This window comes from Acipenser ruthenus, chromosome 22 (genome assembly GCF_902713425.1).
Source record: "Acipenser ruthenus chromosome 22, fAciRut3.2 maternal haplotype, whole genome shotgun sequence".
Taxonomy (NCBI): domain Eukaryota; kingdom Metazoa; phylum Chordata; class Actinopteri; order Acipenseriformes; family Acipenseridae; genus Acipenser; species Acipenser ruthenus.
The window spans coordinates 28,689,153-28,806,421 of NC_081210.1; the positions used below are offsets into that span (position 1 = coordinate 28,689,153).

Genomic DNA, 117,269 nt, shown 5'->3' on the forward strand with positions numbered 1-117,269 from the left:
TACTCTTCAGAAATCATTGTATGACATGTTAATTGATCATTGATTGACATAAATGATCACTAGATGGAAACTGATGTGTGGAGAATGTGTTTTTCTAATTATTTCAATTGGGTATAACAGACTGAATAGCTATCAGGTGATCTGTAAAAACAAGTACTTCAGAACAATTCATTACCACCATCCAAAACCATGTTGGGCTTTGCTTTAATTATTTAAATAGTGCAGCCCTTCAGCTCTACTGCACGCTTATTGACAAAGCCCACACGTTTCCGCAGCTCAACAGCAAATCTCCTCTTAACAAGAGCTGTGGTGGTGCATGCCAGGGTGGCATAGTCGGGTTCTCAGAGCGGCACAGCCAGGCAGGGCAGGGCAGGCTGCTGAACAAAAAGACTTTCATTAGAGGCAGCCGCAGGGTTCAGATTCAATTCAATAAACAGAGGGGTGATTGAAGTCTCGATTCAGGCAGGCTGGCTTGTGGTGGCTGCTGCTGCTGCTGCTGTCCAACTATCCAAATGTCTTCATCCAGAGGTCACTCTATAAACAATGTGTCCTTAGTAAGAAATATAGTTTACAACTTTAGTTTGGGAGGATGGACAAACCCCCACACACAATTATCACTTATCATCTAATTGAATCATATCATCTAATGAATCCAAATTGAGTAATTACCACTTGTATAAATAACCTGTTTACTCACCCTTCCTTTCACATTCGTTTCTTTCGCAACCCAATGTAGTTTCTATGGGGTTTTCTTGCCTCGTAGGGGATCTTCGATCCAAGTAGGTGTTATGCCATATTGTTTGTTATCTAAATCATTGTGTCGTGGGGTTTGTCCTGAACTACAGGAATGATTTCCTAAGATCTGCTCTGTACGATGTCCAATACGTTCATGTTTGTTTCATGCAAAAGTATCTTTAAACTGTTATGTTGTTTCTGCTTAGCAGTAGTATCAGTTCTCATCTTCTTCATGCACAAGCCTAAATATTAAAAGAAGGGACCATTTTTGACAACAGTGCTGAGAGGGTCATGTACACTGTTAAAAGGCAATGGCTTTTTTTTGATTAGTCAATAATAAGATTAAAAAGGAAAAAGTCAAATACCCTTAGGCAACAGTTACATTTTATAATGAGCTTCAGAAAGACAAATTGCAATGTTGTTATATTTAACATGTACATTCCTTCTCTAGATTCCTATACAGAACCACAATAGCTTTCAGGAGCTACCCTTACAATGCAGGTACAGTAGGCACACTTTAACAGCAGTTGTGTTGCATACGGGTACACACTTTGTCATTTTAACGGGTTTCACAGTAATTCTCAGCTTTTAACCACTGAGAGTGTTGCCACATGTCATGGCAGGAGCAATAAAAGGTTATGGGCTAATGACAATAACAGTCTCATTTACTGACCTCTAATCTATTCTGTGTTAATTGGAGTTGTGCTGCCCCGGCTCTCAAATAGAAGCCAGCATCCCAGAATTGCTGTATTCAGCCACACACAGACAGCAACTGCATTCATCCTTCCAGCTGTCTTGCATCACCCTCAGAGAATCGCATGCATTTGTTTTCCAGCTGATCCTGTAAGCGTGGGCTTTAATAGGCAGATTCCCTGCTTGCTCAGTTAAAAAATGCAGTTTCCACCAGTCGATATGTAATAGACTTTCAAGATGCCATTTAGGGTATTAGTCTCCCATAATGTTCATTTCAGGACCATTTTGGAGATGCTGTCCAGTGCTGTGTTGTAATGTTTATTTTAAGAGAATCATGGGAGCATAGATAAACTCCACTGCATACTGTAAGCTGTTTTAGGAAATAGCTCAGCTTTTTTTTTTTTGGGGGGGGGGGGGGGGGGTCCATATAACTAGTAATGCTCTTCTCATCACTTGCAGAGTGGTGCTATTTAGTAGCTATGCTCAGGGGTCCTGATTCATTTGATTCTAAAACTTTTTTTTTTTTTTAATTACAAATCCAATGCAAATGCAATATAATCCAGTGCAACTGTTCTGTTGCATGAGTCATAACATCTTGCTTTGGAATAAGAAACCAACTTTTAGATGAATGTGGGAGGGGAGTGGGGCCCATTTGAAAAATTCTGCACCAGGGCCCATTCCAACCTAGCTACGCCCCTGAGAACAACAATACAGTTTTATTTATTACTCACGTATATGTTCCTACATGGAACTGGGCATGGAGTCGTGTGAATTGATGCTGCTGACGCATGTAGGGAATGACAGCGTTGACGCATGCTGAGAATCACTGCGCATTCCTTGCCTCAGGCTATGCTCAGAAGCTGGTCTTGTAGGTGACAGGTTTTTTGGGGGGTTTGAGGGGACCCTTCTGCTCTCATCAGAAGGTATTACAGATTTCTAGTTTACCATGTGCTTTATTTTGGTTATAGAAGTTATTTTTTACTTCAATTATGCCATAAACTGGGGCGAAGTAATTATCTTTATATGTGTATATAAGAAACGTTGTGAAGTTGGCACTTTTGAGCAAAACTATATAGTTTTTTTCTATGAAGTAAACAGATGAAAATAGCTTTTTCATCCTTAATTGTTGTGAATTAAAGCTTTTGAAGTTTAAGTGCTGCTGCAAAGGCCGTGACTGATACAGCATTATGTCATCCAGTTGCACTCAATTGCCTCTAACCAGAGGAAGCCCCCCCCCTCCCCTCTCATTCCCTCCTCTCCCTCCTCTAGACGTGCCAGGACAGGCCTCTAATCCAGGCTCTTTCTGACACTCGCTGACGGAGTTCCATGGAAACCGAGTACCCACCTTTTCCTCCGTGTTATCCTGTATTACAGCAGCCGGCCCTAACAAGGCCTGTGGGAGAGGTCTGTTTTCTTAATGACAGGGGCAGCAGCTACACTGCAGTCTGGAATGATAACGTTTCAGCCTTTAGCAAAATTGGACCGCCCCTCCAGGACAGAGATTGAGCACCACTGCTACAAGAGGCTTTCAAGACATTTTTGTCATGTTGATTTTTTTTTTAGGTTTTTAATCCCTTTAGGTTAAGAGATTCTGGCAGAGAAACCACGCGTATGGTCCTCCAGATTTATAGTATGGAAGTTTTGAGGATGCTGTGTTAAAGTACAAGGCATTTTTTTTTTTAACACCGACTTACAGAGACTAGTGAGTGAACTATGCATCACAACTGCTGCTGCAGAGTCACTTACAATAGGACCTTGGTTTTACGTCTCATCCGAAAGAGGATTAGAAGTAATTCTACTTAAATTGCTTCCAGAAATAATGCAACAGAAATGTAGGGAATTAAGTTAGCAGATAGCACAGTGAACAGAAACACACTCATGCTCAAACTTTCCATGCAGGCAACAAACTCTCTTCTGTAGCCTGTAGCTAGACTTCCTTTTTCTTTCTTCTTCTTCTTCTTCTTTTTTTATCCTCTGATGAATCGAGACACATGAAAGAGGACACAGTGAGAGTGCTGGTGGCCCCGAGCTCTTTGCTTTGACCACAAATAAGGAACAGCACAGGAAGAAGTTAGTAATTATTCTTCACACTGTACCCTTGTTAAATGTGAAATATATTATTTACAATAATAAATATAGTCTCTGCCCCGAGCCAATCAGGTGTGTTTCAGGACGTTTAACACCAAAGTATATTTTTAAATCTCCTGATCAGAAATAAAGATCTGCAGGGATAGCCCTAAAAAAAAACTGCAGCATTGTGACGACATACAGTATGGCAGTGCAGGGTAATGGCACACTGTAAGTTATAAATTGAGGGCATTTTGGAATACTTCTGCCACGTTACTGTGTCCAAAACACAGCAGGCTGGGAACTGCTCTCAATGCACAGGACTCCCAAGCTAGCTTTAGATGTTGCTGCTCTCAAGGCTGATTATCTGATGCAAAGCCCAGAAACGAATGAGCGCTTTAGACGACGAAACACACAACAGATTTCTGATTTGGAGTGATCAGCTGCTGATTAAAAAATGAAACCTTGGGTACCTGGCAGACTGCAGCTGCCCCGCCTGTGCTCTGGGCAAGGCTGCTCTGCTCTCACTGGCACGTTAGTCCTCTCTGCTGCAGATGTCATTCCCAGAGCTGTGGTTTCCATTTCATTTCCTCTGTGGGATCTGACGGACTTCAATACTAAAGTTACTTCAGGGGCAGGCAGTGGGAGACTAATTCCTATTTTTGTGAAAAAGTTTTAAAAGCAGAAACACAATGTGTCTTAACTTTTCAAATCCCCCTCTTTCGAAAGTAAACCAGTCTAGTAAACCAGCCTTCTGTACAGAGTGAGGTCTGTAACCTCTGCCCGTGTATCTCTCATGGTAAGAGGCAAAGATCATTTTTACAAGTATACCTGTTTAACCAGTGGTTTCCATGCTACGTATCAAGAATGTTTTGTCTTCTCTTTGCTAATCTGTATTATGTTTTTGGTAGTGCATAAAGCTAGAAACTCTTTGATGGGACTGGCAGACCTTTTTGATAATACAGCAGGATTATCCACATTGTCAGCAAAGAGCTTCAGAAGTGAATCAGTATGGAAGACAGGATTGCACACCATGCAGCCATGTCCTGAGCAAATGCTTTGGCCTTGCTGGGCAATTGAATTGGAATGAACTCTCTCCCCTGCCAAGACAGATCATCATAATAAAGAAGAGGGGGGAGGTATCCTCTGTCAGAACCTCATGTCTAAGAGCTTATCTAACTGTGTGAATGTAGGTGTCATTATATTTATACACATCTGCCAATAAATGGCTTTGTGAACTTTACATACACATATTGTGCTATGGAAGGAGCCTGTGAGAAACAGATGTATGTTTCACTGTTACCATGATGGAGCAGAGAGACACATTCTGCAGAACTTGCCTCTAGCAGGAGGCATCCGAAGGGGTGAATGTATCTTTCACGAGGCTGCACAAATAAGAATAGGTGTCGAGGTATGTAATGCATACAGTACTGCATGTAAATTGAGGGAGGTGTAGGTGGAGTACAATGTGTGAGAGGCCAGGGAAATCATTCACTGGCATGAGTGTGTTGTTTTAAAGGGCTCTGGACAGAGGAAAGGCTCCCACCCTTTTCCTTTTATTCTCTCGTACACATTGCAGTCTTAATCGCAAATCATAAACACAAACGCTAGCCAAGCTACCAGTGGGAAAATGAACGAGCAGAGAAACTAAACACACACACACACACACACACACACACATGAACATACAGTGCAGACAGTCGGACAGCTTCAACGGAAGAATAACTACCTAGAGGCTCAGTGTCCGCTTTCTGATATTGTAACAAACCTTCCTGAATGAAGAAGAAAACAATCAAATGTCCCGCTCGAGATGGTGCTGTTGGGGGGGGGGGTTGGTAACACTGCACTGCTGGCTCACTCCAATGGAAGCCTGTACCATCCACAGTCCAAAATCAGAGAAAGGGATCATTGTGTGTTTGCGTTCTCTATTATATACACCAGTGCATTAGAAATGACTTTATACAAATTCCTATTCCTCACTTTATTGGATTATACTGTTTTCCCCACCAAAACACCAAAATATGAATTACAGTGTAACAGATGTTACTGTTTTGGAACTAAACTTCCCACCCTTGAGCAAGGTACTTTACCTAGATTGCTCCAGTAAAAACCCTGGTTCAGTGCCCAATGTTAAGTATTAGAAATCAGTGCAGTGTATTTATTTCAGCCTGTACATGTAAGCCATTCCATGCATATAAGACATTCTATTTGATGTTCTGTGAACCATTATAAAATATTTCTATTGAAGCAATGTCTTTATCTGGTACACAATAATTTCAATAGACATTGAAACACACAAATATAGGTTGCTCCAGTTTTAGCAACACAAGCACAATAAAGAGAAAGTAATTGAACTTGTTTTGATACAAGGCTGGACCATGAAACTGCTTTAAAGGTGTGACAGGGCATTGTAATTAATGTTCCTTTGGAATAAAATAAATAAAAAAGTCCTTTCCCTGTTATATATTCATATTATAAGAGGCAGGAATGTGGTGTTTTCTTTACCATTAAATAGTCAACGTCTGTCAAGAAGCTGCTGAAGAATGGGGAGGTTGAGACGCCCATTCTATCACACTGAAACTGCACTATTTTCCATTCAATTACAATGAAACATCAAAGTAAATATGCAGTCCAAGCGAAATCCAATGGGCCAGCAAATGTCCTGCTACTGATTTCTTAATTGTCACATAAATATATACAGGACACTCTGCAGACGTCTTCAAGTCATAATTCACTGGCGCCCTGAAACTCTGAGGGCTTTACTTCAGGGTTAAGTAAAAAGGCAACTTTTCAGACAGGAATGAATAGCATTAACATAATAAAAAAAGCAAGAAACTATACATCTTACAGTAACAACCATTCATTATATTGAAATCATTTAGGATAAAAAGGTGTTTCCCATCTTTTAGGATTAACACAGTCAGTCAGTTACAATAATGGCTGTGTCAATCAAAACACAGTAGGGGCTAACTTGGCTACAATGTATGTATTTATTTATTTATTTATTTATTAAAATACTGTACATTATCAATTCGCTCGGTTCAGTTTCTATATCCTGTGTCGTTCTGTAGATTTAGGTTGGATTCACTTGACTTTCATCATTTGATCCTTGGGATCAGTGATCCATGTTTTGAGAGCCCGTGTCTGCTTTTCCATTTCCTCTGGGCCGCAGCTGTACTGAGCTACACCAGACTGACCTGCCCTCAGGATCTCTGTATGAGCTTCCCTGTTCTCCTGTGTCAGGTTTCATGCTGCAGACAGTGTAGCCACAGGCACTGCAAAGCTCTGAACCCTCTCCCTGGTCAAAGGGGAGTCTGTCCCAGCTGGAAACAGGATGTGAGGGAGTTCTAAAGCAGTGGAGAGGGTGCTCTTACCACACTTACTGGGAAAACTGGTCTCCGTCCTGTGCACTGTACTGGAAAAGACAACCCAGCTCCAAGAAATTAAGCAAAGTGGTGGTTCAGGCAGGGAACTCACTTTAATCTTGGATCAAATCACGTAAACATCAAGCATATCTTAGGCGCTGTCCTTCGATAAACAATACGTCAAATGATGGGCAAGGAAGGGATTGATATCTTCCCTCAATCCATTAAGTCCCTACTGTGCACTAGAGTTCATCTCCTCCTCCCCAGCCTCCACCTCATTTCTGGCTTCGTCTAACAGGGAAGGGCATCTATTCTGCTCCTCTGCCCATGGCTTCCCTACAGTCAGCCTCTCCACTTATCTGCACACTTTTTATATGTCTAATGTAGCAGTGTTGTCTAGTTTAAGCTTAAATGAATAATCTATCGCATGAGTTTCCTGAGTGAACAAGAATTCAGAAGTCCCAATCTTAGCCAGTGCTGGGACGCTGTTGTGTCTGCTACAAGGCTGAGTCAATAAAAATGAGTTCCACGAGGATGTTACCCAGATCTCAATGACATGCCATCAAACACTGTAAAACAAAAGCAGAGCTTTAATGGAATGTCTGCAAACATTTCCTCCGGCTCCCTCTCCCACACACAGCTGCCCCCTGAAAAGTCACGAAACTAAGTTTGTGGATTTAAGGGCTGATATTTATCAGTGAAAGCTGCAGCTTGCTGGAACCCAAACAGTGCAGTCTGGAAGGACAGGGAGAGAGAGGGAAAGAAACACTGATGAAAGACATCCAGCCAGGGTTGAGGAGGTCATTGCCCTTGCTCTGCTTTAGATTAGGAGCATTAACTGTTGTCGTAATAAACAAAATACTTTGATATTAATACCTTTGTCAAAAAGGATTCTGGTAAGGCTGTTATGTATTGTTTACTTCCCATGGGAGGGACCTGTCATGAATAGGCCATGCATCAGCCATGCACCCTGTTGCATGGTATTATTTAGTCAAGCTCATTAATGCATAGTACCCATTATAAATGAATATAATGGGTGGTATACTATGCAGAAGAGGAGTATAATTTAATAAAGACTGGTAACATGCAGTACTGTAATAGTGTATGGAGAAGGTCCTGCCAAATGAACATCCCAGTCAAGTTATTTTCTTTGTTTTCTAGTAAACAGTACAGTACCCAGTTTTATTAATATATGATTTGATATAAACAGCAGGCATATACTGTAGAACAGCATCTGTAAAAGAGCATTACAAACTGGACAGGACATGCTTTTTCTCATTGCTCCAAAGCCAAAAACAATTCCATGTTTTACATCATTCGGTAAGTGTGCTCCTAATGTTTAAGCTATGTTAATGGACTATCTAGGGAGCAGTGAAGCACTGTATATCAATAAACAGCTTGGAGAATAAATCTTCCAAACTCAGTAATGATTTCACGAGACAGCGTGATGAGCCTGACCCTGGTGTTTAAATGTTAAACGTCACTTTTTACCTGTGATCGCGGCATGCACCCCAGTTTAACGGTCATAACTCTTTGATTGCATTCTCATTCCTTACAGAAGCACTGGACTAATTCATAAACCTTAGGCGATGCATGCAACCTGAGCACCTCCACTGTTACCTGATATAAGGCACTGGAGACTCATTACAGCTTGCTGCTGCCCATACCTTGGCCTTGTGCTCCTAACCCTTAACCCCTGGAGTGCTGCAGCTGTTTGATCTGCCTGTTTGATCTGCTTATGAAGCAGCTGTATTAACTTTGCCTGTCAGTCTTTACTCACACGTAAAGCAAACCTATATGATATTAGAAAGGTCATGTCATACACACCCTGCCTCTATAGACACATTAATGACTGTGGTTGACTTTTTACTTATTACATTCTTTATGACATGCACTATGCACACTGGAAGAAAAACGAGGTTGAAAATACATGTTGTCTAATGTCATGTGGATCCGTTGGTTATCCCCCAGATAACAGTTTTGCATGCTTTTACGCAAAGTTGGCCTGCTGGACCAAATGCCAGAAGAACAACTAAAGGAAACCACTGCAAAGAATGATGCTGTGCTTTTCTTTCAAGCAGCCTAAAATACTGACTTAAAATCTACACGATTTACATGATGCAATTCAAAACTATACTCCATACAGGATAAAACAAGCCTGTGCAGTGACAAAACACATATTTACATCTGGCGTAACTTTTGGCTTATTCTAAAACCTGCTGTAGGACACGTCTGTTGCATTGTGAATTGCAGCCTTATCATGCACACAGATTACGCCTGCCTATGAGTGCTGGTTTATTTGCACTGGAAAGCATCACAGATTTAAATACATATTGAAGTACCAGGCAAATCAAAATCCCAGACTGTTAAGTGGAGCCTGCAATCTATTGAATTTGTACAAGGCAGCGATGGCTTTGGCACTGAAATTAAACCAGCAGATGAAACAACAATTGGAGGTTAATTTAACAGTCTTAAAAGAGCAGAATGAAATATCTGTGTGAGGGTTAATCTAGGGACTACGCCTGCTACCAGTTGATACTTGGCTGTGGTCTTTTATATACATCGTTTTTGCTATTACTTAGATGGGAGTGATGTTTAGTCATAGTAGTCTGAGTTATATTCACAGTCCAACAGCACAGTGAAGCAAAAAATCACCAGGGTTACGTTACGCAGACATAAAAAAAAAAAAAAAAAAAGTGTAAGTAAGATTGATGGTCCAACAGGCGAGCCATATTTATTTCTAAAACATACATGTTTTAAATATAAAAATATATAACGGCATAATGTGTTCAGTGTGCTTGAAGTGAACCATATGCAGCCAGACAAAGAGCCTTCTGTGTTCAAAGTGCTGTAGTGCCACACCCCCTTTCACTGTGTCTCTGTCTCGGGAGAAAGGGTTTGAATGCACTAGACAGAGAGCAACAGGAGAGAGAAGAGAGGGAAACAGAGCGAGAGGGAGAGAGGTGGGTTAAAACAGAAGGAGAGGCAGCACCACAGCACCACGGAACTCCTGCTCCAGCATCCCCTGAGTACAGGTGAGCCACTTTCCTCACAATTGCTACCGAGCAAGCCTGAATATATAGCAAAGAGCTGGAGTAGAGCAGCTGCACTGTGTGTGAGCCGTGAGAGGAGGCTACAGGGAAGATTCCGTGCAGCCATTGCTTCAGGTAGTAAGAACTTCTGAGGGACTTGTCTTGTCACAGCAGGAAAGGAAATCTGAAGTATATATGGTTAATTCTCTTTTTTGGTTTGCACAGTTACTGTAAGTCACGTGTAATTTGTTTAAAATGGAATTCATAGCTGCCCTTACCTGTACTAGTTCAGAAAGAAGATCTTGAATGAAAACAAATGCTTCATGTGATTTACCAAGAGTTTGCCAATTCATGAACCACATTGTTTTATTATTATTATTATTATTATTATTATTATTATTATTATTATTATTATTATTATTATTATTATTATTATTATTATTATTTGAGAGGTACAAAATCAATTGCACAGCTGGTAGTAGAAGTACAAATACAATTTAATCAAGTCATTTGATCATATCTTCTGATTGTAATTTAAATGCAATAGACGTATCTAAATGACACACTTACTTGCACATGGACACATCAGCATGGTGTTTTCTTTTGTCAGTGGTACACTTTTATTGTACCTACTGTATGTACACAGACTGGTCTATACTGTGCCTCTTAACACAGCGTATGCACTGTTATTTTCTAAAAGTAACAGAACCCGACCTGAGCCGGATAGCGGCTCTAATTCAGCTCCTCTCAGAGTTGAAACAGCAGTGGGTATATCACATGTTAACTTGATGGTCACTGCTTATATATTATTCACTACCTTTGTGAGAATCTGGAGAGATATATCATAGCCTTAGTGAGGCTGGGTTAAAAAGGCTAGCAGCTGCAGGCTATACTGGGTAAACATCTCTAAAATTTTAGACTTCGACAACAGTCCCACTGTATAGCAAACCTGCAGTAGGTTATTTTATTTTTCTAACAGGGGATGTTGAGATTCCAGGTCTGTGTGTTAGGGTTAGGGTTAGGGTTAGGGTTAGGGCAAAGGAAAGGGATAGGGTTGGGCTTATAATTGCTTTTTTATATGTAGGAGTTTCAAAGACCTTGAATATGGTGCCAGCTGCGGATATTAGATTTCACTCTCTGCTGAAACGAATGCAATATTTATCAGGGATCTATAAAGCGGGCTTGAGGGAGAGGGAGCTCATGTTGGTTGTGTTTTATGACGCTCATGTAAGTATAGAGAGACATAAGGGTGTGAGCTTGCTTTGGTGAAATAGTAATGTACCATACCCAGTGAGGTAATCGGGCAGCACTGTGTAAGGTCCTTAGGTTGTGCATGCTAACCAAACTTTAATGACAGCTTGCAGTGTTTGGATCAATTTCCTACAATAGCACAAGTCAAAGCACGCCTTTCTCCCAAAACCTGTAAAGAACGAACACATCAAGCTGTGTCAGCTCTGGCATTGTGCCTCCAATTAACATGCATTGAACAGCACTTTGTTTTAATTGAAACAGGTCCATGCTTTCATATAGCAGCATTGTATTTCTGAATGGCTTGCAAGAATTATAAATGCATTAAAATTGACAGTGTTTTAACTCTACAACTAATGAAAAGCAGACAGGCCATTGTAACCAGCATTGGCAATCCCACTTAATTATTACACTGCACTGTTAAAACAATATTTTGCTGCTGTTTTGTTAGTTTTCGCCTGTAATTTTTTTTTATCTTCTGTATTGAAACCCAATCCTAAGTTAGCAAATGCATATGTGACAGGACGGATTGGAGGGTGACATCAGACCAGGAAGACACACAGGCAAAGTACTGCGGGGTGAGTCGCCAACGCGCTTGTATTTATTAAATCACCTAAAATAACAAACAAAACAGATTGATCTCTCTTCCACTCTCTCTCTCTCTCGTTCCTCTTATCTCCCCCTGTGAGCGGCTGCTATGCTTTTATATACACGGCCATCTCCAAATTGGTAATCACTTAATCATTTTGGAGATGGCCACATTAAGCACGAGTTTAGAGGGATGGGGAATTTAACCCCATTCACATTGTAAAACAACAATAATAAAAACATTTACCAAATGCATATACAAACCAATACATTTAAATAATAATAACAATTCACAACAATAATAATAATAATAATAATAATAATAATAATAATAATAATAATAATAATAATAATAATAATAATAATAATCACCATAGGGGCGGGCGTACCCCGTCACAGCATATTAACAGTGTTGACAGCATCTGGTAGCTAACGCTAGAGACCGCTGATTTTGGAGCACCTCTTGATTTTCATACAGTGCTGCAGTTTGTTTTTTTTTTTTTTGCATGCTTGTGTGAAAGCATTTATGAAGCGTTAACAAAAAAAAAAAAGACATTCTCGATTCCTGGAAGTTGTGTGTGTTTTTTTTAAAAAGCCTTTTTGTTTGCAGAGTGAGTCAGCTGAATAGCCGAGTGGGCTATGGGGTGTCAGGAGATGGCTGGGTGGATGTGTTTAACAAGGCCCTGATGCCTGCATCTCCACAGCTGTGGCAGTGAGGTATTCAACAAGCAAGGACAAGTCCGAGGCTTCTGAACTGTACACTCCACACATGCATAAGGCATTGCTGCCTGTTGAAATGTTTCTCTACATTGTCACAGGCTAACTTACCGGGACACTATTGGACACAAGAAAGAGACATGTGCCTCAGTGCATTGCATATTGTAGTAAGCGGGATGTGTCATCCCAGTTTCATAAATGAGCTGTGCCTGAATCTATCGTTGTGTTTCTTGAAGTGTATCTTTTGAAAACCCGTCCAACTAACCAAGCCTGTGTCTAGTTTGGGATATTTAATATCTCAGTGTCTTTAATATCTCCCATATTAACGAACACGCTGTATTGTGTGTGCACTCCTTACCATGGCTTGGCTATAGTCACTCTGTGTGTGTGTGTGTGTGTGTTTGTATGTGTGTGTGTTTAATCTCTGAGCTACACCATGATTATCTGCAAATAAACAAAATCTGAAATTGATATTCATCAGCAGCCGCTCGTAATTGGACTGTTTACAGGAATCAAACATAAAGGGCAAAAGGCTGGGCCTGTTATTGACAGAGCCTTTACAGTGCCAGAACATGTAACAATTAGACAAGTTTGAGCACCGGACTGTGTAGAGACAGCGAGCTGGGATTAGTGTCACTGCAGCAATGCTGCAGAGAGGGGTCTGACTTCTGATCCAGCAGCAGGCAGATCAGGCACAAGCTGGGACTGGCCTGTCTGGTAAGGGGTCCAAATTCTCCTGGTGGACGAGGAACCCCTGTTCATCATGACTTGGCTTGCAAATGGCATCTGATGTACAAACAGAGTGAAAGCTATAGGATACCGTCTCCAGGGTAAGATAACAGGCTGCATTATTTAGTGGTTGGGTTGAGTGAAGATGTCTGTTTGCACAAAGCTCCCCATTGAAGCGTGCAGCTCAGTAGGACAGGTGGTTGCACTTTGTGGCTCAGGGTCTGGGGCTCCACTCCATCGACTATCTCAGGAGGGACCAGAGTATTATTTTTTAATACTAGCTGTGAAAAATGAAATGCGAGATCAGAGCGGGTGGTCCTTCCACCAGTTCTGGAGAGGCTACAAAGGTGCAGTTGTGGAGAGTGGGAATCTATTAATGGGCGATTGGCTCGGAGATCTCTGTTGTACAGCATTCTCACTGTTTGCTTTTTTTTATACTGTCATTTAATCAAGAGACTTTTTTCACTCGGTAATGTGCTGCTACACATGTGAGCCCTTCAATTATCTGACTTGGTGGGCTTCAAATGGTATCTGAAATTCTGTTAAAATAAACTGCTGAAAAAAAATTGTTATACTTTAAGATCCTCAACAACAAATGGCCTGCTTGTTTGACAAGCGAACTGCCATACATATTTACATTACTTTAATTCCAATAGAAATAAATGAATGTAGTTGCCATGGCATCAAAAGCCTATAAGTACCTCCACTGTTTGTTTTCAAACACACTTTCCCTTGAGGAAAGGTATGTTAAACATACTGAAACATTGGGAAGTTGGCTCTTTGTTGATGATACATTCAACACTCATGGACAGTATTAACGAACATGGGTCTGTCGCTGATAAATTCAGTTTAGGGATTCAAATCATAAAGGAGCTTAAAATCATAAATAACTTGTTGTTATTACAGCCTCATTATGTACAGTCGTGTTTACATTATAAAAAGAAAGTGTAAGTGGAAATGGCATGGCCTGTCTTGATTTTGTTTCTTCTCTCTCACTCTCACAGCTCACCACCACCCTGCCCAATCCCCAGCAGCTTGTAATATCTAGAAGTAAGGGCAGTATGGTTGAAGTGGTTCTTTGTTCCAAAGCTTCTAGGTTGTAAATCTGAAGCAGTCCTGCCAAGCATATTTGTGTAGGAGGAGATTAGTGTTGTTTGGCAAAAAAAAAGAAAAAGAAAAAAGTTAAATAAAAATAACTGTAATCATATTAAAAGCCCAGCAACTGCATTCTTTATAAGAACCCCCCTACCCTTTTCCTTTTTACTAAAGTGAATATTGCTAATGTCTGGTCATTGAGTTGTATGGCTCATTGAGCTTTATGACATAGCTCTTGTATGACTCTTGAACTAAAGGTATAATATTCAGGACTGTTATTGGGTTTTAAAAGACTGCAGTGACAGCCAGTAATCTGTGATAGGAGCAGGGACTTGAAACCTGCATTACCCAGATACTGAAAAGAAAATCCTTGCCACCAATCCTAATTGGTGGTTGATCCCTAGATCCTTAGGAAGCATTACGGTGCCCGGGAAAGCAACCCACAATGATAAAAAAATAGTTATTGTAATTCCAGCACTCATTGTGAACTCTTTGAACTCTGTGCAGGCCACACTCCGAACAACTGTGCAAATCTCGATAAAGCCTATGTAAATATGTAAAGAAACCAGCTTGAATTGAAAACAATTAGGCTTTGTGAATTGCCACAAACCGGAAAGTTCCCACAAACACAATTTTGTGTAAATTAGCCGTAAAACGTACAGAAACTGTGAAAGAGGCCTCAAGCGTGGTTGAAATGATCTATGTAGGCATACAGTACAGTATGCATTTATTCATATTTTATATTCCAGTCTAAGCTCAAGACAGAAAGAAAGAAGGGTGTTAAAGTGGAGTGTCAGTGACTAATATCTGTTCCTTTTCTATTCTTTACAGGAAATTGCTAACTGATGTACAGAAAAAGAAGAGCTTTTAGTGAAACTAGACATCCAACAGCTGGCTGGGAATGCTAAAAAGACAACCAGCTTCCAAAATGTGAAGAATTTCTCATTGGCCTCACATCGTCAGTGGAGCTCCTCCACAGAAGCATATTAGCAAAACCACAGAGCAAAGAGGGGAATGGACGGGAGAGAGAGACCAAAGCAATAAAAGCAAAACTAGAAAAGCGGACCACAGGACACCTACAGAACGGAGTTAACCCTTTGCATGTCTGGTTTGAGTCAAGGATACATAGTAAAATAGGAAAAGACAAAAAACCTAAATACCTATACAAATGAACAAATAAACACAACCTCTTTTCTTTAATGTTTCTGTATCTCAAGGGGGCAGTGGAGACAAATCAACCAAGCAAAGTCTATAAAGTATATTTGATGCCACTTAAAAATACAGGATTTATTGCTTTTGTATATATAAATTTATATATTTATTTTGCACTTGACATTTAATGGAAATAGCAATAAAACATTCAAGTGGCTTTTCAGTTGACCCGTATCTGAAGACAGATCTCGAACATCTCTTAGAATAATATTTTTTTCAAGTCGCTTACTTTCTTTCGTCAGTTTATCAAAGTGTTTTCCTTGATGCCCTGCCAGCCACTCAGTGCCTATTTTTGTGGAAACTTGTCCCTTCAAACTTTAAATAATAAAATTTACTGTCTGACTCATTTTAGCTCATGTGAAACTTTAGTGCACTGCCCTGAACTTGTAGAATAGACTGAAATTCCTGAAAGCGACCTTACATTATACAGAAACACAGGAAGTTTTCAAAGTGCTTGACATTTACTGGAGCTAGCTCAGTCTCCAGCTTTACTGTGAGTGCTACAGAAAAATAATCTACCCAAGAGACATTCTAATAGAGAGAAGAGACAGGTTTATGAAAATGGCAGCTACTGGATTAAGGAAAAAGAAATGAAGAAAAATATCCGCAGTTGAGGATACAGTTTTTGAGGGAATTAAGTGGAACAGATGTAGCTTTTACTGGACCCACAAGGGAGCAGATCATTGTTGAGCAATATCTTTGGCCACTTTCCAAGGGAACTGGTACAAAGTGCAGTCTCGGGGTGCTTAGGGGAGGTCTTGTAATTTCAAAAAGGACAAAGCTTGATGATCTGAAAGTATTGCTTGCATTTTACTGTTCTGGATCAGCACAGATCTTCAACAAGAGGACAGTAAATACCTGCAAATAAACCCCCTCTTGAAGGACGTGCCCTATGATGTGGAAGCTTGACTCTTTGGAGCATCAGTCCAGAGCAGAGGGGTCTTCAGAACCTGGTCTCGCATTAGGTGACAACATCCAACCGTCTTTGAATGCAGAGGCCAGCCCTTCTGGGATTAATACAGAGATGAAAAAAACAGGCCAAGTCTTTGCTCAGCCCCAGACATGGAGCTGGGCTGCGACGGACCAAAATCAACAGGGAGACGTGAAGGAGGAAAAAAGAGCCCAGCAGCCAGTGAGGCGAGAAATGAGTTGGGCAGGCCCCGAGCCAGGAGCTGAGCACTGGAACTCAAAGAGCCTCGGCCAAAGGAGGGAGAGGCCTGTCTGCCTTCTCTCAGAGTCGGAGCTGCCTCTGGAAGAGGAATCGGGAGGAGCAGGCAGCACCCCAGACTGGGAGAGGTCAGGAGAGGAGTGGAGGGTGGTGAAAGTGAAGCCGGTGATGATCACCAGCGCCACGCCGCAGGCCAGGAAAACAAGTAAGTCCATTTTCTCTAACTACTTCATATTCTTAGGAATGATACACAGCAAGGGTAAAATATATGTATAGCTATGGCCAAAAGTTTTGCATCACCTAGAATTTTAGAATTGAGACATCATTGTAAATAATTTGATAATTTAGATATTTTATTTAACATCAAGTAATCAAAGAAACTACAGAATGATATTGCAAAAGTCTACTGGAAGCCATAATAGCAGTACAGTATTTTATGTTAGCTTTTGAAATGTTACATTTTTCAATTTTTGTCAGTTTTTCGTAAAGTATCGGTAAACTACAAAGCGGTATGTGAAAGAAAACGAGAGATAACCGTATGAAACCACGCGAAGGGTGTGAAAACCCCCAGAGTGCAAATTACTATCATTAGGATGTGTCCTGATTCCAAGTCTGGGAAACCTTAAAGAGTTTACAAGAACTGATGATTCAATCCCGAGGTATGGATTAAATGGAATCTGCTCGAGGAAATGAGTAGGTTACAGGGAGCTGGGTCCAGTCCAAAAAGTAATTACATTTCCCTGTTAACTCTAATTGTTATCATATGAACAGACCCCCAAAAGTCCTTGTGTGCTCTTTTCCTTTTAGATTTCCTTGTTTCCTTTTAGATTTCACTGTTGAAGTTTTAAAAAAAAAAAAAGTGACTCTCAGATTTAAAAAAAATAATAAAAATCCAAAAAATCCCTAACACAGCAGAAAGGAATGTTAAACAGAACCGCACAGGGAAACCCCATGCCTATATACTGGAAACAGGCTGTTAAGACTGGTGATGAGAAGGCAACATCATCTGAGAACCGTGCCAATGAAGGGTTGCAGTAGGGGCAGTAACAGAACAGGCAGGGGAAGGCTGAGAAGAGACAAGCACGGTGCAGTGACGCGTTTAGTGTTTGGAGACCCAGCAAGCCACAGTGCCATCATGCCTCGTCACATTCCCTCAGCTGTTTCAGGTATGACGCGGTGTTTTTTTTTACTGTGTTTCCATCTGCACTGGGATTGACTTGAAAGCGATTTGAGTTCAGCGTCATTCATTTCCATCAGCAGCAGATCGAGAGCTGATCTGTTTTAATTAGGACTCTGCCTGTCAGTCCCAGTTAGGATTGCGGGCTGGCAGAACTTGATCTCTCAGGGTTGCATTGCAGAAGTTACACAGTGTGCGCTCAATGTCTGACTGCAGAAAAGAAATGATGCAAGCTGAAGATGAAAGCTGAGAATGTATTATGTTTCCAGGGAAATATTAAAGGCTCATTTATAAATACTAGTAGTTACACAAAAGATTGATGCATGCAGATTACCTTTTGTGTAAGGTACTCTTTCAGATGGATTGCAGACTGCAGTTGGAATTAACTGCTCCCTGTTGATATTGGAACAAGATGGGATGGAGTTTCATGGTGCAGATGGAAATGTGGTTGTTTGCTATGCTTATTTCATGCACCGTATAGTGCAGTGTAATTTGTAATGCATTGTGGCTCAATGGCAATGTAAACTTTTGAAGTCTAAGGCTATTCATTCTTTACATCTGGACTTCTTTAGTATCAGAAATAACAAGACTTCAAGAATCAAGTCATCTTTTTTCTATATTCTTAACTTCAGTGTGAAAAAGAAACAAACAGGCTTTTCTGTGACTTTCCAATTCTTTTTACAAGATCATACTGGGGATATTACTGTACATTAGCACAAAGGCTATGACTTCCAAACCCAGTGAAGAAAACACTGTAGCAATATTTGCGAATAACTTGCTGAACTAGCCCGCTTGACGGTGCTGTCTTATCACAGAAAGAAGTTCTCTTAGTCAGTGATGATTTTGACCTTTTTTCTGGATATTTCTGCTGCTTAGGGAGGACATGCTCACTCAGTATTGGCACTCAGGCAGGGTTCATTGCTCCTTAGGAGCAGAGATCACTGCGATTTATAAACAGACTTGCCAGAACAGAACTATATTTAGTCTAAATAAGTTAAGGGGCATGGTTTTCACATCCAGAGCCTTCCACACTTTTGATCTACTTTCCTGTAGTTGGATAACTTTCTACGTAGTTTTCCTGCTCAAAAAGGATTAAGGTATTTTAAATCCTAAACCGTTTCGATATGAAAATGGACAAGGCAGAGTCTGTTTGCGTGTCTTAACATTTTTTAATCAAGAAAAAATGAAAACATTAATGGCCTTGGTACCCTGGAGTCCAGTTACCTAACTGGAGTTGATAGTGTGCATAGTGAGATCAGTTTGATTTCTATTTACTGCTGGTGATGGAGACAAACAGGACTGATTTCAAATCACTTCAGAGCCGGCTCCAGTGCCAGGTGGAAACATCATAGAGGTCAAAGGCTTCACATCCCATTGGAAAACCACTGAGCCACCAAGCCTACCACACAGATCTGAGCTGTAAACCCTGCCTAGCCACCATTCTTCAGGTGTGTTGCCAGGCTGGTTACAGCTGTGATCGTTGTGCTTTTAGGACGCTGCACAAGTCCAGAGTATATTGTTAGCAGTAGAAAAGATTTTTAAAATTAAATAAATAAATAGAAAAACAACAACGTAAAACATCAGAAAGTCTCCGAACCGTGTGTGTGCGTGCGTGCGTGTGTGTGTTCTACAAGAATACATTGATCTTCCCACAAGGGCAAAGTCCTGGCATTGTTTAACTTTGATTTTGGTTCCAAGACTTAGCCAGTAACAATTCAGAACAAAGAGACGTTGCAAAGATATTAATCATTTTGTGTAGATATAGACTCTCTTCATCTCTAGTTTTAACTACTGTATGTCCCTAACGGCACACCATAAATATTTACACGCTTTACTATAGCAACTGTTACACATCTGGGGAATTTTGTAAAGTCTGGCATTAGGACCAAGGGGAATCCTCGCTGTTCAAACGGTGATGGTATAAATTCAGGAACAGGGCACTCATCAGTGCTGAGACCAAAAGAACGGGTTCATAATGTAATATTGTTACTCAACTTCACAGACCCTGAAAGAGAGTGTTGCTCATTTTTGACAGACGCTGACATTTTCTCTGAAAAAGTAACACGATCCTCTCTCGGTAGTAAAAGGGTGTGGAGAAAAGCTATACAATTCAATTGAAAAAGCGGCTGGCGGCTTTACAGAGCGAACGGAGTTATCGAAGGTAAGAAGAGAAGAGAACGTTATTTTAACAGCTTGCCCTATAAAACTTTTAAAAGCTGTTCTGCAAAACTTATATAGCTTGAATAATATTTGGAAAGTACTAAAACAGATTGTGCTGTCAGATTGTAAAGTTTGGAAACTCAGTTTTTGTGCCAGATGTGTTTTGTGTGTGTGTGTGTGTCTATATATATATATATATATATATATATATATATATATATATATATATATATATATATATATATATATGTATGTATGTATATTATTTGTATATTATGTGCACGCTGTCGAAACTTAAGTAATATATAGTACAATGCGTTTTAATGTATTCGGTGTTTGTTTTTGCATTTGACTTAACCAGCGCTGACGTGTTGCTCCTTTAAACACGCTCACTGGCACGTATTTTAAGATGCTCTGTTAGATGATAACCTTGATAAAAGTAGCTCGGCCGCAGACTCACAATTACACGAACAGACTTCATGCCGCCTGGTGGTTCTGTAAACGCGGCTTACTAACATAACATAGTGCTTGAAGAACATTGGAAACAGGTGCTGTGCTGCGCAGTGTCCTCGCCGGCTAGCGGCTCATATTTATTACACTAATTCATTTATTCCTAGTCGTGTACTATAACAGAATTGATAGGAATACACCATTAAGCCACATATAGTATAACATATTTTCACATGTTTTACATTATATTAATGATGATGGGCATGTAATATGCATGGGCCTATGAAAATAAAACTCATTTTGAAAAGAAAAGAGAAAGATCTGCTTGCAGTTGTTGTGTTGGCTCAAGCACTAACCGAACTTTTGCTCTGTTCCTTTGTTCGGCATCCTTTGCCCGGCGTTAAGCAAGGGAGCATTGCAGTTCAGACCGAAGCTTCGCAACAGACCTGCCTGAGCCGTGTTGGTGGAGAGTGAGTAATGTAGGCATCCTGTGGGTGTGATCATGAGGCTGATGTTATCTGCAGGAATACTGCGCTGCTGATTCAAAGGCTGTGCATGTACAGGCAATGCTCTCTGTTTGCATTACCGCTGGGTCCACTGTGGAGCGGACCCAGCTGGGATTGGTTCAGAATTCTGCTAGCGGCACCTCGTAGCGCTCGTCTAAAAACATCCCTGAGACTTTCTGATGTGTCTCAGCTTAGCACCGTCTTTATATTGAAGTTAAGGGTGTTGTTAGGTTTCTTTTGTTGTTTTACATCAACTGCACTGTGAAATAAACAGTCCAGGTCCTGGATAGTCCAGGTCCTGTTTTTCTTAAACCCAATCACACAAGGCAGACAATGGTTGCATTGGATTCATTGGAGCGGCTGTCTATCAGTTGGGCTGGTAGAACTACAGTAGAATTATATGAGAAATCAGGAGGTTCATTCAGCTAGCTCAAAGAAGAATCAGTGCCAAACCAGATGATGTCTGACAGAGTATTGTGGCAGCAACCACGAAATTTTATGTATTTATTTATTTTTTTATGCTTGTGCTTACTGTTTTTTTGTTGGTCTTTCAGGACACATGTGATAAAAGTCTTCACTTTGTAGAATGTCTTTGAATTAGAGATGCAGACCCATGCATATGTATTGAGGTTTGTCTGTACAGTAATTACTTTTACTGAGTGAATTTCCCAAACCATCCTAACAGTATTTGCTGTTCAAGCGGTGCTAGATAAACGTTCCCTGTGCTCTAGATAAGTCTCAATCCTTTTCAGATCTTTCAACCAGATGAAACTACAGGACACTGGCTGAACTTACATACAGTACATAAACATTTAAAACATTTTGGCCGATGTGAAAGGCACATTACATCAGACACAATTACCGAGTGACAAGAGTTTAGGATCAGCTCATTAAAAAAAAAAAAGGATAATTCAAAATTGTAACTAAAAAATTTTAGCATATACTGTAAGTGGTTAAAAAAAAAACACTGCCTAGATTGTTTCAAAAACCCCTTCTTTTCTCCAGTTCAAATTTTAAAAGGGAACATTTAACACAGACCATTTTTAACCCAAATGTGAATAAGCTGTTTCTAAAGCAAAGCAGCTTTCTCCCTTGGATCTTTATTAATTACGCATGCATTAACCAAGTGGGCGTATGTCGAATTGCTCAAGCCAACTTGAATCAGCTTGCCAATGGAGAGGAGAGCTTCGAAAGTTTTCTTGCAGGGATTCACAATAGCTGGGTGGCTGCTGCTGATTAGGAGCTGCCTGTCATGATGTGCATCAGCTGCAGTCCTAATAACTGGCTCTCGTTAGGAAGAAACGTAAACAGAGTTGAGAGTGAGAGACTGGCAATTGCTTTGGATCCCTGCTGATCCCACCTTTACTGAGGCATACTGTCTTATAATAAGCACGACAAGCACATGGCAAACTGAAATACACAGGCAGTGCATGCTTCAGCTGAAAGACCAAGACTGCTGTTATTATTCACCCCTTCTAGTGACCTTTAAATGAAGGGTCAAAGTCATTTCTCACTTGTGCTGAACTTTAACTCTCACAATGCACATGATGTCAGCTGCTAGCGGTGGTTCTTGTTGCCCTGGGGCACTTTGATTATTTTCCCATTTCGTGTTGGATTGCTGGACTGTCTGACCCTGCCGATAACTGTAAGGCTTTTGTTTTGCTTGAAAATGCAAGCGGGTGCACCAAGTGAAATATGTTGGTGGGATCTGGGATGGATCAGGCGAGGCAGCCCAGTGCACAGGCAGAGACTTTCCTAATTGAGGATTGCTATAGAATATATTTCTGTAAAAATACAGAATGTTCCAAACGTTGGCATAGCTGCCAGTTCTCTGTCAAGCTTTACCCTCCCGTTATCAGCAAAACTTGATACTTATTTCTGAGTCACAATACAGCACAGACTTTTTCGGAGATACAGCATTGTGTCTATAAAGAATGTGCGTTGCACTAATTCAACTCTGTTAAGTTAAATGAGGTGGAAAAACATGAAATGTGAGCAGCTGTGGTTGTTGATCTGTAGAAACACATCTGCAAGCTGCTCTGTAATTTAACAAGAAAAAAGAAAGAAAAAGCAACAGCCCCTGTGCAGACATTACCTCAAACTTTTTGGCACTTTAAAGTGGAATAAAGTTAAATATCACATTTCCTAATTGACTACAGAAGTTTAAAACACGGACCTCAATTCATTGTCTATATCGTGTTATTAGCTACTGTAACCTCCAACACATCTCTTCCTGCTTTCCAGAAGAAAAAAAATGACTGTACAGTATGGTTTTCCTCCCATCTAAAATAATACATCCCTTCTCACGCCTTTGTCCATGCAGAGATTATAATGTATTTCTCAATGACTGCATTTCTTGTTTATGAGCTGGAAAAAACAACATGGCGTTGATTCCTATTGTCTGTTGGATAGTAAGTGTGAGTGTACAGTCAGTGACCTAATGCAGCCATTGTCCTAGCGTTAGTAATGTTGGCAGGAGGGGAGTTTCTTGTCCCCCAGGGAACAGATGAGTAAGAGAATGGAGCGTGATTTCAATCTTAGCTAGTCTGTAATGCTGATGGCTGCGTCTCCTGCATGTGTAAGAGAGATTGACCGTACATGAGGTTTAGTTATTGAGAGGTTTGACAGATCAGAACTAACCCTTGAGTTACTGTAACACGGAGTAACGCACACGCTCATGCACAGGATCAGACACACACACACACACACACACACACACACACACACGCACACACACACACACACACACACACACACACACACACACACAGACCCGACTCGATTGCTGTGTTTTTCTTTTTATTAATTAGCTCTTTTGTTTTCTTTTCTGACCTGAAGGAAAAGGCATAACGTTACTCATTGTGGGAAACATTTTTCTTTTGTTTTTACTTCGCTGGAAAACAAGCCCATTAGTGCTGGGAGTTCTCAAAACTTGTTTGAAGTTGCCTGACAGCCGTCAAGTGCCTGATTTTGAAAGATTACTGTGGGGAACATGAATGCTTTTCAGTGGCAGCAATGCTGGCTGCTCTAGCCATGCTTTCACCATTCACCCCATGCATTCCCCTACTACTGCTTTACCTCCATGTAGCATAATACAGTTGACAGTTATTTATGCTGTGATTTCCCAGCTGTCCAGTTATTAATGCTTGTTATAAATTCCCTACATACAGGAGCAGAGAGTTAAACATGTGTGCTTCCATCATATTACCATGCAGGACTAAAGCTTAGTACTGCAGTAAGTCCCTGTCCTTGATTACCAGGGTGCAGGAATGAACGTCATGCTGTTGTTTTCTTCCCCTTGAAAATTCTAAATATTTACATATTAAAATGCCTCATATCTCAAGATCATGCACTGAAAAGACTGGCATCCGCCTTGCTAGTGCCAAGCTGGCAGCAAGGACAGGAGGTTAAGCTGTCATTTCCTGAGGCCTCAGCACTTCAGACAGTGTCTCAGGGCTGCAAGGAGCTGGAATTGCACAAGAGACAGCCAGACAGACAGCCCGTGTAACATGCTCTCGCAGTGATGCAGAGCTTGGTAAAAGAAAGGGGAATTCAAGTGAAGATGAGTGGGTGCTTTCCGCAAACAAGGGCGTTTCCAAGCCTTAACCTGGCTAGGGAACTGATCAAGCAGAGGCCTGTACTAACCACTTACGATTAGTTCATACCATTTCCAAACCATATGCTGCATACAGAGCATTGAGACTGAGAAAGATAAACAGGCTGGCTCCCTTTTCAGAACTGTCATAGAAACAGAACACCAAGCATTGAAATGGGAAGCTTTTTACTGCTAAGAACAGAAGCTCTCAGCAGAGGAAATGAAACAGTATTTAAACATCTGACACTGAATTAGTAAAATCCCTCAAATTCTTCCCCATTCTGGAACAAATACAATTCTGCTTTAAAAGGAAGAGCAACAGTGTTTCATTTCTCGTTCCTCTGTCTAATGGTCGGCAGGTTGAGGTTTTCATGTATATTTTATTACGTTTGCTGTGCAGGTCTTTTACTTTAGGCTTTTTGATTTGGCCTGGCGTAATATATTGCATTGCAACTATTTTAAATTCAAACAGTGACCGGTTTATTAAATCAAACAGCTGTGTAATACTTTATAACCAGTAGTAAAGCCACAATTTTTGGCAGGAGGTGATCATAATTGGAAAAGGTTCTGTGACAGTTAGAACTGAGCCGAGAGAAGATGTCAGGTTAGGCATTCTGGTATGGAGACTTGTTGTAGACTCCTACAGACATTTAAGGAATGTTCTGGGATTGCTAGCTGCATATGGCCAAGCAAACCAAACATCTGCCAGCAGGTACTGTTTCCAAGGGTAATGAGACACTGTTCTGACTAATTAATTAAACAGATTTAGCTTCAATCAAAGTAAAAATACATCAGACTTACAGAACTTTCATTTAATTTAAGATAGAAAAGACAGTAAGTTATATACTGCAGTGCTCCTATATATAAATATGTATTAAAAGCATACAGTTGTTAAAAACATGGTAATGCCCAATGCACAATGTGTTAAAATATGCTAAACGTATCTCATAGTATGCATACTGTAGTAAAAGTGTACATTTTTAAAGGGGTAACATATCACTCTTCAAAAGTAAGAAAGGTAAAGTCTATGTACATTTTAGGTTTTAACCATTGGTTCTTATTTTAAAAATAACCTACATGTGAAATGGCTGGTCATCATTTTCCAGCTAAAGCCTTCGCTAATCCATAATGATTTTACACTCTTAGCAATTCAAACGACTGTTTACAAAATGTTTTTTCGTGGTCTCTTCAATGTATCCCTTATGAAATATGGGAACTTTTCTGCATCAGATTTTCTTTGAGGTTTACATTTACTTACTGAAAGTTTCTAATCTGTGGCCAGACGAGGGGTGCTGCAGCAGTTGCTTTGTAAACCGAATGGAATTTGTTTTCTGAATAACTGTGCTCCTAACCTCTAATTCGTGAAAGCTTGAGCATCCAGTGCAGGGTTTAATGCTTTGGCAGATGAGCTGTTTACTGTTTCAAACATGTTATTCAGCACAGCCAATGACAGGCCTTTATGCCAGGATCCGTCTCCTCTGTGTTTCTGACTCGGGTTTCAGTGTTTGCGTCTTGTCAGGCGGGATTTGTGTTCTCTTCTCAGTTTCCCAGTCCCTACGTGCTCAGCACAATTAAAAATAAGGAATAATTTCTCTCCCCTTATGGAAGTGTAACTTTAATGGATGGAAATTACCACCTGGCTTGTTTCCTGAAGATCTCAGAAAATGTAATTACTGGAGATGATGGCCTGGAGCTCAGAGTCACGCCGGATTTGTTAAACATACACTTCCAGCTATGGATGCTATGTTATCTTTTAAATAAATGGTTAAATATATGTAGTGTTTTATTTTTTAAATGTTAAGGCTGGTAACCACGAAGAGCAATGCCAAATTCACCAACATTAAAAGTACTGTCTGCAAAAAAATACCTGGGGTTATAGTTTTATTAATGTTGTTGTTGTTGTTTATTGCAGATCTTTCCAGAAGCGCCAGCTTCTCAGAAAAAGAGCTGAAGGAAGCAAGAGACAGGAGTCAGATAATAGCTGCCCAGCTGACCACCCCGCCCAACGCCAACTCTAGAGGGGTGCAACTCTTCAACAGGCGCAAGCAGCGGGTGAACGCCTTCACCCTGGTCAGCTTTGGCAAAGGAGCCGGACAGGGGCCTCTTGACAAGGACTCCAAAACATGTGAGGGAACGTTCACTGATAAACAGAACCCAGACCCAAGCGGCAGCTGCACACCAAAGTCCCTGAAGTGCAGGTCCGTGTATCCGAGACACAGGGATACCGGAGACAAGATCATGGAGGAGCAAGTTGAGAACATCCATGAAGTGGACATAGACGACAGTAGTTTAGAAATTCCTGAGGTGCAGGTTAGGAACGGGCTGGCTGAAGAGCTGAGATCTGAGGCTGTTGCAGTGTCTTCAGGAGCCCAGGAGCTGAAAGAAGAGCCTCCAAGTGAGGTTTTCAACTATGATAGGAAGGATCAGCCAACCCACGGTCTTCTGGAAGCTGAGGAAAATGGGCCAAGCTATTTGGTCATAACTGGCAAAGTCCAAAACAAAATTCCAAGTGCAGAGAACAGTGGAGAAATTTCAGTGTCCCTGAGTAAACAACCGCCCACTATAGTCAACAGAACAGCAAGGCCGTTTGGGTCCCCTGCCTTGGTAAGCGTGCGAGAGACAAGAAGTCCTGTGTCTCCACCACCAACCTTTTCAACTCCCCCAAAGCCAGCCCTTCCAGCTCCTCAGACACCATCATTTCCAAATCCTCCGCCAGTGTCCCGAGTCATCTCTCCATCACCTGCTCCTTATGTGCCACTGTATGCGGCAAGCACAGACCGAAGACTAGCCTATGAGCCACGGTGTAGTAATGAAGAGAGACAGCATGTGCCCGTGCAGAAATCTGGCATACTGGAAGAAGGCAAGACACGGAGGGCGTCCAGGAAGTCTATGTTCACGTTTCAAGAGAAGCCCAAGGTCAATCCAAACCCTGAGTTGCTGTCCCTGGTGCAAGGTGTAGACGAGAAGAAAAAGCACAAACAGCCCGGGGAGCAGACACAAGACGAGGAGCTTCTAGCCCTAGGTGCTGAAGCATCAAACTTCTTGACTAAAGCAAATTCAGAGGACTCCAAGGCACCTGAATGGTCATCATGCTTGAAAAGCTCTGGATCAAGGGTTATGTCTGAACCCAAGCCAGCTCAGGGGCTGACCAACGTTGCAGGGAAAGGGGCAGAGCTGTTTGCCAAACGGCAGTCCAGAATGGAAAAGTATGTGGTAGAATCCCCACCAGTTATAAGAGGCTCTCTGAGGTCCCCCTCCCCAACCATGTCCCTACCTCCTTCTTGGACATTTGCATCTAACGTGCCAGGGCGGGTGAGAGCCATGGCTGACTCTGCTAACATCACTGCTAATCCTTCCAGGAACGCCAAACAGCAACCATCTGGTTCTTTTGCAGATCAAGAAAGCCCAGTCATGGAAAACGGAAGCTCCAAGAAAGAGATGGCCATTGCAAAGCACCAGCCTTATCAGATGAACTCCTCTCTCTTCATCCTCTCCCCGAGCAAAGACCCCGTGAGATCCTTACCCAGGGCTGCACCACCTCCCAAACCCACGGTCCTAGACAGAGCCTACACCAGGCAGAGCTCCCTACCTTTCTCCCCTCCTCCTGTATCCCCACTGTTCGACAGTCCAACACCCTTCAGAGCCACCAAGTGCCTTTCCTCTCAGGTGCCACCAAGCCCAGTCAATGGACTAGGAACGCAGTTCAGACCGAGCCTCGGAGCTCCTCTGGAGGTGGCTGAGGCTCCTCCAGCCTCCCCAGCTTCATCTCTGCAGCCGGGCCGTGTCTCCTCACCACGCCCTGGCATCCAGGCTCCGAGACCCACATTCTGTGCCAAGAAGGCAGGGATCGAACCCCAGGTGTGGAGTCCTTTTATACTGAAAAATAAACACATACATAATTAGATATGAATTTAAGCAAATGACTGAAGGTTAACAAGGGCATTAGCCCTAATACCGCTGCAGTGCTGACTGTTGTTTTTAATAGCTGTGAACGCAGCATCCACGCTACAGATTAGATTTATGGTAAAAAAAAACAACATATAAACACTACTGTTTCCTTCAGGCTTCTCGATTGAATTGCACACAAAGTGAATGATGCCAGGGACTTTACTTCATTATTTCAAGATGGTTAATGACATGGTGTGAATAGGCTTGAGCTAGTGCTTCAGGTACAGCTGTGCTTATTCATTACTTAAACACTGGATGACTCTTTTGGTCTCTTAATGTACGTTTCAATTTTGCATCAGGGTTCAAGATTCAAAGCAAAAGCATAGGTAAAAACAAAACCTAATTATAAGAATTATATATATATATATATATATATATATATATATATATATATATATATATATATATATATATGTAAGTTTTTTTTTTTTTAGCTATTTAATTATCTAATTGCTGGACATCATGACTAGAAATCAATCTGAAACCTCAAATCATGCACTTACGCACTGATTACTGCAGATATCTCCTCTAAAGGATCAGGTCTTACCTCCAGAGCTCTTTGTAGTCCTATACTATACTGTTAAACTTTTCTACTCAAATTCCAAACTCATTTCCCCTTCTCTTCCTGTTAAATCAGCCTCCTACAGTAGATGTGTACAGGGTGTGCATGGGTCCTGCATTATTATAAGCTGATCCTAGTTTTTCTTTTAAATGTTGATTCGGATAATGCATGTTCTGCATTGTTATTCTTCTGCTCTCACAAAACATTACACTGCACTTTTTAGCTCTCGTTTTAGCTGTTTGGTTTGTTGTTTTTTTTTCAGATTGCACTTTGTAGTAAGTGGCAGGTAATAAGATAAGGATCAGTAAACGAGGCTGATAATATGAGTGTGCTTACACTTGCAAATGGAATTTAATTGGATTTCTCATTTCATATGTAAACATTACAACAGTGTTAGAATGTTTTTCCTAGTTATTGACAATTCAGTAAATAGTTTTTCAGATAACAAATAGAGTTTTTTTTGTTTGTTTTAGATATTTATCATACAATCTTGTTTATTTGAGTAATGAAAGCACTTTACTGGAAACAGACAGTCATGAACTAAGAGTTTATGCATGGCAAACCAAAACTGTTTGACTGCTGAATATTATATATCATTTTGGATAAAAATGTAGTGATTATCACACATTTCTACACAATAAATGTTTTCTGTCTAGTGTTAAAATTCTAATTATTAAAATGACTTTGAGTTTTGCGTGTGATGAAGATTATGAAGTATAAAGCGATATTTTACTTTCTCGTTATGGTAATGCACATTAAGTTAGGTATCTCTAACTGATTATTTTTTGATTGTATGTTACCTTGTCTGTGCTACTGTTAAAGGCTGCTCAGTTAAGGTGTTTTTATATTTTAGTTTTAATATATGGGGTTTGCTGCCCTGGAATTATATGCAAACTGCTATCACGTCAGTAGACAGTAAATATTGCACTTCATAAAATCCACCAAAATGGCGCTAAATGATGGTACCTTTCAGCAGAAATTAGCGATTGGAGAATGCACCTGCTGCAATAAATGACTAGTCTGAAGACCAGGTGTGTGTTAGTCTACTGGCTACATCTTTGATACAACACTTCGAAGTGTCAATGCCATCATTTCTTTCCCATAGTTCTATCCTTCAGTGGCCTTGTAACAGCATCACAGCCATGCTATTGTAACTGTACCTGATCTGTAGCATCTCCTTTGCCTCTTTATTGCACTTTTTTCCTGTATAACTTCCTCTCCCTCTCTTTCTGGATTGTTTTGTTTTTTTGAGTATTAAAGCCTTATCTTCACACCTCTCTCTGCTGTCCTCTTCTTACCTCAAACTCTTTTACTAACCCCTGATAAAATCCACAGTATTGAATGGTAATTCGTAATTGAACAGGATAAGGGGCTGGACTTTCTTCACTTTGGAGCAGGAAACATAAACAACTCAGAAGCAAATAAGTGCGAGCATTCATTTCAGTAGTAGTCTAAGCTGAAGGGTCACAGATAAGAGTAAATAAAACGCTGACCTGATACTTGTCCACGGTCAGATTTGAAAGCGGTCCAGCCCTCCTCAGGTGTAAAAAGAGAATAAAGCTAGAGGTGCGGATCTCGAAGAATCTGTATAGACAACTGCAAAAATGCAAAGGGGAGGTATTGAACTTGCTTTCTTGGTTCAAGACTGAGCCCTGGGTCGGGAGTTATTAGCACCGGGTAGTGGTGTACACCCTGGAGGTGAAGCAATGCAATTACAGGTTGGGGTTCTTTTTTATGCAGAATGAATTGGAAGTCAGAGGTTATCTGGAGATTTAGGACCTGATGTACATTACTTTTAAGATGCATTAGGTATGTTTTCATGAATACAGCTATACATTTATTGTATTATTCAAGTGGTACACAGTATATACCATGGAGAAATCAAGGAGGTCAGATTTAGATTCTGTACTGAACACATCTGGGGTGGGGGGGGAGGATACACGAAGAAATAATGTAATTAAAATAACATTCTAAAACAAACTGACCAACGACAGCCAGGAGAACTGCAAACATGGTAAACCACCAAGAGTACTGTTAGAGGCTACCTGCGAGTGCCCCTGTGCACGGTGCTGATTAAATGGGTGGGTGGTGCCGTGGAATCTGAGCGCTGCTTGTAATCAGGCTGGCACACTGCATTCCATCTTGCCAGTAAATACTCGACAACACCAGCTCAGCTGTCTGCTGTGGTTCACGAGTGTGATTGAATAGCCAGATTGAAGAAGGCACAGGAATCCCACAAGCAGCCCAGCTTGTCAGCGCAGGAATGCAAATCCACTGTCATGGTGAAGGGCTGACTGACTGCTGCCACAGCTGAAACCGAATCGTGGGAAAGGTTAAGGGCTTATTTTAAAGCTATGTCTGTAACTTGAGGACGATACGAAAGCTGACACAGCCCCGAGACAGGCAAGAGAAAAGATAGATACATAGAGCAGCTCTATCTAAAAGCATTCAGAATTACATTTAAGATCTGAAATACGGTCTACTGGTTTAATATCTGATACCCATTAAAACAATGCTGACCTCAATCCTGCATGGTCAGGATTCATGAGTGGAGGCCAGCACCAGTTACTCATAACCTCATAAGTAAAATAGAGCTCCAAGTACAGTACAGTATGTGCAATGGCAGCCTTGCTAGACCATTGCATGCTCACAGATCACAATGCAGGCTTTTAGTTCATCTTTTAAATTTCAGGGGAAACGGTCAGTCTATACAAATTAGAGGAAAAGGAATCTGGTGATTTACCATGCAGATGGTGTTTTTATTATTCATGGAACGTGTATCCCAAGCAAGCAACATGTTATTTTCAATGGGAGAGTTTTGGTTGTACAAACTCGTTCATTCTTTAATCCATGGATGATACTAGTACTACTATTTCTAATAATAATAATATCATCAATGTGCTTTTGATCTCTACACAGGCCCGGAAGGAGTCCCTCTCAGTCAGTAGTACCTGGACCCCCCGTCAGTCTAGACCCCCGAGCAGCCCGGACAGAGGTACAGGTGTGTCGAAGGCACAGCCAGCTGCTGAAGTCCCTGTGTCCTCCCCACAGGCCTGCTATCCATCGTCAGGCTCGTCTCCTCTCTCCCCTCCATGGGATCAGCGGAGCCAGTCCTCCATCGGCCAGGACATCAAGGCCAGTCGGCGCATGCTAGCCAAGAACATCATCAACGCTGCCAGGAGGAAGAACACCACGTCACCTGGGGGATTGGACGGGCGAGGGGCATCCACGTCTCCTACGAGCGTCTCCTTCTTACACCATGGACAGCAGCCCCCCAGCCCCTTGTCCTTTCAAGCCAGGACTTTGGTAAACCAGTCTCCAACATTCTGGAGTCCCCCGGAGACCCCAACCAGGATGATCAGGTCGCCCGTACGCTTGTACGCCACCCGGTCGCTGACGGATTCAGATGCCTCGGGGGATTCCGAAGACTCCGGGTTGAGATCCCCCAGCTCCGGCCTGAAGTCCCCGGGTGCCCGGAGCTACAACACCTGCCCCCGAGGCTGGAATGGAGGCGTGAGGCTAAAGAGGGACGGCATCTCTGCAGAGCTGTGAAGAGCTCTATTGCGACTCCTACAGGACAGGCCTAGATGTCACTGCTGGGAAGTGCTTTCATTGGCTGAAACAAAACGGCTTCACTAGGAAGCATTCCATTGACCAAAACAAAGATGGCACCAATAGATTGCACTCTGTTGAACTAAATAAACACAGCATTCCTGAGGAAATTTCCAGCGACCAAAGATAACCGTGTTTTCTCAACAAGTAGAATTTGTTAGTCCCAGAGTCCTAAAGATGTATTGGAATTTGGAAATGTGTTACTTTTTCCCCAGCTATTATTCCTCTTTGTTTTTGTTTTGTTTTGTTTTGTTTTGTTTTGTCTTTTTAGCCAGTAAAACAGTTTTCACCAGTAGAGGAAAGACACCGAAAGGATTTAATTATATAATCCAGGAAGATAATGTTGAAAACTTATCTATATGCCCCAATTTAGCACTTTGCTGATAAATCTGGAGCTGAATGATTTTGCAAGAGCTAGAAGGACAAAGCTCAATGCTCACAGAAATAGATGGGCTGTCCTATGATGCTGGATATCGCAGTCAGACAGTCAGTGTCCACTCTGGAAGACACAAGACAGGCTGCAATCAGTCAGACATTTGGATCCTGTTTTTGGAGAACATAATTGCACTTTGATGTTTTGCTCGTTTATTTTTAGTGGCTCTTTAGACCTCAAAGTGGAGTTAATGATAACTGAACTGAATCACTTACCAAATGAGACGTGGGAATTCGGTTGTTTTAAGAAAAATGCATAGCCAGTGTTCAGCTGTCGCAAACAACACGTTTGATCTTAGAGGCTGAAGACGAAGCAATACTTACCATGTGACATTCCTGTATATATTCTGTGTCAAGTGAGAGGGATTTTTATAGCAGATTGAAAGTCTGGAATCAGGCTGTTTGTAAACTGGAGTCAACCTTAAGTGAAGTGAATATTATATTAGTGTTTTGATTAGCAAAAGGTCAGCGATTATAAACTAGACCCTCAAAGAGGCAGAGAGGAGGTTGTGATGTCACAAAGGACTGCTCAAGAAGAGACAGACTAGAGGAGGCTGTGATGTCACAAAGGACTGCTCAAGAAGAGGCAGAGACTAGAGGAGGCTGTGACGTCACAAAGGACTGCTCAAGAAGAGGCAGAGATTGGAGGAGATTGTGATGTCACAAAGGACTGCTCAAGAAGAGGCAGAGACTAGAGGAGGTGATGTCACAAAGGACTGCTCAAGAAGTTCACATGAGTTCTGGTTCATATGTTATGCAGTAGAACTGCTTTTATACACAGCAGATCTTGTTGAGAAATAGTTTCAATAGACCAACTCAATGTCAGGTTTGGATGGTATCATTTAACTACGGTCTGGATAGGATAACAATAAAACCAGGCAGTTATCGACAGGCAGTTGCCTTAACATCAGACATTACACATATATATATTTTTATCTACATAAATGTATCATGATTCTAACCATTATTATTCACTTTAGCTTCTGCAAACACATTTCATTTCAGTTTTACAAAATAGATATTTGAAATTGCAATGTTCCTGAAACAAAAGACCTACATTACAAAATGACATTTCTAATTTTAAAATACTGTTTTTGTTTGTCCTTAAACATGTATTTGTTTAATATTTGCAACAAGTCCCTTTCTCTGGACCTTATTAGAAGCTTAATTGGTCCAACAACAAAAACCAAGAGGGACACCGGCCCTCCATGACCTGAATTGTGCACCACTGATTTAGAGTCATTTAGGCCAATAAAGGGATATTGCAATTATCATAAAATACAGTAAAAGTATAAAATATATAGTATGTGTATTCTCGCTTGCTGGTATCAGATAATGTATACATTTCTTAGTTATTAGGTTCAACATGACAAAGGGTTCTGTCAGAATATGACATCATCACAGTGCTCTGCAACTCCTGTACCCTGTATCCTGTGAGCTCCTGAATCTGCAGAGACTCATGTGTAACATGTCATTTTACATGTATTAATGGGATTATATTAAACAGTGTGCCAAGTATCAGCACTTCAAACTTACAGCACCAGCTATTCATTTCTCATCTTCCATCTTTCCAAAGATATAACCCTCCATTGACATCATATCCACCAACTGCTTGACTCCTCTGCAACGCAAACGGCAGTAACAGCATCCCTGTTTGTGGTCTGGATTAAACGGTTTGCTTAAATCTCCCCTTTAAATGTCCTTGCTTATTAAAACAAAAACCTTGGAAATCAACCAAAATATTCAGAAAAAGAGTCACATAATGTGTAAGTACCAGGGTTGAGGAAAAAACAAAACAAAAACAAATATGGCTAAAACCACTTTCCCTTTAACACAGTTTTTTTTATTGTTGTTTGCCTTTTACTTCCAGTATAATATGTGCATAACACAGTGACAGCTAGTGGCTTAATATTGTAACTGCGTAAGGAATATCTGCATGACTATTGGGTATATCCATGATTGTCTTCACATTAGCAGAATTAAACTGTGGGGTGTGCGTTCAGGTTTGTGCATGCATCCCATGTTTGTTTCAAAGTACTTAATTGATAAAGCTTCCACACTGCAGATCTGAGCAGCAGGGGATCATGTCTCATTACTACATTTATAAATACTCTTAATTATGTACATGTTGATGGATGCTGGCCAAAATCTGATGGTTTGAATCATGGTTTACAAGGGGGGTACATTTCCTAAATATAACTTTCCAGTGGCAGATGATGTATGCCAGAACAGACCGCAAACTGAAACTGAGTCCTCCTCCTGTGCCAAACAACACAACTAATAGACAATACACAGTGCAGGGCCTTTAATGCTTCATTCCTGAGCACCTCCATAAGCGAGATCAAAGTGAAGTGAGAATGGTGGGGGTCTGACATCTCCAGTGTATGATCGTCGGGGGCTGATGAGCAACGCTTCACATGTAGCAATGCATATTTTCATTATTAGGCAATCCCACACCCTTAGGCTAATTACATCATTACATATCCTGCCTGCAAGGGACCTGGTTTACTTATTTGCTTTCATTTCCTTTGACATTGACGCCAGCTTAAACACATTGATACACCTGTGCAGTAAGCCTTGATCTTTATCGTCTCTGTAAATCGCCTTGGATAAAGGCGTCTCCTAAATGAACAAATAATAATAATAGGCTCAATAAAGGCTAAGGGCACTCTGCAATACACTGTTTAACCTAACCTTATAAAGTAAAGCTTTAGCTTGTTTGTGTGAAGCCTCCTGGTCCCCCTTGCTCACAGTGAAGCCATTACCTTCAATAGAATCTGACAGGCATTGCACAAACAAGCACAACATCATCCTGTAGCTCCACAAAGGAACCTATGTTCTAAACAGAGCACACAGTAACTGCTGTAGGCTGTGTGCCAGATGACAACATCGGCTCGTGATACCTTGCGCACAGTCCTGCCGCGGAACTCCCTCGGCTCTCCATAGCCCTTTGTTAAAACTCTTTTTGCTTGACCTGAGTTGGAACATTGAAACGTGTGCAGGGGGTGAGTGACCCAAATACCAGGAGATCCAAACGCCTGATGATGAACCAGCTAAATGAATTCCACTGATGGGAATTCAGATTTGAGTTTGAGTTTCAGCACTGGCAATTGTGCACAAGCAAAACACTTTGTCTCAGTACAACTGCGTTTACATAAGAAACACACTGAATTGCAGATGGGAAGTATAGCTGCTGCTGGTTGCATTGGGGGTTGCTGTGATTCTTACAATTCAAAATGTGGTCAATAGGAAAATAGTAATTCAGGAGAGAGGGGTAGAGCACTAGTAAATCCTGAAATAAGATACATTGCAGAGAGGTGGGCTTTTAAAACCCTTTCTGTTCTGTAAAAAGGCAGCTTAAAGATGGCTTGCACTGTTTAAAGCAAAGGCCACCCCCTTTACAATAGAAGCTTAGCCAGGACATGGCCGACTCAAAGCATACCACATTCCCCACAAGTTTTTACTTATCCACGAACTGAGAACAGCTTGAGGTTTGTGATTGAAATGATTAGAACACAGCACACCCACATGAACTCCATTATCTATCACTGACTACACTGCATACATACACTACAGTAACATGGAGATGACTCCAAGCTGTTATTGCCATGCATTATTTTGCTCATAACTAATGAACTGGATTAAGGAAAGCTTCCCATTTGAAAGAACAGAAACAAGACCCCATGCTTGCTGATGCATCGAACCAGTGTATCACACAAAGGGATATCACATTCACCCTGCCAGACCCACAGGTGCTCAGTCATTAAACCGCACAAAAGAGAAATGAAGCACACCTTGAAACAAGTCATTGGAGGATGTTCATATTACCAAAGGTGGAACTTAACTCCAATTGACGATGCTTTATTGGAATTCATCATAGCAGTTGGTAATGCATTCATCAACTGTGTCTCTTAATGACTTGTAATGGCACGGTGTACGTGTAGCTGCAATGCAGCTGCAGTCAAGGGAGGTGCTGTTACTATATATATATATATATATATATATACACACACACACACATACACAGGTTATTCTTTTATACACAGCTTCTTTGGTGTTCTTGCATGATTGTAAATGTATTGTGATCATTTTATACTGTGCTGCAGTCCATGCTCAGAATAAAAGTGGGAACATATCCAATCTGTTTTTTTGTTTTTTGTTTTAACAACACTGTTATTTATATCAGCATTAAACCACATGTGCCAAAGTACTTTTATGAGATCAAAATATTCCATATTGAAATCACATCTCTATTGATCGCCAGAGGGAGACTCCCTCATTAATCCAAATTTCATCCTTCTCTTGCTCATCACGTTTTCAGCAGCTAGCTTTCTAATGATTATTCTTCATTAAAAAATAATTAGAACACTGCCATTTAACCTTCCTCGTTAATCCTTCAGCCTTTAACAGTTATTTGTCTTGCGGGAGCCCAATTAGAATGGTCAATCTTTGAGCAAACCCAAGGATAAGTTAGTGACAGCTTGAAGAAGGAACACATATAGACAGATGTTGCCTGTACTGCTGAGTTTCACTAGTCCATACACTGCTGGACCCTTCCTCTCGAGTGCGAGTCATTCATCTGAATCTCACGGCTGACTGATAGCGTCTTGTGAAGCTCTCAAGACAGAGAGTGTGGTTATGAAAGGGGTTTGAATGACTGATAGTGTCCTGTCAAGCTCTCATGACAGTGTGTGGTTATGAAAGGGGTTTGAATGACAGTGTCTTGTGAAGCTCTCAAGACAGAGTGTGTGGTTATGAAACGGGTTTGAATGACAGTGTCTTGTGAAGCTCTCAAGACAGAGTGAGTGGTTATGAAAGGGGTTTGAATGACTGATAGTGTCTTGTGAAGCTCTCAAGACAGAGTGTGTGGTTATGAAGGGGTTTGAATGACTGTGAGTGTCTTGTGAAGCTCTCAAGACAGAGTGTGTGGTTATGAAAGGGGTTTGAATGACACTGAGTGTCTTGTGAAGCTCTCAAGACAGAGTGTGTGGTTATGAAAGGGGTTTGAATGACTGATAGTGTCTTGTGAAGCTCTCAAGACAGAGTGTGTGGTTATGAAAGGGGTTTGAATGACTGAGTGTCTTGTGAAGCTCTCAAGACAGTGTGGTTATGAAGGGGTTTGAATGACTGTGTCTTGTGAAGCTCTCAAGACAGACTGTGTAGTTATGAAGGGGTTTGCTGCACATTTGTTTTCTAGCCTTTCTGCTAAAGTTGGATTTATATCAGGCTTACCCGCCAGTATGTTTCAGTTGGGGTATGTCTGTGGTTTACTGCAGCAGATATATCAAGGGTCTTTGTATGAGGCTTCTAGAAAGATGGTCCCAAGGCTGTATGTTGCCGAGATGTATTTTTAAATGGAAACATCATGTCAGCTACTGTAGGTAGAGAAGCATACAAAACACACGTAATAGGATATTACATAGGTAAGAAAATGTAGATGATAACATGGTTCCAAACAGCAGCCGTAACAGAACTAGAAACAGATGTTATCTCTCTCTTTCGTTTTTTTTATTTTTTATAGATTACATTTAATTAAATAAATCAAATAGGCTGTCCATTTAACAGGAAGCACTGTATGGAATACTGCTAAAATAAAAACACCAGAAAGAATGTGCTGGTCAAGTTTGAAAGATGAGCAAATAGCTCCCTCTTGTGGTCAAATAAGAAATCTACATTTCTAAAAACTTCCGTAGATCGCCTTACAGTCTGCTCTAGTTACAGTAATACCCAGTTCAGTTTTTTTTGTGTATGAAAAGCTAACTGAAGCAACACTTAATTGTATAAATACCATGTAGTCATTTTCTCACCCTTTTAAAAAATCAGCGCAAAAATAGAGACACCTGGTGGTGTATTGTGGAACTGCAGCCTTATTCAAGGATTATACACAGAGAAAGCACACTTAATGGATCCTTGTCGTTGGAAAGAGTTTTAGAATTGGTTGCAACTCATGTTACAGTTAAAGATAAAGTACATTCAGGACTACAGATCAGAAGTATTGCGACACACTGTAAGGAACCAGTTGTTTGCTCTATCCCAGCATGCTACAGTAAACGGTTCCCACTCAGCAATATATAATTCTTATTAAATCATTTATGACAACCTTTGAGATGTTTCATGTGGACTATGGACTGTGGTTTTGTTCACTTATCCCTTACCCAACTAACTGACAATTAATAAGATGCAATCCTTACTTTAAGAATACAATACACCCACACATTAGTGATAAATCATTTTATTCCATATGAAAAAAAGAAGCATATTTATAAGATACTATACAGTGTAGCAGACCATGTCCAACAATCAATGTCCTTTATTTTCAAAACTAGTAGTTCCAACATGTTGGTGTTTCAGGAATTAAAAGTTGTAAACCATTAAAACACATTTTATTTGTCTCCGAGAGAAGTTGAAAGAGGAAGATGGCAGTTCTTGTTTTATTTGTATTATTATTATTCCAACCCATTTCTTGGAACTAAATGAATGATCTAGTAACGCTGTAATCCAGAGTTATTGTACAAAGTGTCTTTGTCCTTTCACATCACTTGACAGACTGCATTGCACATGGAAACCTGCTTCCAAACTTTGCACTATACAGAATATGAGAACTATCAAATCCACCACTTAATCACAGCGTCTGTAGTTTTATATAATCATTTACATACAAGCATAGTACAGTGGGTGGACCTCGGTGCACAAGTACGGCAAGCCCTTTTAAAAAGCTTCATTTCTGACATCAGCAATGTTTCATTGAATTTCAGATTATCATGGACTCTGCAACCAGACTGCCTTTGTGACCAACTGAACAGGGTTGTTTGACCTTTGATACTGAGCACAAGAGTTAGAGCCCATGCCAGAGAAAGGAGCAGCATGTGTAAGGCAATCCGAACCGCATGTTAAGTGTGATCACAAACTGCACGATAACACAGAAAAAAAAAAAGACAAAAATAAATAAATACCTAATCTGGAAAACAGAATCCCAAGCTTTTCCAGTAAGGCATGCTTGGTAACCAGCACTGCACATTTCCTTCAAAGAAACCACTGTTCATGTATTACTGTGAACAGTGGTTGTAACCAGGAGGTCCCCTGTTTAATAATCCTGCTCACTCACTGACTCACTGTGTGACCCTGAGCAAGTCACTTAACCTCCTTGTTGTTGTAAGAGACACTGTAGCCGACGCATAGTTCACACACCCTAGTCTTTGTAAGTCGCCTTGGATAAAGGCACCTGCTAAATAAATAAACAAAAAAATAATAATTACTACTGAATGTGTACCATGTTACAGGAATCCTAATCGAAAACAATGTCCCATTTCATTCCACATAACATTTTAGCTTGTCTTTACTGTTGCGCTATTAAAGCGATTCAACACACTCCAATATTTTTTTATATATATTTTTTTGAACGGCTGATGAGTCAGTGATATATGGTAAAGCTTTTTTTAAACTTGTGGCTTGTAATGTCATTTGGTCTGCCTCACTAGTTGCTATAGCGTTTACCCTTTCGACATAGGAATGCTTAAATATTCAGACACTTTCATTCAATAGCTTTGCTTTAAAAAGACATAAAACACATACTAGTGCATAGAAAGTGGTGTATAATAAAACTACCCCCCAACCCCCCCATTCATAATTCACAAGAACGTTATGCTTTATTTAGTTAATGTTACTCAGTTTAATTCTAACTACTCTATTCATCTAGTACTGCAAATACAGCAAGTTTGTATTCCATCCAGGTCCTAAAAGGTGCTCTATTTGACGATGTCATAAATCCAGGGGCTAGGCAGGGTTGGAAATTGTAACAGTACTATATTGTACTGTACAAGTATCCTTCACAAATTTAACATGATCTGTATCTCACAGTTTGCTCACGTGCAAAGTCAGATAACAAAGTAAAGAGGGACACTATTTAAAAAGAAGAGAGATATGATAATGACCCCTGAGGTTTCAATAGCTTTAACCTCTTCAGTGAATCAGACACAACTTCTTTCATAAAGTGAAAAGATCAGAGAGCAAGCTCGGAGGCATACCGCATGAACACCTTGTCATGTAGGGGTCTTGGTAATGTGGCAAGACTAAATGATTTGGTAAGACATTCCCTTCTGTAATATTGATGATCCCTTTCATACTATTTCATAAATTTATCACGACTATATAAGGTTTATTACTGGGAGATGGGGAGGGCGATTTGGGTTGCAGCTCTGCGTTTGAAACACACCAATGTTACCGATTCCTCTTTCTTCAATATTTAAAGTAAAAAGAAACAGGAGAGGATTCTAACAGAGCAGTGCAGCATTGCAATTTGGTGGCACAGCACGAGAATAGGAAATCTTTACATATGGCAGTCATCTTTTTTCTTTTTTTTTTTTGCTTCACAAAAACACAGTGACGATGTTTAATAATATTCAGAATCTGGCTGGAATAAAAATACCTTTAATGCTACAAGCATTTTTTCTTTTAATGACAGACAATGCCCATCCCTAACCAATAACAGCTATCCTGCCAACCTGGGAGCCCTCTGCCAGCTGCAATGGAAGCAAGAGACCGCAAGAAAGAATGGTGTGATCAGACTAGACGGGGACAGAAAACATGTCCAAGAAGGAAGGATGGAAGTAAACATCCCTTTGTGTGACCATCTGAACTCTTCAATTGTTTTGTCAGTTTAGCGTAATTAAACTGCTTCGTCTTAATCCAAGTGTGACTAAATAAACTATCAACACATCATTAAACGGATCAAACTGTTATGCAATTGGATTCTTTTATCCATTCTGCTCAGATACAATCCCAGCACAACCATTAACCCAACTTAACTGAAGGCTACCACCTAGTGGTGGGCCGGTATTGCAAGTGATTCATAACCAACGAAATTAATCCAATATTCACAAAAAAATTAAATAAAAATGGTACCACAATATACAGAAATATTGACTAGGAGAAATAGCTTAGTATTAACACAGTATTAAACTACAGTTTGTGTTTGAATACCGGGCTTGTGTTGACTTAATATTACACACATAATATAATGAAGTGTTGTACAAGACATCTCTTGAACCGAGGTAGTGTTACACAGACATGCTGAAATGACAGTGTTTGAGCTGTGGGCTGGTTGGTTTATTGAGATTATAATCAACACAGAACTTTGAATATCCAGGACCACTGTAATAGGACGGTGTGCCTAGCTCATGCACAACAGTACTGAAACCTCAAGTGAAAACCATCCTGAACTCCCATTCAGGGAACTGGAGACATGGCTGTTTAGGGTGTGCAGTACATTTAGAGTTATCTGCTTCTTTACTTGATTTATAGAGTTATACCGCATCCAGTATCAGAGAGCACTATGGTGTAACCATTCCTCCTCAAAACGTGATGGTCTGTCTGGTTTTGAGAGCCTCAATCCCTACAGAGCCACAAATGGGTTGGAAACATGGGAAGGTTTTCAAGGATTGATTGGCCGTGGAGGTGGACACCTCTTATTCTCATAAGACAAAGGCATAGTGCATAGAAATCAGCTTTCTTCGGTCAGGAAGAGCCAAGACGTGCAGAGCTTCACAGCCTTCCAGTTACAATAGACACTGGGGTGGCATGGCTGTGGCTACTGTACGATAGAAATCAAGAATAAGATCTTGTTGATCTTATCTGTTTTATAATCGTTATCATGGAAGCTTGACTCGACATGATTAAGCCAGTTCAGCAGGTACAGCAGTGCTGTTGAGTGGGCTTGGGTCCACAACATCCTGAAACAGGGCACTGAAAGAGTGATGATGGGACAAAAAAACACCTACACACACACACCACAGGATGAGCTAGTAATAATTCCACCACAGCACAGTCACACAAGATATTTAAAAGAACAAATATCTGAATACTGTTACTAAAGTTAGTATTGATGGAGATAGAAGGGTGAAAGAGAGTCCCACTAGTCTCTACTGTATCTGTGCATCAATTGGTTTAAGTTACCAGTTTAAGAGATTAATAATTGACTGCAGCGTCTGAACACTCGGAAGCGCTGTGCCCAGTGCCGAGCTCAAGTAGTGGCAAGAATCTAAACCAGAGATACTCCAGTGCTCGAGACACGCACAGAGCAATGTGGGACTGAGTCCCAACCACAGTCTGACATGTAGGGAATTATGGAAAGGACTTTTATTTTTTATAAATGCGCCATGCATGACAAAAGGACCAGACAGTAATAAAATCCTATTTGTGGCAGTGTCAGTACAAAAAACCTGCTCTTGCACAAATCTCAAGAGCGCTTACCTAGAAAAGAAATCTCTTTCAAATGTGCCCCTCTGAGTCAGTTCAGTTTGTGCGTTATAATTGTGAGCACCCATGTGCCAGTAACTGGGGTGGGGGTCTCTGTTGTAGTAGGCAGGGATGTGTAAAATAAGTGTCCAGGGACAACAATCATGTCAACCCCAAACTGTCTAAATAAATGTTAAAAACAGAAAAATCTGTGCTGGACAAGAGAGAGGTACTGTAATAGATATCACAGAATTTAACATCATTCTTTTTTTGCACCAAAATATTAACAACAAAATTAATGGTCTGATCCAAACTCCTCTACAGAGGCAATCCGTTTCAGAGTGATTTCTCCCAGTATTCCAGTACGAGAGTAAAGATCACAGCTGTTAAATAATGTGGGGCAGACTGCCGTCACAGGTGGGTTATCTCTGAAGGAAACATGAGAACCACGGAGGGCACAAAACCGCCATGAAATTAAAAACATAGCACGAAAAACAGGCTAACCTATACATGTAATGTCAGCCTTTTAAATTTCAGGAAGGGAGGTTCTCAAATTTGACCCAGAAGACAGGGCCGGGAGGACTCCGGATAGAATTAGGAGAGCCCCACTGGTCAGGGGAGACAATCTCTGATTCAACGTTTCGAGTGGTAAAGGCAGTCCAGTCAACTCCCAATGAGCTCCAGCTTCAAACCATTCTCGCAGGGAGCACGTGCAAAACCATGACAAACTCTTCTGTAAATCAGTTTAGAAAAAAAAAAAAAAAAAAAAAAAAAGAGAAATCAAATACGTCTCGAGTCATCTAATGAAATGATCCACATGTGTCCACCTTGGCAAGGTCCCCCTGCTGCAACCCGGTCTCCATGCTCTAGTTCAGCTCGCAAACGCCTTGGGGAGACTGGTTCTCGTCTCTGCAGTCTCCTGAACCTGGCGTCACCAGTTTGCCTTCACCGCTTTGATATCACTAACAAGGTTCTGTGCCAGACAGATTCCAAATATCTGAAAACAAACAAATAAAACAACAATTACATGGGCGCTCAGGGGCAGACTGGTCTTCATAATCCATTCTGAAGAGCTTACTCGTGATATACTGAAAGGGCAAGCCCGAATGTTTAATATGAATGAATTACTGTAGAAAACATCTAATGTGAAGGGGGTAATCACTAGAAAATATTGAGAACAGGGAAATACACATTAGAGCAGGACACTGTTTACACCAACTATGTCATATAGACTGCACTACAAATAAATAGTCCGTTACACCTCAGTAGGAAAATGATTAGCCAGCGTGTATTTACAGGGTGGTCTGACATTCATAAATTAGGCGTTATTTAAAAAAAGTAAAACAATACTATACAAGGTTTTGCCAGGTGTTCGAATGTAAAACATAAAACTAGTGTAAATCTAAACACATGCTTGAGTTTCCACAGCTTCCACAAACTACAGCTGCACTAACACAGACGGCACTGGGTGGAAATCCAGTATTAAAATTGCTAGCTCCGACAGGGAGTCTGAACTCGGAAATCCTGCCCAGATATGGACCAGCAGGAGAAGATATTTTCCATGAACATGTACTGTCTGTCCTGCATCTATAAAACTATAAAAGCACCCGTAATTTGCTTACCTGTAGTAGTGCAACTCCAACAAAAATACCAGCTACAACTATTAAATTATCCTGGAGCCATTTTTCAAATTGTCCTACACATCCCTTGGTGTAAATGAAGCTTTGCTGGTCCAGTTCCTAAAGATCACAGAAGAAAACAAACAAAAGAAAGGTATTACCAGTGGGGACATTCTAGGCTTCTTTGAAGGTCTGTAACCAGGCATGCTAGTGCGATAGGAGGGGCCCCCTATCCTCACACTGGAACCCTGATGCTTCTGGCACATTTCCAGTAAACACAACACCCAATCAAAGTTCTGCACCCTCATTTACAGAGCACCTCTCCCCCTCAGAGACAAATAAGCAGGTCCTTACTACCCACTCACACATGCACAACAGAGCTGTTTAGCTTATCCAAAACCAAGGGCATTATTATACATCTGGGGATTTAATTAACCTTCCAAAGCTTATTTAAAGATATATAAAACAAAGAAATAACTTAAAATGTATGCCACAGTGCAGGTTTCTGGAAAAAAAAAAAAAATACTGTTGCCATTCTTCATTGCACTATCCAGGAAGCTGGCAGATTGTGTGCTGGGAGGGGAAGCAGACTGAATAGAGGAACACAGAGCCTAAACCCCCCTAGAGGCACAGGCTTTGTTTGCACAGACACAGACAGAAAGAGGCTTTTGTTTCCTCAGATAACCGACAAAAAAAAAAAAAAAAAGCAGCTCTGCTATTGAAATCACAGCCTCTCAAGACCCCGGAGGGAACGAGGCTTGGTAGCAAATTACAAGAACCCATTGCTATCGGTCTGTAATACATGCTGTGAATCTGTGGAGCACATCAGACGGAACGAGGTCCGGAGGTGGACTTAAAACACCAGAGGGAACAGGCCAGACTGGAGTGGTCAAAAATACACATGTGCACAAGGGAATGGGCTTCACCAATCACTCAAACCAACACAAAGCACACATGTGCATATGCTCTTTCATTCACTGTGCCTGTTTGACAATCATTTAGGGGACATAAACTAGAAGCAGCTTGAAAACAAGGCAGTAAAAGACATTTTTTTTAACCATCCACAACTTTGAGAGTTTTGCCGTCAAGCTCCACTTGTCAAGCTCCACTACTGAAGGTTGTGCAATAAGTTCTCTTCTCGTTTTGGAGGCCTTACATTAAAAAGGAAATCTTAACTCTGCATTCAAATAGACACTTCTGGTCAAACAGCATATCTTTTCAGTGTATATTGACAACAGACTATTTATTTGGACACTAAGCTTGTTCAAGTGTGCGATGGGTATACATGTGGCCCAATTTGACAAGCTGGAATGGTGGACTGTGGGTAATCCAGATACAAGGTGTGGCTTTAAAGGGTTCAAAGCATGCACACACAAGAAACAAGCCCTCATCTCATCTGCTAGGACCCTTTTACCAAGGCTGGAAAGCAAAGTTCATTACAAAAAGCAACCGCCATGTAATTATGCATGGCTGAGGCATGCGCAATTACCTAGCTGCACACCGCAATGTTTACTGCATAAGTGACTGCTGTAAAGAGGCTCAAGCTGACAGCTGAAATCGATGCACTCTTCAGAAGTGATTCAGTCATTTTCTTTTACTGCTGTTATAAATGGAATCTGCCCAATTGCTTGGCCAAGTATAAACTGTTTTTATGACACTTTTAAAAAATGGCTGTCTAGAATGCCACTCTACCCCATATTCACTGTACAAATCCTTGGGGGGGAAAAAAAAAATCTATATCAATATATATATAAATCAAACTAAGATTTTTCTAGTGCTTCATCAGTGTTAAGTACACATTGCGATGTCTAGGTACTGTAATTCATTCAGAACTGCAGACAGAGACGCGTGTAGCAGCTCATATCATAGGCATGGCGTAAACGCTTGTCCACTTGCTTTCGTTTCTTCTAGTTTCATGGTGCCTTTATTGAGCAACTGAAAGCAGCATTGGGTATTACTGCTGACACTAACCACTGAACACCATGCAAGCCAGAGGCACATCAAGGCCGATGAGGAGACGGAAGCTGTATCTCCACCTCTGTTGCCCACCGACACACGCGTGTATCTCTGCCTTGGGGAGGAGCACGCTTTCATCAACCATTTCCTTTCAATTCACTGCAAGGTTCAAAAGTAATACTCACCATTTTGAGCCTCACGTCATAGCCACATTGTGTATTAAGTACATCCTCCTAGACAGAGAAAGAGGAAGAAAGAAAAAAAATTGTACAGGAACTACTGGCTCTTTGTGCCGCCATGCTACAAGAAAAAGGCACGACTTATTTTGGTTAGTAAGGTAAAAAACTCAAACTGACCCCCACTTTCTTCAACTTTGCCAGGTTCATATGTTTCTTTTGCACCTAAATGATAATTAATTTTCAACAATGCCTTAATGACAATCTGGACAGGCTGGGCAGCCCCTTCTTCAGTTGCACTTGCTTTCTGAAGGTCCTGCGGAGATCGGTGTTCTTACCGCAGGGTCCTTGACGCAGCAGGAGAAGGGGACTCCGCATCGCTCTCGGCTCGGGTTTATGTCCGTGCAGTTAAAGTAGATATTCAGGTTCCAGTCATTCGGACCATGTGCTCCACAGCATGACCACTGCAAAATGACAGGGGTGGTGGGGGGGAATGGGGAACATAGCAATGCAGGAATGTTTTAAAAACAAAACTACTGTAGCTCCTCATTAAGACAGCTGGTTAGGTGAACACTATATGTCCTACAGCTAGAAAGATCTTATTATCCATTTAACCTCCGGTTTTGTCATATTGGGAGCTCCGGGACTTCACTTTTCTGGAAGACACACTGGAACCCAGTCCATACAGACTGCAATCAAATCCCTTCCAAACACCTCCCTTCCCAGGGAGACTTCATGTCCTGTGTTACACAGGGAGTTTATTTTTCCTAGTTTTTCTATAATCCTTGATCAGCTGGGGCAGCTCCCATATCAATGTTATTGCAGCAACAAGTGACTAAACCAACACAGCCATGCATATCACTTTAAGTAAACTTTAAACAGGACCCTTCACTTATCAGTGTTTTATCAACTCTGACCAGAAATGGACCAGCACTGAACTGCCCTCTAACTCAGCAATCCCATAACTATTGGTTTAAAAACAAACAGCTACACAGAGACAGAGCCCTAGGGCCTTATACACTACGGCAACAGAGAAAACACATTGTGACTTTACCCACTGCATTGCTTTCCAGTGAACACACACACAGACACACCCACACACATTTCAAATTTATGTATTTAAACACTTAGTCATAAAAACAGCAATAAAAGCATACACAAATTAAATAATTACAATGTACATGATCCTGGTCATAGTCATAGTCACACAGCCATCACATCTATGGGGCTCACTATTAACAGATCACAATGCCATTAATATTTAATGGTTTAATTTCAGGACTGGGAGACAGGAGAATATTCCCAGCACTGTTTGCATCCATTCTACTTTACTTCTCAGTCCTATTTTCACAAAAATGAAAACAGTAGGTGTTTCTCTTTGGAAACAAATATAATATTACAAAGTGTGACTGCCGTCATTTTGTAATTATTATTTTTTTAGAAGACATTTACTCACATATTCTTGGGCGAAGTCTATAAGGTTCTGCAGATCGATGTCGTCCCGATACGCCTTGACATTGTTATTGATGAAGAAATTGAGCTGATCTTTGATCCAGTCTTTGAACACAAAGGCCAAGATCCCTGCCGTGAGCTCCAGGAAAAAGATCAGCCCTAAAAACACAGAGAACTGGACAGAACGAGAGAGAAAGAAACGGGTTAAGATCCCCCACAAGCGGTTTCTTCAAGCAAGTGCCTTGCAAAGCGCACACACATTAAAGGGATTTAATCAAAACCTCCAGTATCTCAGCCAACCAGGTTCATTACCGTGAAAAGGTAGCACGTGGAAGAACATCTAAGAAATGCCTACGCAAAGTTGAATAAAATGTGGGAGGTCACAAAGCAACCTTAACGAATCAATCCAATCTATTCACTGACCCAGATCTTATTCTACAGACTGTCCACTCCAGAATGCACAACACCTGGAGGAACAGTTCCACGTTGCACACACCGAGGCTATTCCTCCTCCTCTCTCCGATTGGATCTGGATTCGTAATGTGTTGACTGCAAGCACTCCAGGCAATCAGGGTCTCTATGTTGCTGGTGATCAATCACTTTCTGCTCAGCTGTCAGGCGTAGATTGCTTTGACTCGCTGGCAACCCAGAACCATCCAGCAGAAACATCTGAAAATTTATTAGCGGTTTCTACTGCGTTATGAAGCTGTAAATTACAACAGCATGTGCCTGTGCTTAATGGTTTTAATTTCACTATGTGGCTAATGACAGTGAAACATAAGGTTCATTTAAAATGTGCCCACTGGTTCTGATAACAAATTATGTACCGATCCACTTAAATATATAAAATCAAGAGGGGCCGCAGATTCAAATCAAGTGATTACTATATTATCCAGGCTGTAGCAAGCTAGCACTTTGTAAACTGGATCAATACAGCTCTGGATAGCCTTGCTATTATCAGCCTGAACGTTTAAGCTTGTTTAAATTGTATTTTGTGATTCGATTTATTCGTATTTCTTGCGTCTGAATCCAAACCTCAGCGTTTTGTATCTCGACTCGGTAACAGAATGCAGACACTTTGATCGTCTCTGAATCAGCCTCTTCAAATGTGTTTCAAATTAGATTTGCAAGTAATGGAATGGAAAAGATTCACATTGTGTAAGTTTATGGAAAGCACTTTGAGGAATGAATAATGAACTGAACTGACATGGCACAGACAGGATACACAGTACAGTGTGCTTATAGGAGTAGAGAGACTGTGTGGTGCTGTGGTACAATGGCACCAGGCAGTTACATACTGCACAGCATTAGAATCATTATTCCAAACGTGGACCCCTACAGTATGCATGTACAGCTGTGTGTCTGCCACACGCTACTTGGCTGACACAATAAATGCATTGACTTTTTTATCATTAACCCCTACCCACCTATAGACCTTTTGTATTAGATCTGGGTTCAATTTGATAAACTGTTGATTTCATGTACACATTATGTACAGAATATGGAGCTTTGTGTGCGTGCCAGTTTACTGTAAATCCTTTGAATGTTGATAAACTCACAAATTTGAGGAGGTGTGTGTTTTCTCGGAGCGCTCCGATACAGCCAGCGAAGCCTAGGATGAACATCACAGCCCCGACCACCATAAACAACCAGACGGGATCGAAGCCGCCCAGGTCCGTGATCGAAGAGATGTTCGACAGCACTCCCTGCAACAGCAAGCCGTTTAAATAGTTACACGGTATGCTTCAGCAACCTTACCTAAACCTGGTTATCACTCCTTTGATACAGCAGTATTGAAACGAGAACTGAAAGAATGAACAGACTGCTTCAGCGTGTTTAGCTTCGATACATTCTGACTTTGGTTGCCTGGTGCTAGTGGTAAACATCAAGAAAACACGCTCAGCATTTCAAACGCTTCCTTACCTTTTCAGCCCAGGCCCAGAGACCGATAGCCAAGAACGAAGCACCCAGCAACTGAAAAACAGGGAATACAAGGAAAATGAGACTGCTGAACGCAATGCAAGCCAGCTTCCATTGCTTTTAGAGGAGAACGCAGATTCAATGCACGAGAGCAAATAAACAATGAGCGTTAGTGTAGATTTCAAAGCAGACAACACAAAAAATACTCTATGCTTAGTAATATTGTATTTTGTATTACTTGTATTGTAACACTTGAAATGTATTTGCTTACGATTGTAAGTCGCCCTGGATAAGGGCGTCTGCTAAGAAATAAATAATAATAATAATAACAACTATACAACACGGCTAGGATTTACCAAAGACACCAAAACGCAATTTGCACCCTCCATTTTTTTTTGTGCGAAAGAAAAAAAATATATATACCTTAATGTTACAATGTTACAAGAAAGCCGAGGTGTTCGTTACCATTTTTGTAACATTAACGGTTTTAACTGCCTTTCACAAATCAATGGGTTTTGGTGTGTTAAAGACGTGGGTAGAATGAGGACACAGATGTATTTTTGTGCACAGACTTAATTCTTAATTAGAAACCTGTGGAAACTGCCCGTAATGTGTTGTGAGGGCTGCTCTGTGCAAAGTGTACTGTACTTTCTTTGGCACAGATTTGCTGTTTTACAACTGTACGGTGCATTTACAGGAATGCAGTGTATACAGTATCCCAAGTTGAAGTGAGTGAACATTTTTGATGATAATAATAATACTAAAAAAAACCCCACTTAATGGCAAGTTTATACCAGCCATTTCAGTTAAGGCAGTGAACTGACTTTTACAAACATTGTGGTTTTAGGTATTTAACTCAATGGCGTATATTAGTCTGAAAGCCAGATGATCATAATGGGCTTGAATCAGCGTGCTTGTTACTGCAAAGGATGCTGTTAGCTTTGCGAGTACTGCATGTGGTTTAGGACACTGTATTTAAGTTAAAGAGGCAAAATACTTTCTAAAATACTTCTAATGGAAAGCCTTCTCAAGTTGAAAGAAGCTGCCACTACTATGCTCCAAATCAGGATATATTGTGGTACACTACTGTGATCTAGTGTTCAGAGTGGAGAATTGGGAGCGGTAAACTCCCTGCAAACACCTCCTAGTAAAATCAGCATCCCTGCCTGTTTCACAGTTCAGTGCCTTACCCCCAGACACCTGCGATAATGAAACCATGCATTCCCACATGATACGCAGTCAGTTCTGTTCTGAATAAACAGTTCCCTTTTCGACTCACTGGAACGACAGCCTGGTAACCACCTTAAATCTATCTACCCATCAAACTGATGTCCCCGTGTACTGTAATGCACAGACGGAAATCTTTTATCCTGAAAGCATAAACACCACAAAAAATCACAGCAAACACTTTTAAAGCCATTAACACTGACAACTGAGCCTCTGCTTGCTTCAGCACTGCTCCGAAAGCCTCAAGGCCCACTGATTCAATGTAATACTGAAACCTGGATGGTGGAATCGCCCCAAGTGCAAAGAGAGTTTGCATGTCACCCCATTGATTTTTTTTTTTTTTTTTTTGAGCGATTTCAAAAGTATTGCATAACCTCCATTGATTTCACTGGATGGCACATGTATAGACCAAGCTACCCTTGTGTGTCCAGACTTGAGTAATGGCTGGGTGCTACTACTATATACAGAATGCACAGTATTACGTTGTGCCTGGTTGAATAGCAAACTGTTCGAGCATGGCGTTTATGTGCACACCATGTATAAACGCACAAAAGACATTTCGTTTCTTATTTAAATTAGAAACAGCAGGAGTCCTCTTTACTCCCACGCACAGATTTCTTGTCTAAGACACACAGGGCAGATTTCAGCTGGAATCAAAGAGAACGCCTCTGGTCTCCTGCCAGTCTTGTCCCACTCGTGTCAGATCTCTGACTGCAGAAACAAGGACTGTATTTGTCACAATGCTCTGGAATGTGTACACCAGCCTACCTTCTAGAGGGTGCCAATACACAGCTAAATAGTATTCATACTTCCTGCACTGAAAGGCTTCTTTGGTTCTACAGCGCAAATATTTCCACTAAAAAATACTATGCAGCAAAATACTGGCAGAGAAGTTGAAAAGAAATGAATCACAAAATATTGTACCCAGCTACACATAAACATTACAAAAAATCACTTCAAGTTTTTTGCCCAATAAAGAAAAAAATAATATTTCCTACAGTATACAATATACTCCTAGTCTCCTACAGTATATGTTTTGGATTGCAAATGGCTATAATCTAGGAAACTCGCTTATACAGAAATTGTTAACCTGTACAAGAACTCTCTCATGCTCACACCTTTGCGTTTACTGTATAATTAAACTGTTGTGGTGGTGCCTCTACTCTGCCTTGCTGAACATTATTATAAATATTATAATAAATTATGAACTTTCTGTGCGATTGTGAGGACCCTGTGAATGTGCTTGCACTGGTTTTATATATTTAACACTTAAGGAGGCTGTGTGGTCCAGTGGTTAAAGAAAAGGACTTGTAACCAGGAGGTCCCCAGTTCAAATCCCACCTCAGCCACTGACTCATTGTGTGACCCTGAGCAAGTCACTTAACCTCCTTGTGCTCCGTCTTTCGGGTGAGATGTAATTGTAAGTGACTCTGCAGTCTTTGTAAGTTGCCTTGGATAAAGGCGTCTGCTAAATAAACAAATTTTAATAATTATTCTATAGAATTGTGGACCTACATAGAGTAGGTGGATATAAAGTGTGTTCTGGCTTTGAGAAACATGGTCTGGATGTTGCTGTGTGGGTAACTGATCACTTGTACCAGTGCTGTCCTTGGAGTGGACTGTACAGCAATGCCATTGAAAGTCTCTCTCTTATGCGCTCTGCAATCCTACCAGGAAGCTCTTGGCTGCGTGCTCTTCACATGTCCCATCATCCAGGGCTGATGTGATCATCATGACTGTTTGTAGCCTGCAGAGAAACTCTTTTCCCAACTCCAATGACATCAAGCTGCGTACAGCTAATCGCATTGGAAATCCCTGAGCATATCAGGAACTCAAACCACTTCAAGGACTCAATCAGAAAAGAGGAGAACAGGCAACAGAATAAAACTGAATACAGCAATCTCAGAGCAATCATGGGCTTCAACTGCATCTACTCTCAAAAAGAGCTGAAAAAGAAACTAAATGGAAGGCTTTCATAGTTTTGAAAGTACTTCATACAGTACATTTTTCAGATTCTTCTCTCTCAGACAAAATGGTAGTTAAAAGGACGGACTGCTGTAATTTTGAAACACTTATTATGTTAATGATGCAATAGCATTTAAAACCCCAATTTAACAACATCGCAAGCAATGAAGAAAACTGCTGTGTGTCTAATTGGCAGGGAGCCCTGTGGCTTCCTGAGCAGGGCAGCCATGCAATGCTGGGTTTATTATTCATTTTAATAATGGCACTGCTGAGAATGTACACAACAAATAAGAGAATCATACACTGAAAGCAGCACACCACCCTCAGGGTCACAGGTTAAAGGTTGCAGGTCTGTTGTATACCTGGATGTTAACTCCGGTCCACTCCCAGCACAGAGCACATAACTGGCACAGCAGTACAGTATGGAATCAACAGGCCGACAGAGGAAGAACGGCTTGACCCATCACATTCATGACGATGGTTAAACGTTAAGGCCAAATTTGAATCGTTTGACACTTGGCTAACATTTAGCCTAAATGGTTAAACTCTAAACTATGTCCATCCGACTGCATACACAGTACAGTAAATGCGTGAAACATTCAAACTACATTGAAACATTTTTCACGGGATGGGATGTGACAGTAAAATCTACGAGACAGGACAGGACGGAGCTCAAGTTTCACTCCCGTGTCTCTCTCTAACCCAAAACCCGAAAGTCTATTTGGCTTCAGCATTCAGAGTTTGCTAATCCATTGCCCTGACCTCCAGACAGGGCTTCCATGACGACCTGCGTTAGCAACCAGCGGTTACCCAGGAGATGCACAAAGCTGCATTCTCATTCTGATGAAGACATTCACACAGACTGAATCCCATCATCTACAGATTGTTGCTATGGCGACCCTCCCTCCGCCCCCTCATCTCGTCACACTGCATGGCAATTAGAAGCTGATTCACAGCCTGCTGTGTCCGGCTGTTCCTCCTATAGAGGGTCTGAGATAAGAACGCAAGAGATGTGCAAAATAACTGTAATAATGATAAACATACCAGGAGGGTGGTGTAGCTCAGATAAACTTTACAGCGTTCTGTAAAGCAAGCGGGAACACATTAAGTCTTAAGTGATTTATTTGGACTAAACTAATGCAAAAAAATGCCTGTGCAATAACATTACACTTCAAGAATTCTGCTGTGCATTCTTCAACAGTAAAGACACTGTACAGAAAAGGCACCATCTGTTTTGTTCGGCTACCAAAAGGGTTGACATGATGAAAGAGGAAATTTAAAAGAGAAACATAAAAAAAAGGACATAAATGGCCTTGAGCAACAGCCAAAAAAGCCTAAGCTTTCAAGATTACTGATATCCCTTGGCAAAGCAACAAACATTAAAACTAAGTTATACTAAAAACGATTTACTTTAACATCATAGTTAAAACAGACAGCTACAATTTTACAAGATTACATTTTGTTTTATAGAAGAGGTAATAAATCTCAATGCCATTAGTCCCAGTCGTTATCTTGACGTCTGGTACAATCTATTAACTGCTGCAGCGGCCAATTATCTCGCGCTAACAATGGCCACTACATTTTTTTTTGCTTTGTTATTGATTTTCAGACACACTAATCGTAGTCACGGTTGATGGGATGAGGTACAGACAGGTCAGAGGGAGAACAGCATATTATATTATACAGTACTACACTGTAGCTCAGCACTGAGACAACAGATGAATTGTATAGTTTGCAATTCAAATAATTCTCCATAGTGTATGAGACTGTATAGCATGTGATCACACACTTGGGCAACAGGGGTCAGAGAGCGATGGATCTAATTTAGCATAGCTCAGACTACCTTCCAGTCCAATCAGATTAAAACAGACACAGCAGCAAAAGCAGCAATCAGCATCACTGCAAGTCTGAGGAGGCCAGGCTGTCTCTGAAGAGGCCAGACTTCCACTCGGCTTGCTGACCAGCCATACAGATAAATTAACACTTGCATCAGAACTTGCCGAGTCAGCACTGACTGGGCTCTGTTGCTTTTCAACACAAGCGATCCTTTTGAAAAAGCCCTGCCTTGTGAAGCTATCCCTCTCTCAGGTGTGGGATAAAAAGTTAGAAAATAGACACACTAAACCGCTGTCCCGTACACTGATCTGTATATGCATGGGCACCACTAGAGCAAAGAATGCAGCTCAGTCCGTCGCTGCACACGTCGCCAAACCCTTGCATGCAGCAGCATGAAAAACACGTTTACGGTATACACCTGAAGGCGATTACTCTGTGTGGGAATTAACCCAATTCTGCCTGTACTGGTTTACCTACCGTCAGGTGAGATTTCATGATTTGATGATGGGATTAGTATAAAAGGAGGCGCTCCCAAAAATTAAATCTCTGAATACCACACCAAACTTATATTTGAACTTGCAGATAATGCCCTTACTTCTACAAGGGAAAACAGAAAAATTCAAAGCAAGCAGGTACCAAGTGGTGTTTCGGTAATGCATACAGTAATCTGTGTATATTATCAATTAAACATTTCTACAGGTAGCACAGGCAACTTTTTTTTGGCTCTACTGTTGCAACCAGCCACTGTGATAACCTTTAGGAAAGCCTATTATCTTAATGTCCAAGTGTTACCAACACAACATAGGGAAGGAAAATGAATGAATGCATTATCTACATTTAGCCTCCTTGCTTGTAGATTCCCATCTGTCTTTTGTAAATGACAACACCATCCCTCCCCCGGCTGTTTGAAATGTCATTCCTCAAAGCGGAAGGTATTACTGTAAGAAAACCACTAAATAATGAGAAGGGTTTCAAAAGGATTTGAAATGTGTGTACCTTCCTTTCACTTTACGGAAGCTCCTGGATAGCACAATACACAAACAGACAATAGAATAGAAAATAGAAAAGCACAAAAAAAAGATCATCATCAACTACAAACAATCCTAAACAAATGGGTCTCTAAGATCCAGCAAGCACTGCGAAAGCCATTCTAAAACCTGGAACGGATTGAAATGCTGCTGTATTCAGTGGGGATGTCATTTCCATCACTGTACAGTGCAGCGCAGTGTAGGGGAGCAAGACCATCTTGAGTCTATAACAATGAATGCAATGTGATTTCGCGGAAGACCTTATTTCATTACTTTTTATTTTTTTACCATGGAAAGTATTGCAGATTTTAGGGCTAGTGTATACGGGTTTGATAGCCCAGGCTTGATGTACTGTTCTGTTGCCTTTAGTAGGCTCTATCCTTATAAAACCATGGCAAATCCTGGTAAATGCAGTCATTGGACAGGACCATGGGAATACTGCAGAATTATCCTACACATTTACTATGGTAAACTTTTACAAGGGTGGACACAGACATGCAAAACTTTCAAACTAACACTGTGATGAAAACTGGGTGCAATGCACATGAAATAGTGACAGAAATGTGTTAGTCAATTGGGGTCTTACAGTATTTATAGTACTAAGATGCCTATTACGTACACATTGCTCTTCATTCAAAATCCATTTAGAGGGAGCTAAATATACACTTAATGCCGGACTGTGTTCTTTCCTTTGCTCACTGCTTGAATTGGCTCTGATTCAGCAAGGTTGTTATAGATGTTCTAGAGAAAACTAAATTCCAGACATCAATGTGGTCTGACAGGTGTGCTTCACTGGATGCAAGCAAGTCAATGCTTGATGAAGGAAATGAATGCTCACTCGTAAATAAAATAATAATAATAATAATAATAATAATAATAAATAATTTCCTGCTCTGATCTTTGCATTTTTCTCCCACCACAGCAGACAGCAATACCCTTAGACGAACACACATCCCAAACAGAACAATATTTAGATAATGGATTCACTATTGCACCAACACTACAAAACGACCGCAATTACAATGCAAATTGAAACACATTTCTAACTAGCATATGGGAAATAGTGAAGTGGAATATATATATTTTATATATATGAGCATGTGTGTACTGTATCTGTATGTGTATGCAAAGGGAGGGGTGCAGCTCTGTACCGATTGCAGATATGTGTGCAAGCTACTTTAGAGATTATGCAAGTGGACTGGTAACCCATTTATATGGAGAGTTCTCCCAATCTGAACTACAGTAAGATCCTTAAATGTGTCCTGACCTCCAGAAGTAGGAAGGCAGCAGCTGTCAGTGTTAATCTCCGATCCAAGTACAGGAGTTTTACCTTCAATTGCGTGTCGAGCGATTCCCTCTAGAGCTGCTCCTAGGTTTCACACAAAACAATGGCTTTTGCTGGTTTACGCACTCACAGGAACACAACAGGTTTCCTACAGAAAGTTACTCGGTTTAGTTTAGCGTTCGCACCTTTTTCCTTCTGACACGGAAGGTCACAGTATTCCAATATTGCCAGGAGTGGAGTTGAAAAAGTGACACCGTGGGTAATTAGCCTGTATGTACTGGCTTCTCTTTTTCCCTGGGTGAATTAATTTATTTAACCGATGACTGTATATGAGCTATTCATACTGTAAAAGGATGTTCAGTCAAATGCCAGAGCAACACCTGGTACCAGTTGTACACTACTTCGGTTTTACTACAGCAGTCTGTAATTGGTAAACCAAAGCAAAGCATCCGTCTGTTTTCTCTTCCCTCGTCCCTCTTTCTGTTGCTTCTCAGTTCCCAAGGAGAGGGGGAGGCTCTGTGTTCAAGTGAGGATGAAGAGAACGCTTCTCAAGTCCAGCCCTAGCTCAATACAAGCACTTACCTCTCAATGAATGGGACAGAGAGCGCAGAGCCCCCCCCCCCCCCTGCACACAATGGGACAGAGAGCACAGTGGCCCCCCTTGTACACAATGAGTTATGTCTTTCCTTCCCAAATCATTCTTCTGAATGACTCCGTTCCATTCCAGACTCAGAACCCAAGAAAAATAAAATGCTTTACAAAGAAGGTGAGAAGTATGATTCCAATCAATCTTCCCCCAGGGCCGCTCATTATAAAGGATTAATCCCGGGTCTCTCCAGCTGCTCTGCTGCCCAGACACTGAGGTGCATTCTAAGTGCAGGCTACAGTAGCATGGCATGACTCTTCATTAAAACATGCCCTGGAGATTGAAGGTCACCCAATGCATGCATTTACAGTATAAAGCAAACTTAAACCGGTGTCATTAAACACAAGTGGCAACAGTTTCTTTGGGGAACCATGTTCTCAAACCACTATACAAATATTAAACAGGACCCAAGTTGTACTAAAGTATATGAAAGTACACACACAGCAGCCCCATATACAGTACTGTATGAAAATAATCTGTTCATACTGTGTTTGCAAACCTGCATTCAACAGGTTACAGTACTTACTGCATTAACCAGAACCAACAAGGATGTTGATTTTGCGGATGAGTGGGAATTGGACTTCCTTTGGGGATTTTTTTTTATTACTCAACCTCTTCTGCATGAAAAAACAAAGCTTGACAGAAAAACAGCTCAATAATCAAAAGTTTGTAGAAATGTCAGTGGTCTAGCCAATTATTTAGATCGCTGGTTTGGGTCTGCTTTAGAATAAAAAAAAAAAAACTTGATCAACCAAAGCAAAACTGCAAATTGAAACAGAAAAGGGCTCTGTGGCCAGCCTGCACCCACACGCTCCTTTTCAATTTGGAAAGTCTCCCAGATGAGACAGATGAGACTCTTTTACAAGGAAGTCTATTAAACAGTTAGAATGAAACTTGGAGTCCCCGCTGTGGAATGGTTATGATGTCTTGTCTCTTGGATGTCAGGGGCTTTGAGAACATGTTCAAAAATCAAACGCTGTCTAATGACATGGCAATTGTTTTTTCTTGTTCAAATGTTTATGTTCATGATCTTGTGCTTGTTTAATAATTAGCCTGCAGACATTTAACCACACACCAGCCATTCAGCACTTCTTAGAGGTCTGACTGCGTTATAGTTTGAAAAAGGAACAAATCTTTGAACCAAGTCAATAAATAAAACATAAAAAAATACAACTAAAGATGGTACCTGTATGCCACAATGCATAATTTAGTGTATGGTATCTCATCAAAATATCCAGCTGGCTATAATACACAGTATGCCAATATTTCGACAAAACCACTGAGCAGTAGGATTTCAACTAGTCCTTAGAGATTCCCAGATTACTCCCACAATTCCATCACACACACACACAATCACACGTTACACAAAGGAAACACAGTCTTCTCTAAATCTCGGTGCAGTGTCTGAACGTGAGTTTGTGGTGGATATGCAACAGAAACACAGCTACGGCTTCACCGAGCCTGGTAAATAAATGCATGTGGATTAAATTAAAAACCAAACAGAGCCCCAATCAGGGAGTGGTTACACATGCTTCAACATGTGCTCCTAATTGAAACACCTCCGCATAAGATCCTCGAGTATGAAAACACATCAAGAACGTCCTTGTTCTTACAAAAAGAAATAAACACCTTCTGCTGTTCAGAGAAGTCCTACAGAGCATCGTTTTGCTGTTATACAACGGCGGTCTTAATCAATACTTCAGGAGGTCTCCCCCACAGCTTGAAATTAGTGAATTGATTGCATTGGATAGAATCGGATTGCTATTGCTGTAGGCTATTCCCTATATTAAATCTACTTGGCTGAGGAACTACTGCTAGATCATGTGGACAAGGCACTTGGAACTCTTCTCAAGGGATTCACAAAGCCAATGAAAACCTAGATGCTGTTTTTTTTTGTTTTTTTTAAATCCAGTTAGCCAATTTAGATAAGCAATGTGTGTTGGTTTTCCCTCCTCCCAAATATAAGTAAATAAATGCTGGGGTTTGGCTTACAGCAAATCTATTGGTTATGTCCTGAAGTTGTTGTTTTTTTTCTAACGTCTCCTGGGTGTGCACACCTGAGGGAGCAGCACCATGCTGAAGAGCTCCAGCAGTACTAAAGGACGAGTCGATCCACACAGGGGAGGGCAGCTTGCACAAATGGTATTCAAAGGCTGGGGAATACATTTGGGCATTCAGTCGTGTACACAAGATATCACTACAGCATGTTTTAGAAGAAACTTTCCAGTGCTCTGCATTTGGCTTACTCACGCTATTAGTGGTATGTTGAAGATCTGGACTGACTACTCCCTTTTTAAATTGTCCATGTTTCATTCCAAGTAATTTGCCTAAAAGTCAGTCACAATGCACAGTTGTTAGAGTCCATGTAATTTCCTGTATCTTCAGCCTAGACTAAGAATATGCCATTTAAAAACTTACACATCTGATATATCATTTATATAAATGACTGCACCATTAAACCAATATGTACAAGATGTTCAGCAATTAAAATGTATGGAAAAGAAAAAAGAATTGCACATTACTGACAGTTTGGATTAACAAATAATCTTGTTATAAAACCTAGGCTATTCAGTGGCAATAATGACCTTTTTATTATTTATTAAATGCAGCAGAATTGCTAAATGATTGTACAGAGTGTTCTTCAGCATTCCATCACATTAAAAGCAGTCAAGTACAGGGTGGTGTGTTTACTCAAGTCAGTGTCAGCAGGTTTTGTTGAATTATAAATGCTGTACAGTACAGTGAAGGCTGCAATGTTGCATACTTGTCAATATTACTTAACCAAACAGTTTTGAAATTACATTGGGATCCTAGAGGGTAGATTTAGTTCATTCAGATGGTATAAAAAATAGAGTAAAACAAAAATAAAACTACTTGCTGCTAAACACTCACTCACTGATTTACTCTGAATAAATACTGTATCCAGCTCTGAATTCATTCTAAATTAAAAAGACAATCAACAATGTATTTTTAAAATAGCCGAACAGCTGGATTAGTAGCCCACAATTTGGCAGGACAGACATAGGAAACCTTAATTCACAGGAACTTCAAACCTGAAATGTATGCTGATGTATACAGCTCGTGTTTATACAGATACACACACTATACAAAACAGTGGGGTTGTTTGCAAAATATAAAACAGCCAAAGCTAGAGTTCTTCAAAATAAAAGTCAATGCATTTAACAGTCTTAAAATGTTTAAAAACACAACTAAAGGAAGCCAGACAACTATACAACTTCATAGGGTACACCAGTAGTACAGAGGAAATAATATTGTTACACTCAGGCCAGACTTGAGTGCAAAGGTACAGAATTATTGTTTCAGTGTCTAACTATAAACAGAGACATCAATCGGACTATTCTTTACAAGTGTTTTGTATTCTTGAAAAAAAAAGGCTTCTGTTCGTCAGTCTTGTAAAGCATAGAATCGACAGTTGAGCTTTCTATTATGAAAAACAAGGCAACATTAATGCTTTTCAACCTTGAAATATAATTATGCAACTGCCGTAAAACGCGAAAGCAGTTAGTACTCTCATATTGAGAACTAATAATAATAAATAATCTTCGATTTAGCTTATGTCAATATTCTTCCAAGATTGAGAAAGGCGATTTGTGTCGTGCTGTGCAGATGTAAGGGTTTTTCACAAAAACAAACGCTCGCCCACCTCCCCCATCTCCCTCTCACACACAGATAATGTCACGATCACAACGTGTAGATTACATAATGTTTTATACTGCCTCAATGACACCGTAATGCTTCTCTAGCAACACATCTACTTACCCAAAAAATAATGTTGAAGCCAAAAAGGAAATATTTCACACAGCAGCTCACTTCGGGTCCTTTGTAATGGTGGTGTTTCCCGGACATTCTTCTTATGATATTATTACGTAAAAATAAAAAAGCACAGAATAATTCCAAACGATTGTACAATTCACAAAAATAAAATAAAATAATAAACGCAGAGCCGTGGCGCCTTGGCGTTAGGAATATGGGTGTATGTAAAACATCGAGCTGTGGGAATCCTCGGCAGGAATGAATTAGTGTAAAACAGGAGACATTAACCAGGACGCATTTGGTGTAGAATTACACAGCAGTAATCCCAGAGGTACGAAAAGGGTTGCATTTGATTTGTGTTGTTTTTTTTTGTTTCAGGATCGCCTGCGAATTACCTCCATTTCTGCTACAATGCACCTCTGACTTGTTCCCACATACACCCCTGCTGTGTTCAATGTAAGATAAAACACAGGGTTTGTCACAAAGCCCGTTTGGAAGCCACCTTTTTTTTAACAGGGACCTCTAGTGGAACCTGCGCGAAGTACAGCACAAAATACACTGAAGCGCAGTGATTACACTATGTAACATAATTTTTGTTCCTGGGTAGTAAGTGTTATTTCCTAATTGCTTATGCCTCAAAAGTATAGAAAATTGCTATTATTCCCCACAAACTTTGCTTTTGTGACCAGGACAGTGATATTTTGAAATTTACCTATTTCCAATGAGAAAACGGGCGAATTTGTGTCTTTTCATTTACATAAAGTCAGAAAAAAACAACATATGAATCCAAAATAACATGTATTTATACTAAAGTAATACAAAAATGACTACAAAAGATTTAAAAGTGAGTAGTTTTTCAAGATTTACGATTATACTGTAAATCACTTTCACGAATCAGCCCCCAAATGTAGTCTCCCATCATGTTCTCGTTATACTGTCCTTGGTAGTGGCGTTCAAAGTCCAGTATATCCTGGTGGAAGCGCTCGCCTTGCTCCTCCGAGTACGCTCCCATGTTCTCCTTGAATTTATCAAGATGAGCATCAAGGATATGGACTATGAGGGACATCCTACAGCCCATTGTGCCGTAGTTCTTCACCAGAGTCTCAACCAGCTCCACATAGTTTTCGGCCTTGTGATTGCCCAGGAAGCCCCGAACCACTGCGACAAAGCTGTTCCAAGCCGCTTTTGTCTTGATAAATTGGCCGCAGACATAGCAAAATGCGTCTGCTGGATGCTTGCAGCCTCTTGATGCCATCTCAGAAAAATGCAGATATGTATCCACTTAGGCAGCTAGAACTAAACTGAACTGGTGGGCTTAAGGCCCCTGTATTTATACTACTATTTTTATTACTGGAAAGTTCTAGAAGTTACTCCAAGTTTACTCAGCACTGAATCTTTCTGGAATGTTCTGGAAAATAGGTAAATTTCAAAATATCACTGTCCTGGTCACAAAAGCAAATTTTGTGGGGAATAATGGCAATTTTCTATACTTTTGGGGCATAAGCAATTAGGAAATAACACTTACTACCCAGGAACCAAAAAAAAAAAAAATTGTTACACAGTGTTATTGATGACGATCATGACCGCAACTAACAATCAAAGCCGAAATAAAAGCGGCTGAAATATCATGGAACACACACAAGCGGGAAGCTGCAGCTGAATTTGGTTTCGACACCATTGTGTTAACACGAACGAAATAAATTGTTATAGCGTTCGGAATTATTTTTTAAATGTTTCTTTTAAACTAGGTGTTAAATTTATGTATGCAATAGATGGATACCTACAAGGGTCAAACTTGGCCAACCCACCCATTGATGTGTATGTGTTCTCTGTGTAACAATGCAATATCTGCGATACATATTAGTTTGGTGAAAATTATGTTTGGTTATCCATGTAATTGCGGTTTCCCTGTCTGATTTGTTGCCCAGCAGTTTTGCCAAACAGATTGTATAATTTAATGTCTTCACTTTTGGGGCTTACACGTTTTAACACAGTGTCATGGATCACCATCCATGCTCAAGCATGAACAGGTGCAGGCAGTTTTTAAATTATTTGCACACAGTTAGTGCTGCATCTAAAGCTGTGTATAACTTGCACAGTGCCATCTTGTGGCAAAAAGGGAGCTAAGAAAATAGATTCCAATTGCAACAGTAATTAAAGTGGTCAAAAAGGTTTAAAACAAGTTAGGGGCTAAAGGCCTGCATTATATTGCTCAAACTCAATAGCATTCCTGGTTCATGGAGGAAAATATTACTTAAATATCTGCTAAACAAACAAATAATAATAAATTACTTAAAAAAACAACACAGAAGCAGTGATAACACAGCTAGTGCTAAGGAGAGGAAATTCAATTATAAAAAACGTGATTAACACGCCTTCCATATAAGCAACCATTGTGCACAGACAGATGGGATTTTTGAGCAAGACAACAGGTAAGACGATGTTGCAAATTAATCTCACATCACTGTTAGATGCTCTTGACTCGGCACCCTCTTTCTTGGCAACGGCACGCATCCACCAGCAAGTACAAAATAAAGTTATCTTCCAAATATTTGATATTTTTAATCAAAAGAAAACAAAAAGAGCAACCATCGTATTAAGAAATGTAGAGCATGAAAATAACACAAAGCCCCCTTCCCCCACCACACAAAACCACCTACAATTGTGAGAACGGTCTTGAAACACAGTCTGCATCGTTACACAAGCTCAGATGAAGCAGAGGTTCAAAACAGCTGAAACACACAGGACTACTCCATGTCTTACATACTTTACAGGACCTTATTAAATGCAGTATAACACATTTCTTGATCAACAAATGCAAATATATATTTTTATTTTATACACAGAGGGACAATGTAGTCAGTCCATGCAACTAAACAAAACCATTTGCATCTCCACACATTAATTTACTTTAGATAACAGAACAGTGCAAGAGCTGCACACTCAATGAAAACGAACCAAAAACAGCCATGTCACTGCCCCCCCACCCCCCCCCCAAGGAAAAAAAAAAAAAACACCACACGTCAGGACATTAACTGAAGTTAACACTGCAGTTCTGCTTCCTCTACCAAGACCATCACAGCCTCTCAGACAACAAACTTGTTCTTGCCAAGGGAGTTGCTCTTTGTTGCGGTGTCTGCATGAGCCTGATAGCCAATCACTATCTTTGCAGGGAGCCCCAGCCCTTCCTTGTACCTGCGCCTGAATAGGGAGAGGAAAATGAGTTCAGTGCAACTAATAATCTGTACAGTGCGACACGTGGAAATGATTGCATATAGCAAGGGTGTCCAATGACAGGCCATTCCGCTCCAGGTGTAACAGGTACAATTAGATAGTGATTTACTTCAGGGTCTAGGTAGAGGCTCACTTGGTTCAATTAAATGATTTAGAACAGGGTTGGAACAAAGATGAGCAGTGGAAGGGCCAATCTTGGACATCTGTGACATAAAGCATCAGATTCGTTCTCGTTTTCTCATCTCTACGTCGCTTTTTGACTGCCCATAACTAAATTGAGATTGCACGCTGATCTTGTGAAATACTAAACAGTTTGTAGATTGGAGAATGCACTGATCATTTATAGGTGCCACTATGACCTGCAGCCACAGCGTGTAGAATAGCATTTCAAATGCTCCTGCATGGCTTCATCAATTTGACAGGAAGTTCCCAAGGTACAGCCTTCAACAGCCAATCAGCTGTCAGCAGTACGGAGTAGATTCCAGACTACCTCACTTATATTCAACCTGTGCAGAAACTGACCAAAACATTTCACATACATAAGCAAAGTTAGAATAAAATTATTAGGGGCAAACTGATGGGACTGATCTACAAACCACATTCACTTCAATAATCATCATAAATACACTGCAGAGGCTGACACCAAAGAAAAGTCCATGCAAGTGTCCAAGTCAAACACTGCTCAAATGTTTTGAACAGAGATGCATACAACAGCACCCAGATTGGAGAGCATTCCTGCCTGGTAAAATAGTGTCAGGAACGCCAAATACCAAGACAGGTGCAAATTTGGCACAAGATTCTAGCGTCAGGGTACCTCATAACGCCAGGCAGAAACATTAAATTCTGGCGCCAGCAATTATTTATTTTTTTTATTCCTTAGTAACCATAGATGATGATTTCTCATTGGGTCTGAACTGCTCACATGACCCACCCACACTCATCCACATACACAGGAGAGAAGGTTCATGTCATGTTGGAGGTTGTCTGGCAGCCTTGATAATTTAGCACCAGTAGGCTCTGTGGTGCTAAAATTTCAAAACAGTTTAGCACCAATTTTTAAAACGACTTGCACCTTGGAGTATGGTAGTGCCCTGCAATGGAGCTTCCTGATTGGTAGGTAAAAGTTCTTTAGTTCCTAATATACATTATAAGTCACGCCACCACTGGAACCCATTAGCAGCAATTAGAGCACCAAGAGAACTGAAACGCCTCAAACATCAAGGTTAGAGCCCATCTGAGGACAATTCACTACAAGAAAAGGCTTAATGCTACTGTTAGTGATTAGAAGCCTGCAAACCGCTATGCCTCAGAGCACCACAAAGAGCACACCCACCCAATGTAAGTGACAGCCTCCCTGTTTTCTGTATTGGTCGTCCAGACTGCGATTTTATCTCCCTTTGCACGGACATTGAGGACAGCTCCGCACACATCATCGCTGTAATCATCAAAGGACTCTCCGATGATGCACAGGAGCTGAGAGAAGACAAGACAGACACCATTCACTGTCCTCGTAGGAAGGAGTGAGCAGAACTGCATATCCTATTTCAATCCTTAAGGAGAGAGAGCTCTTAACCAAGGACAGGGTCAGTTATCCAGGTACTGAATATTGCTATAAGCCATGGGCATGGTGTGTGTTTGTATACATCTTTAAAACTTGGTTTTATTTAACGAGAGAGAGCGAGAGAGAGAGAGAGAGAGGAGACTGTATGCCCTGTACTAAATAAACAGTGAAACATTTCTCACAGTTTCCAGCCAAAACCGATCAAGCTCGGTGTGCCTCTGCTGCTTTGACAGAGTAATTAGCCAGCGGCCGCCGCACTTGTTCCTCCTATCCTCCCACATGGGCTCAATCCCATCCTTAAAAAAAAAAAAAAAAAAAAAAAAAAAAAAACAACCACACTTGGTCAATTGCAGCAAAGGTAAATATTCTGGTGTAAACACCATACTAAAATCAGGCTTATGTCCTTTCATGGATTCTAAACATACTTACACAGAACCGAGTCTGTATAAAGTATAAAACATTTCAGCTAGTGCTTTCATCAGGGTAATAATTTCACTACTGGAGACCAGCAGAAAAGTAACGTGAAAAGATCACCGACAGAGCAGCAGTATTAATCCTCCCCTCCTCGCCCCACAAAAAGAGACAAGGTCCACCGTGTAAAAACAGAAAACCGAAGGATTTGATAAATCAAATTCACTTGCCTTAAACAGAGAGTAGTCACAGCCCGACGACAGCTTGCTGGCAACTTGAATGTGGTTATATATTCTTTGAAAAAGCAAACCAACACAAACGTATAAAACAGAAATAGCAGACATTCTGAATGATTGTGATCTGGAGATGTCTCTTCAAATTACAACGCCCTCAGATCACTGGGAACAGTCAGGTTCTTTCCCCACAATATTATACCAATAAACCAATAACCTGGACTTCGAGGTCATTGGCATGGCTCAAGTTCTTATACTAGAGAGAAAATGCAACTGAACAGCATTTCAGAGTACAACAGCTTGACAAAATACATTCCTGCACAATAATATAACCACCCCATTGGATTAGTGCTGGAGTGCGTGAAGGGGCAAGGGGAGTGGGCAAGGAACAATGCACGCTGGCAGAGGACTGACCAGGAAACTATAGACAGAAAAAGAGACATCTCTCTCTCTGTCAGAACATCCTGATGCAGGCTGCTCCAAAACCTATCCAAAGAGGCAATCTCAACACTGTGTGCCCGATAGCTACATTACAATACTAGTACATGCACGAGTCACACTGAAAACATGCAAGACCTACTTCAGAGACTGTCTGCTCCATCAACATGTTTAACAATATCAATTAAAGAGGCAAGGGTTATCTTTCCACCTGGTATGTGCTTGCAGCTCTTTACCACACAATGGCAGTGTACCCTTACATTTGCAATGCATTTCAAGAGATGCAACTCCAAAGATATCTATATTATATTCAGTTGGTGTTTACAGTATTTATCGTATTATGTCTGTTGGCATCAACCAAAACGGCATTCGCACCTCATTTGTTTGGCTTTGTGTTTAGCCCTAAATGCTGCACATCAGCGATGCAATATACTGCATATCCTTGACAGTCAGCTTGTTTTTACTCACGCCCAGAAATCCTCCACTGTGTCGAACTTGGTGATGAGCTGCAGGTTCGCCTGCCAGGTTTTACTTTTGTCATTCTTATAGAACCATAGAGCCCATCTGCAAGGACACCAGGGGGACGCAAGACAGTGTTAACAGAATATTTAATCATAACAGCAATAATACCCAGGCTTTGTTGGCCTGATTAGGCCAAACATCACAATATCATCCGTCCTTTGGATGAGATGTAAATGACTAAATGATAAGTTGCAGTACTTCCCAATTTGGCAAGTACATTAACTTGTTTATTATATTTTATTGTAGACATTTGCAATTTTTTAAACATAGGGTTAATGAACATCTGCAGTTACACTCTTAACCAGCAGATGGCATTAAAAACCAAGGACATCGTCAGCACTTTCCCTGAAATGTTCCTGCAGAAAATAGAGCCTTACCAGTGATGATGGTAAAGGCACCGACCACCAGCTTGTGGTCAATAAACAATGATCCAATTAACTTATATTAACATATACAATTATCCAATTAACTTATTTTCTATTACCTGGGGTAAAAGTGTTTCACAAGGTTATATTAAGTATGTTGATTGGATAATACATTTTCCATATATTATTAATCTCATTATTTTTTTGTTGGTGATTTTTTCCAGACTTAATGTTCTCGACTTGGCAGAAGCCCATTTAAGCCTACCACAGTATGGCGCGCTTCTTGTTCTTAGTGTGGTGTCAGCCAGGTTACAAATGCTTTCTTTAACTCAAAGTGAACATAAGCGTGAAAAACGCCGGTTAACAGCACTTTAACAGTACTATCAATGTGGTAAATTATAACCCCGACGTGCTCTCTACCTGTTCTGCAATGGGCTCTTCACACATCTCTCCAGCGAAGCGGCGGCTTCTCTTACGATTACATCATGTAGACTCTTCTTTTGCTCCTTTTTCTCCTGTGCAAGTGCCAAACTTACCTAGGAAGACAGTTATTATTTTAAAACCTTTTTAAATGTCTATGGGCTACCCAGAAATATCTAACAGATAATAAACAAACCCGTGTTTAGGCCTACCAACCGCCCCCCCCCCCCCCCCCCCCAAAAGAAATTGGAAGTCCGTGCGCAACTTTACCAGGAATACAATATAACGCATTTTATATCAAATGTGTTTACTATAATAATGTTGTAGTAGGCCTGTTTAACTTTGAACTTTTACCAATTTAGGAAAACTACACAAAAGGTTACCGATAATAAGGGGTCCTATCCAATCTATTCCTAATCTACCGTTACTTCGGTTTATCAAAAAACATCAAATTAATTCGGTTGCATTCACGTTTCGCTAAACAATCCAACATACTAAATGCTTTACGCAGATTTCTCTACCAGGGTCCAGTGCTTTCTCCAGAAAGCAGACGTAAAGACCAGAGCAGCGCACCATAAACTATTAGAAGTCTAATGAAGCCGGCAACATGTTCCGCATTACTGGAATTAAACAACAAAACTATGAAAATGTTCGTTTTCAATAATGATAATAAAAATATAAAAACATGTGTGCCACGGTTGCAAGAAAGCACAAACCGCTCACCGTTTGAACTGTACCCGTAGCCATCTCCGTCCCAATCAAGCAGTCTACACCCTGACAGGTGTGTTTAAGATCCTACACGGGAAATACGATGCGGGTGTGTATTATTAATTAAAGAAGACAATTAATATATATATATATATATATATATATATATATATATATATATATATATATATATATATATATATATATATATCGAGGAATGAGAGAAATTGTATATTCGTTTGCAGGGCACATTACATTAAATACACGTTTTTAAATATATTACCCAAAAATAGATTTTTATTTAAATATTGCTACCAGTATTTAATGTCAGAAAAAAAAACCTTTTAGAAAAAAGATGAAATATTGTATAAGGTTTCTGTTCTTCTGCGGTACACGCATGTTTATTTACAGCTTGTTAATAATAATGGACATGGCGTGATGTAGGCTGTGTGTGTGTCTGGAAATGGCTCGGGGCAAGTAGTTTATCTTTCTTGAACGACAATTTGTGAACCTCTGCATGCGTTCCCTCCTTTTCTGCGCTTGATTTCATTTCAAACAACAGGTAGCAATGTTTCAGTCACAGTACTATAGTACCTGCTGCCTATAGGCGGAACGACTGTATGTAGAGTCACAAGAACACACACCAGCAGGATGCGTACATTTCAACAGACTTGATTTTTTGATATCCTGAATTGAATAGCAGCTTTCCAGCTACAGTTGCCGCCGGATTGCTAGAAGCAAAGTGTCTGTATAGTGTAAAGACCCAGATCCATCTTTTACTGCTGGTAATGCAAAAGAAAACTTGATTCACTAGGTAATGCAGATCCTTAAACCTAAACAGACACATTGCCAATCAAGTCTGTGTCGCATATGTCAAAGGTGAAAGAGAATCTGGTGGCTGCCACTAAAATCAAAGAACTCCAACACAAAGTATCACCAAAATGTAATTAAACACAATACTCAAGGAATAGCAATAAAAAATAATAATTAAAAAAAAAATCAGAATAATTGTAAACATCACAAAGAGGTAAGAGGTCAGTTAAAAGAAATATATGTAAATGTAAGAAATAAATCATTACTTTACAGCAGAAGCCTGTTGGTTAGTGTTTGTGGGTGTGTGTGTGTCTGGGTGTGTGTCTGTATGCACATAGGGGAGCTTCAAAAGTCCCCAGCAAATCACTCACAGCATTAGTAATAACTAAACACCAGGCTTCACGGAGTGTGAAACCTGATGGCTTTGTCATCATCCTTGACTCTATATCTCGCTGTAGTCTGTATTCATTGATGAATATTCACTATTGGAAATAAAACATTAATATATGAAAGTACTATACAAGCCTGTAATGTCAAATACTAAAAAGAAGATTTACAAATTCTCAACTCAGCAGCTGCGCAATATCTAAAATGCAACTTAAATTCCTATTTTCTTTTTAAAGATAGACTTCGGCTCTACAATGATTGGGTGGATGTTCTAGTAAAGCAGACTGCAGCATGCCCCTGAACACAATAAACCCCAATGTGGCTGGCTCAGAAACACGCGGCCCCTGCTGACACAGAGTAATCACTGCTCATTTCAGGGCAGGGAACACGAGGCAGCTCTTAGGCAATTATTCTGAACCAACTTTTTGTTGTGGAATCAGCAAGCAATTTGCAACAAAACCAAAAGAGTAGAAACATCTGAAACAACTAATTGATTCAAATAAATAGAAACATCAATGTCAGTTGTCTTGTGAGTCGGCACACACACACACACGCACACACACACACACACACACACACGCACACACACACACACACACACACACACACACACACATATACACACCCATACAGTCACGCGCGCACACACACACACACACACACACACACAGAGATATGTTTGAATTCTTATGTTTGTGGGGACTCTCATTGACTCTCACTATATTTCTATTTACTATTTCTAACTCCAGTCAGACAAAACTCCACACAGGGTGAAAGTCGACAACAAACTATATATTTTGGCACTTATTTTTTTAAATGCATATTTAGTTCTTAAAAAGGTGCACAGAGTGGGGATGTCCCCACAACGTCGTTTTTTCAGGCGTTACTATCTTTGTGGGGACATTTTCTCAAATTTTGTCCTCACATTGATAGTAATACCTGCCCCCCCCAGCCCCCCCCCCACCCCCCCCCCCCCCACAGTTCGATGGAACAAGCATAGATTGATGAAACTATGGGGCCCCTTCGAAAAGAGTCCTCCTTACAGTATTTAATTGACTACTATTATTGAAAAGAAAAAAAAATTGCTTATTTTACAAAATAAGATCCAAACAACAAATTAACAAAAAAAACAAACCCTATACCTCTTAAGCACTCTTCCAGTTTTGTGTTTGTTAACGGATGGTTACTATTATTATTATTATTATTATTATTATTATTATTATTATTATTATTATTTTAAATAGTAGTTTAAGACTGGAGTTAACACTGTTTGTAGCAGTTACTCCCTTTTCTTTTTAAATGTTGTCTCTAAAGAAATACGATAACATTTCCCCACCATTCAATCACACAGATTCAAGAAAGTATGAAGCATGTTGTTGCTGCTCCTCATCTTCTTCTTCTTCTTCTTCTTCTTCTTCTTCTTCTTCTTCTTCTTCTTCTTCTTCTTCTTAGTGACTCAGAAGGATGCATGCTGTATGCTTTGACATCAGTCTAAAGACAAGACCGGATGTGCAGCAAACCTGAGAAGAACCCAGGATAGCTGTCAGAATGATTGCACACAGCAGCTAATAAGACAGAAGGTGGTACGAGGAAGAAAGGACGCAGGGAAGGTAGAGATGAGAGCAGCCAGACGGATTGTGAGAGTTTCACGGAGCCCCAGTGCATTCTCTAAACAAATTAATTTAAGATGCTTGTCAGCGCTTTACCTGTCTGCTTTATTGCAACTTGCCCCACACATTTAAACCATATAACATTCAGTTAAATGCAAATAATCCTTTAGCCTAACCCTACTTCTACTAGTACTACTGTATAATAGCAATTTATTATTTTTTTACAAGTCATTTCTAGTTTTGTCCTATCAATTTTCTGTGTATTGATACATGTATTTAAAAAACAAAACGTAGCCTTTAAAAAAAAAAAAAAAGTCTATTATTTTGTCAAGGCCTTTCTAGGCTGCCCTGTATTCCTGCACTTCTCTATGACTCTCCTGTAGCGCTTGTAAACAGTTTGCTATTTTCTAATGCAGCTTGTGAACTTGTTTCAACTAGGAGTTACTGCTGACCCCATGTGACCCAGTGCCCGGAGGGGAGTCTCTGTCACTAGTCATGCTTTAAAAGCAGTTCTCAATGTTAATATCATGTTTATTTTCAATATTAACCACCTGTGTGGCTGGACATTGCTGTCTATGGATGAGGGGTGCTTCATTCTGCGTCATAGATCTGAAATCACTCAGTTTAATTCATTTGAAAGACAGGTAGCAGAATATGTTTTATTCAGATTAAAGTCTAGTGGTCTCCGTTTTCATTCAGGCCTCATCACGTCAGCTGATCTTTGTTCCTTTTACAGTTTTAATATGATAACATGATTGGTTCACAAGCAAAGTGAAGCAGTAAGTTGCAACACAATGTCACTTCCACCAGTCTAGAAGTTTATTAAAGTCACGTATACCAAAAAACAACAAAAAGAATCAAGATAAAGACAACGACAAAGGCCTAAGCTGAGGGGAGCATGGATTAGCTGTTTGCATACCTTACTGATACCTTTAACAATGGATACTGACTGTACAGGGCAATCAATTACACACTGTTGCTATAAAAAAGACAACTTTCCTACATGGTGGATTCTGCTTTATTTATTGTTGTTTTGACAAAGGCACCGTTGAGTCAAATGGTGGACAGTATACACAGTATACCTAAAACTAGAGATATTCCCCATTGTTGCTACCTCAAAGAAAGAAAGTGTTCTCAAATTAGGAAATTTCACTATTTATTTCTCCAGAAATGTGATGAATGGTAAGTAGCTGCTGTTATTGCATTAACAGAAACGTTTTCTCATAGCGACAAACAGTTCGTGACCCTGCATATAATAATATTGCTTACCTCAGAGACAGGATGCTCCTGAACAGGCAGATGGCAAGTACTGAATAAATAAATATATTAAAAGTAGGGGTTGCTCATTTTACATTTAGCAGGTCATATCAAAAAACACTTTGCATTTCAAACTCTAAAATTAAATACTGAAAACCACTGCATGATTCCCAACTGAGGCCACGATAGGGTTATTATATGAATGTCTTCAGAGGATTTACTCCAGTTATTAATAAACTTTCCTTAAAGGAGAAGCACTGTCTGGTTCTAGATTTGTAAAATAAAATAACAATACTCAAGGCCTCTCAGAGAGCAGCTTGGGATGTTTCTGAATCATACTATTGTATTCTTGTTGTATTCATTCAACGTGGTGGTTTTGATGTGTGTGTGTGTGTGTGTGTGTGTGTGTGTGTGTGTGTGTGTGTGTGTTTAGCCAGTGTTGGGAATGGTGATCACATGATGTACCTGCAGATTAGACATGTGACCACAATGGCACGCTAAACTTTCAAGTTTTAAAAAGGCGTGATCGCCGAAACAGAAAATGACACACAAAAGGAATTGACAACAATTAAGAATACATTAGTTAAGTAATCTGACTTTTGGTTTCTCACTTTGTTACATTGATGCAGAATGTTCTGAAATATGGCCTTTTCTGTAAACTCACTGTGGTTATTCTGCACACTCCACTAATCTCATGTGTTACCCTCCTTTCTTTTACCATGCTTTGACTCCTTTAAGATAGATAGATAGATAGATAGATAGATAGATAGATAGATAGATAGATAGATAGATAGATAGGACATCACACATGTGTTATTAATATAAAATGTGAGTTACAGAGTTTAATTAATTCATGTATCACACATTGTTTACACAGGCAGTCAGGCTAAGAATCCACTTCAGAAAATTCATATCATAATAATTATAAATACAATATGACAAATACAGAGACTTCAGACAAAGAAAGGGGGTGTTATTGACCAGGTAAGAAGTGGCACACACATACTTGAAAGCTAGGTGTTAATCCTGTTAGACGGGTGTACATGTGTTAAGCTAACAGTAGGGATGAAGTGTAAAGGACAGTAGTGAGACGGATATGAACCGCACATTGCAGTGGTTAATGACCAACAAGTTTTAAATTACCAGCAGACTTTTTTTTTCTCTTACTCCACAAAGTGCACAGTGTTACTCAGAAGATTATTTTATAATCATTCAATCAAATAATCTAAAAACTAAGGCTTATTCAAGACAGGTTTGAGATTATACAAAGGACTGCGGGCTCCGAATGGAAGGACGTGAGGATTACCATCCGTTTTATTTCTGTTTTTTTCTTTAAATTAATATTCAGTTCTGTTCAATAGCTGATTGCATGAGCTTTTCCATCCTGGCAAGATACTGACAATAACAATGGAGATTACGTATTATGCTTCTTTAGTAATACATTACTAAAGATTTTATTTGAAATGAAATCAAAGCATATCTCATACTACACAATAGGATTAAATATATTGGGAGCTCCTGCTGGGAGTTTGAAAGCAAGTATTGCATTTCCACGCTTTGATCTTTAGAAGAGATGTTGTGAATAAAATGCCATATTGCATGGCATCATCCATTTATTAAGATAATACAATTCTTCAGTGAATCTGATCATCAATTTTTACCCACTGAACATAAGCAACAGATGACAGCAACCTTCTGCACAATGGAGGCACAGGGCTAGTCTGAGGACTCTATGTGGACTTGTGGATTGCATGTCCAGCACAGGTCACTGAAGCACAATGAGATGGACTGTCCACATTGGAACCCCGCCACCCCCTCCTGCCATCCCCCATCCCTACCCACCACCCACCACTGCGTAGGAGTGCAAAAGCCTATGCAGCCAAGATCTGCAACTCAGCACAACCAGGATTTAAACCAGCAAGCCCCTGATCATATGACTTACCTTGCACCTCATGTTGTAGTGCCTTAACTGGGGACACAAGATTCGGTATGTTAAAATGACGGTTTATGGTAATTTCATTAATTTGTTTAATTTCTAATACAGAAACCCCACAGACTTCCACTTGTGCTAGGTGTTGGAGAGGTCATAATGGGCATTGATTTATTTTAATTAAATTGTGAACCCAGCCCCCGTCATATAAGCCTGGAGTAGATTGTAGTGAAACAGTTCAACACAGTTCTGCTGTTGATTGCAATATATCCCCTTTGCAATACAATGAAACAGCTTGCATTGGAAATATCATTGCTATCCCACTGTTATTTGATCTATATTGTCAGGAAGTGAACTGACAGAATGCCAGGAGAAATGTATATTGACTGTACAGGGCAATCAATCAGGAATGCTTTATGATTGCATCAATCACAGAATGCATAAAGCCCGAGAACCGAGGCATGCATCACTAGGCCTGTAGGCGTGATGGAATCAGGTGTGGATCAATTATCTACAGCATGCAGGCCTTCGAGGTTATGTTCAGGAGGGAACTTTGGGGTGTACTGCTGATCCTGTCTGTTGTATTAAATCACTGGATGAAATCCACCCACCTGAGAGACAGGGTTAACAGAAGATTGAAAGAAGATCATGACATAAATGTTATGAGCACCCCCTTAGGAGACCTCATTAAGAGCCTCACAGCCCTTTCAGACTATTTTAAAAAAAGGATTGGAACTTGTCGTTTGAGCAGTATAAGATGCTTATTTTCACAGCTTTGATTGCACCTCTGTTTCTAATGTTCTGAAAATTAAACGACAAATTGTACTTTTTCCATAATTAAATATTTTGATACTTAAAAAAAGGCATTTTTAGTTCTTAAAAAGGTGTTTTACAAAGTGGGAACACCCCCATAACATCGTTTTTTAGGAGTTACTATCTTTGTGGGGACATTTTCTCAAATTTTGTCCACACATTGATAGTAATACCTGCAGACACACACACACACACACACACACACACACACACACACACACACAATTAAAAGTAGATTTATAGTTTTATAAATAAAAAAAAGCACTTTTTTCAAATAAACCCCAATGAATACAGGTGTTGATTTCAGCACCATGGACAGTTCCATGCATTGGATTTTCATGGAAAAGGAAATGATACAGAAATGTATCTTCTGCTGTTCGGGCTGCGTTATGACAATATTTAGTAGAAAGTATTGTGCTAAGATGTTCATGAAACATTAATACACTGATGTGTGTTCTTGTGTCCATACATATGCAGTATCTGATGAAATGTTCTGTTTAATATTTAGCAGGAGTCATGTTCCCTGTCTGTGATTAGAGGATCTACATTTATATATTGAAATACCGGCTGTGTATTAAATTGAATGTGTCAGGAGAACATGGTTCAGAGGTCACAGTGAAAAGATAGGATAGCAAATCACAATGTGGTGTGAAAATGTTTGTCGTTTATTTTTTACTGCAAAAATATACAAATAAGTGAAACAAATTATACAAATAACCATCTAATGATGGTTGTCCTTAGCAACCTGGCTTATTTTCAACAGTATGTCACTCACAGGGTGGCAGTATTTATGTCATGCTTTCAACATACAGTACTGCACTTTTCTTTACGCTCTACTTTCTTGTGATTGCTATGGTATACAGCAGAAAACTTGTAGAAGAGAATATGAAATGTTCTTAGAGTCAGTTTGGTCATTAAATTTCAGGCATACCCTTTAGACAGCAGGAGTGGCCTCAAGCTGTGAGCTGCAGCAAATTGAAGGTGTATGCAGAAGGGATGCAAACCATATTTAGAAGAGTAATCATCACGATCTGCCAGCGGGGAAAAGGTCAGCCTTTGATCAAAGACACGCAGTGTTGTAGCCCCTTGAGTAGACAACAACGTACCCTGAATTAGCATTAATTCAGTGACCTTCATTGCAGGCGTTCAAGTGGGATTCAGTAGACTTGCATTGCTTCCCAGGAGGTGAAGGTATACAACTAACAACAAACTCGGGAAACAAACAGCTTAGGAATACATTGAAATGGTTAGAGCTAACCGTACAAATATACAAAAGCAAGTGTGGCTATCAATGCAATCAATAAGTGAGGTGTCCTTACAAAAGACAACTGGACAGAGGAATGTTCCCATTAAAACCCTGAACCCAGCCATTCCGACGTAAGGGCAAGTGCCGAATATTAAGTGAGGGTCGCTGTAATCACGCTTCTGAAACACCAGCAATCATAATTGCAATCTGGAAGGAGGTAAATACATCCCAGAGGTTTAACTAGGATACAGAAGGTCATTAAAAAGAATACGCCAGAGTCTAGTTTAAAATTCAGTTTAGCTGCAACGTGCCTACAGATTACTGCATGCCACTCCGCAGTGACAGACAGTCAATTCTAATGATGATAAACTGCAGGTGAAATGTAAAAGTAGTGTGATTAAATTGTAATAACATTGCAGTTTACCTCACCACAGTTCATTGCACACTCATCTGTGTTCCTATTGCTGATAAATTGTAGTTGTGAAAGGGCAGCCTGTACTGTAGTAGACTTTCCAATTAGGGCAGTATTGCACAGGAAGTTCGTTTTTTTAGATTTCATTAACATCAATTTACCAAGCATTTACTTCAGTGGTGTCAGTTTACTTCTTATTTGCACCTAATAATTGTTGAAAACCACAAAGCAAATCTGTGCACAATGTTATCCTGACAATAATTAACAGCAATCGAGGCTTAATTATCTTATATATAAAATGCACCTGAAAAAGCAAGAAAATAGTTTATTTCTTTGTCTGCTGCGCAGGTTTCTAGGTTTGTTTATGCACTAAATCTATTAGTTAAGAGCACTTGGCACTATTTTGTTTATTATTGTGAGCACCATTTATTTCACTGGGTAATGTGCCTGGCTGGGTCTGGTCTGGGGAGTAGGGTGAGCAGAGGTGAGTTCACCTGGTAAACTTTGTCCCTGGTTTGTGTCCGTGCTTGGTCTGCCTGTGCTCGCTTTTTGTTTTCCAGTGCTAAAGAAACTTCACTACAGGGGACTCAAGATCTGTGTATCGGGTGCTTTTTGAAAACCGATTTCTATTACTGTTAAAATAAATGATCCTGCTCGTATGAGCTTAACTATAACTTTGTCTTTGACTTTCATTTAGTTGGAAGGGGCTTGTATCGGGGAAACACTATATATATATATATATATATATATTTCTTGAAAGTGACGACTGCTACAGAATGCATAATTAATAGACTTTGTTATTAAAGTGTGATTAAGTGACACACTTTGTAAGTTTGACCCTTTTTTGTCTTATATCTTATGAATAAAGAAGGCAAATGTGATTATTTAAAAGCATTCCCAGGATAGTACAACAAAGTCAATTGATCACACATCTGTCTCACACAGTCAGTAAGTAAATAATGGAAAAATATAAACCTGGAGCTTTCAGCTGCTTTCTCTAAAGCCACTTAACTAAAAAAAAAAAAAAAAGTGTTTGCCCATGGCCCTTTTTGAAAACACAAAAATGCAATCTGAAAATGCTCAAACGAAATCACAAAGCTAATTTATTCCAATTTTTAATATGCATTCCAGCTGTCCTTTACTTTGTTCAGATAGAATGTGATATTTAATTGTCTCCCAAGGAAGCCAACACTGATAGCTGTAGTCATTAAACTTTTCTTTTCCACAGCAATTTCTTTCCAAAAAGGGCTTAAAGATATAACAGGGTTTTTTTTTAGTCTTATAGCAGCAATTTGCTTGTAATTAAACAAAATGATGGCTCTTTTCACAGCATCTGTAAAAAAAGGTGAGGAGAAACTGGATTATTGGGTGGCCAGCATCTTATTGCATGAACTGCTCAATTTGCCCATCATTGATCTAGATATTGAAGAGGGTATCCAACCTTGAGGAAAGGGAAGCATTTCCTCAAACAGACGCAGCACCTTGAAATACAGTGCTACACTTACCCTAGACACCTCATGTAAGCAGCTCTAAAGGGGTTAAGAAGCAGGACCAAATCCTCTGATACTGTATGCAATTACACAGGAATGAAAATCCCTGATCTTGGGGGTGGCGAGATGGCCAATCTGTCACCTTGGATATTAGAGTGCACGCTATAGGACCAGGGGACTGGGCAGCTGAGGCGAATGTTGACCCATACAGGCAATGTCCTGGAGATGATTATAAAATCACTTCCAGCAACCAATCAATCACTTAAGAATGTCAAAATTCCAATGCATCTTGTGTATAAATGTCATCCTGTGCATAGAGCATATGATACCTTAATAATAACAGACACCCAACACATGACGTCATGCCTCAGACTCAAATCGATTACAGGATATAGGCAATCAGCAACCAGTGAACATGTGTGTGACCTGGGGGCTGGAAGATATGCTGCTGTATATTGGAACAGGTTCTTTCACAAGATGTAGGGGGAATAAGTACCTGGCACAGCAGCATCACCTTAAATAGGTTTCTGCCAATTCACTGACATTCAAGCCTGGATCTCAGATAGAAAGGCATCCTTTTTTCAATTAAACAGCAGCACTGGTTTGACTTCATCGCTGTCATGTGTTGCTTACTGATGCAGCAGAATCCAATTTCTAACCAGCAGTCTTTTCTTTATTTGATTGATATCTTTGAGTCACAACCTCCGTCGCACGCTGCACCTTTCTGCACAAGCTCACTCGCTTGTGAGGCACCTCAAGGTTAAAAACACTGAGCCTTTTTAGATTGTTCAATGATATTTTCATCATGGCAGCTATTACTAGATGAACATGAATGAAAGATCATATTTACCGGTCTTTCATTTCTGGACAGCTATGCATTCTCATAGCAGATCAATGTGAGGCCATGTTTATTATTTCCCCAGACAGTAATCCTAATCCTCAATGCTAAATCCATACACAGCATATGCAAAATTAAGGAAGGAAACCCATTTTACAAATTGTCATAGGTTGATATTATTGCTTAAGCACCTACTTAAGCACGCCTATGTGTATAGGTGAAGCACAATTATTCTGAGTGACTGCAGGCTATTCATCTAACCAGAAATAAATGAATGAATTGCATTGAACCCATGAATCAATGAATCCCATGATCAGAAAAAAGACACACTGTACTTCACTTCCTACCCAATTCATTTCTATACAAAAACAGACTTTGACCTGTCAGAGTGTTCTAGAACACTCTGATCAAGTGTTCTAGTATGAAGTGTTTGAACTCTTAACCTGTCTGACAGTGTTGACACACTATCCTGTTTGAAATGCATTGAACTGTCCTTTCAAAAAAACAGGTACCTGTTCATCTTCAGAAATATTGAAGGGGGTGATCTCTTTCTGACAGAGGTTATGGATTTTCTACAACCCCCTTCTAAATGAATTCACTGAGGAATGCTGTCCATGCAACCGTGATCAATCAATCTAACTTAAAACGCCAGTCTCCATGTCCTGCTTTATTTTCCTTGTTCTATAGTGACACTCACACAGCTTATCCAGAGGTACAGCATGCATGCGCTTCCAATGAAGGGCTTTAGCACAGTTTTTAAACACAGGATTTAAACTAATACACGTTCTCAAACAGTCCAAATGCCTGGAAAACAGAAACTGTAGCCTGCTGAAACGTGTTGAATGTGGAACAGTCCATTTGTATCACTTGTGTCTAACTTTCAACTATAATTACCACTAACCCCATACAAATCTGCCTCAGAAAGGTATTGTACAGCAAAATTATTGTATGCCTTTCCCCATGTGGAGGGTTAAATAGGGGTCACCCAGAGAAACGAAATGGAATCTCCCTATAGGAGACTTCCATTTCCCATGATAAGATGACTTTGCATTGCTTATCGCAGCACTTTCAAAAGATGACATTTTGTGTTGTACACTGTTGATGTCAGATGTCAGAACCTGTTTCTGATGCTTTATCAATGATAAATGAATAGACATGGAAAACAAATAGATATCAGCTGCTACAGCATCCGTCCTCTGATTGTGTTTGAATTGAGCTGCATATCGAATTTGGAAATTTGAAAGCACTCAGAGATTGCGTCTGAAAAGAAAACATTTTCAGTAATGAACAGATAATAAAAGCAGGCACACACCTGGGGTTTAGTTGGGTTAGGAGTCTGATTACTTCCGAATTACTTATCTGTCTTTCTCCTAGTGAGCCTGAAAAGAAAAGGAATCCATAAAGCCAACATCCTCCTGAGAGACTTTTTCATAACTGTGCTAGAGAACGGGGATACAATGATTGCATTCTAATAAACCACACAGGGAATAGCCTCATGTGCAATAAATGTCATCGTCTTTTCTATCTCTTTATAAAAAAAGACATTTAAAAAGGTGAAGTACGGTGGCCCTGAAGTGCAAAACACAAGCAAATACAACGTTAGCAAAGGGCACATGGAACAGTTAAGTGGGCTTCCGATATTCAATATTCAAAAAGCATACATTCACAAGTGGTTGTGTATTTGCAGTTGTGTAACATGTCCAATTACAGTGTAATTACAGTGTAGTTCAAGAAATGTTACTGTTGAAATTAGATGTAGAGCTACCAAGGCAGTTGCTGATTTGACATACTGAAAGTTGTTTAATTCTTGTATGTTTTGATTGACAGTCCAGGTGAACTAGGAGGTATAAGTCTGCACTAGAGAGTCAATCATTTCAGCCATCGTGGATACTGAAGCACCTGTCAATCATCAGTCTGATTTCTTGCCCATTGCGAACGAAACTGACTTGCAACAAGATGCATCTTTTATACCACAGGCATTTGTACAATAGTTTCACAGAGATGTATTACACTAGTCCCCATTACAAGGTCTGTGGTCCTGCTGATTGCTCATGTCCATTGGAGTGGAGATGCTGTACCCAGCTGAGCATCCTCACAAACCTAATCTACGGCTTCTATTTCTGTAGTTTACTATTGATTGACCTTGAATAATGTTTCACTGATGTGAACACTCTGTCCAGTTGCTTTAATAATTGCTTTTATCCGTAATGAAGTAGAGGAAAAAAACAAATAGCTACAGCAATAACTTACTGTACACAGAGGTAGCCTTATTTGTTTTAATGTAAATTAATTTAAAATTCAGTGAAAAAGAAGAGCTATTACAGCCATCATTTGAAATGAGGAAGGACACACTGTAATAATATCTGAAATTTAATGTGAGTTGTTTCAGCAGTTTTGATAAAGGTGATTTAAAGAGATTTAAAGGTTAAAGATGACGTTAACGCTTCATGAAATATCCTGAAGATGTACAGTATCGTGCACTCTCTAGTAAGCCTGGAGCAAGCTCCGACCTGCACCACTTTCATTTCTCTGACATTGCATGCACAATGTGTCCTGTCAGCATCTCGATGCTGAATTGCAAACTACACACCTTGGAGCTAATAACGACAGACAGCAGAAGAACACGAGTGTTTACCTTTAAATGTTATTGCAGGGGTTAGGGTCAGCAAAATACTTCCTCATCCTCACTAGCAACAGGTGCACAGATGAACACATCATTAACAATGGTTTTCAGTTAGTTGCATTAGTTACATTACCTTGTGAAGTGCTTTAATAACCCACTGCTGTGTAGCATTAGCAAAAACTGGGCCAAAAGAAAAATGAGCTTTTTAATCAATGTGTTTGTATTTTAGTGGAAGAAAGAAAACCAACATAAGAAATGCTAAATAACTAATTCAGCCAGTGACCTACTGTGATGTACTACTTTAGTAACCCTAGCAATTCAATGCTATCCTGCCAGACTTTCTCTGAGACACAACAGACCTTTTGTTTTAGATGTTTACTGCTTTTAATGCCATCATGGTTAATTACCCAGACCTAAAAGACCTAACATTTTGAACCCCCAATTAATCTGTAAAGCAGTGTGAACATCAATCGATTTTTGTGGTTTGTGGTGTGTGTTTTCTCTACTATAAGGGGTGAGTATCTGGACATCTTGGGGACTGCAGTGAATATTGCCAAACCAATCAGAGACCCTACTGGAAAAGAAATACATTAGGGGAGCGCAGACCTGGAACACCGTGTGAAAAGCACAAACAAGCTTTGTAGTGCATAGAGCACATACTTACTGTGAATTCTAGCTTCCTGTACATTCACCCTTAGAAATATTCCGTTACTCATCAAACTGCATGTGAAAGTACAAATCTAATAATGTAAAAGAGCTTTAGGCATTCTGAGACGTAAAGTCTCTCTCTCTCTTTTTTTTGTTTTAAAATGATATTTTTAAAAATGCAGAGGCTTTGTAGTTCTATTATCTTATTCCAAGGAATTCTAAAACATTTATCATTTTTTTAACTTCTGTTGAAAACATGTTCTACAAAGCCTTATTGATACATTTTAGATGGTTTCTATTCGATATCTATAAAGTGATACTAAAGTATGCCAATTGGATGCTATTTTTTATATTTTATGTCAGTAGCAGTGCATTGATAATTGCTAAATCTCTCCTTTTAATCACTATGTCTGTAGCTCATTTGCTGTTACTGCTTCAACAGCCTGCATTGACATCCTGCTCAGACATCCTTAGCTTGACTTAAATGAGGCTGGCATTGATTTTGTCAGCTACATAAAGACGCCTAAGCCTGCATGCACGTAAGTAAATTGTTTTTCCCAATGGATGTGTTGGCGTTCCATTGATCCACAGCAATGCAATTCACATCTCTGTGGGTGTCATCCCTAGATTGATTCTTCTTGATGTTCAGGAGTCATTTTTTCCTCTGATTTATTGGCTATGGTCAGGTTTAATAATGAATAATGTAAGGGTTTGGTGACCATTGTTATATTCTCAGATTAGTGTCAGTATTTACAATATATTGGCAATCAGATTTCACAAGGTATGTATTTGTCCTGTAGATATATATGTTATAGTTTGCATGGGTTTGGGCCAATCACTTATACTTTATAGAGGCGCCTAGATCAGATAGCTAATCTTCCAGAATTTCAATTCTGCTCTGCAATCCCTGGGCAGTTTTGTAATTATTCAATTACTCTTCAAACTGCATGAGAAAGCTGCATCTACTAGCTCTGTATGTTCCACACCACATCCTGGATATATAAAAGGTCTTTATTGTATTATTAGATATTTTTTAATTTTTCTCCAGTGCAATTAAAGCCAATTAAAATGAGCAAAAGCCAGAAGAAATGCCCAGAGATTTATCTGGTGATTGCTTTAGCAAATCTCATATTAATCAGAAATTAGCTTTCATGCTATATAATTTTTTTTAATTCTTTTTTTTTATGACTAGTTATTTTCAGTCAAGATGAGGAAGTGCCAGGAGGACTAAATAACAAAAAATAAATAAAAATAAAAAAATAAAAAACAAAAGGTACTGGCCCTTAAATTGGACTCTCTCAGTGACCAACACAGAGACCACAAAGAAACCTGCCAGCTCCTCCTTTACACATGTGGCTCAATTGGCAATCAAATACCCAGTTTAGCCTGGCCACATTCTCACCAGGTTTTGGGAGCTTTAAACCTCTGGTGCAGAATACAACAAAACTTCAATCCTTTGCGTTATCTGTGTCAGGACACGGAATGATACACACAGTGTGTTACTTTTATTCCTCGTCTGCTTTAATCTCAGTGCTAATTACAATTAGAGTTCTGAAGGAGAACAAATAGAGACACAGTGATAATCAGTACAACCTAAGAAACGTACTATTAGATTAGATGAAAGTTAAGATTACATTCAAAAGTAAAAGGACATTTGCAAAGGCACTCTTCACCTGTTTAATCCTATAGGGGGTTATAGGATACCTTTTGGTTGAATGTTACATTTTGTGGATTATATACATTATTTAACGCAATCTCTTAAATCCATGACAGTTCTTCATCAGCACAATAATATCATGATCTAATGAATTGAACTGAATTGGCAGTTTAGATATTTCTTATCTGTAAGAGTGTATGTGCAGGTATGCTACAGACAAGTTAAAAACAGCAGTACAATCTTGCTTATCTAAATCCTGATAGTCTGAACAATCATATCATTTGAACCATGCTTTCACAATGAAATGAATGCTTAGAGCAGTTCTACAAACCAAACTTCAGTATTCTAATTCTAGAGTATTGTTAAAGGTCTGTTTTATAACAGCATTTTATTGCCTACAAATGTTCATTTGACATGCAAGTAACCTTGTTTCCTTAGCAACCCAAGCAAAAGGATTTGTTTTAATTAACTATTGACTCAAAGCCTGTTCCACTATAACAGAGAGTGTGTAAAAGGCTGGGACATTAACAAAAGTCTAAGCAAGCATTTGCATGTTTGTAGATGGAAAGCTTACCTGAATAGTTGTTCATTGCAGATGTTTCTAGAGCTTATGCTCACAAAATGTGAAGGTACTGTAACTCCAAGACATCTTGATGTATTATTGAATGGAGAAGATTTACGTTTTATTTTAACTTACATTATTAAGAACAAATTATTACACTAAATTTAACATCTAGTACTTTTAACAATTTGAGTATTTTAATATACTTTAATAATCATTTAATTGGCTAATGTTTTCTTGCTGAGAACTGAGCTTTTTCGATACATGTAATGTCTGAGAACTGTCGCAGGAGGTGACATGTGTTCCTTGTTCGGTTAGGAGTTGCTGGTAGGGAGAAGGGGCTTCTCAAGGAATGTATGGGCTGTGGGTGGGGGTTGGAGGCTTCATGTATTGTTACAATGTTACACTCACTCACAGGTGGAAAAGGCAGGAGAGCAGCCGACATCACCAATTGTCCAGAGCTAATAGTATTTTACTTGATCTGCTACTCTGTATCAGGGCTAGATCATAAACTCTAGTAGTAGTCAATTTCTCTGTATAATTTTACCTGTATGTTAATAATAAAACCTGGATTACTGTGATTTGAAATTGCCTGTTGTGTCTGGTAATTTTTACTCTCAGGGTCTCAATAGATATTAAGAACACAGTAGGTCTTGTTTTCTTACAACAATGAAAACTGAGTCAGTAATAAAGTATGCACATATTATACAGGCCGATATTTACATTGTTTAAACAAAGACTGATATGTACAGTAGACTGCATTTGGAGCAACGAAAGAGAAATGTGGACAATGCAGAAATATTTGGAGTACCATCATCATTACATTGTGTTTATTTCTCATTCTAGCTCACCTTTTTCCTGAAGTACTTTAGATTCATTGCACACTTGAATACATTGGATAATACAGCTATGCCACCTGGTTGGCCTCTGTAATGTCCCTTGGCCAGGCTTGTGCCTGTGTAAATATTGTCTTGGTATCCAGGTGCTACTCATTTTCTAGCTCATTATTCTACCCCGCAGGATGGATAGACCAAGAGAAGGGGTTATTTATTATGCAAAGCTTCTGATTTGTATGAAATATATGCAAATTATTAAACACCCTCTATCAATTACACGCAGAAAACAGCTTAACAAGACCAACGACAGTCTAGAAATGAGTCATGCTAAGTCATCAAAACACAACCTGGCCCCCCACCCCCCCAAAAAAAAAAAAAATACATAGAGAAGCTGTGCATGAAGGGAAGCTCCTTTTCCCCCCCAGCAGTGACTTGTCAGGCTAATAATCAGTTTAACATTTTCTGACCAGGATCTTTGGTCAATCATCCACGAGTTCCCAGCTCTCTAGTCACACTAACCCATTTGGATATTAGCAGCTTTAACGTATTAGAAGTCTTGATTGAGAGTTCATGACTCGTGTGGATCTATGGCAAAGATTATCTGCACCTCATGCTTGCAGAGATGTGATCTGCAACACAGAATTTCCAAGATGAAAGACTGGCAGGCAATGAAGAGGTCCTTGAACCAGACATTCATTCATGTAGAAGAATGACTGTGTGTTTCGAGTTTTGTACCCCTAGGACTTTCTCTTATTAATACATTTGTGACTTAAAATCAGATGATAGTACTGCACACAACCTCAGTAAAAAAAAAATAATAAAAAAAAATAAACATGCCAGTTTAAATTTAAAAAAAAAAATGATATTACAAATAACAAATTGTCTTCATGATAAGTATGATAAATCATCACAGTAATCTTAATAATACTGACGCAAACAAAAAACACAACGAGACACATTCACTAAATATGTACTGTGCTCTCATGTAAAAAATAAATAAATAAAAGTATTTCCAGGGAAAATGCTTTGTGCATCTTCACCCATGCACTAGGAATTTGGGAGAAAAGTTTCCTTTAAATTTGCTGAACTATGATTGAATCACTTGTTTAGTGCAAAGTGTTCTTTGTATTCTAGCTACAGACCCTTAGCAGTCTTTAAAAGGCAGTATGGTTCTCCTGCATGGTTTCAGTGCGGCACTCCCTTTCATATCTAGAGAGCTGTTGTTTGGATGTTTGCTTCCTCTCTCTGTAATGAGGGTCATCCATAACAATAATAATAATACTGTTACAGTTTCCATCAATGCATATTTAATTAGAGTACATGTGATCAGTACATCTAATACAGCTATGGCCAAAAGTTTAGCATCACCTAGAATTTCAGGATTAGAACAAAAAAAAAACTATATGAACATCATTTAGATCTTTTGTTTGACATCATGTTTTGATATTGCAAAAGTCTACTGGAAGCCATAATAGTAGTATGGTATTTCATGTTAGATTTCAAAATTTCACATTTTTCAATTTGTACAAAACAGTATGTAATTAAGTATGTTTCATTCAACATTATGCAAAATGTGTTAATTCTAGAGGGGGATGCTAAACTTTTGGCCACAGCTGCACAATGTACAGGTTGACGTCAGGACAGGTTTATCGCTTGTTTTAAAACTGTGTTACCACAACCTCCTTTGTATTTGTGACAGGATAGCCGGGTGTCTAAGGTGGTCAGGAGATAGGAAGGAGACTCCGAGCTGACATGTTTATTTTTTCAAAATAAAAATGACAAACAAAAAGACAGCTCACAAACCCAAAATAAAAAGGTTAAACAAAACAATAGCACACCACAAATAATGCACAAAAAATCCCTCACCTCAAGCTTTTCACTATCACTGTGACTTTTAAACAAACCCAGAGGAGCCTTTGCCACTCTCTCCAGGCAGCTGCAAATCCTCCCTCACAATGTTGCTTCTAACTCTCGTTTTAAATCGTGTGGCTGTTCCCAATTAACACCAATTATCTAATTTGAGAACAACCACATGCATTTTGCAGGGATAGGAATTAACCCTATCCCTGCCATCCACCACCACAAACCCACAAACACAAGACTTCTTTACAAGCAGGGCTTTGCCTGGCCCCACGAACTACCTGCAGGGCTCTCTTCTGCTGCCCTGCCACAGTACTGTGCAGTACAACTTGACACACACACACACAACATTGAATTACTGTCTTTACTTCTGCAAGAAATGAGTGGTCCTCAAATACTCTTTCATCACAGCATATATTATATTTGCATTAATGTATGCATGCATCACTGTGCTAAACAGACATCTTCTTCTCTACTTGTATTAATTTATCTTCATTTCCATTCCTCTCCTGCCTGGACAAGCTACCCACAATTTCATTTTCAGCTTTTCAATACCATGCCATAAGGGCTTGAGCTGTTAATATCAAGATTGGTCTTCTCTTTATCCTGAATTCAAGGTAGAGTCTGGGGAAGATAAATATCTGTAATATTTGTAATAGTAAAGTCAGAACAGCAGACTCAGTTTTCAGAATGCAGCTATTGCTGATGCAGCTGGAAGTGCCAGTGTCAGTGTCCATGTGTGTGGCTGTTTATCCATTTCCACTGCCCGACACTATATCAGAGCACAGAAAGAAATAGCACAGGAATACCACGGCTTACATGTCAAAGTTTTATTGGAACATTTAAAGCTGATAAACTCTGGCTTGCAGGTTTGGCATTTTGTTTTGTTAATTTTAGAAATTAGAAATAATACAAACAATTTCAATTGTAATACACAACATATGCGCAGCTTCGAGAGATAATACATATCGACTGACTTTACCACAGTCTTTCATTAACTCCTATTTCTTAAAATATAAAATGAGACCAAAACAGAAAGTGACTTGGTTGTCTGGATGAACAGTGGTTTTGTTAAAATTACTAGGTGCTTTTTTTTTTTTTATTTACCTGTCAATAAACAAGAGTTAATTAAAGACTTGTAAACACTTACAATGATGCCCCATTAAGAATCTTTTTTTTATTTTTTGCATCTCATTAGCATTACAAAAGCACACACAAAAAGCAATAGCAAGATTTCAATAACACACTTACTGCTGTTACTTCTCCCTGTTCATTTGATCCAATCAGAACAATTTCCATCTATGCTATAGTATACAGCATAATAAGATCACATGACATGTGGGTGTGGTCTATGACACATTGTGGGGTTTACATTTTAAATGACATTTTAAAAGCAACACCCTGTAACTGTATGAATTCTGCCAGCGATATCGACATCATACTCACAATATGATACTGTATACAGTACATTACATATAAGATTGCACCATCCTGAGTGGCAGCTATAAGAATGTCTGCATAAAAAACCTTTCAAAGGAACCATATTCAAGGAACTAAGCACATGATATCCTTCCTATATGGACAGGGTTACAATGTAATGGCACGATGGTTGTACTTTTCATGAGACGCTGTGCCATTTGAACCCTTCTCCAAACATATCATTATCATTCATGATGCCATATTATTTTATCAGTACGTGTTTCAATGAATAGACCGGGGGAATAAGATACAGTATGTTACAATGCCACTTCAGCATAAAATTCTCAACCAGGGACTTCATAGTGAAAACAGCACTGCAATGCATTTACGGGCATTTAGTGAACATACAGTGTATTTTGTATCATTAGTTGAAATAAAATAAAGAAACATGTTAAAATGTAATGCCTTTTCCTGTTTATCTACTGTTTTCTAATGTACTGTGTGCTTTGTGTCTATTTGTTCACATGACAATCTGCACAGGTCACTCTGTTATAAAGTACTACTGTTTCTACTATTAGACTAGTCCCAGCTGGCATTTCATGAAAAACACTTAACTAACCAATACTGGCACTTGTGTTACAATGTGTGCACTATTCATTAGGCCCAGGGTTATAATGTGATTTGGCCACATGTTGGTAATGACAGTAATGCTATAAATAGCTGGTCAGGGACATCTCCAGGCATTCTGAGACAATGCACAGTACAAACAAATCATATTTTACACCATCAGATCTGGATTATCATACTGCTTCAGGTGGTATTTGTACACAGCATGGTTTATTTTGTATAAAACTGTTTTTTTTTCCATGCAGATTTAGGTTGTTACTGTATATGAGCATGTCATAAACGGTTTGAATGATTGTTGTAGCAGTATGCCAGGCACTCTGTTTGCAGTACTGGTAGCATACTTGCATGCACAGTTTCTGTTACTATACCTTCTTTGACTGAACATTGACCATTTCAAGTTTTGTATACAAAAATGATGCAGCATTTGTTTAGGTATATAATGACCTAATTGCATCAAGTATAGACAATATTCCATTGCAAGTAAACACTGTTTAACATGGTTATGTATATTATAAAATGATATTACTACTACTAAAAACTATCAAAAACAGTTAATTCAACTTTTTATTTTTCAAATCTTTAAAAACTACTACTACTACTACTACTACTACTACTACTACTACTACTACTACTACTACTACTACTGCACTAGAAGACTGGCTCTACCTCCGCTACGCTCTCCTGCCTCCCGAGCCCGCTCCTTCTCCACCCTTGCTCCGCAGTGGTGGAACGACCTTCCTACAGATGTCAGGACTGCCCAGTCCCTGACCACATTCCGGCGCTTCCTTAAGACTCACCTCTTCAAACAGCACCTGTAGAACTCCTCTGTTGTATCCTGGGACACTCATTTAAATGTGCTTTATTTTGCTCTTATCTGCCCCCTATTTTACTGCATTTAATCCTGTACTTCAGAATATTGTAATCTGCCAAGTGTTTAACCTGTAGTATTTTGTATTTAATCATATCCTGATGTAACTATCACTATTTAATCATATCCTGATGTAACTATCACTATTATCTGCTGTATTATTGAATTGTGGTTTGTCACACTTGAACAAAAATTATTGTATTTCTTGCTCTTATTGTATTACTTGTATTGTAACACTTGAATGTATTTGTATTTGCTTGCGATTGTAAGTCGCCCTGGATAAGGGCGCCTGCTAAGAAATAAATAATAATAATAACACTACTACTACTACTACTACTTATAATAATAATAATAATAATATTACGATGCCCTTGAACAGTGACGTTGTTGCATTATTGACATCTCCATTCCGTTCTGCATTTGCTTTGAATATATTTAGAAAACATATATTTTACTCTGGTAGTAAATGTTTAAATCCAAAAGCTTATTTCTATCAGCACTATACAGGTTCTAAACCAACCTTTTCATGGATAATGGGATGTAAAAAATAAAAAAAATAAAGGGTAGCACTTTAGTTTAGGTATCTGTTATATGTGATTATAAACAATGGCAACAAAAAAATAAATAAATAAATAAAAAGTGTATAATAACTGTATTGCAAATGCAAAGCAGCCCCATACAATTGGTGAGACTGACCTGAAAAGACTTATACAAGGAAAAACTCCAGTTTACGAACCATTTGTAAGGACATACATATATGTTTTATAGAACTTTACATAGAGGAAATTATTAACATAGGATAACAGTTTATTACAATGATATTTGAATAACACATTCATATTACTAAGTTTCTTAGACGGCAAGGACCTTAGCTACATGTTCTTATAACACTGTATTGACATAGCCTGTTATTATTAATACACATCTCATATTTTTTTTAGAATACCCTTCATTACACATTTGATTGGTTATTTATAATGCTAAAACTAAAGTGTTACCTTTAAAACAAATTGACAAGAGAAACCACAGCTTTAATTTTGAGTGGCTGTCTATAAAAAACAAGTTTCCAGGTGCTTTGGAGTGAGGCTGTGCTGCATACTGAGTTATTGAATCATAATATCTAGATTGGTCTTATAAGTGATCTCTAGCCCTCACTAAAGAAAAAGTGCATATCATAAATGCTCTCTGTCTTTTGAAATGTGGGGTGCATCGTCTGCATTCTAATAAACCATTCATCAACACTTCCTTTGTTATAAACTTTGCAATATAACCTTCTTACATAATACAGAAAAGAAAGGCTAGAGACCCCGATGGTGATTCATCTTGTCTTACGTTTTACTGTGTTTTTAAAATTACAAACCTTTTCATTTAAACAAAAGCTGTTCCACATGTTATAAAAAATGGGTTGCATTGATTGCTCTGTGTTATATTTGCATATCAGGCTTTCTGGTGGCTTAATCATAAATCACTTAAGCTTTCCTCTTGTGAAATTATAATGTAATCAAAACATTGATGCAAATAATAACCCTGTAATTCACTGCACTCCAGAGATTATTTTTACACATACGCATACACATACACATTCAGGTACAACCACAGTTAACCTAGTGCTATATTCAGATGAACTTTGATTTAATCTTGACCTCTCAGGCCCCCACTGAACCTGACATTACCTAGGGATTAAAGCAACAACATAATTGCACTGGTGTGATATTATCAGAACATTAATGCGATCTTCAATTATGGAAATTCCAATGTTACAAAACTGACAAGTGAATAACTTAAGAGTTCTTAAGAGACTTTGATGCATTATTTATACAGCATGACTTTAGTTGTTTGGTTCTAGTTTTGTGAAATGAGCATTGGTTATAATTAAAGAGTGGAGAAAGTTTACGATAATGTAAAAACCCGAACTATCAACCCAGTTTTCTAAGATTATTGAAAAAAAGTTTTTTGCCCTATTGAAAATTGTGTCTCTGCCTTTTTGTCTCAATGGCCAAATTAAATGTTTATGTAATAAACCTACCAAGAAACAACTGAGGCAGAGGTAGGAAACTAGGAGTGCAAGTTGAAAGTGCGACACTTTCATGTCAATAACTTCAATCACTCCGTCCGGCACCTAAAATGTTTAAATAACTGTGCTCCGATAGTTAGTCTCTGCTGTGACGGTGGAGTCTCCGTCAGTCTTGACCACAGTGTGCTTGGAGGTGCTCAGCTGGCCATTGTGGGACTGCTTACTCCGACAGAGCCGCTCCTGGAAGTTCTGTGCGAAGCAGAGCAGCATGAGGGGGTTGACGCAGCTGTGGGCGTAGCTCAGGCAGATGCTGATGTGGTAGGCATAGAGGAAAGAAGGAGTGGGGGCCACGGCGGTGAGGTTGAGCACCTGCATGACATGGAAGGGCGACCAGCAGAGCAGAAACACCGCGATGACCAAGAGGACCGTCTTGGTGGCCTTCTTGGCCCAGATGGACTGCTTCCGGCGCACCCTGCGGAGGGATCTGAAGACATGGTAGAGCGTGAGAGAATAGAAAGTGCTGATGATGATGAGGGGGATGATAAAGCCCATGGTGGACTGGTATAGGGTGTACCAGTACATGTCTCTGGGGCCGGAAGGCAGGTCCAGGACGCACACTTCTGCCTTTCCCACTCGAATGGTCCTGGAGTAGAGCATGACCGGCACTGTCAGCAGGAAGCTGCCAGTCCACACCAGGGCATTGATGACCATGGTCCACTGGATGGTCCTCCTCTCCGAGGCTGGGTGGACTATTGCAACATACCTGAAACATAAAGAAAATGGGGAAGAGACTGTGAACTGAGCAGGGTCTTGGACAACAAGTATGCTAGTTCCCTCCAGGTTTCCCATCAGTCTTAACTTGCACTTTGACTCACGTGCAACTGTAAGAGATCACTTCTTCTAAGGTTGTGCCTCATGCTGTATAAACACTATTTCAATTCAATAAGTACATTACCAAGAGAGAGACGAATGCTTGTTTGCAGGAGTAGTCTTGGGAAACATAAGAGCAGTAGGTTTTTGATCTCTAATAGTCAGAACATTACATACTTAATTAGTCTGCCAATTTATTGTCTAGACTGCATTTATATTCAGCCCATTTCAATCAATGGGTTACACTTTCTAAGAGATTTTACATTGAAACAATAGCTCAGATTGGCTGCCATTTTGAAATACAGTAGTAATAAAAACCCTGCATGAAGTGCTGGGCTCTGCTAGTGGTTGATAGCCAATAGTTTTGTCACCAATAATATTGTTGTTATAACTACATGCAAAGCTTCTAAACTCAGCATTTGCATTGATTGTTGAGATCATTATTATCAACGTTTAATCCAGATTAATGACTAATCCAGATTAATATTAAAGTCAAATGAAACAAAAAGAATACAGAATGCATCAAAAAAGCAAGTCAACTCAAACCAAGAGAGAGACTCCTCAAACTCCATCACAAACAACAAGTCAACGCAAACCAAGAGAGAGACTCCTCAAGCCCCATCACAAACAGCAAGTCAACTCAAACCAAGAGAGAGACTCCTCAAACTCCATCACAAACAACAAGTCAACGCAAACCAAGAGAGAGACTCCTCAAACTCCATCACAAACAACAAGTCAACTCAAACCAAGAGAGAGACTCCTCAAACCCCATCACAAACAACAAGTCAACTCAAACCAAGAGAGAGACTCCTCAAACTCCATCACAAACAACAAGTCAACGCAAACCAAGAGAGAGACTCCTCAAACTCCATCACAAACAACAAGTCAACGCAAACCAAGAGAGAGACTCCTCAAACTCCATCACAAACAACAAGTCAACTCAAACCAAGAGAGAGACTCCTCAAACTCCATCACAAACAACAAGTCAATGCAAACCAAGAGAGAGACTCCTCAAACCCCATCACAAACAACAAGTCAACACAAACCAAGAGAGACTCCTCAAACTCCATCACAAACAACAAGTCAACTCAAACCAAGAGAGAGACTCCTCAAACCCCATCACAAACAGCAAGTCAACTCAAACCAAGAGAGACTCCTCAAACTCCATCACAAACAACAAGTCAACTCAAACCAAGAGAGAGACTCCTCAAACTCCATCACAAACAACAAGTCAACTCAAACCAAGAGAGAGACTCCTCAAACTCCATCACAAACAACAAGTCAACTCAAACCAAGAGAGAGACTCCTCAAACTCCATCACAAACAACAAGTCAATGCAAACCAAGAGAGAGACTCCTCAAACCCCATCACAAACAACAAGTCAACTCAAACCAAGAGAGAGACTCCTCAAACTCCATCACAAACAGCAAGTCAACTCAAACCAAGAGAGAGACTCCTCAAACCCCTTCACAAACAGCAAGTCAACGCAAACCAAGAGAGAGACTCCTCAAACCCCTTCACAAACAACAAGTCAATGCAAACCAAGAGAGAGACTCCTCAAACCCCTTCACAAACAACAAGTCAACTCAAACCAAGAGAGAGACTCCTCAAACCCCTTCACAAACAACAAGTCAACTCAAACCAAGAGAGAGACTCCTCAAATCCCATCACAAACAGCAAGTCAACGCAAACCAAGAGAGAGACTCCTCAAACTCCATCACAAACAACAAGTCAACTCAAACCAAGAGAGAGACTCCTCAAACCCCTTCACAAACAACAAGTCAACTCAAACCAAGAGAGAGACTCCTCAAACCCCTTCACAAACAACAAGTCAACTCAAACCAAGAGAGAGACTCCTCAAACCCCTTCACAAACAACAAGTCAACTCAAACCAAGAGAGAGACTCCTCAAACTCCATCACAAACAACAAGTCAACTCAAACCAAGAGAGAGACTCCTCAAACCCCATCACAAACAGCAGGGAACAATGCCTGTCTTGTTCCTTGGAACTTTCTATTGTTGCCTTTAAAAAGCCTGAATCGAGGAGTTATTTTATATGGATTACATTTTTTGAGCGTCTTTTCTGTGTATTTATTTTCCATAATCTTCCTTGACAGTTCTTCTCCTTTAAATACATAAAAGATTCATCATTTCTTTTTCATGTTTCTTTAGTTCTTATTTATTTTTGCTAGTCAATGGAGACGCTTCAGCTGTCACCTGTGGCTTCACCACATGAGAAAAAGCAAAAAGCGCTCCATCACTGTGATAGAGAATCTCATTTCATTTCGTATAAGCCGCTGAATAAAAAGGTTTCCACTGAGATAACAGGACTGTGTTGTACAGCTGAATAACAGTTATAATAGCGTTATCCAATGTCTTTAGGAAAAAATAAATATAATCTATTATAAGATCTGTAAAGAATGGTTATTTAAAATAAGGAACTATTCAACAGAATGAAATGTAACTACTGCTGTGACAGAGTGCACTCCCAAGTGAATGTCAACAGAAATAAGACCAAGATTAAAAAAAGATTAAACATGGTCCCTTGCTCACTATGTTAATTTGTGAAGTGGCTGCTCGCTCTGTTAAATGCCCTGTTTACAAATGATTATGCATGCTAATGTACTACATTGTACAGTGAAAACAGATAACAACCGTAACAAAAACACTTGCCATCTGCAAAACACCTTTGCTGTTGATAATGCCATGCAAATGAACTATAGGAAATATTTTGACAGACAGCACAGAAAGCATAAAGCAGCTTTACATGCCATGCTAATTTCATGAAGAGTAAAGTAAATTCAAATGATATATCTGTTCTCTCTCTCTCTCTCTCTCTCTCTCTCTACACACACACCAGTAGAGAGACACAGAAGGAGTTGAATAATATCTGATCCTTTGCACTAGACATTCATTTTTAATATAGAGTGAGAGCAAGACCGGCAGATCCTTTCAGAAAGAACCTTGACATTTAAACACCAATAAAGAAAAATATAACATCTGGACTCATGTTCTTCTTCTGACGATCTTAAAGCAGATCAAATAAAGAAGCAACAACACTGTACCGATCTGTTTATTTCCTGCCAGCTAAGAACTGACACAGAGCTCACTAACGTTTCTAAAAATAGTATTGATCCATTCATTTTCAAAAGAAATGTTGGTTTTTTTCTGGTTTGAATTTTACATATGAATCTACTACGCTCGCTGTGCAATCCACTCTGCTTGAACTGGAAGGGGCAGTGGAGTGTGAGAAGCAATGTGGAGTGCATTACCCACATGCCTATTGTCTCCCCATTGAAAGGGCACTGTCAATCTTATTAAAGGAGTGTGTACTGACCCTGACACCTGCTCTAAAAAATAATTTACAAGAGCACCTTTGCAGATATTGCAAGATACAGCTGTGGCATTATGAATAGGCAGTGTTAACAAGGTGCCCCTACAGATATACACCTTAATGAAAGCCTGGATGTTTCAGCATACTGGGTCATCACAGATCAAGTCAGATTGACAGCATACCTGCTGACCCCCGTGCGTTCTTTTAACCTGTAGAACTTTAGCTTCAATCATAAGAGTGACTGCAATAATGAAACAGCTCAGTGTGTCGAGAGCTACTGACATTCCACATGATAACTCCCAAATGCAAGACTAGTAATGATTCGCAGTGTTGCAGCACTGAATATTTGGTAGCTTTTATTTCTGCTTGCAGACAATGGTGAGTCTCTTCCTGGCTTGGATTTAATATTTTAGGTTAAACAGCAAACCCACACATAGTACTCCACTGTAAGCTGCATTCTGCCTCAATTGGTGACAGGTGTTCTCTGGAACAAGATAACAGTAAATAAATTACAGGTTGTACAGCTCAGATTTTTAAAAAGGTTCTAACTAAATAAGCAGACAGAATTCCAGCAGGTTATAATCCTAGCAGCACCATCTGTAAATACACTTAACCTTTCCTGCCTCTTGTGATTTTGAAACTTTTTTTCTAAATGTTCTCGTTTGCTCTTTGTAACTCAGTTCAATTAATCATGCAAACAGGGATTTCAAGCAAAAAATAATTACAGTTTTTCAGTCTGGATTTTAAAAGTGGGAATATTCTAAGCAACTCACTGTTCTGTCCACTGAGCTGCAGGTTCTTGCTTTGGGGTTTGAAAATATATAAAAAAAATTGAACTGTAGTTAATTAAAATGATTATAAGACTGTTCTTTAGTTTACCATTTAAGGAACTAACTTTAAAAAGGAAACATAAGTGGGCAGAAAGAAGGATGCTGTGCACAGCAGACTGTACTGTGAAAAATAAATTGAATTCCTAGAATTGTCCTCAGGTTGTATTCATTTTCTATGGTCAATCTTCAGTATGGCTGACCTCTGATGTGGTGTTGCTACTGTCCTTATTTGTTTATTTAGCAGACGCCTTTATCCAAGGCGACTTACATAGACTAGGGTGTGTGAACTATGCATCAGCTGCAGAGTCACTTACAATTACATCTCACCCGAAAGACAGAGCACAAGGAATTTAAGTGACTTGCTCAGGGTCACACAATGAGTCAGTGGCTGAGGGGGGATTTGAACTGGCGACCTCCTGGTTACAAGCCCTTTTCTTTAACCACTGGACCACACAGCCTCCTTACTGGTATCTGCCTGTGGCTGCTAATGACTGGGAGTCCTGTGGGTAAGATTCAAGCTGCACAGCAAGTCATTTCTCATATTTAATTCAGTAGATGGGTTTAAAAGATGGTTTCAGAAACAAACAGAAAGCTGACAGGCCAACATGGAAACAGAACAGCCGCGGACATCAAAAAGTATAAAACATTGACAGGACAGTCATTTTTCCACAACTGAGTAAGCATGTTTTATTTGTCTGTTACTCAACTTGAATGGCTTTCTCTGAAGACTAGTGATCATAGTTTTTTTCAGCAAAAACTCCTGATATTGGGTAAACCTCTGCATGGTAATAAACCGATTAAGCAGAAAACACATGTTTTTGATCTGCTCTACGGCTTCAGTCACGCAATGGAATACAGACTGACTTTCAAATCCATCGCACTGGATAAAATGGCTGTCAAATGTTGTTCAGTCAACTTACTGTTTAGCATTGCAGTTATTTCACTGCGTTGTTTGTTATGTCCTCTCACAATGCATCTTCACCTCCTATACCCTGTCTGCCCCACCTAGAAAACGTCCTTGTTCATCATTAGTCTGTTTTTTCTTTGGTCTGTTTTTGTTTTTAGGCCCGATAGCCCAACGCACCTCAAAATCTCATTCATGAGGTTGTTGATTTTCCAATGTGTTGCATAAATCAGAACAGCTATGGTCTATGGTTAACAGAGGCACTAAATTATAATTATTGAGGTAGACTTGTCCTTTGTTAAATACAATGGAATATTTAATTGATGCACCACTGTATGAGAGCTGTATGCAGGGGTCCCACTGTACCAAATCAGATATTGGACATAAATTAAAAGGAATATTTGACTCTCTATATCCAATTTCTGCTAGAAATCCCTTAGGGGTTTTCCATGGTAATACAGACAAAACCTATATACATATATATATATATATATATATATATATATATATATATATATATATATATATATATATATATATATATATATATGTAAATGCAGCACACAGAGTAACACCTCTGTATACTCCATACTACGATACTATACTGATATTTCAAGCAGTTCTATATGGAAAAAAAACTTGAATTAAAGACAGTCTTCTCCAAATACCTGTGCTGCTCTCAATAACTTGTGTTATAAAATGTCCTTGGCAAGTTTAATCTCAGTTGGATATGTGCTTCTCTAGATATAATGGGAAACTTTCAGGTGACTTACAGACAAAACTCTGGCCTGATGATTGGACTAATACAGGATGTATCATCCGACATGACCCCCTGTGTTTGCATTGTGTTTCTCTGTTTTTATTTGTGAGTATTCTGCATTATAAAGGTTTAACAACTTGGAGACAATCTTTTCTGGCTGACATACTTTATTTTGGAATTTTAAAAAGACCTGGCTGTTAAAACAGAGCATAAGGTGTATCTCTGCCAGTGCTTTGGATGTGTGAATCCTCTGAGTGTATCTCTGCTAGTGCTTTGTATGGGTGAATGCTCTGAGTGCATCTCTGCCAGTGCTTTGGAGTGGAGGCTGCCCAGTGATCAGGTTGTAACAGCATTTCAATTTGGGTATAACAACATGGGTAGAAAAAGCTGTTTCATACTGTTTTAAACAATCCAGAGAACCAATGACATGTACTTTCTTCAAAAAATCATATCACACCAAAATGTGATCTATTCATTTCCAATGCTGAATGACTGGGTTGACCATTTGTTTTCTATCCCCCACCCCCACCCCCCCCCACCTCCACCTCCACCACCACCTCCACCATCACCACCACCACCACCACCACCACCAGCACCATTAACATCACCATCACCACCACCACCACCACCATCACCATCAACATCACCACCACCACCACCATCAACATCACCACCTCCACCTCCACCACCACCACCACCACCATCAACATCACCACCACCACCACCATTAACATCACCACCACCACCACCACCATCACCATCAACATCACCACCACCACCACCATCAACATCACCACCTCCACCTCCACCACCACCACCATCACCATCAACATCACCACCACCACCACCATCAACATCACCACCTCCACCACCACCACCACCACCATCACCACCACCACCACCACCACCACCATCAACATCACCACCTCCACCTCCACCACCACCACCACCACCATCAACATCACCACCACCACCACCATCAACATCACCACCTCCACCTCCACCACCACCACCACCACCATCACCATCAACATCACCACCACCACCACCACCACCATCACCACCTCCACCACCACCACCACCACCATCACCATCAACATCACCACCTCCACCTCCACCTCCACCACCACCACCACCACCATCAACATCACCACCACCACCACCACCATCAACATCACCACCACCATCACCATCAACATCACCACCTCCACCTCCACCTCCACCACCACCACCACCACCATCAACATCACCACCACCACCACCACCATCACCACCACCATCACCACCACCATCAACATCACCACCACCACCAGCACCATTAACATCACCACCACCACCACCACCACCACCATCAACATCACCACCACCACCACCATCAACATCACCACCTCCACCACCACCACCACCACCATCACCATCAACATCACCACCTCCACCTCCACCACCACCACCACCACCATCAACATCACCACCACCACCACCACCACCATCACCACCTCCACCACCACCACCACCACCATCACCATCAACATCACCACCTCCACCTCCACCACCACCACCACCACCATCAACATCACCACCACCACCACCACCATCAACATCACCACCTTTTTTTTCAGGGATACTAAAATATGTTGTGCGTGAGTAGGCTGAGCGACTTTATCAGTCAACAAACATCCCCAGCTGCACTGCTTTCCGAGAAAAGGGAGAACATTTTGGGGTACCATTCTACCTGTGAGATGGCTTGCTCATTAAAATCTTTTGTATTTTTTTTTTTATAGAGGAGGCGGTTATCTTTTCTGGGATAGCAAGATATTTTAGTAAGCAGGGGTCTGAGTGAGGAAAAATGATTTGTTGCTTCCAAACTTGTATATTAATTGGTTTTATGTAGATGCCGTAGTGAAAGTAACAAATCCTACTGCTGTTAACATCTGCCAATTCTTGCAAAACACTGCTGTCGGGATATCAGAGCAGAGGTTAGGTCTGCATGTCCATACAGCAGCAAGTAAATCTGTGTGCTCAAAGTTTCCAGTCTGTGCCACTCTCTTAAATACTGATTGTACAGATCTCCTCTGTTTTGGTGCACATCATTGAGGCACACAATAGCACATGATAACCATTTGTGTAAACAAATTACCGTGACACATTTTCTTTCCAGCCAAACTTTATTACCGGTATTTTGTTTTTACTGACCGCAGACTTTGCGCAAAGTGTCTGTGACAGCAAATAAATAAATAAATAAATAAATAAATAAATAAATAAATAAACAAATAAATAAATAAATACTCTTCAAACAAACAAACTTAAACGTTTTGAACAGAAAACTCTAAAAAAAAAAAAAAAAGATTATTTGGCACAAAGTCGGCGCCCTACCTTTATCCGACAATTCTAGACGCTGTTAATAATTAAAAAAAAAAAAAAAAAAAACTCTTACCTGTCTATGCACAATACTGTAACAATCCCTACGGTGGTAAACTGATTGCTTACATCCACCACAGTCACCGCTTTGCACATGACATTCCCAAACACCCAGTGTCGGTCTCTGACAAGCTGGTGGATGGTAAAAGGCATTCCCAGCAAGAACAGCATGTCAGCGATGGCCAGGTTCAGCACGTAAATATCAGAGACCATTTTATTCTTACAGGATGCCACAGAGTATATCACCAAACTGTTAGCGGCGACACCAACGATGCACAGTATGCCATATATACAGGGCAGGACGTGCATGAGCGTGGCGTTGTCCATAGCGGCGTCCCCGGCGGAGCTCCCGTTGAGTAGACACTTGCCGTAGGAAAGGTTGTAAAACCCGGTCTCGTTGCACAGTGACACCGATCTGTTCATTTTCATGCAGCAACAAGAGAAAATAATAATAATAATAATAAAATCTGGCAAAGGTAGGTTCTGTTAAAAAAGCATCATATCAGATAAGTAGCAGAGACAAAAGTGTAAACCAGCTTGCAACCATATTCATGCTATTGTCACCATCTTAGCGGGTGAGACGCGCATCTCAGGTACTGTACAGTGGCAGAACATTCCAAAAGAAATTCTGCAAAGAAAATCAAACTTCTTACTCCACCCGTGCTGTGTTGTGTAGTAGCAGTGTAGCCTGCTATGTATGAGGATGTAATGCAGTGCACCATCCTTAGCGAAGGAGACAAACGTTTCGGCTGCCCTGTTAACCAGAGGAGAGTTTGGAAGTGACGTGCGCATGCATTTAACATGTCTTTTCTTCAAGTCTCACCCAGGGAGTAATTCTGTAGGCGTAAGCCTGGGGTTTCGAAGTATGAAAACGAATCTCTTTTCCAAATGTTACAATTTGAAACACTACTTGAAGAAAATAGTTTTCAATTCAGCAGCTCAATTAAAGCTCAAGAGGTGTTACAGTTACTGCCAGAGAAAATAGACATTCTTTTAAAGATCTTCAGACACGTGGTTTTGGACTGCTGTCTTTGTATGCTGGTGTAACAACAATGCCCTTATCTTTCACTTGTATGTTTTATTTTGATAATTTTACACTTTGATTTGATTGGTGCACGTTTGATGTATTATTGACTCACACTCTGTAATCCACGTGTCACTTTTATTAGCTTCTCCGTTCAGTTCACTTGTAATGCCTTTTATTAGGGTAGCGGCTGATTTAATTATTGAGATTTTTACCCACCAGTATATAAATAGCCCACATCTCTTGATAACACACATTTTTATTGCTTAGAACTCAGAGTAACAGAGGGAAGTGAAACGAGCCTAAACCTGGACTTTCCTGACAAGAGCTACTGTATTCGGCTGACGTACTGTATTCCGGCTTGAACAATGAGCGTGAGTGAATTAAGAGTTTTAGCCTGTCTGTAGCTAATTTGTAACCTATGGTATGGAAAGTAAAGTAAGAGATTGTACAGATTTTTCTCTCGCTGTGATGTTCCCTCCCCTGCACAGACAGCGTGTTATATGTTTTGTGTTTTTACAATGGTCAGTGTTTGTATTATTAGCCTCTATTTACGCCTGGTAAGAAAGCCCGTGTAGGACCAGTAGGGAACACAACTTGTACTGTCGGGCTGGTCCTCTCCTCTCTTATGGAAATGTATCTTAAATCAGCGAATGCAAATATTGTTTAAAATAATTTATTGTAAAAGATACTGCCCAAGAAAAAGAGAAGCAAACAGCATTTCAAGGAATTGCATAAAATTAAATCACATGCATATTTGCACAAAATTAAATCACAAGCATATTTGTGATCGCTTTTCAAAATCCATCAGCCTAAAACTATTTTAATTACATGCTTGAAAAGTTTTGTTAGAAAAAATAAATCTCCCATGTAACTTTTTGATATAAACTGAAATTATAACATCTAAATCTAACAAAGGGTTAGGTGTTCAGCCCTTTAAAGATCTAGAGAGGAAAGACATATTTGTCTTAAGGTGTGTGTGAGTGCGTGTGTGTGCGTGTGTGTGTGTGTGTGTTGGGTGGGGGTTATTAAATCTAAATGATTGAGGATTTTAATACCCCCGTAGCTTGTAAATCATGAAACTACTACCCTCCCTGATGTTTTTGTATTTTTCCGACAGAAATACACTAAGGAGTATGACCAGTTTGGTTTTCAAACACACCGGTAGACAATGGGCTCTGTTAAAACGTTGTAAACAGTGGCCGCTTTTAGATCCTGTTTTGATATAATCGAATAGACCATGTGATACAATATGACGTATACAACCCAGCTGTATGAAGATGGGATATAAAATCAACTTAAACAAGTTCCATTCATAACCCAGTTCGCAGTCACGCTGCGTCTTGTTCACTCGCCTATTCACACCGACATCTACAGTGAAATGTTATTGTTTATTAACCGTACAAAAATATTTGAAGATATTAAGGAAGTATTTATTTATTTATTTATTTATTGGTTTATAGCAATTCAATTAATAATAACAAACAAAAAAAAAACACTTCAAAAATAAGCTTCCAAGTTCAGCTATGACCAAATGTTTTGCATCACCCTATAGAATTAACTAATTTTGCTTCATAAAGTCGCACGAAACCTGCTGAATAATGTTATGTTAACATATTGAAATGCACACCGCTTTGTAGTTTCCCATATACTTAAAAATGTTAATAACGTTTTTCTTTTTTTTTTTAAATTAAGTCTCAATCCTAAATTTCTAGGTGATGCTAAACTTTTGGCCCTAGCTGTAGTGTATCTGTTCTACAGATTGAAGGTAGCTCTGTGTTTGAAATTCAGATGTTTAGTAATATCATTTGGCAATTAAACTGTGGTGATGATCTATTTAAAAACCACGCATATAATCTCCTCAAATAAATGTCTTCCTCACAGTCTAAAAAGTCAAGAAGGCTTCCTGGTACATAGAAAGAAATTTGCCAAGCAGGAGCCTGAAAAGGGTTTAAAATAAGAATGGCATTTCACTCTGCTATTGCAGAGTATTTGAAGCTGTTGCTTTGTTCAGATAATGCACCTGTAGCTGCTTTTTTGTTTGTTTGCATTCACTCTGTCCCTTAAAATGCATTTAAATGAAAGACTTCTAGCTTGCAAGTATCCTTCTCGTTTATACTGCCACCCCCACATTTTTGTGATTTTTAAATTTCTATATTTATTTTATTTATTTACCCAGGGGATTAAAAATATGTAAGAACGTTTTCAAATGCGTTTATAGTTTCATTTGAATTTACAGAGGTGCCCGTCACAATCATTGGAGTAGCTTCTCAGCTGAGCACTTCCTGAAACAGTGTGTCTTTGTTTAATATAGGGGATCAATGTTCTCACTGCCAGTGCCCTCTGATTTATCTGTGGCCACTTTAGCCCATGGGTTTATTGTCATCGTGGAGACATGAGAATGTGAGGCATGTCTCCAGTTCTCAAACTGAACAAGTAGGCATTCAAGGAAATGCATGCACATGGATTAGGGAGTGGTTAACATGTAGAAAACAGAAAGCACTGATTAGAGGAGAAACCTCAAAATGGAGCGAGGTAACCAGTGGAGTACCACAGGGATCAATATTAGGTCCTCTGCTCTTCCTAATCTACATTAATGACTTAGATTCTGGTATAGTAAGCAAACTTGTTAAATTTGCAGACAACACAAAACTAGGAGGAGTGGCAAACACTGTTTCAGCTGCAAAGGTCATTCAAAATGATCTAGACAGCATTCAGAACTGGGCAGACATTAAATGACATTTAATATAGAAAAGTGTAAGGTACTGCATGCAGGCAATATTAATATGAAATTGAAGAAGGAATCTATGAAAAAGACGTAGGAGTTTATGTTGACTCAGAAATGTCTTCATCTGGACAATGTGGGGAAACTATAAAAAAAGGCCAACAAAATACTCAGCTACAGCATATATATATATGAACTATTGCTTCATTTAATCCATAGCAATACGGCACTGTACTGTTTGCAATTTCCATTCTGATAAACATTCATTAGGCAAATGTAAAGTGCTGTCGAGGATTAGCATGTTCGTTTACAGGGCTGATGAGGTGACAGCAGATCTAAAAAGGGATTACAACTTTGATCCAGTAAACACATATTTTGGTGAACTGTTTTTGTAGTGTAAGTAGTCATGGTTACTAAGTGAAACCACAGAGACTTAAAGCTTCCTGAAGCTTCCCTGTGGCTCAAGAACACTGTAGATTCCATTTAATTTCAAACCAGGCATCTAAATGTCATTTGGAACAAAACGCAACATTGCTTTTAAAATAGCATCTTAGTGGTCAACCACATTGTTTCAGGCGATCAAGAGCCTTGGTTGGGATAAACACACCCCTGAAGTTCCCTACTGAGGAACTGAGACCCATTGATTGCATATTACTCCAAACACTCATGACACTGGGCATCTCAAGCAGGCATTCACTTTATTCTGGGCTGAGGGCCCAATTCAATTAACAATAAGGAAATAAGAAAGTTCATGTAATAAATTGAAGGAATTAAAAGATTAATTGAACAGGATTCACATGAAATAAAACCATGAGGGGGGTAAAACCCTCAAATCCAAGACTAGGATGAAGAATACCAATTGTGAGGTTTATCTTTCCTTTTCCTAGAAAATGCCTTCAAGCTGTGACCTATTCAAAGTGACTGCTCTGAAGTAGAATGACCTCTGATGCAATGAATCAACAGATTGTGCAGTATGTTAAAACACGGTACACTGCGACGCCCTAAAGACACTCAGCCACATATATACATTGAAAGGCAGTATAACTGCAGTGCATAAAAATGAAAAAAAATGAAACAAATTAAAAGGGTTTTAAAATATGCTTTACAATAACATCAGCTCTCACTGGCAATGTTTGCTCAACATTCATCTGAACAATTAACTAATGGATGAGAAATCCTTTCACATAAATCACCGTAATCCTTTCACATTATTCACCGTACTTATCATCTTCCAAACAACATTTCTGTAATGGACCAATAGGTAACCTAAGGACAGATCGCTAGCTCAGCTTTTATAATAATTAAAGGGATTTCATACACAATTGAAATAGAAACAAAGTGTCCTTTTCTTCACTCGAAGGCCCTTTTCTGCTAGAACACAGTCTGATTCTTATCAACCCACTGAACATGAGCAAGGGGCATCATAACAGAGCTGGTAGATATCACTGAACCAATGGCATAATCCTCTGAACCCAGCCGTAAGAAAACTAGGGCTGAATTCTCACAGCTATTGACGTTAAATTGTCAAACAGGAGAAACACATCCAATGAAGTTATCAACCCAGAAATAAACAACGATGACCATATTCAGAAACAACACTTGGGTGTTAATGCTCACTTAAGTGTGCCAAGCTATTGTTGCTTGAATTGAGAAACCGCACTTGTGTGACGGGCTGTGTTGTGTGACGAGGTTAAAAGCTCTAAAAACCATGAACGCAGACGAGCCCGGCTCTTTTGCATTGTGGTTAAGAGGCTTGCTTGCGGGGTCACTGGTTTGCTTGTTCGTGCCCAGCGAATAATCATGAACACTCAAGTGTTTCTCAATATGGCTTTAAGACTTTTAAATTTAAGGGCTTATAAGTAGTATGAAATAGGTTCTTATTTATTTAATAATTAATCACAAGCTTTTATAGAAACAAACATTCAAAAAATCCCTCAACTACTGGCCCAGGTAAGAAGCTCATAGCTGCTGTAAGAAGGTAATAGGAGAAGTGCTTTTTGTTTCCAGAGCCGTCCCATTATGGAATAGAAGGTTGACCTGCACCATTGGGATAAAAAATATATACAACATGTTCTTATGATACTGTGTTCCATTCTGTGCCCAATAGCCTGTAAGCAGGGCGACAATGAACTGTTTTCATTTTGTTTGCTGCTGAAATGACATGCTGGTGGCTCAGATAACCTGCTGGCCGGAAGCTCTTCTGAGGGAAAAACAAAAGCAGCCTGAACCAGGTGATGTTATTTATTTGAAAAGAATAGCATGCAGTTCATACTGCTTTGGTCAATAGAGCATAATGTGAGAATCTACAGTATCTGGCATCTAGGTACTAAGTGACTATACTTCACACTTCTAGAATTCACGCAACCCAACCCTAAAACAGCATTAATCCTGCATTTGTTTTGATGCTAGATACAATAACACAATGGTGGAAGCAAGTCAGCTGGTTTAGACCCCCCAGTGGATGAACAACCAATGCTGTTACATCTGGAGGTCATGTGCTTAGTTTGAGTGGCTTGAGCATCGGTTTGGGAGAATTGTATCTCAAGCTTTAACCTCACATGCTTTGTTTTGGTCACTGGACCACAGACTACTACTTCCAGGGTCATATTAGGAGGACTTTTAAAGGGTGTGCTTTATCAGGCACTCGTGGAAGAATCTCTTGAGCTGAGAAATTCCTGGTATTTTTATTTCATCTCTCTCTCTATATATATAGTAAATTATCTCCAGTCATGGGACGAATCTCTCTTGCAGTTGAAATATACAGGATGCTACTGGATGGCAGTAGTTCTGAAATTATCTTTTTTTATTTTACACTGTATAGGGCTTTCAGGCTCTGTAGCTGAGCTTGCATTCCTCGGGTAACTATGGCAATGCAAATGGCATGAATTTATTTAGCAATAGACAAAAAAATAGATTGCTGTAGTGGAGTGCCATTTTGTCATTCTACTAAACACTGCCTGCATACAATATTTTGTTTTAATTATAGTTTGGAGAGCAGAAATCAACCACCAAAAATACAAATTAGGTTTAAACATTATTATTATTATCTTTAACAAAAGCTATATTCAGTCATCCAACTTCATTATTTTTAGTTTTATGTTTCTATGCTTTCAATTCTGCAGCCTCCTCAACTGAAAACAGTAATTTGCAAAAGTAGAACTGTGTCTAATAGGACAAATGTATTCCTTTCAATTTATTCAAAACCACAGAACTGAGGATTCCACCTGCGGGGCAAAACACATGTCTATTAATATAGGCGTTTAAAAAAAAAAAAGTAACACACAGGAAAAATAACTGTGAAATAAATTTGTAAGGTGAAAATGAGCTTGTCAAGTAATTTGCACAATGCTTTCAGAAATGCAAATTGCCATGTACTCCCTGGTATTACTGTATGAGAGAAGTATACATCCGTCAGTTTTATTAATTACTGTTAAAGATGCTAAAAGGAGCATGCTGCAAGATGATGAAAGGGGGCAGGGAGGAGGACAGTCGGGAGGATATTGCTGTGTATGTATCTGACCCTCCCTGGGATCCAGAGTGCACAATTCTTTTTTCATTAGGCCATGTTGAAGGAAAACGGCAGAGGAAGATAATTACAAATGTTAGCTTCTAGAAGACTGATTGGAAATCACTAAGAACAGTATTAAATACAAATAAAACACAAGTTCAGGAAGTCCTGTGATAGAATAAATCAGGATGATTATTATCTGGATTATCAGGATTAGATAGTGCTTTAACTCTGTGATTAATTAACTCCAAAACAAACTGTAAATCACATTCCATGTTGAAGCTTATGCTTTAGAGAACACAAATGCATAGTTACAGTATTCTAGGGTCACGGAGTGACCCTAACACCCGTCTTCCCTTGTACAAGGAGCAAGCACCTTTTTTGAGTGAAAAGTATATGCAGCAGAGGTGTCTGGCTCTTTGATAGAAACAGCTTAATTTATTTCAGGTTTGCCCACTGGCGATGGGAATGAGGATGCAGAGATGGGAGCCCAGCTGACAAGATTTAAGTTTTTGCAGGAATTCAGATCTTGCTGGGAACAAGCTGACTTATTAGATATGGATTGGACGCTATAGAATGAAATACATTGCTAATAGTAATGTTGTCGGAGTCTGTATTTTGTATCCTTTTGAATAAGTCTGTGTAAGGTCTGAAAAAGAGAGCTCCTGGTATCAAAAGGTCAGGCCAACCTGCTGAAAGTTCCAAACCTCCCTTATTGGGCAAAAGCATCTTTTTTAATTAGACTCAGAGCCTCAAAACATTCTGATCCAGCGAGAGCAGAATGGCAAACTCTATGGAACAGAGTTAATATGCCAGAAGCAATCGAACTAGGTTCGATTATAGTAAGAAAAAAACAAAAGTATTTAAGTAAATAAGAAACTTAATATAATAACTTTAGTAGTATGCAGTAAACTTGCTCAATGAATATAAATAATTTTATAACCTTGTTCTTACCTACTTGTAGTAAAAGCAGTGTTGGAGACTCATTGGTTTTGGCTGATGAAGCGGGGATTTGTTGATGGTCAGCGATTTAAAAGCCAAGATCCTCTCTGCAATGAGTGATCTTGTTAATATTAACGAATGAAATACCTTTCGGATAACGGAAGATGGGAGTTTAAATTAAAAAATTTTTTTTCTATATATCACAGAAATGAATTAGAACCTGGCAAGAAGAAATGTGAATGAAAAGGTAATCTCCCCTGAGTTTAAGAGTGTGCTCAGAGCAGATATATAAATAAAAAGAGTACGTGCAATTTTGACACTAGCCTGTCATTGCGAAGCTCTTCCCATCCAATCAAGTTCAAAACAGGATATACTTTGAACTGTAGTGATTCTCAGATCAAACATTTGGCTTGACAAGATAGATAAGGTTTTGTGGACATGCTGGAAGGATATTGGCACAGTCTCACTCTGACCTTTTCGTGCTAGTGGTGAAAACAGAACAAAGTTTGACCCCATCATACACTTTCTAGTCATCTAGTTACAGCAACAGCATGAGATTGCTTTGTTATTTGTGGCTTGTGATGTTTACAATGGCTCTCCTAACTTCTAGAGGATATAACCACATGACGAGAAGCCCACTGAGCAACCAGGCTTGTTAGTGTTGCACCAGCTCAGAGACACCACTTTGTATTCTTGTAGTGTATGACAAACCAATTGCAAAGAGATTCTAAGAACACATAGCATTCTTCATTTATTCATTGTTTGAAGTGTATTGTGTGGCATTGCTTGCAGCTATTGTAGATATATCACTTTGGAAGTATTTGCTAAGGCAAGTAAATCATTTACGTAGGAATACCTCATGGAAACTGCAGTGTCAAATACCCAAACTCTAAAGATATGTAATCAAGTACAAGCTGCCTGATGTATTTGTAGCATGCTGAGCCATAAGCATAGGGAAGGTGGTAAATTATTAATTGTAAATAAGGTAGAGTTACTGCTGTTAAACCAAGATATGGTTTTAATCTTTAAAGGAAAGAAATGTTACCAAGATATTGAATAAGCTTTAATAAGCAACCCATGAGTAAGGTGAATCAGGAAAGACATGTCTAACACACCTACCAATACAGAGCAGCACACTGATTACTGACCGAAAATTGGTTTTCATGTCGGAAGGAATATAAATGACAAATCTTGCTCTAATACATTTTCACACTACTGTGTGTATATATATATATATATATATATATATATATATATATATATATCATATGATACAGCAACAAATAGTTACCAAGCAGGCCCAGTATTGCTGGTGTTAAGAATTAAGCAATTTTCTTATTAATTTATTTTGTAAAATCTGTAGCTGACATTTTCCAAGAAAGTGACTCAATTTCCTATAGTAACTCAAGTCATCCACCTCCAGGAAACAGATTCTTCACACCATTAAAGTTTACTGCAGCATCTGCTAACATGCAAAGCCTGCCTGAAAAGGAAATTACAACCAATATCTTTGATTTCAAATGAGAACAGGAGAACGTCTCAATTATTTTGCTAAGTTAACTTTAACATGGCATTTGCTTGCCTTAACGTGGTTCAGGCAAGCAGATGCCATCTTAATATCAACATCAAAGACTTTGCATTGAAAAGGATCAAAAATATACGCAACCGTCATCCACATCAAAAAAGAAACCTTTCTCGTGACAGAAGATGACTTGAGCAAACGGTGTACTATACTGTATGCATAAATAAAAACATGTTTTATTTTTTGTGAGCAGAATCTGGATAGCATCATACAAGGCTGTTTTTTTCATTAAGCCACACAGACGCTATCGTTATTGAATGTGTTTTGTTTGTCAGATAACCTGCAGCACTTGGACTGTCACGCAGAGGGAGTCAATAACTGCAATAAGGGGCAATGCTGAAGAGAATGAACAAGAGCAGAATAGAATGTGAGGCCACACTGGAGCTGGGCGGAATTGATATTGAAGTAGTGGGATAAGAAGCAGAATGAAACCAAAAGAAATCAATAAGCTCAAGAAATCTGAGGAAGGGGAAAGGTATAGATAATCATTACACACACCCAGGGTATTCGGAATCTGCAAAGAATGTGGATGTAAAGTATAGAGCTGCACAATATGATCTGCATGCAAGTTCATAACTAGCTTTCGCTGATTAACATGTTTACAACCCATTAGAAATGTTTGCAGTGTAGCAGTTTTTTTTAATTCTCTTAGCCTGTGCTGGTACAAACATAACATGAATAAACACCAGTCTATATTCAGAAAGCAACATAAAAAACCCCAGCTCCCTCTTCAACCTAGGCAGTAATTACCTGTATAGATGTGTCTAAGTACTTCTCTGCTGTCTGAAGAGTAACAGCCCCATGTGTAACAGAATAGCTTTTGCGTCCCAGACCAAATACCTTTGTTTTTAGTCAAATGTATGCTTAAGTAACTGCAGTCAAATTGAGGTTACAATTAGACCACTAGAGTAAACCTGAGCTGTAAGGCAGGAAGTAGTGAGTGCTTGGCAGGAATGCCAAGCACTCACCAAACACTAGCAATCATGCTTTCAGATTTTATTTACAATTTTTTTTTTATTAGAAAGTTAAAAATAAAGAGATGAACGTAAAAAGGCATGCTCATTATTAACATTTTGATTATCTCTGGTTAAATAAGAAGATAAACAACGCTGTAATGTTTTTAGCGTTTTTTGAAGACCCCAGCTACGTGTAGAGAGAGCTGCATCCCTGGTCAAGTATACAACTGACGAAAGAAAACCGAAAAAAAAAAATGAACAACTTCAAAAACTGGAGGACGCTGCTAAAACAATTACAGCGTTGTTTGTCTTCTTAATATTTAACAGGGGATAGTCAAAATGCTACTAATGAGCAGACATTTTCTAATGACAAGTTTGAAGTGCCCTAAATAGAAAAAATTGTTCCGGGACTAATTGTCGTGAAAGATGTTTGACTTGGAGATTTTCAGTAGGTTGTTATCTCTCATTGAACAGAGTAGAGCTATTACAGTACATGGAGCAGGCAGGCTAGCAGTGATACACTGCACAATCCCACTGGCCTGTTTATTATCATTATTATTGGTGATAAATGTAGTGCTAGGGATTAATGTGCAGCGTTGAAGACAGAAGTGTTCAGTTAAAAGATGGGAGTAAATCTGGCCCTGTAATGGTTAGTCCGTGGAGAAATACAGTAAAGATCTCTGGTGCCCTCTAGTGGATTGAATATATATATATATATATATATATATATATATATATATATATATATATATATATATATATATATATATATATATTTCTCATCAAACCTGCCTTCCCAGCTGGATTCTCACCTCACATTTCTCAAGCAATAAGATTGAAGGAAGTATATTATGTTTGTAATATATTTAAGGTGTTTTTTGTTTGAATAGAATGACAAATATGCAGAATTACTAAAACTGTAACGAATATGACATCTAAAATGTAAATGTTATATTGTATTAAGAAGCATTCAATTCGTGGCTAATGGTTTGTGCTGAACTGGGATGCAGACAGCAGGCAAGCAATTACTGTAACCTTCTTCTTCCTCCAGTTAAACCTGTATTGACATGCATGTCCCTACAGCACACTGTGCATGTCATATGATCTGTTTACTGCATCCACGGATGTTTTAGGTGCAACATGTCATTTTAAATGTTAGCCCTGTCAGAATCCAGACACAGGAGACAATCCCAATTAACCAATCAACCAATCAATTAACTATTCTCTGTATGTACAGCTCAGCAATGCATTACTCCTGTGCTTCCCTGTGCTTTTCATGAAGTAACGTAAATGATAAGGACCATTACAGGCTTATTGTGCTTTGCTTTGCATGCATTCTTCAATCGAGCCAGCCAACAGTTCTGTCCTGCTTCTATTCTCACAATCCATCCTCCGTGATCCTCTGAGACACGCTGTGCATTCAGTTCTACACACAGGCACTGCTATCATCATGAGGGCTGGTCTAACAACCTCCCTCCCCTCCAGCCAGACCCACTGCTCCTCACTACTGCTGCAACCATTCTGAACCAGGACGATTGATACACCGTAGTGCTATAAATAATCATTCAGTTACTGGGAATGAACCACAAGCGCATGAAAATTATATCATGTGTTTCTTTCGGAACTGCACATGTGTGATCTATATAGTGCTCTGTTTGGCTGCTGTTCATCTTGAAAAGGATGTTGTGTCCTTTCTTGAGTGGCAGGGGGGTTACAAGCGTTTTTAAATACGCTTAATCAACATCAGCACCCAGTCAGAGATAAGAAAATGGTGACATTGACCGCAATCAGTAATGAAAATGTATGGAAATGCTGCCTGTAGAAAAGCTGATTGACAAAACAAGGCTGAGTCAGGCCTCCTGCTGAAAGGTTTCAGAGAATACAAAGAAAGCCTCGCAGATAGCTCAATGTCGTTTTTCAAAATTACATTTCGAACAGAATGGATAGCAGACACACCCACATATCAGAGGCGGTGAGTCCATTTCATCCAGAAACATTTCCGTTTGCCCTTCTGCAAAGCTTTCTATATGAAATAAGATTTTCATTGATCGGCTCCAGCTCTAGTTTTTATTACCTGGTGTTTTTCCCTCACGGCTCTTTAAAATACAAGCAAACATGAAATGAAAACCCTCCTGGGAGGAAAGGCAAGTGCTGACATCTTCCAGCATGAGGCCTCCCTGAAGAGACAGCAGCTCTCATCCCTCCAACGGCCCACTGGGCTCGTACAGCAAATTCCATTTCTACTGGTGTGGCTGTGCTTTAAAAAAGCTTCCATCCATGAGGCACTCCTGCCATCATATCCCGTGGTCCTGCAGCAGTAACTCAGGCATCGCTCCTGCTTTGTGCCCAGTAAATAAAGCAGTAGTTTAGTAGCCTTTTTAAATATAAAAAAACAGATAACAATGGCTTTATTAAAAATCAAATATACAGTAGCACAGCATGTAAAAAGCAGCCGTGCATTTTTATGTGAATTAAAATAGGCATCATTTAAGCTTTTTTTTTTTCAAAACTCAATGTGATTACCTGAACTGAAATCTGATCATTTTGCAAAGGTGTAATGCTATTATAATGTTAGGCCACAGGGTGTCACAGTGAGGGCTATTGAAATGCATCTTTTCTGTGATAACACACAGCAGACACTGAACACAAAGGTGCATGCAAACAGTGCAACACACTTTGTTAAAGATTTGTGAATATGGGATATAATCTATATCACAGCTGGGCAGCAGGCAGGCAAGCAGGCAGACGACATTCTTTAGCAACTCATACATTTTATGTGTTAACACATGCTTAGATCTATCTATCTATCTATCTATCTATCTATCTATCTATCTATCTATCTATCTATCTATCTATCTATCTACGAAGATATTCTGATGTCTTGCTTTAAGGGAAATAATCACTCCTTTCAACAGTGCATAATGGAGAGTATAGGTTAGTTATCCAATTATAAAGAATGTCTTTTTGCTTTAATTGTTCATGTCTTAATTATAAATGTGATTAAACTGCACCACAGGGACCTGTTGTGTGGTAATTGAGGTAATTACCCTGAGTAAACAATGGAACTAAGTTACACTGGATATTGATTCTGTTTTGTTTTTCTATCCGATAGTGAGGGCTTTTTTCCCATTAGATTTTGGTCAGACAAATCCAATTATTGATAGGGAACAGCATTTTGTGTGACTCAGTCTTGCGGACGGAGATTTAAAGGAATTCTGTTTTGTTGTGTTTCTGACTCTCTGACACTTAAATTCCTGTTGTTTCCCACAGCTTACATCTTAGCAGCATCTCAGCAAGATGAAATGCTGCTGAGCACACTGCAGACAAACACCTCAATGGATTCTTCTTTTTGATAATAGATTTGGATCTATGTGCCGGCATCAACTACTTGAAACATAAAAATAAAA

The 117,269-nt window shown here is 39.6% G+C and overlaps 4 protein-coding genes across 14 annotated transcripts; 1 reads left to right on the top strand and 3 right to left on the bottom strand.

Annotated features, from left to right (window-relative positions):
• The first annotated feature begins 9,747 nt into the window (after positions 1 to 9,747).
• On the top strand, positions 9,748 to 34,626 carry LOC117962946 (synaptopodin 2-like protein). 10 transcript variants are annotated; one of them, XR_009308174.1, is made up of 6 exons: positions 9,759 to 9,895; positions 11,642 to 11,718; positions 15,101 to 16,854; positions 26,450 to 28,395; positions 31,967 to 33,597; positions 33,645 to 34,626. XR_009308174.1 is itself a non-coding variant. In XM_058996413.1 (6 exons), the coding sequence occupies exons 4-6, from the start codon at positions 16,374 to 16,376 to the stop codon at positions 32,597 to 32,599; spliced, it is 3,060 nt and encodes a 1,019-aa protein (XP_058852396.1). In that variant the 5' UTR covers positions 9,759 to 9,895; positions 11,642 to 11,718; positions 12,339 to 12,445; positions 15,101 to 16,373; the 3' UTR covers positions 32,600 to 34,626. The 10 variants fall into 10 exon arrangements, 9 of the variants coding, with proteins under 9 accessions (XP_058852395.1, XP_058852396.1, XP_058852394.1 ...); XM_058996413.1 differs by adding an exon at positions 12,339 to 12,445 and having other exon boundaries at positions 31,967 to 34,626; XM_058996411.1 differs by having other exon boundaries at positions 31,967 to 34,626.
• A 9,448-nt stretch (positions 34,627 to 44,074) lies between these two features.
• LOC117431601 (tetraspanin-17) lies at positions 44,075 to 62,673 on the bottom strand. The gene is made up of 8 exons (XM_058996421.1): positions 62,215 to 62,673; positions 50,451 to 50,501; positions 50,087 to 50,233; positions 48,532 to 48,702; positions 47,414 to 47,539; positions 47,085 to 47,132; positions 44,947 to 45,063; positions 44,075 to 44,321 (listed from the first exon to the last, which is right to left on the bottom strand). Exons 1-8 carry the CDS (start codon positions 62,299 to 62,301, stop codon positions 44,256 to 44,258), a joined length of 813 nt encoding a protein of 270 aa, XP_058852404.1. The 5' UTR covers positions 62,302 to 62,673; the 3' UTR covers positions 44,075 to 44,255.
• A 1,827-nt stretch (positions 62,674 to 64,500) lies between these two features.
• LOC117431746 (eukaryotic translation initiation factor 4E-1B-like) lies at positions 64,501 to 70,204 on the bottom strand. 2 transcript variants are annotated; one of them, XM_058996423.1, is made up of 7 exons: positions 70,116 to 70,204; positions 69,393 to 69,508; positions 68,554 to 68,649; positions 67,645 to 67,708; positions 67,186 to 67,299; positions 66,776 to 66,915; positions 64,501 to 65,409 (listed from the first exon to the last, which is right to left on the bottom strand). In XM_058996423.1, the coding sequence occupies exons 1-7, from the start codon at positions 70,137 to 70,139 to the stop codon at positions 65,295 to 65,297; spliced, it is 669 nt and encodes a 222-aa protein (XP_058852406.1). In that variant the 5' UTR covers positions 70,140 to 70,204; the 3' UTR covers positions 64,501 to 65,294. The 2 variants fall into 2 exon arrangements, with proteins under 2 accessions (XP_058852406.1, XP_058852405.1); XM_058996422.1 differs by lacking the exon at positions 70,116 to 70,204 and adding an exon at positions 69,888 to 70,064.
• A 19,719-nt stretch (positions 70,205 to 89,923) lies between these two features.
• On the bottom strand, positions 89,924 to 104,055 carry LOC117431031 (melanin-concentrating hormone receptor 1-like). Its single transcript, XM_034051611.2, has 2 exons — positions 103,142 to 104,055; positions 89,924 to 94,773 (listed from the first exon to the last, which is right to left on the bottom strand). Exons 1-2 carry the CDS (start codon positions 103,552 to 103,554, stop codon positions 94,125 to 94,127), a joined length of 1,062 nt encoding a protein of 353 aa, XP_033907502.2. The 5' UTR covers positions 103,555 to 104,055; the 3' UTR covers positions 89,924 to 94,124.
• Between the last annotated feature and the right edge of the window lie 13,214 nt (positions 104,056 to 117,269).

What these genes read in the sequence shown, in the direction of transcription:
- LOC117962946 (XM_058996412.1), top strand. Translation starts at nt 16,374, where the DNA reads ATGATGTGGAAGCTTGACTCTTTGGAGCATCAGTCCAGAGCAGAGGGG. An exon ending in GCCGCAGGCCAGGAAAACAA is followed by an intron (nt 16,855 to 26,449) that starts GTAAGTCCATTT and finishes TGTTTATTGCAG; the next exon opens with ATCTTTCCAGAAGCGCCAGC. An exon ending in AGGCAGGGATCGAACCCCAG is followed by an intron (nt 28,396 to 31,966) that starts GTGTGGAGTCCT and finishes ATCTCTACACAG; the next exon opens with GCCCGGAAGGAGTCCCTCTC.
- LOC117431601 (XM_058996421.1), bottom strand. Translation starts at nt 62,301, where the DNA reads ATGTCCGGGAAACACCACCATTACAAAGGACCCGAAGTGAGCTGCTGT. An exon ending in GCTTCAACATTATTTTTTGG is followed by an intron (nt 50,502 to 62,214) that starts GTAAGTAGATGT and finishes CCTGTTTTTCAG; the next exon opens with TTGCTGGGTGCTTCGTTCTT. An exon ending in ACACACACCTCCTCAAATTT is followed by an intron (nt 48,703 to 50,086) that starts GTGAGTTTATCA and finishes CGTTCTGTCCAG; the next exon opens with TTCTCTGTGTTTTTAGGGCT.
- LOC117431746 (XM_058996422.1), bottom strand. Translation starts at nt 69,968, where the DNA reads ATGGTGCGCTGCTCTGGTCTTTACGTCTGCTTTCTGGAGAAAGCACTG. An exon ending in AAGAGCCCATTGCAGAACAG is followed by an intron (nt 68,650 to 69,392) that starts GTAGAGAGCACG and finishes GTGTCCTTGCAG; the next exon opens with ATGGGCTCTATGGTTCTATA. An exon ending in ACAGTGGAGGATTTCTGGGC is followed by an intron (nt 67,709 to 68,553) that starts GTGAGTAAAAAC and finishes GCTTTTTCAAAG; the next exon opens with AATATATAACCACATTCAAG.
- LOC117431031 (XM_034051611.2), bottom strand. Translation starts at nt 103,554, where the DNA reads ATGAAAATGAACAGATCGGTGTCACTGTGCAACGAGACCGGGTTTTAC. An exon ending in ACAGTATTGTGCATAGACAG is followed by an intron (nt 94,774 to 103,141) that starts GTAAGAGTTTTT and finishes TTTATGTTTCAG; the next exon opens with GTATGTTGCAATAGTCCACC.